Source organism: Trematomus bernacchii, unplaced genomic scaffold (genome assembly GCF_902827165.1).
Source record: "Trematomus bernacchii unplaced genomic scaffold, fTreBer1.1, whole genome shotgun sequence".
NCBI lineage: Eukaryota > Metazoa > Chordata > Actinopteri > Perciformes > Nototheniidae > Trematomus > Trematomus bernacchii.
In genome coordinates, this window is record NW_022987477.1 from 6,853,034 (window position 1) to 6,972,835 (window position 119,802).

Below are 119,802 nucleotides of genomic sequence, written 5' to 3' on the forward strand. Positions count from 1 at the left end.
AGAGTAATAATCCTAAACATGGCGTGGATTTAGTCAGAGTAATGACCTGTGTGGTGACGAAGCTCAGGCTTAATAGTAATTGGAGAAAGACTCATTAGCAAAAAATCCAGACAAACAGTATTTCAATAAGTTTTATTCATCACCTCTCACCAGTAGGAGATGTTTTTTTTATTTTTCAGCTATCAGTTGCCTGCTTATGAAAATAACTCTTTAAAAAATCAGCCTGCAAGGAGTCCCAGCAGAACCTAATTACACGTGTTGAGTGACCCAGTCACCTTGCTGAGCACACCGGCCGGTTTGTTTGCTGTTACACTGCAGCCCCTGGGCCGAGTAGTGGGTGAAAGGTAAAAGCTAATGAGGTGAGCAGAGGAAACACTCCTAACCTATAAATGCACTCTGACAAAAGCCAGCACAGAAACACAGGAAGTGAAGGTGCTCTTGACGTGGCCTTCTGCTCTTGTGAAGTGACTTTAGCACACGAGAGTAGCTCTACACTCAAAGACAAATGTAATGTCTCTACCTTGAGCTGCTTTGCTTTTAATCGAGCAAGAACCCTCCCGCTCATCATGACTCCATCATGTGTGGCAGATCATGTACTTACACATGTGTTAATGATATGCAGCGTGGCCCCTTTAAGAGCCCACCGTCCTTTTTATGAAAACGAGCCCAGGACTCGGAGGTCTGTGTGTGCTGACCGTGGCCTCTGTGTTGGTCACCCTGGGGGTGTGTGTTGGGGGGGGGGGAGCTACAGCAGAGAAACTGATTCTAACCTCCCTAGCCCCCGTTTAGACCAAACGGCAGCCTCTCCGCGCAGCATGCCCTTATCTACCAATGGAATGCAACAGCTGTGCGGGGGAGCGGCAGGGTGGGCTGGCTGAAACCCCCCTGCCAGACCCCCGTACAGCCTCTCCCCCCCGACCACCCCCCCTTCCACCTCAAAGCGACGTGCCGGGCTCCTGAAAGGCAGCTCAACTAAAAAGTGAGCGAGACACAGTGAGAGACTCGGCAGGGCTGCTGCACATTCAAAATAGAGTCAGAGGGAGGGAACAGAGAGAGAGAGAGGGAGAGAGAAGGAGAGTCAGGGACAGGCAGTGCTGTAAAGGAGAGCACAAAGAGAAGGAAAGTGGAGCAGGGGAGGGGAACAGGAGGCTTGGTGGTGAAGGGAGAGGGAAAGACAAAAGAAGGAGAGGGGAGACATCGCAGGGTGAACGGAGGGGACTGAGCAAATGGCTACGGAGGACACGGCGGGGGGAGCCAGGAAAGCCACCAAGAGCAAACTGTTTGAGTTCCTGGTCCATGGAGTGGTGAGTGGCGCTGTCCATCATTCCCTTGAAGAGAGCTGGCATGTGTGTCTGTGTGTCTGTGTGTCTGTGTGCATGGGTCGGCGCAGCAGCAGCAGCAGCAGCGGTCTGTGTGTGAGAGATAGCTGGGTAAAGCTGGCCATGTGAAGGTTATTTCCAGCCCCCACCCCCCTGGATCCCAGCCTGTTAGGAGATAGCTTGAGAGAATAAGAAGTGGAGCAGCATGGATGGATGGAGCTGAGAAGGATGGGAAGCTGAGGAATTCTAACACACAGAGAAAAATTGAAGGAATAGAAGCTTAGCAGCAGCAGAAAGCAGCCAGCTCCCCCTTTGGCTAACACAGGAGCACACTGCTTCCCTGAGAGTCACAGACAAGGGGGGGGGGGGGGGGGGGGGGGGGGGGATGACGAGTCCACTCACAACAACAGTCAAGAGTAGCCTTCCAGGCAGCGTGGTGTTGGTTGGTGGAAGGATTTGAACCTGTAAGGTCACGAGACAAACGGACGTAGTAGCGTAGACGGAGACGAGGCATGCGGCCAATCCTGGAAATCATGCAGAACAATCAACCCATTCATGTGAAGCCAGCGTGAAATGTCAAGTCAAGTGTTGCTCATGCTCAGAGGTTAGGCAACTGTTACCACACTTTAATAACACATCATGGATGACAGTAGCAGTGTGTTTTGGTAATGAGCTGGATGAATGGGAGGATTGAGGGTGATGGGAAGTCAGTGACACTTGAAAGTTCTAGCAGATGTGGCTTTGACATTGACTCAAGCGGGTAAATAAACTGGGGATTTATGGCAATAACCAATCTTTTTGTCCATTCATTTCATTTTCTTTGCTTAATCATTCACTCAATTTGTTTTAGAATTAATACCCACTGCGACTTCTTAAAGCTCAAGGTGACATTTTCAAATGTTTTGTCCAGCTTGAAATCCAAAATCAAATTATGTTTATTTTGACATCTGGGGAATAGTTTGATTAATCTAACCCTGACCTAGGAAAATATAAATTCTTCATAAATCTCAATTTCCTGAGGAACGTTATAATTTCTCCTCGTTTTGGTTCAAATTAATTTCACCTTTTGTGCAGATCCTGAAACCTGGACTCATTTCCTCTCCTCTTGTACATGGAGAACGTCACAAAGGCTTTATAGTATTTATTTGCGAAATTGAACACTACATTTTCATTCATTTTCGTTTAATACTTGTATATTTTGGGGCATTTTATGCTCTCTGTAGTAGCGAACTGAAAGTAAAGAGATAGCAGGCAATAGGGGAATGGAGGGATGGGGAACAACCAGACTGGAATCAGGGATCTAAATAGATGTTGCTGAGGTGCAGACAATAATATTATGATGCTTGACTCACACAGTCTAGAGACCAAAAGTCCAAAAGAAGTATCATACGATTGTGCAGCAGAATTTATTTTATATTATATTCCACCCCAAAAAATCAACTGGTATCACCAAATCATCTCATGACCCTCCCAGAGGTCTATCGTTGTTTTTTCTAGTTATTTCAGTCATTATTTCAAACAAAAATGTAAAAATACTCTGCCGTTGTGGCTTTTCAAGAGTGAATATATGGCTGTTGTTGGATCAGGTTAACAAGCAACCTGTGTAAAAGGAATATCTCACTATTTCCTTATACTTTATAGACCTAACAATTCATCTAGAAAGTAATCAGACACGACCTCACTTATCATAAATGTTGTCTTATTGTTTGGATGTGGTTTTCACTTTCCGATGACCTGAATTTGCACAGTTCCTGAAACTTGGCATCACTTCTTAATCCTCAAGTACACAGAGAAGGTCAGAAAGACTTCATTTGTCAAACCCTTTTTTTATGTCTTAAAATCACAGAACAAGCATCGGCTCAGGTCTGATTTCCTGCGTTTTAATCAGCGCTGATGTTGGGCGCACTGACACCAGGTAGATTTATACAGTTGAACAAGATGAGGTATTGTCTGTTTGACAGGATCGGTCATTACGGGGGCTTTGGGCTGCGCAGACACAGACTTAGGGAAACAATGGAGCAGGTGATTGATGATCCAGATGAGTGTGTCCTCTCCACAGACCAATTAACCTTGATGAGGTTCTGGCTGCTCCAAGCCAAATATTTCCCTCCACTGCCTCTCCCCTCCATCCCCTCCACGTTTAAAGATGGAAAAAAAGTCCTGTTATAATAGTTGCGGCAGGTTCCTTTTTTTTGTGTATACTGTAGAATGTAGAAATATTTATACTATGGGACACGGGGATGAATCGTCGCAGTTTGTGAGCTTGTGGGCGATCTATGACGTTTTCTTTCCCCCCTTCATGAAGTTTTTATACACGTGCATCCACATGTAGCAATATATCTAAATACACACACACACATTGTTGTGGTTACTGAAGGTCGTAGTGTTCCTGCCTCCCAGCAGCAGTGTGTGTTGTGGGGGAGTGTGTTTGGGCCGAGTTCTGCTTCTAGGTCTGATGGGTGGGCTGAGGTCGGTCTCTTCCTCTTTCTCTCTCATTATCTGCCTCACCTCCCCCCCCTGCTGTGTTACTTCTCTGGCGTGTGTGTGTGTGTGTGGAGGTCAGCGAGGGCCTTGCAGCATTCTGCGTGGGAAACCCCGATAAGCCGAAACATAATATGACACACTGTTGCGTTGTCATCTGCAAATATTGAGTGTGTTACTGTGAGACCTTTGAACACGAAATGCCCCTTTAAACTCTGGATCAATATAACCGGATTCGACGATTTAAGGATTTTGTCCAATGTTCAAAGTTTGGAGATTTGCCCATGAGGAAAGTTTTATTTTCCTAAAAGGTTAAGTTTTTTCGCCTTCAAATCAATACAAAGAAGGTGAAAGATATGTTTCTGTGGTCCTTTGACCAATGTCCATGTTACTCTGGTTAATCCATAGACCTTGCCATGATCATTGAAATGATTTTTACCAAAGAAATACCTTTCATAAAAACTGTCCAGAATTTGTTCTTTGGATCAAAACTGTCCAGAATTTGTTCTTTGGATCAAAACTAACAGGGACACGTTTTTCTATTTTAAAGAGAGGTCACTGTTGAATCTGAGTAATCTCACTTCCATTTACCTCTATTGTAATTGGGGGGAGGCGGATATTACAAAAAATATGATGTTCAAATTTCACCACACATTCCTCTGAAAGTCACAAAACACTGATATTGAAGCAGCACTCGCATGGTTATAAAAAATGTTGTCCGAATTTATAAGGATGTTAGCTAAACTGACCTTTTTATAATGATATCACTTTTAAACAACATATAACTTGGATTTGTTTCGGTTTTTTTCTGACACTTAATTGATGATAAATTCAAATAATAATTTAATCTGTAAATATGAGTCACGTCCCGCTCAAGGACCCTCCGCTTCAGTTTTTAATAGATTTGATTCCAATCAAAGCTTTTAAAAGGGACCATGCGTGTTGCAACCCACAGACTCTCATGTTTAGTAGTGTGGGTTAAGTTTGGCCTCTTCAAATCCCTCCAGAGATGCCAACACACTTCTCAGATATCCCTCCACATGGCCGCTTCGATTGCTGGCTGGCTGGCAGAGCTCCGGGCCCAGATTTGGAGTCAGTTCAGCAGGTCAGATTATAGAGTACAACCCATTGTGAGTGTCTGGGGGGGGATTCATACTACACATGATCCAGCTATGGATTTCTGTATCTCCCGTTCTCCAGACAGCAGTTGTAACAGAAGTCTGGAAGTGTAGCCTGTTATTGCCCAGCTTAGGTAGGAAGATAAAGAGTCTGTTAAAGCTCCACAAGGTTGACAACATTCAGGCAGGAGCCCCTGGCCATATGTTGTCTTATCCTCTCCCCATTCTGAGACCCTTCTCAGTTGCTTTGACCCGCCCAACCTCCCCTCCCCCCAGCCAGAGTGACAGCGCCGCCTGCTCGGGCTTCTTATCGCAGGATCTCTGCCTGGTCACCATTTCAAAAGGCACATAATACGCCAGCCTCTCGAATGGTTTTATTAAATCTCTGATCTTCTTTGTTTGATTTAACATGTTTGTGGAGAGTCTAAAGATCAAATCTGACGTGTTTGTACTTCCAGTAATATAAATGTACAGGTGACTAATAGTGTGAAATTTGGGGAAATGTAATCTCCTTTAGCTGCCTCTTTTTCTCTGAGCATTTACTCATTTGTTACAGAATGTAGCAGTCGGTTTCTGTGCCAATTTGAAAGAAGACATATTTTCTTGCAAGGCGATGGTTAAACGTCAAGGTCTGTTAAGTTATGGCTCTGTTAACAGCAAGATTTAAATGTGTTTGTGAATAATAAAGAGGTAGAAAAAGAATAGACTGTTACGTGGTGTAACTGGCAAGTTGTCGGTCCTTTGTAGAATATTTATAGTTTGATATTAACTAAGGAACCATCAATCACTGTCATATCTTTGGATTCATCTGTGCTCAAAATGCATTTCAGTGGTGGAGTATCATTACTTAAACTGTGGGATTACATCCAGTTTTGAGGTACTTGTACTAAAGTTCCTCCATTTTATTCAACCACATATTTGTACTACTCCATACTTCATAGGAAAATACTTGTTACTTGGATTATTTTATCTGAAAGTTGTACTTAATTTATATTTAAGATTTCATTTAAACCCTGCAATGGTCTTATAAAAGACGTTACATTGTTAAAGTTTAAACCATATAACAGGGCTGGATTATCCTACCTCAGGGCAAAATAAAAACACTGGCCCCCCTAATCAGAACCACCCCCCACCCTTAGTCCTTCCCCTGGGTTCCCTTCAGTTAACAACATTAGAGTAAATGTCCATATTCTGCTTATTTGAGTGGTGGTCACACTCAATAGTTGCATGACATTACCTCTGTGTGCATTATGGCAAAATGTTACATTTCCACAAGCTTTTAAATACAAATCTCAATTTCTTTTGGCCATCTATTGTATCAACTGAACTATTAAGTCATATATAAGCTTCAGTTGGAACGTCTTTAGCTTCAGTAATGTGACATATCAGAAGGATGAGAGCTAGAAAATGATTTTTCAAGTAGATTTTGGAATATTTTCACATATATCACAATATCTGAATATCTCGTCCACCTCTGACACATTTAAAATAATATATTTTATTTAATTAGAAGACATACAGTTCTTCACACACAGTGGTCTGTGCTCTCCTTCAAAGGAGTCAAAGGATTTCTTTATATCGCACGATCCCCAATTTGGTTTCAGACTGAGGCGGGAGGCAGCTGTTGCCATGGGAGTGACAAGCACAGGTGAGAGTTCCCCAGTTGTTCCCAGGCGTCAACACCAGGCGTGTGTAAAACTGTGGGCTCTGACACTGTTGGCATTGTTTAGGAATTAGGAGACGTGTGTGCGTGACATAGCGTCACTTTTTCTAAAAGTAGACAACAGAAAACAACAATGATTTTCTCAGTGTTTTTGAACGTTGACATTGATTCCACTGACACGTTTAGGGTTAAAAAGTTGTCTGAAGTTTTGGTTACATATTTTTATGTCGGCCTCTAATTTTTGCCTTTATAACACAAACAAATCCCATAATAGATTGCACGTCTTTTGAAGCTTTACTACACTTTCTTTCATGTCTGCTGCGCCAGATGGAAAAGATTCAAACTTGAGTAAAATGACGTCACCAGATTGCCTAGTCTCTGTTCATGTTTACTTGTTGGTTGTTAGATTACTGAAATGTTACCAAATGTTACACAAGGTAGAGGCAGAGCAGAATTTCATTTTTGAATAGGAAAATTGTGTGAGGTCTGGATCAGAAGCTGATGTGACGGATAGGATGATTGAAAAACTTCAAGGAAATGCACAAAACTGCCATTGATCTCATGTTCCCTTTGTTATATTTTTAGACGAACTAATTTGTTATTATAATGACTCACAATGGAAAATGTTTGTTTTACTTGATCATGACCCGTCTTTTCTCCTGCGTTCTCCCCCCCAGCGTCCTGGCATGCCGTCTGGAGCGAGGATGCCCCACCAGGGAGCTCCCATGGGCCCCCCCGGCCCCCCGTACGGAGGCAGCCCGGCGGTGCGGCCCGGCCTGCCCACCCCGTGATGGAGCCCAGCCGTAAGAGGCCTGCTCCCTCCCAGCAGGTCCAGCAGCAGGCCGTCCAGGGCCGTGCCAGAAAGTGAGTCTGAATCCAGCCCCACCCCCCAACCCCTACCTCACACTGCATGGCCTGCATATAGAACTCCTTATTTATCTGCTTTTGTGTGGAGTGGTTGACATCATGAAAAAGCTGTGGTTACACTTTATAGTCTGGCATAGATCTGCAAACCAAACATGGAAATGGAATCATGGGCAGGCAATTAGTAAGAGCTTGGCATCGATTCATAATATCTTTTAGCAGATTGTCATATTCTTAGTGGTTTTTTGTTATTTTCTGAGCACACAATTCCAGACTAAACTCGTAATTTTGTCAATTTTAGCCCAAAACGTTTAGTAAACTGTCATTCAACAGATTACACCGGTAAGTTTATTAAAGTATTGGGAAGTATGATAAATGTATATTCCTTGGAGTAGGTACTGGATAAATAATTGTCGTGAAACATAAAATACCAATCGTACACATTTATTAGGAAATCATTTAACAGTTTTGGTCATTATTAATCATCAATCATAAAAGTGATGAGAGTCAACCGTGCGTAAAGAGTCTACATGCTAAATGCTAGTGTTAGCATGCTAACATGCTAACAATGACAGTGCTAACGTTTTGATTATAGCAGGTAAAATGTCTCTAGATTTAAAACTGTTGAACTTACAAAACCAGTGGAAGCTATCATGAGCATTTTACTTTGTATTTCTTTTACAAATTCATTAAATAGTTTTGGATTAATAAGGAAAAAGTAATAAAGATTATCATAACAAGCAGCTTGACAGGGCTTACCTTTACCAAACTATTTCTCTACAGTGATCTCATAGAAAGTGCTTTCAAAAATCACGAAGTGAACCCCTAAGCTTTGTGTGTCTCTGCTAGCGTTCATTTCAACCTTTATTTTGACTCTTCCACTGCTTTTTTGTATTGCATCTCCTGCTTGCTCACCGCTCTGTGCATCCACTTCTCACCCTCCCATCCTCTGCTGTGACTGAACGTCTCCTCTGTTCACTCTTCCTGGGTCTTTGTTGTACAGTGTGCCCCCATGCTCTTATCTGAGTGGTGTCCATGCTGTTGTCTGCAGGCGTTCAGGCTCTAGTACTTCTCCTCTTATTGTCTGCTGTTTGACAAAGGAGCTGAACATCAGTATCCCAGGCACACACAGCGGATGGATGTCTGTTAGGAGGCCAGTGTGGCATGTTTGGTCATTAGAAAAGAGATCGATATGCGCACTCGGTGGACCTCTGTCTCTCTCCGTTTCATTCTCTCAGTATCTGCAGCACAATTGATCCACTTACAATTAAGCCGGCTTGTCGAACAGGTCAGGGGAAATGTTGTCCTGCGTCGGGGCTTCGACCCCCGGAGCGTCCCTGCTGACTGCGGAAAGGGTCTGATCGATGGTCCAGGGTGACCCGTCCAGGTGTCTCTGTCTCTCTGTGGCTTTGTGACAGAGTTTGTGTCCTCTGGCAAACTTAGTTGATGCCCCTGCACTCCGCTCCTGCCAGCTGAGGGTGGGCCACCTGTGTTTGCAGTGTCATTGAGACCTTATGGTCCCTGCCTCACTCCCTCTGCAGACAAACGCTGTCCTACACAATGCTGCTAAAAACATAAAGAATCTTAATACCTCACCTCGTTTCCTATTAATCACGTTCATACACTGCTAATTTGGCAGATTGCAACTTTGACACCAAGTGTGTCTTCCTCATTGCGTTACTAGAAAACATATTTGCTGTTGCAAATGAGTCTAATTTAAATGTAGGGGACAGGTTTGGAAAGCTTTTGTATCAAAGAAAACACAATGAGGTTAAAGCATAAATGAATGTAGAGTATTTTCCCTGTGTCTCGTAGCAGGAAATACTGTTAGACATGATCTTCAAGCAAAGTTGTCTGTGTGGATTTATCTCAGGTGTGCTTTCTTTAAAGTGAGAAATAATATTAAAGCATGATCCTAGGCATAACATTTCAGATTCATATCATCATACTCATTCTGATGCCATGTAGGGAAATGATTCCTGTGCCCTTAACTTACATCTTGTGAGGGTAAAATCAAGATGCATTAAATTAGTTGAAAACGTGGGGCTTTTTCACAACAGTTCCACTATTTCAAAAAAATGTAAGTTGAATTGAGCGATTGCTACAAACAGCTCAAATCTGTGAGCCTCTGAATCCACCAGTCTGTTGATTTCAGTGTGCTTTCACAGAATCAAAGTGAAAATGTACCTGGTCTCTTCTTGATGCAACTATTTTACAGCACATTATCTATGAAGTGCTGATGAACCTTGATTTTTGCTGCTAGTCTTTGTCCTTGAACAGACCTAAAAACATTCCTTGCTGTTCAGAACTAGCGGTTACCTAGGGTTTCAGTTTCAGTTGGTTTGAGGGGCTAGAAAGTGGAAATACTTTAAAAGATTTGAGCTTTGGTTTTCGGTGATGAGCAACAAGCTGTGAATAGCATGCATGTTGTCTTCATCTGCACATTATTTCCTCAATGCAACATCCAATAGAGCTGAACTCACACCCAGCCTGTTTTCCTGTGAGACACGAGTTCACAGTGTTTTCAGTGTGTTGTCTGTCTGTGTGTGTGAAGCATGATTGTTTTGGTTCACAGAGAAACCTTGTTGAATGAGCGTGTCCCTCAGATGAGCGGGACCCCCCCCCCCAGCTCCTCCTCTGCTCCTCCTCTGCTCCTCCTCTGCTCCTCCTCTGCGTGCATGGACGCAGTTACACGCCCCCCCCCCAGTGCCTGCCCTTGTCTGAGTTTTAGAGTGTGCACCTACTAACACACCCTTGAACTTAACACACACCCAACACATACAAAACAGCCACAACCACCAGGTGTTCCCCCACCTCTGACATCATACGTGAGTGTGTGTCTCGCCACAACTCTAATCGGACAACCTTCGAATCCCCACCATATTTAGGAAGCCTGTCGGATTCCCCGGAGCCAATGAGATGCCGGCGAGGCAGATGGACATGAGAGAGCCCCAATCAGATCCCACGCTCGGATCAAAGTAGGAGTTTATTCTGCTGCATGTCCGTTTTCTTACGTTTGATGACTCTGGCCTATTTAGAATTTCACCAGAGCCCAGCACTCCTTGAATGAAGTGTGTTGGCCGGCTATACGTCCAGGCCTAGATATACACCCCCTAAAATGTAGTGGTGCATGCTTTGGACTGGAGCATGGCATGATGGGAACAGTTTGTTTCAGCCAGAACAGAAACATAAAGTAGAATATAATCTCAACCCCCCTTTTTAATGATGCAGGTTTTTGTTTTCCTATGCAATGCACCCCTGGATCTTTCAATCCTCCCTGCAGCAGGCTTGTTTCAGTATTTGGCATGCTGATGTAACAGACCGTTGCAGTGTTCTGTAATAGAACATTTCCCTACACTGCAAAAAAAATCCAGATCTATAAACAGAAAAAAAGTAATGTAATCTAAAGAAATGTTCCACAACCAATTAGGGTTTAGCGATTTGGTGATATGACGATATACCTTTACCATATACACCATATAGATACATTAATAAACTGTATTTATATAGCTCTATTTTTGGCCAAACCAGAGTTTCAATTTGTTTTTGTTCTCTTTCTCGTTATTCTATTTTAAATTCGCTTTTTTTATATGATATCCCAATATAGAATGACCAATTCAGAATATTTTATACATATTACCCAACCCCAGTATCAAACCATAAATCAGGTAGGCCTAAGCTGATTTATTTTTGAACTATTTTAGAAATCAGACCACTACTAAAGTCCATCTACCCTTGATATAATTATTTGACATTTTTGGAAAGACATTTATTGACTTTGTTGCAGAGAGCAGGTTGAAGAGATGGACACACTAGCTTAGCTTAATTTGGCCTAGCTTAGCTTAGCCTAGCATAAAGACTGGATATAGTGGAAAGCAGCTAGCCTGGCTCTATTAGAAGTAACAGAATCTACCTAATTAACACTTTGTATTTTGTTTGTTAAATCTGTACAAAAGGAAGTGTAAAATATGACACGTTTTATTTTTATACTGAGTTATGTGTCATTTTTACACTTCAATTATTCTATGGTCTCAACAAAGGAGATAAGTGTTAATTAGTCAGCTCTAGTGCTGCTGGAAGGTGGATTTTCTTACCTTCAGAAAGAGACCACAAGCTGTTTCCCCCTGTTTGAGGGTTGATTAAAGCAGTGAAACTTTTCAAATTCACAATAAAGATGATGAAAGTGTTCTTCAATGTAGCTCAATTTAAGTTTGTATGCTTAGACACGATTAAAGAGCAATTTGCTCATGCAGTCTTTATCTTCTTTAGACAAAACAACGATATGCCCCGCGCAGTAGGATTAATTATCTTTCATTAGAAAAATATTATTAAATTGTCCAGAAATATGTTATTTTAGACTTTGTTTTTGAGCTTTTTTTGCAGTGTAGGGCCATCCTGGTGTTTTATAGGAAATGCCCTCCTATAGGCACCAACAACAGAACACTTGCATGAAATGACATATGAAAGGTGTCCACAGATTCAATATTTAAGAAACTTTAAATAGAGAAAGTCGCTGTAGTGTTGCTTTTGTAATCAGTGTCACCAAGAAATATAGTTCTGACAGCGAAATCAACTTCAGCGACTTATTGTCCTCAGTTCTACCTCGGTAAGTATATAAAAACAAGGTTTTGGTGTGTGTGTGTGTGTGTGTGTGTGTGTGTGTGTGTGTGTGTGTGTGTGTGTGTGTGTGTGTGTGTGTGTGTGTGTGTGTGTGTGTGTGTGTGTGTGTGTGTGTGTGTGTGTGTGTGTGTGTGTGTGTGTGTGTGTGTGTGTGTGTGTGTGTGTGTGTGGTGTGTGTGTGTGTGTGTGTGTGTGTGTGTGTGTGTGTGTGTGTGTGTGTGTGTGTGTGTGTGTGTGTGTGTGTGTGTGTGTGTGTGTGTGTGTGTGTGTGTGTGTGTGTGTGTGTGCGCGTGTGCGTGTGCGTGCGTATACATGCAAGGCAATAGGTCTTTGATGAGGCACTTTTTGGGCCGTTAGAGGCTCTTGTTCTCCAAGTGGGCTGCTGCATTTCAGAAAGCAAACACACACACACACACACACACAGCTGGGATGCTGGGGTGCTGGATATGGCCCAGCATTTTAGCAGATGGCCTGGGTGCTACGCTATCAGTCACCATAGTAACATGCTCTCTTTTTCCTCTTTCTCTCTGTCTTTCTCTCCCTCTCTCCAGTGCTAAGAGAAGGAAAATGGCAGACAAGATTCTTCCGCAAAGGGTGAGGCTGCAATGTGTTTTTTTTACCTTTGTTGTTATGTTTACTTAATGCGTGTGTGTTATTAGGTGTTGGTGTGCACAACAGAAAAATCCTGATTGTTTTTTAATGTCATGGGTTCTTGGAAGGCGCAGAGGGCCAGACGATTGTGTGTTATTATGAAATGAGGGGAGAGAGTATGAGGGCGCGATCAGGGGGTTTAGGGTTATTTATAAGGGGTTTTATTATGTTATTTTGAAGGCGGCTCAGTGAGTTAAATTGGAGAAATCAGCAGGATATGGCAGACACTTAAGTAGAACCGAAAGAGAATCGCCACCTTGCCACAGGTGAGTCTATCAGGTGATTTTTACATCCCGTTCTTTCAGTTTTGCGGCCCTGTACCACACAATAACCTCACCACGGCTTTCAAACTGAAACTACGGTGGGCTGGAGACTGTATTTGTCTTAGCTTGGGTCTTATCCTCTAACATAACCCAGACAGAGAGATAGCGGTAGGCATGGCTGGGGCGCCACTCCACAATAATGAGTCAGGGACAGGGAATGTCTGCCACACTCCTCAGTCTGCTCGCCACCTCAGCCCGGTGAAAGGCATTGAGATGGAGATAGAGAAGGAATGAGAGGGAACAATGAAGGCAGCCATTTAGAAAAGGAAACATGAAAGAGAGAAGCAGAGGGAGGGAGGAGAGGGAGCAAACTGTAGGACCGTGTGTGTGTGCACAGTTTGGTAAGTGAGCAGCAGCCCTTGATGCTCCGAGGACTTTCATCGGTATGGTAATGTGTGAGTCCTGGCTGCTTGGCTGCACACTCTGCATCTCATTCTGATCCCCCCCACTGTCCCCAGGATGCTGTGGAAACCGTATTAATGGTGGGCTGGGCAGCGGTTTGAGGGAAAAATAACTTATACTCCATATCTAATGTAATCATTTAAATCTGAGTAATCATATTTAGTTTTTATGTAACAACAAGGTATTAAAACTGAGACTCCTCAAACTTGTTTTGTGGCACAGGTGTATGATGAATGTCTGCATTTTGAAGAAATGGGTATAAAATTAAGCATATATAACATTTCCATTTTCTCAAAATTTGTCTTGGTTTTTTTTTACAGTCACACCTGTGGAGTATTTTTGTGACACTGTATGAAGTGTGAAATGTTCCCAATGTTCAAGATACTTCAAATAAAACTGAAAGGAATAGTTTTACATTTTGCGAAAATTGCAAAAGTCTTTAAGGATGGATGAGAAGATTGTTACCCTTGTCTTTAAATTACCATTCCTTGAAATAATACTATATGTAATGGGGCTAAATGTCCTTGAAACAAGACATTGGACCCCCTGCAGCACCAAAGCGGAGTATACAGCTATTCTGCTTGAGCCTTGAGTGATATTCACATAGTATATATTAAAGGTTTTAATGTCACATTGTCTCTCCTCTGAGCAGATCCGTGAGCTGGTGCCAGAATCTCAGGCTTACATGGATCTGCTGGCGTTTGAGCGCAAACTGGACCAGACCATAATGCGCAAACGAGTGGACATCCAGGAAGCACTGAAGAGACCAATGAAGGTAAGGAAAAAACATCAGAAGCCAATAAGCCCCGTCTAAAACACCAATTTTGGAATCAAATTTGCTTCTACAAACCATATTGAAAGGGTATAAATGGCCAATTTTGGGGTTTTTCTCATCTTAAAACACAAATTTAGTACCATTTCTAGGCTAAAAACTTATAATATTCAATCACTAATCTTTCTTTATAATCTGTTTATATACCTAAAGCATTTTTATTAAAGATTTTGTGGAATGTCCGTTTGATTTGTGGTGTTTCTATGTGCCCTTGTGTCAGCAGCAGAAGCGTAAACTGAGGCTTTACATATCCAACACCTTCAACCCTGCAAGACCAGACGCTGATGACTCAGACGGCAGCATTGCATCATGGGAACTGAGAGTAGAGGGGAAGTTGCTGGATGACGTACGTGTTGTGCATTTAAAATATACAGTGCACGTTGAAATTGGTGTCTTATGCCTTAGCTTTTTATCACATATCCAACGTAAAGGTGATGTAGGGTTTACTATTATGTCGTTAAATAGCTGCTTAAAATCATAATCTTCCTATTAAAGTGTGCTGCTGTGGTTATGATGATGTGCTCAAACAAACAGAAAAGTGTCTGCTGGCTCAGAATATCAAACTGAATGACTTGTGTTGTGAGTATTAAGAGAGGCTGTGTTGAGCCGTAAGCTTCTCTTCAAAAAGCTCTGATGTTCTTAGCAGTCCGGGGCAAGGCCGTCATCTCACAGCGGTAGGAAGCATTTAGGTTTCACAAACCACAAATATTTCTGGTGAAGCTCTGAGGAAGTAGACCTTGAGAATGTCTAGTATCTTACTTTCCTTTTGATCTCTCTCGACCTCTTATGTGTTTATGATGAGTAATGTCTCTGTGAGCAAAGACCAATGTGTGCTTTTTGCATTTGTGTGTCTGACTTTAGATACTAACACATTTCCCTATCTGTTTCGCAGCCGGGGAAGCAGAAAAAGAAGTTCTCCTCATTTTTTAAGAGCCTGGTGATCGAGCTGGACAAAGACCTGTACGGTCCTGACAATCACCTGGTTGAGGTTAGTTCAAACACTCTGTCAACAGAGGAAGTCAAAGTCAACATTCGATCAATATCTCTGATCGAGTGTTACAAAAATTCAGTTTTGCACTGTCCCAAAGATTACAAATATATTCTAAAAATATATACATATATGTATATGCACAAACATACACAAAATGTCAGCCTGGTGAAAAAGAAATGCTGTTTTTGAGTCTGTTGGAGCTCCACCTGAGGCTGGGGGACCCTGAAGGCAGGAGGGTGAGGATAGAAGATAGAATAGAAGAATATATATTTATTGTCGTTATACAAAGTACAACGACATTTCTTTGGAGGGATGGGAGGGGGTCACCCACAATGCTGAGTGCTCTGCGGGTGAGGCGGGTGTTGTAAAGGTCCAGGAGGGAGGCACCAATGATCCTCTCAGCAGTGTTCACCATGCGCTGCAGGGTGGTACAGTTGGATGCGGTGCAGCTTCAGAACCACACCGTGAGGCAGCTGCTGAGGATGCTCTCTATGGCGCCTCGGTAGAAGGTGTGTCCATGATGGGTGGGGGGGCTCCTGCTCTCTTCAGTTTGCGGATGAAGTAGCTGCTGGGCTTTCTTGGCGAGTGACATGGTGTTGTTTCTCCAGGAGAGAGAATACATTTTTTTGTCACCTAACAATATTGTTGATACATTTATCATTATTATTTTCATTCTTTCAGAAATAGTCCACGCTTTCCAGGAAAAGTTATGCATTTAGATGAATGGACGCAATGTTAGGATTGAAAAAATCTCATACATTTTTTAATTATTACCTACTCATTCATAGTTTATGCACTTTCAATACAAACTCTATTCAAACCTCAAAAATGTTCCATACCTTTCATATATTAAATGAATCTTTCAAAGCCAGCCTTTCAGTTTAAAGTCCTATTTTCAACAAGCAATTTAATTTCCTGCAATTAAACCACACTTTCTTCAAAAGAAAAGCCATTTCTAGTTATGAATGCACTGTAAGCAGCAAATTTAAAAAAGTGAATACAGTCAATTCTGCAAGTTTTTTCTGAGTAACAGATTTCAGATTCAGCACAGTATATTATATATATATATATATCGACTATTGTAAAGGCCTGTTTTCTTTCTGTGAAAAGTTTGTGACGTCTGCGTAGAGATGTCTGTTTAAGGCGTCTGATAGAAAACAAAGGAAGGACGCTGCGACAGGCTGTTGTAGAAAATGAAACCATCCCAATCAAACATATTATTAATGAGCTTCATTGTGTAATCACAGGTGAAGCTGATATCCTTAACAAGGGTTCAGCTCGTTAACACACCTGTTGTCCACCCACTCAGGTGTTTTTAATTATGTTGCCTGATTCGACCTTTTCAAAGCAGCTGTTTTATTTGACGCTGTCTCTTTAAAATGTTGTTTTTCTCTGAGTGGGTCATTGCTTTTCATTTGAGATCACATCTATTAGCAAAACAGCTTTTGTATGCGGCACTAATCAGTGAATATGGCTGTATATTCATGCAGTCAGGGTCAGTGACGGCCTCTTCATCGTGCAGGGGAGAGATTTTCTACTGAATATGTTATTTTGTGAAGTCTTGTCACCCTTCTAACCTGCTGCTTATTTTTTACGTCCCCTTCGGATGAATACAAAATAAAACAGACTGAGCGAGCGACTGCCCTCTTCCCTCATTAATAACTTGATGTTTTTATAAATGCAAGGTTGTTTTAAGACACAGCTGTGAGAGCCTGAGAAGTGCTTGGTTATTAAAAAAACATCATTAGCTGCCCTACACTTTGTATCTCCACAGAATGAGACTTTAAAAAACACACTTTAAGAGCGCCAAAGTGAAAAAATTACGACTTCCCAAGGTCCTCCTTTTTAGTAGGTATTTTGGCATGGCACTCAGATGGAAACGCTTTGAATGATTTTCAATAAAACAAATATTTCTCTCTACCTTGAGGTACAATCAGTATCTGATCTGCTCTAATTCAGCCGTTCGTTGAAAGACAGAATTATTCTGTATTGCATGCCAAGTTACTTGTCATAAAGATGGTGCTTAAAGTGCTTTTCTTTTCAGCTGGTAAGATAAAAGTATTTCAACTGTGGTTAAATAGAGAGGAGGTTCTGATATGCATAATCAGCACAGAATCTTTGCCGGGCTAATGTTAAGTCTTTCTGGTGTTAGTCTGCAGGACAGTGTGTGATATCATTAGTACACATCCCCATGGTTACCCTATTGCCATCTTGGTTTCTCAGCACTCTCTGCATGGCTAGTTTAAAAAATGTAACCTTTGACCAAACCACATGCTTTGCACTCCAGGTCAAGATCAAGGCAGCTAAAAACAGGTGACTTATTTGTATCTGTTAATTATGTCATATCCTCTGCCGCGAACAGTCTGCAGCTTCCTAAAAGCCACTGAACATTTTCAAGTATTTCTCTATAACATTAAATATGAACCAGTAATCAAAGTTAAAGCTCAGGGATTAACGTGCTAAAATGCTTATGTTTAGAAGATGTAATGTTTACCATGTTACCCATTTCGTTAAGATGGAAGAAGAAGATATACTTTATTTTTTAGCATGCTGTTATTTGATAGTTAGCACTAACACAAAGTACAGCTAAGGAATTATAATACGTTCTTGCAGTTAATTAGTTACAATTCATGAATAATATAATCTTTAAATACAAAAAGTGAGTGGTAATACACAAAATTGGCCTGCATACATACACTATATACAGTGTGCAGTATGTTTATTTTAAAGGTCCCCTATTATACTCTTTTTCAACAATATACTATAGGTCCCAGATATACACGAAAGTTTTAAATGCAAATGATCTGCCCTCAATCTTTATTCCTGAAACTTTCCGAATCTCTTTACACAGTGGAGACACACATAATATGTGACTTATGTATAAAATACATGACAATATGCATAATAGGTGACCTTTAAGAATGATGGGTGATATGTAACTGTTAAAATAGACATATTATGCTTATTTTCATGTTAATTATTCTATTATAAGAACATTTTTTAATGATTTAATGTTCCAAAAACACATTATTTTGCTAACACCGTCTGCCAGAATATACCTGTATTCATCCATTATAACGCCTGTGTCTTTAAGCCCCCCCCCCCTCCTGAAAAAGCCTGCTCTGACTGACTGATTCACACCAGTGATTCAGGGTCTTCAGAATCTGTGCTCTCACTTTATTTAAATCACTTTTTAGAATATGGGACAGTGTATATTTTAATATTCTTGTAATTTGTAGTTTAGTTGATTTTAAAGTGTTTGTTGCAGAAAAAACATGATTTAAATGATTGTTGCCTCTAAAGCAGTAATTAATTCTGTTTCAATAAGTGTGAAACAAAACAACATTTCCATTCAGTCTGAATAAACCACCTCAGTTTGGGGTGTGTAGTCATTGTATGGTGGCTCGCTTTTACAGTGGCACCGCACGGGCACCACGCAGGAGACGGACGGCTTCCAGGTGAAGAGGCCGGGGGACGTGAGCGTGCGCTGCACCCTGCTGCTGATGCTGGACTACCAGGTGAGGGCGCCACCCCCCTCACAACTCTGACAACAATCCATGACATCTTTCAGGCCTCAAAAGTGTTTTAATGCGGTCCTATTGTCCCCGCAGCCCCCCCAGTTTAAGCTGGACCCTCGCCTGGCGCGCCTGCTGGGCATCCACACTCAGACCCGCTCCTGCATCATCCAGGCGCTCTGGCAATACGTCAAGACCAACAAGCTGCAGGACTCTCATGACAAGGAGTACATCAACTGTGACAAGTACTTCCAACAGGTATGGGACTCTATGTGGAATAAATCATACAGTTGTTTAATATTCCATTCCCTACACTCTTAATGTAAATAATATCCTGCTTTATATTGTGTCTAAAGCCCTTCAATAGTGTTTTGTTTTTATGCTGCTGCAACGCAAAAGAAAATCCCAATTTGGGATCAATAAAGTACCTCTTATATTATGTTATCTTACAAAAAATATGCTGCTGAAAATAACTAGAAAAACACGAGTACTATGAAATATATCTACCTTGCAATACTGACTGCTACTTGTAATTTCTAAAATATACATCATACACACTCAACCTTATGATGTTTTCTACAATTCCAGTCAAAGAAAATCAGTGTGCTCACTCTTCCTACATTTTTTTTAAATACATTTTAACACCTAAAGGAAACTACTTACCAACAATTATATTGTACCCTCCTCTCCAGATCTTCGACTGCCCTCGGCTGAAGTTCTCTGAGATCCCTCAACGCCTCACCAACCTCCTCTTGCCCCCCGACCCCATCGTCATCAACCATGTGATCAGGTAGAATCCTAAAAGTTGTATTGAGGTTAAACTGTATTATGCATGCTTCATGGAAAAGATAGGCAGTCAAAAACAATGAATGGGAAGTAACCAAAATGTGTCTTTAAGCATTTTTGACATAGTTCTGATGATGACCGTTTGTTCCCTGTCAGCGTGGATCCTAACGACCAGAAGAAGACGGCCTGCTACGACATTGACGTGGAGGTGGAAGACCCCCTGAAGGGGCAGATGAGCAGCTTCCTGCTCTCCACCGCCAACCAGCAGGAGATCGCCACCCTGGACAACAAGGTGAGCCTCACAGAACACACACTGAGGAGCGATTCAGCTTCGATGTGTCGATCTAACTCAGGAGCTAACTGAGCAGCCACATGGGAACAACCAGATTTATTGCATATATTTTGAACAGAAGCGTTACAGGTAGTTACTTGTGATCAATCCCACACCATTATGTGGGGCCAAGATTTATGTTTCACAGACAGATTTAAACTTTTAAACTGACATTTGATGCTGTGTTTGAGCTTGAAGGCCAAAAGAAAAGTCAGAAATACATTCTTCTGTTGTACAATTGACATACAAATAACTGATATATCTTTTTGTAATAAATATATGGACACATTTTCATTTTGTACTTTCTTTTTTAACTCTTTTGCATCAGCTTTTTGAAAGTTTGTGCCAGTTTGTTGGCATTCAATATTAGCATGATGGCAGAGATATACCCATTTATATGTTATCCTTTCTTTTATCACATACACTTTTGAAAAGATCACCATATTTTATAAAGATAAAGGCTACATTTCCTGAGGAATGTGTATTTCCTGTTTGTAAATGTTTAAAGACTTTTTTTTCTGAGAGTGGATACAAAATCTTCATTTATTTTATGACATTTTGGATCTATTTTAAATCAGGAAAATGACATTTGTAACTGTTCCCCTTTCAGATCCATGAGACCATCGAGTCCATCAACCAGCTGAAGATCCAGAGGGACTTCATGCTCAGTTTCTCCAGAGACCCCAAGGGCTACATCCAGGACTGGCTCAAATCCCAGAGCCGGGACCTTAAGGTTAGATATTCAAACACGCACACACACACACACACACACACACGCACACGCACACACACACAGGCACTCATGTGTGTCTCCTTTCCTAAGGAGATGTAGTTACTGGTCACTTTGAATAACAAGTTTTGGCATACAACACATTTTCTAATGTTATGAAATCTGATAAGTTAATTGATTAAACTCTATGTTAAAACATTTTAAAATGACTTATTTTTTCCAGCTACAACATAAAATCCATCTGTAATCATATAATCTCACAGTGAGATTCTATCTAGTAAGGAATTTTACTTTTACTTGAATAACATTTTAAATACCATAGTTCAACTGACGTGGAGTCATTTTACACTGTGGCAGAATCAGAACAGAACTACATTGGTTTATTGCTAAGTAGGTTTTCACTCAAAAGACATTTGCTTTGGGTGTATTGGTACAAAACAAACTGAAACATATATACTATATTGCTCTCTTTACTTAAATGAAAAATCCAAATACTTCTTATCATTCCTCACATCACATTTAATATTAAACATGGTTATTATGTAGTCTTATCATTAATGATTCCTCTCTTGTCTGTAGTTAATGACAGACGTGGTGGGGAACCCTGAGGAGGAGAGGAGGGCGGAGTTTTACCACGAGCCCTGGTCCCAGGAGGCTGTCAGCCGCTATTTCTACTGCAAGGTGAGGAACTGTCGTCTTCTCTCACTTCACAACAACTCCAGATCCGCCTCTAGATGTTTACTGACATATTTCCTTTTTTTCTGAATAGATCCAGCAGAGGAGACAGGAGCTGGAAACGGCCTTAGCTGTCCGCAACACCTAAACCAATGCCCTCCTGAATCTCCCCCACTGATTTCCTGTGTGTTTGGAGGCCATCGCTGTAGTTTGGTGAAACTTCATAAACGGTCATAAAAGAAAATGCAATTTCTGAGGTTTCCCAAAGTTTAAAAATGAAGTGAAATGAGAGTTTTTCTCACGGCGGACGCGATGGAAGCCCTGATGCACATATTTGTCCCGTTTTGTGCAGCACTGTGAAGGCATCATCATTTACCGCATGTGTTCAGCTGCGCCCGCGAAGGTCAAGCCCCTCAGACCACAAGCATCCAAAACAAAAGCCCCCTACTCTCCGCTTCTTTAAATACGTCACACACACGTCAAGAAAAACTCTGACCGGCTGCAAACACACCGCCATGTTTTTGGATCTCAAAACAAACACGATGTGACTCTTCGCTCTTGATGAGTCCTCATATTTTATGTTCCCCAATGTTTCCTGTAACTGATTTATTGTTTGATTCTAAGTGTGTGTTTTTGTTTCTGAAAGATTGATTTATGACACCAGCAAAGTGGAGAATACAAGTGTGACACATGGGGAATCAATTCTATCTAGAAACCTGAGATTGAATTCACTTTCAGGTTGGAGTGAATCAAATGGAAATGTGTCTCATTTAAAGGTAGGGTAGGTAGGAATGGAGAAACCAGCTCGAGTGCGCTAGAATTTGAAAGTACGCAGCCGGAAACAATCTGCACCTTCCTTCAGACTTCCTTACAGAGCCCCTCCTCCAACACACACGAACGCGCACATGACCAATGAGGGCACGAGATAAGTTTGTGCGCAGATGGAAGGCTGACAGGCAGGTAGGCCATCCAGTTATTTTAGCCGGGCGTGCTTTTTACAGTATTACGGCTTCCACAGATGAATTTTTTTTATGTATTTATTGTCAAAGCATTTAATGTATTCATTGCTATCGGGATGTTAAGAGCATTCCATGGAATATAACAAAAAGTGTTTCTGAAGTGAATTACCTACCCCACCTTTAAGTTTTATTTGCCAGTCATTCTTACAACAGTATTAGATAAGAGCTGAAGTATTACCACAGCGAGAATAGTGTTTTAATGAAGGAGTATTGATCATAATAATAAGAGTTTTTTCTTCCCTAATCATAGCTAACGACAAATATGCCTATACATGTTGGGACTTGATTTGTTTTGTCAGAGTCGCTCACTGCCTCTTCCTTGTGTATTTTGCCAGTAAATGTAAAGGTATTACCAAAGGTTGCAACGAGAAGAAGAGAACATGATCACTGAAACAGAAGTGGGCAACGATCCTCACCTGGGTGTAACAGAAATTGCAAAACATTTCCATGTAAGGTGGTCATAAAAATCTGAACAATCTGGGTAGTTCCAGAGAGGATTTATTCCCAAATGTTTAGATTTTCTAGCCAATTAGGCCTCAGGTCTTTGTAAACAAACCCTGAAACTGTTATTGTAATGAACACTTAAACCCAGGTCTGGAGGATTTTGTCCATTTCTACACTTTTTTTATGTTACATGAAGAAGAAAAACACTTTTTTAGAGATGTGAATGTAAATATGTGTTTCCCCCTTAAGAGGTCCAACTGTACAGTATACCGCAGACTATTTGTGTGTTTGTTTTTGGATTTGGGGAGGATGGGGGGGGGGGGGAGCTGAGTGGTGCATTATGGGAGATCCATGCGATTTGAATTAGTAGGGCAGGAATGTTAGTGTTCCTCTGTGTACTATCTTGGGTTGGGGGGGATTTATTTTTGGGTATATCGTGGGAGCTGCAACAAAGAAAGACCTCCCTCAATCTCAGTAGCTGTAACACGATGTAATCTGCACCGATCTCCTTTTACACTTTTTTTAACGACACTTGACTTGTATGTATATGTTGTAATGTCAGATGGAGGATTTTGTTCCTCTCTCTCAGCAGTCAGTTTCTAGCTGGAACCTTTTCTGGGTTCCTTTGCACTGTGCTGTGTCTCTTTTACCGGGACTTTTCTCGTCATGGGTGAGACCCTCTTTATAATCCCAGCGTACACAAAAAGTGATCGAACGACGACCTATGCATGCTACATGGACTTTAATTAACACATCTGATGAGATATGTACATATAAAAAAAAAAAAAAAAAAGCTGGCAGTCTGTGTGAAAAAACACTTCAGTTGAAATGCCTTCTGGAAACTTTTTTGCCAAAAATGATATGCCCTACCAGCAACTAACTGTAGGTGTGATTTTCTGAGCTATGTTTTTGTTACTAGGACTAAGTTATATTAACTGCACTCATTAGAAGAGAAACAGTAGTCATTTGTAGTATGCTAGTCCTGACCAGGGGTGATTTGTCTTTGTATGGCCAGGGCATTCACATGGTTGTCATACAGTCACTGATTCACTTGCACCCTCTTGTGGAGGAAACTAGAAGCTCCGGGGTGACCTCTGCTTCGAGCGGCTCAGTGTCAGAGTATCCTGACACTGTTACTGTTACTAAACCCTGACATACTGTTGACATGTCCCACTCCCTGCATGTGTTTGTGAGAGTGGGAACCGCTCTCTCTCTGTTTACACTGTTGTCAGAGCGTCACCAACAGGGAGGGAGTAGTATACATTACACTGTATATCTGTGAACTGGTGATTCTACACAACAAAAAAGAAGAAGAAAAAAGGGAAAAAGCAGCTGTGACATTGCAAGACAGCCTGGATGTAAATAAAGAAGCGCTTGCCAAAGTTTGTAAATGCCATGATATGTGGAGTGTCTTTTTTTCACCTTTCTGTTGAAGTGGAGGTCATTTTTTATTCAATCCAAAATGACAAACTTAACAAAGGTTCACTCTTTACAAAAAGTATGTATTAATGTGTTAAACTGAGCCTCTTAAGTAGAAGCATAAAGTAGAATTAAATGGGAATTCTACCCCAAAATCAAACTTAAGTGCAATACTTAAAGTGGACCTATCATGCTATATTTGAATAATATAGTGTAGGACCATACCTATATAAGGCATATTTATACTTTTTTTTTTTTCAAAATACCAAACAGATCATGCATTTTAGCCATGCCTCATTTTGCTCAATTTGACATTTTTTAGCTCTGGATTTGCAAGGGCAGATTCAGTGAGAACAGCACCATCTACTGACCTGGCATATGTACTACAGCGTCTCCAGGCTTTCGAACGGCAATGGCCGTGGCTGTCTCCTCCTGATTGGTGGAGTTGGCCCAATAGCCGTAGCGCCACTGTCCTGACGTCAGGACAGTGTTCAAATCTGGATCAGTTTTTATCAGATCCGTTGCAGCCCCTTTTTTAGAGATTTGGGTATGGAGGAAAATAGAGAGGGTTGTGTTTTCTGACACTTGGTGAGTTCCCTGGAACACCGGGGACACATATTCATGTATAAAAGACGTACAAAAGTGCATTTTGCATGATAGGTCCCCTAATGTACTTCCATACATTACACCACTGCCTAAGGTTGCTTATATTATATCATTTTTTTAAAAGAGCAATGCTACAATTTCTTATCAGCACCTTTAAAAATATATATCTGCAGTATTACTGATATACTTAAATGGTAAATGTCATTGCGATTAAGGCAAGATATGAGGTTGAAGTGTTACTTGTTTCTACATCTAAAGGTTATAAAAGAAATACCTTTTCATCATAAAGGGGTGTGGATGAATAAGGATGGTGATACATCCAGCTATTTCTTTTACTATGTAATATGATTTCATAACACTTTGTACTGCTGCATTGAACTTAATTGACATTTGATGAGTAATACTCAAAGGAACGTGTATGACAAATTTTAAATCTGGCACTAAACTAAGGATTACCTGCAGGATAAACAGAGCAATTAATGAAGACATCCATTTGATTTTAATTAATCTATTTTCCAGTTTTTTTGATCTGCTGACACTTTAACCCTTACCTTAATAAACAACATACCCAAGCCTTGCCTACAATAACAGAAACCTGAGATACCAATGGGTTTTCGGATTTAAAAAATGTTTATACTCAAAACATTTAGGGGCAAAATGTCATATTAATATCTTTATTTTTTCCTCCACTATATTTAAACTTTATAAGGGTTTATTCTATCTTCCAAATCAATGCAATAAGTAATCATTTAATAATGTAATAATTTTGCTTCTAAATTAACCCTCTCTAAAAGAACGCTCTCATACTGATAAAGTGTTGATTTTGTGCTCAGGATCATTTTCCTGCCTGAGCTGGCCGTCCCCAGAAGGTGGCAGACAGGCTTCTTATTGTTCCCTGACCTCACTGTGAGGAAGCAGGTGGAGGCCCTTTTCCACGGCGCAGTGCAGCGGTGGTGTAACGCTGACTGCTGCCCCCTCCCCACCTCAGAAAGAACCTCTTTCACTCTGCTGCTACACTATTCTCCCGACAAACCTCACATGGAGAAGTTTGGCATGTGGGGGGAGGTTCAGGGTGCGATCGTCTCACCTCTTTAGAGACGAGGAGGGAGTGTGAAGTAAGCCATTCAGCTTTTTTCAACCTCAGAGGGGTTAACCACCCACACCACGGAGGACCTTGGCATGGGAGACACGACCCTCCCTCTGGGCGCTGGGTTCACTTCTCTCCCTAAAGACATGTGTAAAGAATACTCGCCCAAATCCAGGGAGGCCCGGGCCGGGGTGGAGATTTACTGACTTAATGTGGGGAGACGAGGCGGGGCAGGCTGCTAGGAACAAACTGTTCACTGCCTCCAGGCGCTGCAGTGTAGCTTTTAAGCAATCCGGAAAGACTACATTGAATTACTTTAATATGAGCACGCCATCACCATCCCTACGGAGAAACTGTTCAAGCATGCTCCTACAAACTGCTATTGAAACACACACACTGTATGAATGAAGAAACAACACTGAGCGTAAATATCACTCTTTAATACCTCTTTAAAAAAAAGAAAAGGCAGCCAGCGGCTTCAGCTTGTTACCAGTATCATTTTAAACATCTTCAAATAAGGAAGACTTATGGCTCAAGGTTTTCCCTCAACAAAGAAGGCCTTTGTTCATTTGCTATCAAGACACAACCTCATAGAATTGGAGTATAAATATGTTTTGCTCAGCTCTTATAAGAATACATCAATGGCAGGGATACAAGTGACAGTAGTCGACGTTCGGACGCCTCCATGACTCAGAGTTCATCTAGACACGAGTCACGACAGTCAGTTATTGACTCGTAAGTCAGAAGTAATGAGAGAGATTTTCAGCTGTAGGAACTGACGCATCACAACACATTTGCTCTGTTAAAGTGTTGTGTTTTCCTACGTTTTCTTTAGCTTTAGCCTCAATCTCTTTCTGCAAAATACAAGGGCGTGAATTACAGTATATGGATCACTAAGTTCCCATATTATTATTCACATTATTCTGCGTGAGTATCCTTTAGTCAAGGCAGTATTTTTGTGGTGCACCCAACAAGTCTCTTAGGTGCTGTTGGCTTGCTCTTGTTCAAAAATAGCCATAGCTAGATGTGAGCGGGAGCCCAGGCCCTCCAGGTTGCTGAGGACACAGCGGTGGTAGATATCCTCGCTGAATCGTGGGTTGCACGCTCGCCGCACGTATTTCTGGATCAGCGCGGGCTCTACGGCTCTGAACACATGTAGGCCCGAGTAACGGACAAATATGTCATACACGTCCATGCTTTCCAGCAGCTCCTCGTTGTCCAAGATGTCAGCTGCCATCTTGGTCCTCGCGGTCATGTAGTCAGCATTGTAAAAACAAGCCTCGTCGAAGACTTGCCGGTCAAAGTGTCCGTCTCGCAGCGACTCAGAAGTGAAAGAGGAGGAGGCCGCAGAGGGCTGCTGGTCGCGGTACATGACGGCGGGACTGTACTCCTGGAAGTGGATGGGGAAGAAGATCTGCCAGTTGCTGATAGCGTTCATTCTGCAGCGGTTCAGGAAGTCGGCGTTGACCTCTGTCCACACGCTGGCGAGGAAAAACAGCGTGTCCACTGGGTGCTTCTTGGAGATGATGTCCATCAGCTTGACTTGTGAGGGCACCTCCGTCTTCACGCTGATCCAGGGGATCTTCACGTCACCGTAACGCTTCTCCACCTCCCCGATCATGGCCTTGATGCCGGCAAACACATCTGTCTGGCTGACTCTCTGAGCATCAAAAGGATCGTAGATGAACAGGAACGTCAGTAGAACATTGTCATGGGTGTCCAACGTGTTCATCACGTACATGTCGAGGAAGTTACCAACAAAGTCCTGATCCTGGGCGGTGACGGGGAGGATGACCTGCACACGCGTCGCCTCCGTCACATAGGGCATTGGGATGATTTCCACTGCGCTTAAAGGCCGCAATAAGTTAACCCGTTTGGCAATGACTTGACTGTGGCCTTTCTGGGTGTATGCCTCCAGCGCAAGGTCCAGAACATACTCCATTCCACGCGTGGGGTCAAACCGCCGGTAACCGTTAAGTAGGCGGCGCTTGTGGAAGCGTAGCTGGGGCTGGTAGCGTTCATTCAGACGCTCCACTGCGATCTCCAGAACTGCGTTTACATCCGCACGGTCAGCCCCTCTCATCTCACACTTCGGGGAGCTGTCAATGCACGAGTAAATATGCTCTTCGGTAAAGTACTCCCAGTTTATAACTTCAAAGCGGGTTTTCGGTTTGAAGGGAGCGTTGATTCCAATAGGCCATGTGACTCCAGCTTTACCCTCTGGCGTCAAATCACTCAGGTTGTTGATCTGCACCTGATGAGTACACACACAAATCTGTCAAAATTCAAATCAAAGCCAAGAAGGACCACACTGTCTAGTGTGCAAACATTTGCGTTTATGACGTGTGTGATTGCTCTGTGGTGTATTTAAAGTTGAGTCAACACAGAGCAAATGAACTATCATTAGCAGCTACTTTAATCACATAGTAATGCTTCTCAGGCAGATCCTATACACAGGATGATGACACTGGAATGTAACACTTCATGCCCTAGCAAAAGACTTCAATCCCATGTCTTAGCTTTCAGACATGTTTAAATATTGCATGTGCCAGGAATTTATGCCTTGGCTCTGAAAATCTGGGTGTGGTGGAGATGAGAACAAACATTATACTTTCACACTGAACTCATCACCAAAGCAGCCAACTGAAAGTGTATCATCAAATAAAAGTTTAAAGTTAAGAGATAGCAGTGTTAAAGAATACAAACCTGCAGATGTTGAATCTGTTGGTAAGTCCTTTCCAGCTCAATCTGACTGAAGCGTTTGTGTAGGCGGTACATGAGGTTTGGTTCCGATATAGGATGAACTGTGAAGGCATTTTTAAACTGTATGCTATCTTCACGCTCTGGATCTGCATTTTTCCCGAGCTCAAAGTAACGATATGTCATCTCCTGTGAGCCACACAGAAATCGACAAAGAAAATAAATGTTAGATATATGCAGATAAAAATCATGTGTGAATTTAATGAATAAAACTAGTCTCTTTTGAAGCACATTCTTTAAATGTATGTCCATGCATATGTCTGTACCTGGTGAACCTCCACGCAACTGAGACCCAGGTAATCAATAATGCAGCGACCCAGCCACTCATCAGGCCTCACACTGAGGATGTCATTGCGGCAGGTGTCAAGGTGGGGTTGCAGACGTGCTAGCAGACTGCGGGACAGCAGGTAGCCATAGCCGCCGTGGCAATAGCGTGCTTTCTCTTCTCCACCTATAAACTCCTCCGCCCTGCCCATATACAGGTCCTGACCTGCACTGAGGTGGCCCACCAGCTCTGTCAGACGATTTGCTTGTATGTAGGTGTCATCCTGGGATAGAAGGAACCAGTCATAGTCAGAGCCGTAGTGCCGATGGAGGTGACGCACTGTCTCGTACATCAGCCAAACTGGACGGTCGTCGCCGTGGGCAACCACAGTCATGCCATGAGGCACCTTAGGGCTGCGCAGGCCTGTGAAGAAAAAGGTGCGATGGAAGTGGTGGGCAATGGTGCGATTCACCGCCACGGCCAGTGTGTTGAGGGTAGCCCGGGAGGTCAGAACTCCCGCCAGCAGCCGCTCTCTGATGCCCAGTTCTGTGTGGATATAGCGAGTCCTGGAGAGGGGAAGTAAAGAAGGTTAAAAAAAGAAATATGACATTAAATCACAAACACAATAATGGTGATAATATCTCATTAAAGTCAGTTTCTTTACATCACACAAAAATATATAGATTTCAACAGAATTAAACTTACACAAATTGTAAAAACAACATTTTAAATAGGACATGAAATACTTTGAATCATTTATCTAAATGTCTAGTCTTCAAATATGACCTACTGTACAAGTCTGTTTGTTGTCTTTATAAAGAGATTTAATCTATAATCTATCAACCACCTGTGTAACCCAATCAGTGCATTTAGATTATTGCAGGGGATAATTCAGTGTAAGCCTATTAAATTGAGGATGGAGTGTTTTGAAACAATATGGTAAGATATAAAGTAATGTGATGTGTTGCTTCTTTATCAAATCTGTCTTAAAATGTGTTGAATAAAGTAACAGGCTGCAAAAGTATCTACTATGCATGTTGTTCTACACCATTGAGAAACTATTCGCACAATTCTTTATAATATATCATCTACATTTTATAGGTTTTTTTTTTTTTTTCATATGGGATCATGACAGAAGCACAACTTTAACACTAACCTTAGGACTTTCTTGTGGGGCTTGTTTGGGTCCTTGTGATATGGAATGATACGTGGCTGGAAGTCTTCCTCTCCAGCACCATCTCTCGAGTCTCTCTGGGCATCTCCTCTGCCCATAAAAAGTCTCCCGTTGCCCAGTTCATCTCCACAGGAGTCATCGGTATCACCTTGTGTCCAGGACACCATTAAAAGGCTCAAACTACATCCCAGAGACAGCCCAAGGATAAGGGGTAAAGCAGGCCTGAACAGGGCCAAAACTGAGGAAAGACGCATATCTAGTAGTTATGAGCTACACTTGATGAGGTTGTTCTGGAAAACTTAACTACCTACAGATGTGTCAACTCTCCTGCCCTAATGGAAGACATTTAGCCATTCAAGGAGCTATGTTGGGGGAAACTGAATTATTGACACATACAAAAAGGTGCCTCAAATGTCACATAGTAGCTCTTTCTTCAGTCCCATCCGCTGAGGTAGTCGTTACGAGGTTTATATAAAGCATGTTATGTTAACGTTTAGTTACCTAGTAATAAACTACTTATTTTCTATGAGTAAAATAGTACGTTTTGTCATGGTAGAAGATACATTATTTTTAAATGTAAAGGTGACGGTTTCGTCGTTTCGTCAGAACAAATAATTGCAAATATATTAACACTATTAACATTTATTGCGACGTAACAGTTGTGTAACAACAAAGCAAGCCGTTTATGTTAGTCACTGCCATGTAAACTGTGTAGCGTTACTCTGGGTATTCCGTGACTTTTGAGCTAACGTTGTGGTAATTAGCTTAACTAATTCTCTTGCTAGGGTTAACACCAACAGCTACCTCTAAAGTCAGTTAAGTAATGTACCGTTAGCAAAACGCTAAATAACACCTGGTAAAGTTGTCCATTTGAGTTACGTTACTCTATTAAATAAAGAATAGAAAATCGAAGAAAGAGGACTTGAAAATAGTAAATATTGTTCCAGAAATCATAACCTCAACAGTAACGTTAGGTCGGAGAAACAAACATCAAAGAGCAAGCTAGCAAAGAAGCTAGCATCTTGTTTTAGTCCCGATATGTCTCCCTCGATCCTGTCCACGAACACTGACTTGAAGGCATTAGATCCCATTATTCATCGTTGATACAGGTACAAATCCTCCAAGCATAGCCATCCACATATCGTCCATTTCCTGAAGTTTCTTGACTTCCTCAATATTTGAGTGCCACACACACAGAGTGGAATAACGTCTCTCTCACGTATGGGTTTACCCTCATCATCACTGATATAGCCTATGCTGCTGCAGCATCACCTATGACTGAATGAAAGGACCTATGTTTTTGCGATAAGGATTACTTACGACAGAGTACCCAACACCACACCAAGAGAGTATCGTATTTATATGGTGTATAATTACAGTTAAAATGTGTCAAGATATGTGTATTTGTAATGATGCGATAACGGTACATGTATAAACCTTATCAGTTTGGTTACACCTCATAAAATGACCATATATCCATCACAACATCATTCGTTGTATTCCCAGGTGTATTAGCTATACAGCTATATAGTCGATGTCATAATGAATCACACAATTATTGTTTCCGATTGAGAAATAAAGTATGTGACTCATTTTGTATCAAAACGGGACATTTTACTGCAGTCCCACGAGAAGGGGAGGTAACATCTATTCTCACCGCCCTCTTTGACCATATATGGACTGTCTGGCGGTTTGACGTGCGGCTACATCCACCCGGCAAAAGTGGACACGAGACATCGGTGTGCTCCGGAGACCAGTTATTCATTTTCTAGGTAAGATATATATTTACGATGTATGACAATTACGACTCAAATAGCCAAGATAAGCTGGTTAAAGACAAAATAAAGAATATGATTGAAAAACAAAAAATCCGCCGAATTAGCCGTATTCAGCTGGTTGGGCCTTTCGTCAAGTTAGCTTTAGCTTCACAGGCCTCTCAGCTGTAGTTAGCAACCGTTGTTAGCTTAGCTAGAGAACTCACGTTTAAGCAGTAAACGGCTGGTTTATTAATACTGATATCATCCATTTCCTATGTATGACGCAATGTCTTTATCAGCTAACACATCTGCTTTAACATTTTCGTAGATTAGTTTTACTCGGATCTGAACAAATATACCGGTAATTCTAAGAGCGTCAGCTACCGTTAGCTTATAACAGTATGGCCACCAGGCTTTTTAATGTGACGAGACCAACGTGCAAGCAGGTGGGATTGGAAGGAAGCAAAATGCGGTCGTGGTTAGCATTGTCACTATCATAAACGATCTATATGCTTTACCGTTAATGATGTCGTATATATAATAACGTTAGCCTTTGATTTAATCCTTTTTAATTCGTTGAGTTTCACGACCGGCATTTTTGTGACGCCACATCACCGGCGAATGTTCTAGGCCACTTTCCGTAAGCCATTAGCCACCCAGTTGTGTAATCTCATTATACCAGTAAGAAGTATTCACAATATTTAGCAATTATCAAACAACTCAGAATCGGGATATGGTATACATTTCATCATCTGTATAAAAGAGAATAAGAGTGTTGATCTTTGTGTCCTTTTTACATTTTTTGATGTTGAATAGGCTATCGCAACCATGCCATCCGACTTAGCTAAAAAGAAGGCAGCGAAGAAGAAGGAGGCTGCCAAAGGTCGCGGGCGTACCAAGAAAACTGATGAACTAGAGGATGGTGATCAACCAGAGGCCCAGTCCAATGGAGCACAGAGCAATGGTGAGAGGACTTATCTTTGAGTAAATGCTATAAGTTGTGATGTGTACTACGTATTCACCTTCACAATGTCTTAATGTCTAGCTTGAAATATTGGAAAATTATGACACGGATTTTTTTTTTTAACAGGAATTGCCAGTTTGACAAAGGAGATTGATGAATTTGAACTGGCAAAGACAGAGGCGAGGGCTGTGACAGGCGTTCTGTCATCACACCCCAACAGCACTGATGTCCATGTTACCAGCCTGTCGCTCACCTTCCATGGGCAAGAACTGCTCACAGACACCAGCCTGGAGCTCAACTCAGGAAGACGCTATGGTCTCATGGGCCTGAATGGCACAGGTAAAATATCTCTTCAGTAGTATTACTAAGTAGCCTGTACATTTGCAGTGTCTGGTGTACATTTTAGGAACTTGGATATTCAAACTGCTAATTTACAGCATTTACCTATTGTACAAGGGGGATTACTGTTGCTCAGAATATATTGTTCCAAGTCGTATACCTTGTCAGGGAAAATGTAATAATCATATCATCTTTTATCTACCAGGAAAATCCATGCTGCTGTCTGCCATTGCTTCTCGTGAGATCCCCATTCCAGAGCACATCGATATTTACCACTTGACCCGGGAGATGCCCACCAGCGATAAGACTGCTCTGTACTGCGTCATGGAGGTTGATGAACAGAGGATTATGCTGGAGAGGGAGGCAGAGAGACTTGCCTCTGAGGACTGTGAGTTACACATGATGTACCAAGCAATGACTTCAGAGGAGAAATGTATTGTCAGAGGCAACAAACAGAATGCTGAGATATATTTAACAAGACACACCCTATTTTGAATGAACATAACTCCAAGCAAAGACAATGAAAATGGTATACATCACTTATCGTGGTTCTTAAGCTACATTGATTTGAGATCGAAATTGAATTCCTTTCTCCCCTTGCATAGCCGAGTGTGAGAAGCTGATGGAGCTGTATGAGCGTCTCGAGGAGTTGGATGCAGCCAAGGCAGAGGTGCGAGCGTCTCGCATCCTCCATGGTTTGGGTTTCACAACTGCAATGCAGCAGCAGAAAATGAAGGACTTCAGTGGAGGATGGAGGATGCGAGTTGCTCTGGCCAGGTAAAGTGCTCAATATTAAACCATTCAGTGACATGATGTGATGCCACCTTCCTCTATCTGCATACATTTGAATTCAACCAGGGGATTCAGAGGATTATACTGTTCAATTTGTACAATACTACATTCAGAGGCAGATCTTTTTTTAGGTGGTGTGCTCTTTGATAAGCAATGCTTGTCAAGGGTGTAGATATGAGAATGTAGGTTTTTCTGAATAATAAATAAAAAGTTAACTAAAAATTACAAATCGAAATTATGTAATACCCACTTGGTGCTAAGTTCAGATAAATCTAATTATGGCAGAACTGCTTCTTGCGACACGTGTACCTGGTCCTGAAAATGGATGTTTGCTGTTAAATTCAGACATTTTCTGAGGAATACCATTGAAACCTATGATTTCACGCATACAAATAAGGGCAAAAACCATTGAAGAGAAGTAGTCCATATACCTTCCTGAATTGTAATATAAAACTGACACCATGCAATTTTAGAAACGAGTGGTAATTGAATAAGCCATTGAAGAGTTTATCTATACAGAACAAAAACAAGCTTCACATTTTAATGACTTTCCTATATTTCTGCAGAGCCCTGTTCATCAAACCCTTCATGCTGTTGCTGGACGAGCCCACCAACCACTTGGATCTGGATGCCTGTGTGTGGTTGGAGGCGGAGCTCAGTTCGTAAGTTCCCACCCTACTCCATCCCTTTTTACATCTGTCCTAACAGTCAAAATGTGTTGCTCATCCTGCTTCTTCTTGTCAGGTTCAAGAGAATCCTTGTGCTCATCTCACACTCCCAAGACTTCCTCAACGGTGTGTGCACCAATATCATCAACCTGCATTTGAAAAAGCTGAAGAACTACACGGTAAGAACGGCGGTCTGAAACCACTGATGGCTCCTAAAAATAAAATAACCGCAGGAGCATCCCTTGGCACAACTTTAAAAGAATCTTGAATCTATAAAAGCAAACTGGGGCAAGGCTGTAACTAATTATGTGTCTGTGTGCTGCCCTGTATGATGACCATGCACATTTATGTTTGGTTTTAAGGGTAACTATGACCAGTATGTGAAGACCAGAGAGGAGCTGGAAGAACACCAGATGAAGCGCTTCAACTGGGAACAGGACCAGATCACACACATGAAGGTAAATGAGAGACACCATGTGTTGGGATATTTTCACTGCAGCGATGCATAGTTTGAAGGATAATCTTCCAGCAAGCAAACACATTTGTGGTTGACTTTGGACAAGATTTAGTCAATTCTTGCAGTACATTTTTTCATAACATGCATCCTTAATGTTTCTGTGACAGGAAATACATTTGACTAATAGTCATTTGCCCAATCAATACCTGTATTCATAGTTCTTTTTAAACCTCTCTCTCCTAGAATTACATTGCCAGGTTTGGTCACGGCTCTGCAAAGCTGGCTCGACAGGCTCAGAGCAAAGAGAAGACCCTGCAGAAGATGGTGGCCTCAGGCTTGACTGAAAAAGTTTCGAATGACAAGGTACTGTCATGATGACATGTGGTTTTTAAGACTTTTGACCAAGTGACATATTTTTAAGTGTCCAGTGGCACATGTATACTATGGCACTAACACCTACCTTTGTCTCCCACAGACTCTCACATTTTGTTTTCCTCCATGTGGGAAGATTCCTCCTCCCGTTATCATGGTTCAGAATGTGAGCTTCAAATACAGTGACAATGCAGTAAGTACAGTTCAGATTGTCATCCTCAATAAAAGTTGTAAATCCTGGCTATTGCAGCCTGTTAAAAATAAAATGACTACAGTAATCAACGATATAATTTATCAGGCTTTTTTTTTTAGCAAGCACGAAGTAGGCTACACTCTTATCTTATGTCCTTTTTTTATGTGATGTATAGAGACCTGGAGAAATTCTACATTGCTGTTATTTTTATTTTTCTGGCAATGCAGTCTTATTTGTGTGTACTGTTAACTATTGGTGCTTTCATTACATTTGTAAGTTGGCCATAGTAACTATGTAGGGAAAGACACAATACAGTCTAGGAGGCAGTTCAGAAAATGATCACTTTATTATAATGCAGCATGAAAACCAGGTCGGCGTCCATTTTTTAAAAGTGAACCCATGTTTGCGTGGGTAAATCTGTCTCGCTGACCCTCTGCCAGTTATTGACGTATAGATACATTCTTCAGACTCACTCATCTGTTACTGTTTCCTATAGCCGCACATATATACAAACCTGGAGTTTGGTATTGACTTGGATACACGAGTGGCTCTCGTGGGGCCCAATGGAGCAGGAAAATCTACACTGCTGAAGCTGCTGATGGGAGAGGTGGGTACAGCGTTATTTTTCATATTTACTCACAACAACCTGCAGTTTGACAAGAGTATTGATGTTCGTTCTCTTCTTTTCATAGCTTCTTCCCACCGATGGCATGATCCGTAAACATTCTCACGTGAAGATCGGCAGATATCACCAGGTATAACACTGAGCCTTTGGGCGGCACCTCAATACGCGTGCATGTGTCAATAATTACCGGTCATAACCCGGTAAAGAACCAGAACATGACGGTGATCCATTGGATTCATGCTAGGCTTCTATAGAAAGTGTATTTCCCTTTGAAACTAAATGTCTCCTATGTATCTACTTCTATTCCAGCATCTGACAGAGCAGCTGGAGCTGGACCTGTCTCCTTTGGACTACATGATGAAATGTTACCCTGCCTACAAAGACAGAGAGGAGATGAGGAAGCTCATTGGTCGCTACGGGCTGACAGGAAAACAGCAGGTAGGACTGGGATATCCATCCAGATGTTACAAAACAGGACATTTCCAAATGTATTTTTATCTTTTGGTCTCTTAATTTACACGTGTGTTATTTTCCAGGTCAGCCCGATCAGGAACTTGTCCGATGGTCAGAAGTGCCGGGTGTGTTTTGCCTGGCTGGCCCAGCAGACCCCTCACATGCTGTTCCTTGACGAGCCCACCAATCACTTGGATATCGAGACTATCGACGCGTTGGCCGATGCCATCAACGACTTTGAAGGCGGCATGATGCTAGTTAGCCACGACTTCAGGCTAATTCAGCAGGTATATATTTATCATTTCTATTAGACGCGGCACTGACGATAAGATTTTAGTTTAACCGATTGTAGCGAGCACCATTTATAATGTTTTTATTTTATTTTCAGGTGGCTAAAGAGATCTGGGTGTGTGAGAAGCAAACCATCACAAAGTGGAATAGGGACATCCTGGCCTACAAGGAACACTTGAAAAATAAGATCCAAAAGCAGGCGGTGCATGACATCTAAAGAAAAGTCCCTCAGAGGCACTCCTTTATCTCATCATGGATTTGACCTGCAAGCTCCTGAAGGAAAAGGCAGGGTTTACATTGGAAGGAAATGTCATAAACTAGAACTGAACCAATCTCTTATGCATCTTATTGGACATGTCTCTTGTACATGTTGTACTGTATTTCCATCTCGGTCCAAACACCCCCTCCCTCCCCATCCCCCCGCACTCTGATTGGCTGATTCACCTGAAGCATCTCAGTGCATTTTGGAATGCATTCCATTGTGCTGTCTTCATAGAAAAGTTTTATTTTTCCGAAATGTTCTGTTTTATCCCAACATGTATGCAGCAGCTTTTTAGGTCATATTATGATATTTCAAAGTTGATTTTTTTTTTTTCCTGTCTAAAAGAGCAGTTCTGCCTTATTTAACAATGTAATGCAATAAAGGTTTGCCTGAATAAACGGAACATAAAAACAGCATATTCGGCTTCAGAAGACTTTAATATTTTTATTACACATAATGAATACAGTGCTCGTATCCAAAAGCCTTTAGGGAAAATAAACTATTTTACATCTCTGTAAACATAGGACAAAACTTGAAGTGATTTAAAAGAAGTTGCTTTGGATTCTGGCTACATAGACTACACTGTACACTGCTGACCCCGTCCTTCATGTCGCTGGAAATGTCTGGGCTGTCCAAAGAATAGTGGCATCCCTTGGCATAATGAACACTGATAAAGGATTAATATGCGCTTTTTAAACATGAACTGAATCCAATGCATCATTTGGAGGCATTTAAAGAGTTTTAGGGGACGTCTGGTTTGCTGTAAACTATCAATACACAAGTCATGAAACTGTCATATGCTTTTACAGTAAGTTGTGTTCATGTCAAATAGGAATGGCTTCATTTTGCTGCCACCATGACAACAACATGGTCAGTTTCTCATTTTAACTAGATTTATTTTTTTTAAAGATAGAAATACCACTATCACAGCTTGAATATTTTAACAGGAAAACTTAGTTAAACATTTCTTGTTAAAAAATAAATATATAAACCATTGGCTTCCTAGATAAATTGTTTATCGTAGTGGATCTAGACATTGGTAGATCTTAAACTATAGTTTGGTGTGTACTAAAGCTATAAGAAAATCCCAAGATCTTTTTATCATGGAGGCAACAATATTTTTCCACACCGATGCTAAAAGTGGCATTTGTTTCACTTTTAACATAAAGCCAATCAAAGACTTCTGATAGAGGAGCTGATATCCTTCGTCTTCAGTTGAGGTAACTATCCTTTATCTCTTATGACATCAGTTTGCTGTACAGTTTATGTACTTTATGTTTAATACTGTCAAATATTCACACCAACTAACAATTGGATATAATTCTAATAAATAAGGAGGTAAACCTCAGTTGGAAATGTATTCTTATAAATCCAACATGAAATGAATACAGCTCAAGATTCAATGTTAGTTTGACTAATCTGCCTTCACATCTTTCCAAAAATGATTGACTTATTGTTATTTAGCTTTCACTCAAATATGAATATATGAGGCTGTTAGTCATGGTCTGAAAATACATGCTGCGTTACATTTAATATGTTATTTCCTGTCGTCCTAAAAAGTGCCGTCCAGGAATGTCACAGATAGCTCTATAGGGCTGCATATAAAGCTTTATCACTTGTCACATGGAGTTTTTCCAGAGACAAAGGGCTGCAGTGTAGGCAAAGTGATGCAGATCGATGTTACGTTACATATGTAAACGCTAGTAATGGCGTTATAGTATTTTAAAAAACCAGGCTCCAGTTTCATGTTTCAACTTGGTAGCGTGCGTGATTTACAGATTAGTGGCACTAGCTGCAGTTGAAACAGTGCAAATACGTAGGAGGAGTGTTTTCACTTATGCTGTTTTTCGGAGGGTCCCGATGGCAGCTTGTTTCAGGGGCTAAAAGGGGGTCGCAGCAGTCTGAGGCCTCCTCGGGGTACAGTATGTGGACCATATGAGGATATGGGCGCTCACTGGGCTTCCCACTCCTCATCGGACACCTCATCATGGGGAATGATGCGAGTGTTGCTGGCCCGGATGCTGCTGATGTTAGTGAAAGAGAGGAGGTTCGCAATGCCCGTCGGACTCACTCCGGTGCCATCCAGGTTCACCTGAGCCAGATGCATGTTTTTCAGGAACTTCAGTCCTGAGGAAAAGGTAGAAATGGTTCAATGACTCAAGAAAAGATAGCAGTTATCAGTTGTGAGTCAGATGAAGAAACGCTAGTGATTTTGGAGTTTGACCTTACCGTGGTCTGTGATCCGTGTGCGGCTCAGATTAAGTTTCACGAGCTGATTGCACCGAATCAGACCTCTCCTCACTACCGTGTCTCCCACCTGCGTACTGGCTAACCCCAACACCTAAAAACACAGGGGGAAAAAAAGAGTAAAATATATGATTAAATACTATATAACCTGTCTGCAAATGTACACAAGCAATTAGCTTCAAAGCAGCTGTTCTGTTAAACATATTTGTTATCTATTAACAAAACCGTACATTGAACGACAGATAATGATAAGGTTTTTACGCCACTTAAACACCTGGCAATCCCCTTTCCGAGTCTGGTTTAACACATTTCCCCAATAGTGTTTTTGTAAGGATAAGTACCACTGTTAACACTAAATGAAGGATTGCTCTGGCAGGGTTTGATCCGCAAAGCCATCTGACTTCACCTAGTTCACCTGTGTGTTTATAATAATAAAATGTTAACGTTGCAGCGCAGCACAGTTTGTCCTCTATCATTTGTAAACCTTGTAATAGGCAATTGACAGAAATGAACTCACCTGGAGGTGCGGCAGAAAGGTGATGAGTTGGGCCACTCCTCGACTGGTGACCGCTGTCCGGTCCAGACAGAGCTCCTGAAGCGCCAGCAGGCCCCGCAGAGAGGGGAGCCCTGCATCTGTCACCTGGGTGTTGCTCAGTGACAGCTTCTTCAACCTGCACAATGTACACAACGCTCCTGTCAGTATCTCTGTGTAATCATATCGAAACGATGTGTTAAACAGCGTGGGAATGACCTGATCATGGTGGAGAGCTGGCTGACTCCCTGGTCTGTGACCTGTGTGTAGTCAGTCAGGTCCAGTTCTATGAGCACAGACAGTCTAGAGAGGAATGATAACCCGCTGTCTGTCACGCAGTGCCGTCCAGGGAGAGTCAGCTGGGTCAACTTTAGACCTGGAAGGAAAGTAGAAACCTCTCTTAGGAGTTGTATTGACTTGGAACATGTGGTTTCAATCCATCAATGTGCCTTATTTTCCATTACCTGAGATGATCTGCAGGGTGTGATTACCATCCGCTACGGGGATTCCTGCCAAACTGAGGGCAGACAGAGCAGGGTGGGTGGAGAGGTGCTCCAGGGAGCTCTCTGTCACATCTGTCCCATCCAGGTTGAGAGTCTGCAGGCTGGACATCTCTGCCAAAGCTGACACATCCCTGACCTGGCACCCATCGAGACAAAAAGAAAATGTTAAAAACTGGCTTTTCTGTGAGTTACCAGTCATGATGTGCCCAGTAAAGCTGAGGGTACCTTGGTGTGCTTGATGCTGAGCAGCCGCAGGTGTGGCACACAGGAGGGCAGGGCTCCCAGAGTGGCTTCAGTCACAGCCGTCTGGTTCAGGCTGAGCTGAGAGAGACAGGACGGAGCGGACTTGAGATAAAGTACCATCCCGGCGTCTGTCACTTTGGTCTGGTCCAGGGACAGGAAGTACAGGCTCTTTAAACCTTGTGGAAAGAAGAAAAATGGTGTCACTACGTGGCAAAACACATCAAGACAAAGCCCATTCTGCGAAAGTACTTAACGTGGAGCAATTTATGTTGGGATCTGCCTTTTTTGCACGCAATTGCCTATAAAGTGGTGTTAGCAGTTTGCAGAAAGCCTTACCTGTGATATGCTGCAGACAGGAGTCGGTCAGTTTGCAACAGGAGGCCAGGTTCAGGTTCTGGAGTTTAACCAGGCTGGACAGGATCGACAGGCCAGAGTCTGGAAGAACAAAATAAGATGGTTAAAATAAATTGGCAATAACCAAACTAATTGCGGAACAATAAAAAAAACGTCATCCCGAGATGTAATTCTGTACCAGTGATGAGAGGCGAGTTGACCAGACTCAGATGCTTCAGTGCAGTAAAGGCCCTTAACTGCCGCAGCAGCTCATTGGTGGTGTAAGGGTAGCAGTTTAGGACAAACTTTTGCAGTGGGCAGCCGAAGAAGAGCTCCAGGGTGCGAGGACGTAGGAGCCTCTCACGGGACATGTGGTTCAGCAGGAGCTCTGCTAGCTCCGGGGTGAGGCATGCCAGACTGCTGCTGTACTGCATGCTGGGAGCTGTAGTAGGGAGTAGATAAAAAGGGCCATGGATGCTGACAGTGAGTAAAATGTTCAGGGTAATAAGTGAGTCTTATAAGTGAGTGTTCTAAATGGTCTCTTACCAGTCATGAGGTGGACAGTTGCACGTGTTGCCAAGGCACATAGGGACGGCACGCTGGGGGCCCTGTAGGGTTTTTTAGGGGGTGACGGCTGTCCCTGGGAGGCACGGGGGTCTTCTTGCTGCGCAGCTCTTTGAAGACGCTCCACTGCAGCCAGACCTGCGGCTCCAGGAGCCTCCCGACCCCCCGCATCCTCTGCCTCTGGTGGATCCTCATGAGGGGCCTCCCTGAAACACACAAATGCAACTCTCTTTTATATCGACGCTATATTTTAATTAACATGAAACATATTTTATGGACCATTAACATGAAAAAACCATCCCTGGTTATTCTAAAATGCCAGCAACATTTTATGTTTATGAAAACCCAGTACATGGGATACTACAGAATAATTCATTATAACCAGCTGCAAAACGGTTTGAATCAGTTGTAGTCCAGAACATATAAAGTTATATCAATTTACACGTTTTTATGTAAAATTGTCATATTGTCTTTACACCCACCTGAGTCGATTGCCTTGCTCTGGCCAGAGGTGCCTGGGCTCAAATTCTCCACGAATCCTATTATCTGGAAAGAAAGGCAGCCGTGGCATCCCTGTAAAACATACAGTGAAAAGTGACAATTGTAAAATATCACCAAGCTGTAACTCAAAATACTAATAGCACTTGTATAGTCCTCTCGTCTTTAATATTTAAAAAATGGTTATGAAACTGAATGGTAGTAACTTGAAGCCAGAGGAAGTTCTAGGAGGATTAGGAAGTCACATACAAGGGAAGCAAGCAACATGTAGGTCAAGCAGCGATGAGGTGTTAGACTCAGAAAGTAGTACCATTAAGCATATCAAGTGCTTCTTCCTCTTCTCCTTGTTCTTCATCCACCTCAATGCCGGCATTTCCCTCCACATCAGCAGCCAACTTATGGCCGCGGCCTGTTGAACAGAGCAAGGAATATTATTGAATGACTGAACAGCTATTTAAGAAATTGCTCGATATTCTGATTTGTTTAAATAATTGAGCCTATAAAGTTGCAATGTGAGGAGCTATTTCAGAAGTCTAAATGATTTTCTCCATACAAATCTGATTGTAAATGTAATGATATGAGAGTTTTTACCCCAGGAGTGAGATGGCCCAGACAGTGGACCCCCTCCTGGTATCCCTGCGTAATTCATGGCCTCTTCCCACACCTGGTTGGGGATTGGAGGAGGTAGGCCAAGGTCCCGCCCTCCCGCTCCCTCCAGGACAGGGATATGTGGCTGAGGAGACGCATCACAAGGAGACGGCAGGGATGATAGAGGTTCTGCGGGACTCGGTGGATCCTGAGGTGTCTCTGGAGGAGTGGTCTGAATGCACAGTGCAGCGTTGGGTGTGAGGCCGAGTGAGTGCAGTGAACAAGCCAGCTCCGCCTCCCCGAATCGCTTCCGTGGAAAACCTTGGAGGAGAGAAAAAGAGGATAGGGAAGGGTGGCGTCCGGCGATGTGCTCCACGACGCTGCGGAGAGGAGCGTCAGCTGGGAAGCGCTCACGCATGGACTCGCCGGAAGGGAGTCGAATCTGCAGCAAAAAACAAGATTTTCTGTAATTTCACTGTATCTACATCAAACTTACACATTCATTGATTATCATATGCCTTACCATGAGGAGGCAGTTGTTATCCACATTAGTTTGAACCGTTCCTCCGAGTTTCTGCGCTGGAACACTGGGAGGAGACGTCTCTGTGGCGGGACTGGTCTGCTTCTTCTCCTGCAAGCTTCTCCGATCCTCAGCTATCCGCTTCAACACCAACTCGCGCTCCTTGCACACCAAACACACACAGGGTAAGATGTTCTGGCCTGACATTACAGTTTGGACACAACATTTTCTATGTAATTGCTGACCTGTTTCTTTTGTCTTCTCTCAGTTCTGGCCTCCTGAGCAACACGGTGTCTCTGCTGCTCCTCAAAGTCACTCTTGTCCGGTTTGATGCGGGACTCGACTGGAAGTGGTTCAGGGGACAGGGCGCCTGACTGTGATTGTTTCAGCACCAATGAAGGGGACGCTGTCAAAGTGAAGATAAGTGAATTTTGCACACTAAATAGGCATTATTTTCGGTCTTATTCAAAACCTATTTGTTAGATACAAAGAAATACAGGGTATAACAATGGTGGATTCAAGTTATACAGAACCCTCTATCCTTAAAACAAATGTGGTGTTATACCTCTGCTGTCAGAAGGAGATGTAGGTGTCTCAGAAGTACTTGCTGCCTCTTTTGGTGGGTTGAAAGCAGAAAATGCGGTCTCAGCAGGCTGTGCTGAATGCTTAACCAATTTGTGCCGTGGATACTGACCCTGCAAGAGCCTGTCAACATAGGATAGGAATACAGAAACATTATACTAAAAAGACTGGTCATTTAATTAGAACGATATTGGCATTTATGAAATGCTAAATATTTGGGATTTCAGAAAAGAGCTTGCATAATTTACCAGTCAGCTGCGTCAGACACAGAAAAATGCCCCGCCTGAACAGCTGCCTGAATCTGCTCCTCAGAGAACCCCATCTCACCGAGGATGAGGAATAGCTCCCCAATAGTCTAGAAAACAAGCAAATCAAATCAAAAATACATGTTAACAAAGATTTAACTATAGTTATTTTTTTTCAATCAGCAGTGATGCAGGAACAATTAGTATAGAGGGGTACATTTACTTTGATTCAATGACTGACAAATAAAAACATCTTACATTTTCATTAAAGGTTAATAGAGAGGTTTTCGTCACATTAAAACAAAGATTTTAGACAGACTTTTTTACTTTGCTTATAGTGTCTATACTAGTTGTATAACTGCTTTATTTGCCATGTTTGGTTTGTGAGGTTGCCAATGCCAGTATTCAATGAATGAATCAAATAAATATCCCGTTGATCATTCTTTTTCTTTTTTTAAATGTGCACCTTACTATACTTTACTAATGTTACATTACCTATAGATAGTTACCTATTGCTTATGCCGTTTAATCAACAAAATACACTGTCTGACTAGTGTATTTTGCCAGTTTCATTATCAACAACACGCTAGTGCATTGTACATTTGCTATTTGTTGCCTTTAACCTTGCCTTGAACCTTAACTTAAATGTATGCTATCTACCAATACGATTCACTTTTTTAAAGTCTGGATTAGCTACAACATATTTATTTATCTGTGTTTGTCCTTCATTTATAGTGACTATAGCTGAGAATCTAAGTTACTGTTTGCTTGTAAAGTTGGTAGCCTTTAGTTAACCTATGTCTGGGTAAATGCAATAATTCACAGTCAACTCAGCAAATGTATACTAACCAACAGATGACAAGCTAACCTACAGCTAATGCTAAGTATGTTGTTATGTCTATGGTACAGTGGGGGCTGTCAACAAACAACGTTAGCATGGCAGCTAACAGTTAGCTGAGGCACAACGATGGCGACGCAAAAGCTAAAGCAGCTAGCTAGCTAATATGTATGTGCAGTGCAGTGTCATGTCAAACGCAGCTCTGTAATTTGCATCTTACCGGGGGGGCAGCAGAACTCATGCCGTTGTTTTAACGTTAACGAATGAAAATCAAAGTGTAGCTAATGCAAAGTAGCAACTTTGTTGACTTCCTGGATGGATCTGCAGCGCTGCCTGCTAGCTTAGCAACACTGACGGAGCTCTCTGGGATTGACAGAACATCAACAAGAAACCAGCCTATCAACACTGCGGAGAGCAGGGGTTTTCTCCACAGAGGCAGCGGTGCGCAAATCCAGTCTACCCTGAGTCCCTGCCCTGACAATAATTTAAATATCTCTGTTCAACATTTCCATATAATAGGAGATATTGATTTTATGTATGCGAAGAATAGACACACTACACTGCCGGTGAACGTCGGAGTTAACAGTACACTATCTATAATTTTCCAAACATGTGACATGGGCAGATTATTGCACAATTAAACCACATAAAAAAGAAAAACAACGAAAGACTGAGCGACAGAAAGAAAGAAAGACAGAAAGAAAGAAAGAAAGAAAGAAAGGAATTGCAGGTTAATCATATATAACAGGTAAAACCCCTGACTCCAGTAGCAGCCCTCCACCAGCAGGGGTCGCTCTTACTCTGTTTTTATTGATATGCCCTTCGCATCATGCAAGCTGCACATTCATGCAATCAGCTAATCAAATTTAAAAAACGTATTGGTTCATAGTAGACTTCAGGCAACGAACCTCCAAAAAATAAGATAAATATTAAAAGGAAAACCGAAGCTAGAAACAAATAATTTTCTTCTGTCAAGTAAGCTTTCATTTTTATAATTCTATCTGACTTACAAACATGATAACAATCATTCAAACAGATGGTTAAAATTGTCCGATAGATTAAAGGAATGTGGGACTCTAACTAAAGTACTTTATTAAGTTTATTCAATATAGTTTCATAAAATAAATGACTACAACCTATACAAGGAAGGTATGATAAATCTAACCTTTCTAAAACATTTAAATTAAATAAAGTAGGAAATGAAGGATTGACCATTTAAAAAGAATACTGCTACCTGTGCATGTGTGTGTTCATTTAGTTATAAGTTATGGTGGGCACAAAAGGCAGGACACACAGGCAAAGCAAGCTTTTTACTTAGGTATAGCAACAGGTAGTTATGACTAAAAAGGCAGATCAAAAACTCTAACAGCCTGAGATCATTTGCAGATACTACCCAGAGTAGCTAGAGTAAACAAAGGCAGTACCACTATGGCTATGAATCACAATGACTGATCTGACATCTGGCAAAGAGTGTGATAATGGACTAGTGTATATAGGTGACTAATTAGAGGAAATGAGGGGCAGGTGTGCAAGTAATTGTCAGTTTGACCCTCCTTTCTTCAAGATCAGGTAAAACTGGAGCTACTGTACTGAGCCCTAGGGCTCTTATGCCACTTAGCTTTATTGGTACATGCACTCAAACAAATGTGTTATTATTACATTCACGCAAACCAGTTGACAATAATCAAGCCTTAAGCGCAGTTTGAGGATTTGGGCCGAGAATATGTTGTTCTACTTTTTTGTTTCATGACAAGTGGGCAAATTCCATCTGCTGAAGATAGTGTGAAACAATGAAAAGCTTGAAGTAACTACTGGATGTATTTTTCTGGATATGGGTGGATGTCAATGCATCTTTGGTGTCAAATCATTGTTTTGTTTTTTTAAAGGGATTGTTTGTATTTAAATAAGATTTCGTAAGTTTATGATGATGATAATTAAGAAACATTGTCAGGTGGTACATTTCAATACCTTTCAATAGCTATAGTAGTCATTGAGTAAACTTACACTGTAAATGAGTCCTACATTTTTTTAATTTTGGCTAGGTAACGTTTCTAGTATTATGGCAAAACGACTCCAAAGGTTAAGTTGATATTTATTGTTTTTCAATGTTTATGTTGTGGGTTGCTTTCTGAGAATAATAACGGTAAGGTGCTCTCTTCATACATACATGCCCTCAGGCCCAAGCCGTCATCAGAAATATGAATCATCATATACGCACGCGCAACAATTTTTATCTAGAGAAAATGGCGACAAGCTAAAATAATTTAGACAATTACACCGGAATTCCATTAAGAAGGATTTCAAAATAAAGGAGCGAAGTGCCGTTATAAAAAGGCTTATGACCGTGTGATGCTTGTATCGAATGTTTTGTTATCCTGCATTTATAAAAAGCTCTTTAGTTAATGTAAAATCATGTATTTACCATAATAAATGCTCACATTCACAGATGCTCGTCACGAAGGGTTTTAATTTGTATACTCTACCGGAAGTGAAAGTGATTTTATTTTTGGCAATTTAACGCAAGTGGACGCCAGTTGAGCAAGTCATTCAGAGAGAGTTTGAGGTGAGTACTAGGCACCGGTGAGAAATACACCGGAATGTGTAAGCGAACGACTAAGTCGGCTTTCGCTTTGTAAATTCGCTTTTTTTGCTTTGTTCTATCATTATTTGAAACTCATGAACCGGTCTTAACTGTTGACTAATTTTCCTGTGAAGAGGCGCGGCATTGACATCCACTAACTGCCACACATGCATGAGAGTGTCCACCGCTGCTGTTGCTGCTGCTGGTGGATGACTTCCCTTTGTCTGTCGGCTTTTTAACCAGGTAAACAAGGGGCGAAAGTCCTGAAATGTGCCCGGAATTACAGTTATTTCGTGGTTTAAGCCTCTTTCCAGACTTGTGAGTGTTAACGGTACTGTTAGAGGAGTTCCTCATCCTAGCAAGCTAGCGGTCACTCCTCCTGACAGTACGCTGGAGTGTTGAAATGTGATGCATGATGACGACGAGTTGGCTTGGGGAGAGTTGACATTTTGTCCACATAATGTGTCTTTTTAACAGAACAAGTCTTCACAAAGCAAAGTAAAGATAGCTTTACTCTTGTATTTATAATGTATTCAGTTATTGCTCACTGTTAAGAAAAGCAGCATGTCATGTCTTCAGTTTCTCAGAGCATAGGGTGACATTTATAAAGAGCTCTCATTGGCAAGTTTTAGATAAAACTGTAAATTGATAATATGGTTACCTGTATATAGCCCCGAAAGTGTATGAAAAGTGACAATAGTACTGCAACTAACTACTGTTTCATTAACTACTAACCGCTTTTCTTTATGATGTCATAACGTATTGTTGCATGATCCCAGAGGTCAGGGGGACATCTCAAAATAGCTTGTTGTATTTGTTCTAAACCTAAACATATTCAATTTACATTTACAGCTGGAAAAATAGCAGCATCTCACATTTGAGTGGCAGGAATGGTGGGAATTTTAGCAAGTTACCAAATATCAGCACAATATTATATCTATCTCAATGACAACCATTGATTCCCAACATTCTCAAACCCTGCGTTTCATCCCTTTGACCTCTATTCAAGGATTTTGTTCTGTGTTTCTATTGTACCGTAGATTTAGAGATAAAAGTGGAGCACACTAATGAGGTAGCATAACAAGGCATAATGCTACAAAAGTTTTCCACATGACAAATGGTTAAAATAACTTACAACAGCCTGGACAAGTTGCTATTCATGTTATTTGCAGAGGTGGCAAAAGTACACACTCTCTTTACTTAAGTAGAAGTACAGATAGTTGTGTAAAAAAAGACTTTCGTATAAGTAGAAGTACTGATTCAACTTTTTACTTAAGTAAAAAAGTACAGTCTCTGAAATGTACTCGCAGTAAAAAGTAAAAAGTAAAAAGTAACTTTTAAACTGGCTGTTTTTGTGAAAAGCTAACTGAACCTTACATCATATTAATATAATATAATATTAATATAATATAACGAAAGTAACGAGCCTGTTTTGAAAATGTAAGAAGTAGAAAGTACAGATATTTGTGTTAAAATGTAGGGAGTAAAAGTAAGAAGTCGTCAGAAAAATAAACACTTGAGTAAAGTACAGATACCTGAAAAATATAAGTACAGTAACAAAGTATTTCTACTTCGTTACTTCCCACCTCTGGTTATTTGTATCCTTTAAAAGTTAAAGTATTTAAGGTATACAAATATTCAAGGTAACTAATCTTATCTATAAAACTGTACCCATCAAATATTCATTGTTTTTCTGTCGTGTTTAAACAGCATTTATTTTCACTTGTCAAACCCAGGTGAAACTAATAACATGAATTACTGCTGTAAAATGATTACTGGAACTGAGCCAAAGTTTGTTTTATTAGTAGTTTAATGTGCGCTATTCCTGGTTTGACAAGCCTCTTCATTTATACAACATAAACTAATACAAATAAAAAACGTGGCTACTTATGCTACTATTATTAATTATAAAATGTATGAAATATCAGTAAATATGTTTGCCATGCACCCATTTGAAACCCCTCTCTTGGTCAATGCATTGTCATTGTCCCACAATTGTTTCTGTCACATGGCTAATAGATGTCGGGACACTCTGGCAGGATGGAGGAAGGATGTCCCTCCTCTGCTGACTCATCAATATCTATAATAATACGTCTCAATGTGCACTGCAGGTCATTTGAGGGGATGATTTACTTTGATGTAAATCCTAGACACGATTATCTCTTCCTGGATATTATTAAACCAAAGTAAATCAACCACTGTGACATTTTTATCTCGCAAAACTTGAGCGCTTCAAGGTCTCGTACAGAGCGGAATCTAAAATGTTTGTCTTGGTGAATCTGACCTTGTTCGATCTAAACTCTCAAATTCCACAGCGGCTTCCTTTTGCCCTCTAATCCTGCGCGGTGCTTGAGCACATCAGATAGATCCATCTTATCTGCGTGATCACAGTCCCTGCCTTTATTTGTTTTCCTTCGCCTCAGTGCAATATGTCAAACATACTTTTCGTAAACTGATTTGTGACAACAATGGTGTGTTTTCCTGGAGGGAAAAAACATTTCAAAGCAGAAAGTGTCTCCACATTGTTGTGAATTGCTTGGTCATGCTGAGGACAAGGGATGGAAAGGAGTTGATAATAAGTTTTTCAGTTTTTTTTAACATGGCCTGTTGACTCTTCATGTTTATTTCACATGCTCCTCTTCAGATAAACAGTCCCAACGTTTAGTAACATCAGGCCTAAAAGACAGTGCATCTTGGACCGTGCATAGTTTGGGATACCATCCTTTCACATTGAACTCTATTTAGCTGTCTGAAATGTGTAGTTTTTGGAGCATTCATTATTCACCAGACAGGCGTTCTGCCACTCTTCCCACTTCCTTCTTCGCTGTGTAATTCTCAATATTTTCTAGCAAAGCTTTTATGTTTGTGTAGTTCACCACTAACACCAAATCACAGTACATCATTTCCCAGCAAATGGATACATGGCTGATTTGCATTTGAACCGTAGTATGAGATGTTTTGGGTCTGGGAGCCCACAAGATATTTTATTCCCATCCCAGTCTGAGTCTCATGAGAGTAAATCCAGTTATTACAATTGCACTGGGTCAAAGCTGCACAATTACCATGTTTCTGTAAGAATGTGGCTTTATCTTTTGTGTAGCTGGTGCAACCTGAGCTGCCCCGGATGCAGTTTGCCAACAAAGTACCACACCCACTTCTGGAGCTGGACAAGACTGTAGCTGACTGTAAATAACAACAGGTCTTACTTTCCAGTATGTTTGTCCATTTCCCAGCACTGTAATGTTTAGCGTATATGGTAAGCTATGGCCAACTATTTATTATTCCCTTTTTTACATTGTATCGGCCTCAGTCTCTCATTAATACCATGGGCATGTGCAGACATTTTATTTATTGGCTTTTACAGTAATAGAACCAATACAACGAGTCTCAGTGCCAATCCAGTTTTTTTATTACAATTTCACTGATATGGGATTGTGTTGCATTATTAATATATTACTTGAGCTCTTTGAAGACTTGCACGTTTAGCCCTTTAATAACTCTTCTGGCTCCCTTCAAATTCAAACTCTCGAATAAAGCTTGTTATTCCGAGTTCGAGCTTAAGGACATTTCTTGTCTGCGGGCGGTAAAATGTTTCCACAGGACATTGGTTTCCATTTCAGAATGTGTACTGGTCTCCTACACAACACTCTAGCCCTCTCTAAGATATAAAAATACTTGAGTGATGATTGCTTCTCCTTTTCTAGAGTAGAGGACAATGGGCCGGCATTATGTAAGCTGCAAGGATTTAGTTTCCTCTTCAATCCCTCTTCACCCGAATGACAGGTGCTGTCTTAGCTGCAACACAGCCGCTGCTTTTCTGGAGCCTCCAATGGGACAAAGAGGGAGATAAAGATGGGACATACATAGACTGAGTGCAGCTGTTAGCTCTGTTAGACTTCATGTTTTCCAGCGACTGTGTGCACATAACTTAGCACAGCCATGCTGAAGGGCTAGACCCTGCCAAACCCTGAGTTAGTGGGGCAGAGTAGGGAGCTAGACGTCTGAAGAGGAGGTGGATGGGTGCCTTCTAAACTACTGAGCTATTTCAGGCTAAAACACTCAGGCACAGCCATCAACAAAATATACACACTGCCAAGTCCCCATAGAGATCCACAAACAGGCTAGCTATCAGTTGTATACAGCTTAAAGTCACTCTTTGTTATGCCAAGCTGCACTGAGCAGTGTTCTGGTGAGTGTCAATTCAAGTTTTGGAAGTTTGAAATTAGGCTGCAAATATTTTGTTTGTAATGGGCTGCTGTTATTATGGAACCCGTTCTCTTTAACATAAACACTTTGTCCTGGGTTGACCACTCTAATGTGTTTTTAGGCTGGCTAGTTTAAGACTTGAAGGGAGAGAAGAATAACAGGAAGCTGGTGGGAGAGTTTCCGAGTTGTGTTACCACTTTATATAAAAGCTAGAAAAACTGAAGGTGGGATTTAATCATTTTAAAGTGCTAAATGGTATCTTTATCATATTTTCTTTAAGCAGAACAAACATGTTTAGACATTTGCAGGAGATGGTTTGCATGTAGCACATATTACTTAATACCACCAGATTTAACCACCATAAATGAAATTCTGGGTCAATAGCCTCATTTAAAGTGTCACAGCAACAAAAGGACAATATTTGTATTCTGTGGTTGTGTTGTGTAATAAGCGCATCATTTGTTGGTCATGGTTAAGAAAAGTTGTCAATTGCCCTTGCACGCATGAAGTCACAGCTCTTAAAATGGTTGACCGAAGTGGATAATTATATTATTAGCACAATGTTGGGATTGAGGAAAGCCCCAGACTTTGAAGTGGACTTCAACTTTAGCTGCGTGTGGCTCTGACTGCGTTTCTTTTCCCCGCAAGACATGCATGTGACTTCACAGTGATCCCTCACTCTGGGGACAAACAGTTATAACTCACACACACATGCACACACACACTCAGGTTCCTCCTGAGGTTGGGTGTTTCTTTAGCCCAAAGACTCATACAGTATAAGCTGATGTGGAATGCGACGCTTGGTTATTTGGCGAATGCGTAAGCAACTTGTTTAGATCACAGGACTTTTCTTTGTTCGCGTGAAAAACACAATTAATCTGGCAGCTTGAATGACTTTAGGTGGGATTAACTGTGTAATAGTCTTGATTACTCCATAACATGAAGTTTTTTTTTCCATTGCCAAATACTCTAATGGCGCATTTCCACTACATGGTCGGCCTCGGCCACACTCGGTACGGCTCGGTACGGCTTGGCCGCGTTGGGCCTTAACAGGGCCGACTCACTTCATGCTGCGCTTCCATTACAGTTTAGGAACTGGGGTAGTTACTATAGTAACGCAGTGTAGGCGGAGCCGTGACGTCATCTTCATTGAGAACTCCAGAAACACAACACAGCCGTTAGCTGTTAGCACTCAGAGCTCACAGCTCCTTATATATGTTCAGAAACTCGACAAAAGTTAAACAAGTACACACCACAGACTGCCTGTGTCATGGTGAATACAGTCGCTGGCTGCTTTATTTATGTCTGTATAGGCCGTTGTTGTGAGTGTGGACGGTCAGAGCATATACTGCGTTAGCTTAGCCAATCTCCATCTAGAAAAACACGCATTTTAAAAGGTTCTTCGCCTGCCGTCTGTCTGCAGACTTGACAAAGCATTAATTCATGGTTTTTACTAACCGGTATCAGTATGTTGTTACTTCGGCATCATTTTGAAACGTGTATTACAATTAAATCACGGTCAAATATGTCCATCTTGTTGTAGTTCTAGCCCTCTTGCCAGCGCTCCTCTCTCTAGTTTAGCATACTCAGCCCGACTCAGCCCTGTTTGTTGGCCCCGATAGAACCACAATTTTCTAGGGCCAGAAAAGAGGTGAAAAAGTGGCCCCGCGCCGTGCCGCGCCGGAACTAGGCCTAGTGGAAGCACAACCAAAAAAGGGGACGGCACGACACGGCACGCTTAAAGCGAGCTCCGCGCTGCAGTGGAACTGCGCCATAAGAACCTTCGGCGTGCAAGGGTGTACATGAAGTCAAATGTACCCCAAATCTAAAATATTTTAATAGTACAAGCAGAACGTCAAGGTGAGTTCTGTGTGGATATTCCAGCATTCACAATTATATCAAAAGACATACCAGTTAATAATTCAACGCATATTAGGCAGCATGTCATTGCTTTCCCACTCATTTCATGCCCACATATTATTAAATAATAATCATCTGATGCAAATGTGTAAACATGCCCAAAAACATGCTGTTCTAAAGCCGAGTTTTATTTATAAATTAGATTATGCCATTCATCGTTTTGCTTTGCTTATTTCAGAATACAGATGACTTATTGTATATTACACATGCCACAAGCTTCCTGATAAAGTTGCAATGCCCTTGATGAGAAACCAAGTTGCTCAATGTTCTGAAGAAAGCCACTTCATAATGACTCACTCATTTTGCAGTTTTTATTTTAAGGAATGAGAGATGTGCTTGCATGTGGTTGTAAACCAAGCTTTTGTGGCACTCCTTTACTATCTGGTCACCTATTGTCTCTGTCATTGGGCAATTCCTGACAAAGATCTCTTTCAGATGGAAATATAATTACCCTAGCTGGACGTGTGCAGATCTTTACTCTGAATTGCACCTATTGTCTCTGTGTCACGACTTTATTTATGTCATTGTTGCAGATTGAGAAAGATATTGTAATAGACCTTTCCAGAGTAGATAAAGTGTTTCCACAGGGGAAACAATGGGCCTTCCCCATTTCCCAGTTTCTACATCCTCTATTCATTTCCCCGCCTTCTCTTCACGCGTCTTAGTCCCTCCCACCTCGCCTCCCTATGAGCAAGGGAGGACGATGAAGAGGCATAAGGAGAGACGAGTCGAAGCAAAAGGCATTTACCAAAATAAGACATTTTGTCCTCAGAGATGTTATTTTAAGTCACCTTTGGTTAACAATGACGTGGGGCACAGCTGCATTAACTGTCCCATTGTTTTTTCTGCAGTATTTTATAATAAAAAAAGTCCAATTGTATAGAAGAAAATGACCCAACTTCTTTCTTGCTTTACTACCTCAGTAAACTTTGACCTGACAAGATGTTTGGTCTCAAACCATAGTTTGAGGTGTTCTTCAGTAATGCATGTTCATTTTGTAAATAACTGCACCATTAGAGAACCATAGATGATAGAGCAGTGTAAGATTTACGGCATTGCTTGGGATTGAGAGGTCACTATAATTGTATTTTATTGTTTTCGTCTTGGAACTTTAACTCTTTCATAGTGTGTTTTAGTCCATTAAAGTGAATTGTAACATTTCAAAATTCACTTATGGTTCCATATAACAAAGATAGAGATGGCGCAATATTTGAAGATGGTGAAAGCAGAAAAAAGTTCTGTGATGTGCCAATTTTTTAAAACTTGCATATTTAGTGAATACCTGGATAGTTGCACTATTTCATGACTTTTAATAGAATTAAACTAAAGTAAGAAAAAGCACTCCACTCCACATTGCATTTCTAACTATATAAAGTAGACATTGCTTTGTTTAAAGAGGTCAAAACCCAAACAGATGGGTAATATAGGTCTTAATCATGCAAATCCACTGATATAGACAGATATTGATCATAGGGGTTGAATTTCCAGGTCGTGTGTGTGTGTGTGTGTGTGTGTGTGTGTGTGTGTGTGTGTGTGTGTGTGTGTGTGACAGGCGATTGATGTGTGTGTCTGAGCAGCAGCCTCTGACTCAGTGTTGAATGGGTCCTGGAGTCACATGGCTACTTGTCAGCAGGCTAGAGGAGGAAACATAATCCTGAGGAGGAAGGCTGCTGCTATCAGTGCATGCATGTCTGTCTGAGAGAGCACTCCAGAAGCTGGAGCGCAATCCTCATCTCTAACTCTTCTTTCTTTTGTCTCCCTATCTCTCCTTTCTCCCGCTGATTGTCTGTTCCCTACACTCTGACCAGCCCCGGGTCTCACTTCACAGAGTTCAGATTTGCACTACCATGTCTACGGTGGCTTCTCTGCTGTGAGCACACAAAGGTATGGTACAAATATGGATACATTTTGTATTCCTTTACCATTTGTTATGTTTTAAAACATGTTTGTTAGAATGTCTCTTCACACTGCTTTTTTCTTATTTTTCTTATTTATTGATTTGTTGTTTATATGGGTATGTTCTCAGTTAGATAACAATAACCGTTGTTTGTTAGGTCTAATCGAAGCTAACAAGATATTTCATGTGAGTGTCTCAGGCTTGAACAACCATAGCACACAACTCTAAACAAATCCTATTTAGTTCAACAGGTTACACAACAAAGACCTTAAACAAGCCACTTGAGTTTCAGTAGGAGAAAAGCGCTTTTGTAAATCCTAACTTAGAGCCTTTAAAGGACATGATTATTGTAAAGCGATGGCCCTTTAAATACCTTGGTCCAATCAGAGTTCACCATTTCATAGCTACGAACAACAGACCTTACTTCTCAAGTGTTTTTTCTTTTGGTTTTCTTAAAACCCTCTCCATTTATCAACTGCATGTTTTTCTTCAACAGAACTTGCATGCGTCTTAAACATGTGATAATGCTTCCGATTATGTCAATTCATCGAAGTGTCCGGAATGTTAAAGCATGTTATTGTGTTAGATAAAACATTAAGGTCAGGAACTATCTTCATGTCACTTGATGCTATCACACACAATCAGTATTTTTCAAGAAAATAACTTCCTAAAACATGTATGGTCTGTGAAAAGGGAACAAAGAATAACAAAGTGTTCTTGTTTCTTGTTTGCGCAGTTCTTAATGAAACCTTAAACCGGTCCTTTGCTCCCTGTCTCTGTCCTGCTGTTATAAGTACAGGCCTCTGTTGGTTGATGTTTGGACACTGTTATCAAGCATCTATTTCTGGACAGGGCTTTTTATTGCCAGTTTGTGTATTTTATAAAACTGTTCTTTAATTATGCCTCTCTTGATAGAGTTTGTAGATGAGCATGCAGTCTGTGGTCGTCACTCGCGTGCCAAGCTTCCCGATTGAAGCTGGGCCCGGCCGGGTGTTCTGGCGGATCACTGGGTTAAGACGAATGTTGGCTTGTGACGTGAGTTCGAGTCTGGCTCGTAACCTCTGTCCCGCCGTCTGACTTGTCTCACTCCTTTCCCTTTATGTCATTATAAGGAGGAGAAGAATGTTTAACCTTTTGTCCCTCCTAACCTCAAAGGTCACATGACAGTATAGTTAAAGATGTTACAGAACAAAATTGGCAGATCTTCAATATGCTTTTAGATAGTAAGTGTGCTCCCTTCTGAATATATCATTGCTCCTTTCCTTTCTCAAAGAAATGTCTTGGAGAGTATAACAAAAAAAGCCCTCACATTTTGAAATAAATCCATTGAGTTTAGAGTACCAGAAAAGCATCTCAAAATGTCAAATGTCATATATTTTGAATATGAGGATGTCAGGGAAATTCAAAATGTTTCAGGTGGGCAGGGCATTTCTATCAATAACGGAAATGTACAACATACCAAAGTGACTTTGTTAGTATATTTGCACTCTGTGGGAGGGATGAGTCACCACCAAGTGCATATCATCGATTTAAATACTGACCACAAAAAACAGTCATGCGCCTGACTGATCACTTTCACTTTGAAGTTAAGAGGCAGGAAATGTTAGTTCCTCAGAACCATTGCAATGTTATTTTAGAAACCATAAATAGCCGGTTACTCGTTATCAGCTGTCAAGTCATTCAAATGACTTGACAGATAGAAAATGTGAGGAGGACTTTTTCGTCTAGTCTCTAAAGGGCATCCTTTAAAATTGTTTTTTTTTAAAATCATAACTGATCATCTAAATTTGCAACATTTAAGACTTACATGCATTTTTTGTTCAAATGGAAAAGAGACGGCTGTATTTCGGTTTCTACTCCCTGTAGATGACAGTTTCTTTGGTCAAAGGTAGCATCTCCACACATGTGGTCTGATTGTAAATGCTGCTCTTTGTGGGAGGGACAGATGGAGATGACAGTGACAGCTTGTAACGGTGCCTGTCAAGTCAAGTTAACCTATTATGTTGCCTAGTAGACTTCAGACACTTTGTTTTAACCTAGTTTATCTTTGATCCAGTCCAACCATACAAATGGGTTTTCAGTTTCTAAAGGCAGACATTATTTACTCTAAAATTATCCAAAATTGCCCGATTTCTATTTATTTGATACGTTTACAGCGCCTCCTTACCTTCTTCCTGTTTTCATTCTTACTTCCTCCCAGACGGATAGTTTTCCAGAAGCCCTACATGCACATATTTACTGTGACTAAATCTAGCATGGGGGGGGGGGGGGGGAAAGCTACACTGGTCTTCTTTGAGAAAGGTTTGAGAGGTACTGGGCTTCTGGATCACTCTGGGAAGACATGATGAACTTCTTCCAGGGGAAGCAGAGTATCTTGTCCTCACTTCCTCCTGCACTGTCAGCATTCATCCATGTCCATTGTGTCCTTCAGGTATTACATAAGGGTTCCTTTTTTTCTGTCATGTGACTACCTGATCGCAGACATGAACATTTAGATGGTTTTTAATCCTAGACAATTGTAGTTTCCAATATTGTTTTCTTCATCTGATCATTATTGTTATCTGTATTATTCCAGCCATGCCCTGAGGTAGATAAGCTGGTTCCCATGCTTTTTGCCCAGGATCCCAGGGTTCTGTAACTTTATCCCTGTGTAGCCAGCCCTGCCTCTTCCAAAGTGGTGGGGTCTAGGTTTACTGAGAAAGTAATCTTCAAACACACCCGAGCTAACACCACTAGACTCCTTTATCGCCACTACTGCACGGATTACAAGGTCTCAAACAAGTTAAAGTTGTTTTTCTGAATTGAACAGCCGATAGTATGTAATTACCATTTTGTGAAGTGATTACCATTGGCACAGCAGATGAAGAGCGCTGCCAAAACATTGTGTAGTCTGCGCAGTGTTTCAGTTTCAGTGTCTCTTTGGCAGGTGATGTCTTTCTTGAATCTGCTTTGTAATACACATTCACACTGCCCAGCACCTAAAACATTCTGCACTGCACTTAATCTCTCGTCGTTGATTGTGTTTTAATGAAATATACCTCTCAGAAATCCCTCTCCGTCAACAAGGTCATTGATACGATTGTCGTCAGGCAGCAGGGAGGCTTATCGTTTCTTTGATAGCTGCTGTCGGCCAACCAGAAAATGATTTCCAACTGTGACACTGAAAAGTGGACCAATAGTGGGCCCTCTACTTCTTTACGTTGAAGTAAACCGGTGTTCTGATAAAAATGCAGTATATAAAGATGTATCATATACAGTATATATAAAAAAACATTCTTACTGTCATTTGGACTACAAATGTACACACTCCATTTGTTGTATCTTGGATCCTTACAATAAAGCAGTAGGGCTGCAAGTAACAATCTTCTTGAATGATCCATTTCATTTTGAGCGTAAAAAAGAGATAAAAAAGAATGCTTGTTACATTAACTAAAACCCAAGGTGACTTGACATGTCTTGTTTGATCTACCAGCTGGCTGAAACCCAAAAAATATTCAATTTTCTATTGCAGAGTACAAAGTAAACCAGCATATATTGCTGAAACGATGAATACATTTGAAAATAATTCTCTCCGACAGCAAACTTCTTCTGAACTTAAGTGTCCTCTTGCATTGAATCCTTGTTAACATATTGCCAACTGAATTCTGATCATCTTTGAGGATTCCTGTGTTCGTATGTCCTATACAGGGGGTGTTTCTCAATCGCGAGTACGCTTGCTTGGTAGCACATGTCTGCCGAGCATCTTGCTTCAGAAGCGAGTCAAGAATACTTCCTGACATTCGGAAAACAAAGAGAGGAACACGCTAGCAAGTGTGCAGGTGTGCGTCATATGAGAGGCCCCGCCTTACATCTTCCGCCACAGATTTGGGGAAATTGGTCCGTGCGCAAAGCATTGTGGGGATTTTAAGACCGCGAAGTCTACTCATGTGCACACTCGATATTTCTCCAAACGGAGTACGGCGGGCTCGGTAGATTTCCAAGTATACTGGAGATTGGAACAGTACTTCGGCGGCACTCGATGACGTAGTATGTTTGAAATAGTGGCTCTGAAGCAGCTTTACTCGCGATTGAGAAACACCCAGGGACTCGAGAGTGACAGAGGTGGAGGTTGGCAGAGGCACGTGCCGCCGCTTATCAAGACCTCCTCTGCTCAGTAGCACTGTGTTATCAGGCTCTTATCTGACTAATGGTTAATAACCTTGGATGATAGCGAGAAAGTGCTACAGTGCTTAAAATCAAGTATGATAGAAAGTAAATTAGACAGGGTGTCGTTGTTTCTAAAGGCATATTAGTATTCCTCACGTATAATGTAGTTCTTAAAACAACATCCAGTTTAGGCCATCTGTGTTTCTAAAGTGGCTCTGGGCACTCCAAGGTACTTTAAGGGCTTCCAGGAAATCCTGAAACTGTTGATCATTCCTTAGTGTAGATCTCCAGTGAAGCGTGTTGCTTTTTCTTCTGTTGGCTTTGCACTTTAGCACATCCCAAACAAGTCAGCACTTTATGGGGTTAAAGTGCATCCTAACATGGTCATTGTGAGTATGTTAGCATGCTCAAATGCAATGCTGTGTCTATATGAAGCCTCACAGAGCTGCAAGCAAGGCGGGGAACTCGTCACTTGTTACATTCTTAGCAGAGAACTGGTGTCTGACTCCTAGATATCAGCACATACTTAAGTACATATACAGTATTTCCTGGTGATGCCCGCCAAGTCTGTGCTTTAGCAATTTTCACTTAGTTGTTTAGTAAATGCTTCATATCGTGCGCTGCTCATCCTATTTAATGAATAAAAAATCATCACTTCATATTCCTTGTTTTAAATCAAATGTGCTGGAGTAAAGAGCCAAAACAAATAAAAACAAAACACTGGTATTATACTTTCTGATTGCACTTCATATTCAGGGTTACTGCCTTACAGCTAGAGTCTTCCAGCGCCTGTTTGCCTCGTGTTATAAATCTCCAGCTTTCTCAGACTAACCCCCGGATCTGTTTCTGTCTCCAGGTTATGCTGCCCAAAAGCTGTCTGAGTCCCAGTGAGAAAGAGAAGGGCTAAAGCCGCACCGATCCAAACCATCTTATCCAGAGCCTCTCCAGCAGCGACTCCTCTGTGGAGCCATGAGCAACCCCAACCACATCACAGATGCCGTGTCGTCGGTTATTCACACTGTAAGTCCACACGACCGCACACAGAAAGGCCTCAGTCTACCCCCGCCAGGTCAGCCTCCACATGATAAAACACATGAGAAGGGTTGTAAAAAGGTTTGTAAATGTGCGGTTAATTTCCAAGGAAAGTTAAGCTTGGGAATCTTGCACAATCTAATATAAAAATATCTTCTTTTAGGGAACCTATTTGATGGGCAAATAGACACACAAAGGAATACTAGGTTGTATGGCTTATTTTGGTTAAAGGTATGCCAATTTCATTGTATTGTAACTATGCACTGCATTCAGAAGCATGCTCATCTATCACATGCACAGATCATTTGCCAGCATCCCATTAATTAGAATACAATTACAAACTTGCATCACATGGTAGCCTTCCATTGACTGTCTAATTATTCTTTATTGACCTCCTTTATTTTCTAAAGTACTTCTTTACTTGACACCCAAAGTTTGCATACAGCATGTTGGCTCCCATTTTCAAAGTACCTTTGCTAGCTAGCTAACTCGCCACACGACACGTTTCCCATTGTATGTATTTGACAAATAAGTGGACTAATTTGGCAAAAATAATAGATAAGTCTGTTAATGATGTGATAAAAGGTTAGTCATAGATTAAGTCTCTTCATCCGTGCGACTTTAGCCATTGAATGTAAAACTTTCCTCAACTTCATATTCTCCCTGTGCTGGATGTATGCTGCATCAGCTCCAAAAGACTTCTCTGGCATCACAGTGTATATTTTGGACAGTGCTGTTCCCTCCAAAACCATGTGTGCACACATCAAGTCACATGCTAGAGCCAATTTCCTGGCAACGTGCAGTACTTCTGAATGGAAAAATATAAATGTTCAAAATAGTTCAAAAACACTTCAGATCTGCAGTGAATTTCCCTTTTCATTAGAGTACCAGAGAATGTGAACGGTTCCACAACTGAAACAGTTTCCTTCCTCTTTTATGTAAGTGGATGGGTTGCCAGTATTCAAAAGCAAAAATAATATTGGCATATAATGAAAAACATAATTGCCCGGCTGCTGGTGGGATTGATGTGATAATCATGCTGCCCCGGGGCATTTGGTCAGCAGCCAAAGTAAGCTGCATCCCTCAACTCAAGGGTTCTCAACTAGTTCATTTTGGGATGATTAAGATGCTGCAGCAGAGAATATCGCAAGCTTATAGGGGAAATCCTCTCATGAATAGCCACATATTGTTGGATATCATCAGTTTGCAATGGTTAGTGAATTCCAGGAAACATTACGTTTGATTGCATTCCAGGATTCAAAAGGATAGAATTTATTTACTAGTGTACATATTCTTTTGCTTGAGGTAAGGATTTCTAAGTTTCTCAGAAATGTCTGTCAACAGACCAAAGCTGGAGTTTACTATGCTGTGGGTTGAATGTGTAGGTGAGTGGAAATAATGATGTTTTTAGAGAAGTTTGAGCAAAAGAAGAGATTTTCATAGAGGCCAAATCTGATCAGACAGACTTCTGATTAAGTTGACTTTTTATTGTACACTTGAGAGAGATAACTTCTTACTGAAAGAAGAAATCCTATTCAAACTGATCAGAGCTTTGTTCTTTATTGCAACATCGACATAGGAAGTGCCTGATTTCCCTTAGCTCTGCGTTTTTTTTGTCAGTGCTTCCTTTCCAGTATTGCACAAATGTGTGCTCATGCTGACAAAGACTGCTTCTACCTGCATGTAGCCTGGACATAAACAAGTTCTATCTGCGTTTGAAACCCCAGCTGTACAGAGAAAACAGCTGAGTATTCCGGAGGTGGAAGTGAATATATGACACTGATCCATGAAGGAGGTGCAGAGAGACAGAGGCCGCTCATATTCGATTAAAATGTATTTCTAAGATTTCTTTTCTCAATTGTTTTATTTCCCTAAATATTAATTTTATTACAACAAATTACCTCATACTGAAATGACCCCATACTAAAGCTACACATTTAACTGAGTTACCTTAATAAATGTTTACAATAATTCCAACACTAAATGCCACATAAAATACAAGCTACAATATACAACATAATACATTTTCCATGATTGAAAAGGAGCAGGGAAGAGAACAGTCTTCCATTACCTGTTCATAAATGACATCACTTATTAAATAAAAGTTTGACTTTGCAGTAACTGAAATATAGTAAAAGAAGTAGAACATTCAAAGTGCTTTATAATCTAACAAACTTTTGCATCAGCAGTGTGAAGTTTTGTTAAGATGCTGTGTTCTATCACACCCAGAATGATTCTGAATACCCCTTAGTTAAAGTATAAAAATGGTAAGTTAACATTGCAAAAAACATTGACTTTCAATTTGACCAACTTGTTCTTTTATGTTCTTGCCGAAGCCTTTTCAGAATCAGCATATCTTTACTGCCGTTTATAGCCAGTAGGACAGTTGACTGCCATAAAACATTAAAGCAGGGGATTACAATATGACTTGTCTGTAATAAGACTCACCAGTGTGTAGCCTGATGACCAAGAAGCTTACGAAAGATACAAATGTTTGCTGTATGACAGTGCCTCGGCAGTTATTGGGTGTTCTCTCGGCTCCGACTCTACCAAGTTAATTATTATCTCCTTTACAATGTGTGTGTGTGTGGTTAGGGAGGGTTCAGATAATCCTGTTTGGATTTTTAAGGGCTAACATTGTGAAACTGAGTAATGTCTTCTTCCTACCCTGGAGATCTGCCCTGGTCACGTGACGAGGGCTAACTGAAATGGGAAACAGGTTGTCTTCCATAAATGTGACGGACGTCTCCGGATTTTTCACTTTTGACATTGGAAAAGCAAATATAGCTATCTTGTTGTATTAAGGCTGCAGCAGCACGTGTGTGTTTGATGTGATGAACTATCTGTTTTCATTAAAGGTGAGTTTGTATAGCTGTAGTTTGTTAATAGAGGTCTCAACGTGACGCGATAGCTGGTATTTTTCTTATCCTTCCCAGTGAGTCATTACACGTTATCCTACATTGGGCAAATGGAGATGTTCTATTTATAGACCTACTTGTTCTTACTTTGGTTCTTTGGGTAGATTTAACCTCAACACGAACTCTGCAGCTGGTTAATGTTCAGTCTTGTTCTTGTGCTTTTGAGATTTACTTTTACTTCGTCAACAGCTCATTGACTTTTCTCAGGCATTAGAAATCCAAGATAATTATTACAACCTAATGTTATTTTAATGCGTCACTAGGTTAAAGAGTCACCCCTCTAATGTCAGCAGGTGGATTATGAGCGGTTTCTTGAAAGGTGACCGCTGTGTGAATTTCATCTGGTTTAATTAACAGGAAAAAGTCATAGGAAGGAACCCGCTGTGTTGCTGGCTCAGTTTAAAACAGTTTGTTTTTCCTTCTCCTCTCACACAGAAAGGTCAGAGGTCAGGGTCAGCTGCAAAACAGAGGGTATGGTAGGGATATATCTTGCTGTAGGGTAGTGCAAACCAATGCTTCATGCATTGGATGAGAACTTTCTAGTGTACGTTGAGTTATCTTACCAGATATGTTTGTATTAGTTAATTGTGAATGTGTGACAAGGGGAGTGGGTTGGAAATGGAAAGTTGAGAAAAAGGACAGACATGGAATGAAGAGTAGAACACTTTTTTTTGTAATAAGGTGGTGAGAAACTCATTAATTGGATTATTGATGTAAAGTACTATATATACATTTGACCGCAACTAAGAATATTGATACTACTATCAAGTCTCTCCTCATAAGCTATTCTCAGGTGCTAGTTAGCTTAGCATGTAAAGTTTGGTTTGACTGCAGATTAAATCAACAATATATACGTTTTAGTTGTTACATATATACACAAGTGGGCAGATTTGACATTTGACCGAGCCAGACTTTCTGTTTATCACTGTTTTCTAAGCTTTATGCTAAGCTAGTTAGCTGCTGCTGGAAGCTTCATACTACCATGAAAGCAGTGTTTATATTCTGATTTAACTTGGCAGGAATAAGAATAGGCATATTTCCTGAAAAATTGAAAACATTTAAAATGTAAAAACTGCAAGTGACCCCTCACTATTGTTTTAACTTGGGCAGTTCAAACAAAGAGATTCTCCTCTCACAAATATTTTCTTTTTAAAATGTTGAGGCCTGATAGTATTAATCTAACCAACGTATGAACGTGCGTTTTTGTTGTTTGTCCTGATAATCTTTCCCCTATGGTAGGTCCTAACCTTCAGGTGGGGAGCTACTGTTCTAGGTCAAGACATGCACCAAAACTTTCTGTCATCATCTCATAGCCTCATTCTATTTACTGCAATAATGAACTCTGACATTTTAAGGCCACCGTATCAGTGACTCTGAGGGAGTTGCTGTGTGGAGAGAGCCATCAGAAGGGTCAGTACAGTGCTATTCACACCCCCTCCTCTCTTTAGTGTTGTTACTTCATAGACTTCCTCTGATATCCACCTTACAGCCCCTGCTGAATCCCCCTCGCTCAACAGACTCAGAGTTTATCAGTTGGATATCTTCAACTAAGATAAAGCTGAGTTGTGAGAACATTATCTCAGGCAAATGATCTTTCAGTGTTTTGCTACTGAAAACCATGTTTGTTTGCACCATATGAAATGATAAAGCTGATGACTAAAAGCAAAAGTCCCCAGACAAATATAATAAAACGGTATCATCAGACAGGAAGCCAACCAAAAGAGTAGGAGACGTATTTATTTTCTGCTCTCTGACTGTCTGGAGGATGTCTTGACTATAGAGTTTATGATTTAAACATTTGCATTTGATTCAAGCCTAGCATACATGCCTTTTTAAAACTATGATGTAATAGAAAAGTAGTGCTTGCATAACACAAAATCACAAAAAGTTGGCTGAGGACAAAACTGGGTTACAACTCAACATGCTTTCCTAGAATAATCAGAAACGGAGCATTTGCGCCCCCGGGTCTCGGTCCAGACTCATGTTAACATATAAAAGGAATGCAATGACTCATCAGCCAAACGGCATGACACTCTACAACATCCGCAGCTATCCCCCCCTTCCCCTCCAAGTGCTGACTGTGTGGGATTTGAGCCTACCTCACAGCACAGATAATCTGCTCTGCAGCCTCAACACATGGTCAAGTGTCCACCTCATTACACAACACAACCAGTGCACAACACACACAGTACACAACACACTTCTTTCAAAAACTCTATTGATTTACAAGATGACCTCTTTAGGTAGCTTCTTTTTTTTTTTTAACACAGCACTACATTTAGATACATTTACAATACAAACTAAAACATTTCCTTTGTTTGTCTGTCGAGACTACTTCCACTGCCTGCTATGAGTCATTTGTGTTAAACTTTTCCACTTAAGCCCAAGCTGACATTTCTCAACAACTATTGGATGGATTGCCAAGAAATGTAGTACGGACATTAATATGCCCCTTGGGATAAATGAGCATGTTGACACTCTTAACCAAGCTGACAAACAAGGTTAACATTATTTTATTTTAATCAGCAAGTTAGTATTTTGAGCATGGCATTAGCTTTAAGTCAAAGCTTTGCTCTACTGAAGTACATCCTCACAAATCTGCTAGCATGGAACTGGAATATCCTCAAGTCTTACAATATTTGGCTTTTAGTTTAAGTGAAAATGGAAAATATACCATTACTTTACTGCTCTATTCTAATCTTCAGCATCATCTTCTATCCTTATAATATTTACCCTGCCTTGCATAATTCATAATAGTTTACAATGAAATGAATACACACAGGTAAATTGGAGTTCTAATAATGGTTTCTTTGGATAAGTGCAATGGATAGGCTTCCTGCCCTGCTAATTCCCTAAAGTGAACATAAATTCAAATTATTGAGTTTTATTGAGATCCTATTGATTGCAAATACAAAATAAGTGGCACTTTGATTGAGAATTTGATCGAGAATGATGAAAATGCTCTTTGTTGATAGATGTCATCAACATGCCTGCATTAATGCAATAGAACTTCCCATAAAAAGACACCAGTTTTCATTTGGTTAATACATTATGCATTCAATATAAATGAATTACTAAGTTAAGTGGTTTTATTCACTGGTCAAATCGTCATCCACAAAGGTTTTTTTTCCATCATTTGTCATGTAGAATGTAGTGATTTGTGGTTTCACCTTTCTGGCACACACAACATTTTAATCTCAAATGTCATACGTCAATAATCCATGAAAAATGCATCCTTTGAAAATTGTTAGATTTCCTATGCATTTACATTGCCCTTCAAGGCACATTGACTAAGAGCACCGTGGTCAATATTTAGGCTTCATGTGTCAAAGTAAGAATGTGGAGATGAATGTCAACGTTGGGTTTTGTTCTTGGCTGTTCAAACACGGCTTGTCCTTTCAAGCAGCATTTGTCCTCAAAGCGAGAATGAGAGTCTTGTTTATTCTGCCTACGTACAATGGGCAGACTGGGGAAGGTGGCAGGTTGGCCGATAGGGCTCTGATTAGGGCATCACGCGGCTTTGATAAGCGGGGAGAGAGGGATGTCTCCTGCTTGCAGCTCTTAATAGAGGTGACTTGATTCAGAGCTCCAGTTTTGTCATGTTTGAGCGCACTGACACTTGTTGCCATCAAACGTTAACTAAGCTAACGTTGCCATGAGCGAGGTAAGTCCTCACAACTCTTAACTCTCATTTTTGTTTTCACTGGGCTCCCCCTCGGCTTGTCTTCGCACATGGTTTCGGTTGTGGAAAATTCTCCCACCTCTTTGAGAATCCCTCACACATCTCTCCGACCTCTAGGGATTCACTGTGAAACCATGATATGAATGAGAGCTCTGTAAAAATAAACTCCCGGATAGTGTAGCAGCACATATCTGGATAGAATATGTGTACAGAAGGTTTTTTTGGAATCGGTCATCTAATTGAATTTTGGAAGTATTGAGATAGTGACGGAGACGCAGGCTGATGCCTATTTGCAAAAATGCAACGTTTTCTTGATGTTTTAATGGAACTGTTGCTGATGCCAACATTGTTAAACAGCTGCAACTCAATCATGTTTGTCTATTCTATTTTCTTTGATTACATTTATGTTTCAAAATACCCACATTTTCCATTTAAATGTTCGTGGTATTGATGCTTTAAAGTCCTGGATTGTCTTTGGCAGTTTGTTCAGGAGGTCGCTGAGGTGAACGCATAGTTTGTTTTTTGCTCTTTTCTTTGACACTGTTGTTGATCTGTCAAGGGAAAACATGCTATATGAGGAATTGAACCTTGGGTAAATATTGAATGTGTGCTGTCCTCCTCTTTTTACTCATAAGTCTCAGTTTGTCTTCAGGTCAGCGCAGGGCTTTCTGTTTCTGTCACATGTATGTGGCATGTACAACCAGGTCAGAGTAAACGTTGGCACGGTTATGCGAGTCATGGGAATCTGTTTTTCACGCTTTCTCCGGACATGCCTGAATTCATGTAGGTCCACCAAGCTATAAATAAGATAAATTGCTAAAGAGCGCTTCAGTTACCATGTTTGCGTTTGATGTGATAAAAGTGTGACAAACAATGTTTCAGGGCTGATCCACATCATGCGTGTAACACCTACCAGTTCTTGTTCTGTATGTGATGAGTTGATTTAAGTTGAAGTGAAGAGTGAACTCGCCTTGTTACTATATTATTTCTAGATCTAGTCTCGTTACAGTTTGTGGCACAGTTTGAAAACACATGTCCAGTGTTGGAAACAAGTTTGTTTTAGAGTCGAAAATGAAAAGATACCACAGTACAAAATTATTATAAGTTTATAATAATAAACTTATAATGCAGAACTTTTACTGTCTCAAGTAAAAGTTCTGCATTCAAAACTCAGAAGTATAATCAGGCAATTTCATTTGTACTGGTTCTGGTTCTTGAAAATAGCTCCTGGTTGGCAATTTTACCAGTGCGTTGAATTTGATGATATTATTAAATCTGTCTTAATCTTAAAGCTAAAGATGAATTATTGCTATCAGATAAATGTATTGAGAAAAAGGACAATGTCACCCTGAAATATTGTGAATTCAAAAAATTACAACATGGATATAATCAATTCTAAGTTACATTTACTTTACCCACATTGATAAAAAATCTATGTCAAACAACTATATGTAATTTTTGCATATATTACTATGTGTTTTTGTACTTTGTTAGCAGTCTTCTGTGCATACACAGTGTGAGACAAAAGTAAGAGCTGCAGGTGTGAGGGGAGTCTTCACAGGCTTTCTGTTACTCCCTGCTGCCATGGAGATAATGTAATATATAATTGACATGCTGGATGTCCTGAGAACCATTTATTGGAGCATCAGATAACCTGCAGCCCCTGAGTTTTGCCACGGGAAGGGTTCACAGCAGGAAATGAGGCACCTGCGCAGTAGTCATGGCAACATTTACTCTTGCGTGAGGTGGCTACAGCCCGATCCTGTTAGCCATAGCAGATCCTCTCGCTGTGTCACTGCAGGCAAACCTTATCACAACATCCCACCGGCAGAGCGGGGCGCAGCATGGCACGACGTCCCGCTGCAACCAAACAGATCCCTATCACCCACAGCTATGAAAAAGAGTAACAGATCAGAGCACATGGCTATTGTTTTCAATTTAGGGCACATTTTCAGGAAGGTATGCATGACAGGACTCACATGATGTCTGACGGTGCAGTATTTGCAGAACCAGAACTCCCTCTAGTGTTGGTTTAAGTGAAAAGCAATACATGCTGTGTTCCAAATCCTTACTACATAGCAGGTTATGAGTTGCCAATATCTGTGTGCAAAATACAAAACTATTACAGTTTTCAGTGTACTGTTGATGGACACGATTCTCCACAGTGAAATGCACAAAGGAAGATTTAGAGCGTATCACAGCTGCAACACATTAAAAATAAATGAGGACAAAACGGTTCGAGAAATACCCAAGAAGACAACAATAAATATTGATCTAAAAGAAAAATATTTTGCTGGCCTTTTAAGGTTTAGTTGGCAGTATAATCTTGTATAATAACTGCAAAAACAGAACACTATAAAGACAGTGTATAGTATACTACAGTAAGAAATTGGGACAGATCAACAGTAAAGAGTACTAAATCTAAATGACTTAAACTGACTTATGAGAAATAAAGTGCTAAATTGAAATAACAATGACCTGCAGTGAACTTTTATTGTTAAAAAAAGCAGGATGACATATTAAAAATACTAGAATATTTCACAAATGTATGGTTTGCTAATGTGTTTGTTAATTGTGTATTAATTCTTTGTATTAATGTGCTGTTAGTAAATATATTTCTCAATCTAAAAATGCTGAACAGCTGACAGATTTTTATTCAAGATTTGTATCTAAAATATGTGTTTTGTTGCAGCCAGACGCTCCTTCTGCCGCTCCTTCTACCTCATCACTACACACTCCGCGCCCTGAAGAGGAGGATGATGGGGACCTGAACAAAGCGTTGGGGGTCCAGCGCTTCGAGCAGATCCTCAGCCCCGCTGCTGCTGTGCCTGATGAACAGCACCACAACTACCATGAGGAGGACATTGAATGTAAGCCCATAGTGATCCCTTTAGCCGGGGCATTGTGACAAATAACTGTTTTCGTATGAAAGTAGCTCATGTCTATGGATCTCTGCTTCACCTTCCCTCAGACCACCGTCACTCCTCGCACCACATCCACAGACCTCTGTCCAAACTGCCCTCCGAGGGACGCAGGAAGAAGAGCAACAAAAAAAGGAGGAAGGACAAAGATCACAAAAGCAGCCATGCTCCCAGCAGCGGCCCCATAGAGGAGGGAGAGGATGAAGAGGAAGAGGAGGATGACGGGACAGAGGCTTCTGGTCCATCTGAGACGGAGAGAGTGAAAGATGTGGAGGTAATCATTCTACTTCATACTCAACTTTGATGGAAAAATATCTCCAAGGGCTGGATTCAGCATTATACCTTTACTAAATATGTATCAGGCAGTATTTGTGTATGGGCTTATGTTGTGTTTCATGTTTATACAAAAACTAGGACTTCATGTAAAAAGTATTTTGATAGCTTATGCATAAACAGCAAATCGAGATTGATCATTTGATCTCATACTGTCTCATTAAAATGAGAGTATCAGTCAATAAAGGAGAGCAAGGTGACCTTTAATGTCCGATGTGATTTACATTAAGATGTGAAGTTAATGAGCTCAGGAATGTGCTGCTGTCAATGGCCACAGTTCATGCCCAACCTGCTCACACACTGTATTAACATTACCATATTTTCCTATATGAATATTTCAGTATAGTCTTAATCATTCATCAGTGGGTTTCAGGTTGGGTTGTTATTATGCTTCACAAAATGAAAACTATGCACCCCCGCAGAGTGTGCAGAACATGATTCGGATACGTTTTTTGACTCTAATTTAGCTTGATACGTTTATCTGTTTTGACTGTATCTGTCACTGTATTTTCTTTTTATTTGTTACTTAAAAAAGCAGCCTTGTTGTTGCTCTCTTATCCCATCACATACATTATACAATATATTGTTTCTATGTCCATCAATTGTTTAATGCTGTGAAGCCCTCCCAGGATAGATGCAGTAGTTTTATTTCCTTGAGATGAATAATAATAATAATTCACAGTATTTATTTACCGCTTTTCCTAGTGCTCAAAGCACTTTACATTACATTATATTACATGTTACTTATAAGACATGTAATACATTCAATACTGTGGATAATACCCACAGGAGCAATTTGGGGTAAAGTTGTGGTCATTGTTTGTTTTTATTCTTACGTTCTGTTTTTCCTCAACAGTTCTTTCTTTCTGATGAAGACCAAGTTTCCAAACGAGGCAAAGAGAGCCCCCACTCTGCCCGTGAGCTGGAGATCGTGCCGCAATCTGGGGTGGGAGCTGATACTGAAGATGCATCTTCCTCAGAGTGAGTCTAGTTCTTGGACTTGAAAAAGGAGGCGTGAGAGACTATATAATCATGCTTTACCCGCTGTGATGATTGCATGTTTTTGCCATGTTGCTGAAATGTATTGGGGACGTTCTGATTGGGCGAGATGGCTCAGGCTCATGTTGATTGGCCAGTGAGTACACACTGTACGTAACCATGTCTCAGGCATCCAGTGGGCCTGCTGTGCATGATCCGATAGACTCGAGTAATCCTCTCCTCAGAGACCCATATATCACCTGTTGCTTTAGACAACAGCACACCTCAGCAGCCCGAGGCTCCATCCGTGACATTTACTGTTCCACCTCATGAGGGTCTAATCTGAGCAGGGAGAGAGCTGCGTATATACACCTTTTGCTAGTTTGCAGTCGAGGGAGGAACACCCTAATAACAGCGGATTTGTTTTGTAAAACATCTTAAAATAAGGGGTAAATAATAGACTCAAAAGGTCATTTTTTATTGTCTTGAAATGATGCAGGCAACTGACATTTAAAGGAAGGTGAGTTCATTATGTTTATTTCAAAAGTGCCTTGAAGGAATTTGCATTAGCCGAACACCTTTATCTGCCTCTTTGAAGGATTTAAAAAGCTAACTAGCTAGCTAATTATATTTTTGGCTAAGAGATGCAAATTATATTTCTTTTTTATAGGACTACCATTAGTGGGGTCTAATACATCAATCAAAAGATGATTACCAAAGTCACAAGATATCATTGGTGTGACAAGCAAATCATCAATACAATGAGAGCAGTCGAAGATATTTTTTTATGGTTCAGAGGCAATAAGTTAGTAATAAAGTGTCCTGTTTTTCTGCTTTTATCTAGTAAGCCAGCCTCATCCGCCGCCTCCAGCCCCTCTCCCGAGTTGGTGCCCCCTGAAAGCATACCTCTGGCCCGGGTGTCCACCTCCAGCCGCAGCTACGACCTGCAGGATCGCCGGTGCACAGGCAACATGACTGGGGCCGAGCAGGCCAAATACCAGCGCATCCCGACCGACGAGAGCGAGGCTCAGACGCTGGCCTCCGCTGACCTGGACGGCATCAAGAGTGAGTACAGATCGATTCAAACTTGAATTAAACTTTTGTTCTAAAAAGAGCTTCTGCCCGCTGGACTTTGGTGCACCAGGTGGCTAAAACAGACATGTATTGACTATTTAAATTAAGTATTTGGTTTTAAGTGCATACCTTTACCTGTTAGAAGGACAATTGGTAGAATACAAAGGTCACCGCCATATGAAATACCCCTAAAGCTAGATCTCTTTTGTGGGGTTATTATTCCTGATTAAAGCTCTTTGTTGTGTTGAGAAGAAATACAATATATATTATCGTAATCACAATCATATTTTCATATAAACAATGGGTCATATAGCTATCTGTATGTGTAAGGAGTCGCTTGTAGTAATGGCAACAGTGAAATTAACTTTGTTATAAGTGATAATATGCCAGTCTTGTATTTCCTTTTTTTCCCCACAAATGATTGCGTGTTTCAATTTTAAATATTATTGTTGTTGGTCAATATTAAAAAAAAGTAGGAGGTACAGGTAAACTGTTATTTTCTGTATTCAAACAATTAAATTACACATTATTGTTCATCTTAGGGCTCTCTTGTATGATCTACTTCAGGCAGATCAATCTTAGATGTGTTGCTGCTCAGATTCCTGCAGCAACATCAGGGCGAGGGAATGGGGGGGGGGGCACCTCTAGTCCCTTCTACATTGCAGTGGCTCCCTGCTGCCCTGTGACGTAAATCTCCCGGCCCTAAAAACCGCCTCACGCTGGGGCCGGAGAGATTTACGTCAGGGAGTTGACCCCTCAGCAGCAAGCAGCAGCTTATCAGAGAGTGTAGCAGACAGGCCCACATTATTACTGTCAGCTGAGGCCCCTGGACCCAGGCCAGAGCCAACACGGTGGCTAATTGTGAAACCTGCATCTCAGTTCACACCCTTTATCGTTAGCAGAATGAAACAAAGGGACGAGTTAAGCTTAAATGAAGTCTGTTGATGTTGAGTTATACGCTTAATATTACTCAGATATGCGTGAATTACAATTGCTGGCACGAACCTGAATGACCTTTCACGACTGTACATGTCTTTAAAGAAGGCTCACTATAATCTACCAATAACTAAATGTAAGGATAGTTTTGTCCCTGCTGCCATTGGCTTCTTCAGTATTAAATAGTGGTCTTTGTATTGTGTTTATTGTACATGTTGTAATGGGGGTGATGCTTACAGCTGGCTGTAGAACGATTAGCCTCTCCAGGTTAGAAGGTTATCCATGATCCTATTTGCTCATTGTGGGGCTCAGTGACACAGAGTAGAGCCCCCCGACAGGTTCATCGCCAGATATTCTTTGTCTTTGTCTGCTGTTATCTTCTTCCCGCTACTGTAAATCATCCTGGGAAAGTGTCTGTGCCTCTGGCTACTGCTCAACAATAGGAATTATTAGATCACTGTCCTTCCCCTTTTGTCCGACCTGAGCGAATTAACACCTCTGCTCGCTGATGCATTCTGATAGTTTCAGCGGGGTCAGGCGCCGGTCAAGAAATTGCATAGTTTCCCAATTTGTCAAAACTTGCAAGATGGGTGCTCCAGTTTGAAGGTGGCACGTAGTCAGACAGCAGTGCCAGCTCTAACCCTACGCCCACCACAAAACTTCAAAAGCAGCATGCCAGGTAGAATGTTATTTTAACACCAGGGGCTGCCCAAGAACTCAGACATCATGGAGCGACTTGACAAGGGACCATCTCGGTAAAGCTACAATAAGCAAGTTCAAATCTGATAGTCTATATCTAATACAGGTTCTGAACTTGGAATGACTTGCTGGTTTTACATACGAGTTGAAACATTGATGAGGAACCCTAAAAGCATCACTATTTGTTTCATAGGACATACACGCTCTGACAAAGGTAAGGCATTCTTGAAGGTTGTTGACAATGAAAGATTTTTGAGAGAGAAGTTACGGTGCTCAATGTGGTTTTACAATTTTTAAAATAATATTCTGCCTAGCTTTCACTAATTGTCCTGTTCTCATTGAATGAATCAATCAAGTGTTTTGATCTTTGAACTCTCTAAACCTGATTCAACCATTCCTATTCCTAGTGTTGTGTGAGTGCCATCCGGTGTCTCTCTCCACATCCTTTTCACTGCCTGCTGTGCTGCCAGCCTGAGTAACTTTACTCCCCGCTGAGGGACCACAGACAAACAAAAGCATGGAGGCCTGGCCCTATGTGACCTGTTGCAAGGTTAATGCGTGCATGCCAAGGTCTCCAGAAGCACAGCACATAGGGAATCATTTTTCAGCCTATGTGCTGTGCTGGGGTCTAATTTCAATGGATATTATTTCAATTGAATTGCATACACTGTTTGTTTTTTGGTCAAGATGTTTTCCGAGAGTGTCTGAAGTCAAAAGTAACATCTGATTCTTAATCTTTCACACAACTCACCAGTCTCTTCTTCTCCACCAGGTCATCGTTTTGAAGATGTTCCCGGCGTGCGCAGACACCTGGTCAGAAAGAACACCAAGGGTCAAGTGGTGCACACCGGCAAGGACCACAAAGAACCCACCACTCGCAGCAGTAAGAAGGACCGGACCCCGCATGAGGTGAGACATCACAGTACTCTGTTTTCATCCATCCTCTGCTTTTCAGCCTCACAAGAATCTATATTTATTTTGGCATTTAAATAACGTATCTGTATCAAAAATAGATAAAGGACTGCGATAGAACATTTACGTTTAGCTAACATTAAAGACACAACCATTATCCTTACGTTAACGAGAGTTGAGCCCCAAAAAAATAACATTAGTAAGGTACAAATATTTAATGTTTTTTTTACTCAACGGAACTGTCACCTATTTTGCAATTAATTTATTAAATGTTAAGATAATAAAGTGGACAAGTGCTCCTTTCCTGGAACAACAACCAACACAAAAAAACTCTTAAAGAAATAAAATACATTATAATTTGGACTGAAGCTCCTGATTTATAAAATGTTCATTCTCATTACAATTTAGATGTTGGTGTTTTAAAACTGCTTGTTTTGTTAAAATAACTGTTCAAATCCTCCTTGTATGGTATAGACTAGGAATACAAGAATATGTTTTCTGATGCTGCCAATGATAACTTTACCCTAGGAAAATAACTAGTATGTCAAAGCTGCAGTTCTATAGATGAAACCTTATTTGGTCTGAAAATGACAGATTTTTAACTCGGCAGCTGCTCAAAGATGATTATACTTCAGGCTTTGTTGCCCCAAAAATTGCACAAAATTGTAGTCCTGGGAAAAATGTTCCCTTCTTTTCCTCTCTCAAATTTAGCACTGCCTTGTCTCTTTGTGGATTGAACAGGGAGGAAAGAAGACAATTAAAAATGAATGAATGAGTTCTTTCCTTTCACACACGGAAAAGAAAAAAGAAGGGAGAGAGAAGCTTAGGTAACCAGAGCTCCTGAGAGAGAGAGAGAGAGAGAGACATGTTTTATTAACACACACACACATTCTCATACTTGCTCTCAGCCTCCAGTAGCCTCGGGTAAACAACAGGTGCCTGTCAGGTGTGTGTGTGACTAAGAAGAGTTACCTGTGGGTTTGTCTGTAAAAGTGTGAGGGTCCCCTCCTCTGTGCCGGCTGTATAAGTGTTTGAGTCCTCTCCTGCACCGTCTCGCTCCTCCAGCCGATACCAGTGGTTCTGTATCACTCCGCCTCGGGGCAAAAAGGCGCCCTGCTGGACATGATGGACTCCGGTAAAATGGCTCGCTACCAGAAGGTGAGGCTGGGTGACCGGCCAGCGTCAGTTTTGATCCGTGTGAGCGTGATTTCACAAGCATGCGGCAGGAGAAAATAATTTCAGGGTTTTTCAGTGGTTTGGTCTTCATCTCACAGGGAATGTTGACTGACCCGCATGGTGTTCAATTAGTTACAGATATTGGATGCAGAGTGAACTGAAGATGACGGTCTCTCCTCTGACTTTTTTCATTGGCCGTTCTCTTTGTTTTTTTTGTTGAACATCTAGGATAATAACATAGACAGGGTTTACTTACGTGTGTTGGGTGAATTTAAACAAACCGGTAAGCATGGATCTATGATTTTGTTTCCACCACTTAAACACGTTTGTATCAACTGGCTCAATAAAGAAGTGCCTTGGCTATAAAGTTGAAGTGTTAAGGCGCATGCTGTTTCTTCCATGGACAATATGGATATTGTGAATCTCATCTACTGCTGCATGTGTTCCCGTGTGATGTTGTCCCCAGGTGTTTGTGGAGCTGAATGAGCTGACTATGGATAAGAACCAGGAGATGTCGTGGAAGGAAACGGCTCGATGGATCAAGTTTGAGGAAGACGTGGAGGAGGAGACGGACCGCTGGGGGAAACCTCACGTGGCCTCGCTGTCCTTCCGCAGTTTGCTGGAGCTCCGAAAGACAATCTCACACGGTAAGGGAACAAAGAAAAGTTAACTGTGGACATTTTCAAAGCCTGAGAGTCAGTGTGAGGCAGTTCACAAAGTACTTAGCCCAGTGTGTGTGCATCCACAGGTGCAGTGCTGCTGGACCTGGACCAAAAGACCCTGCCTGGCATCGCCCATCAGGTGGTGGAGAAGATGATTATTTCTGACCAGATCAAAGCTGAGGACCGGGCCAATGTCCTGAGGGCCCTGCTGCTGAAACACAGGTGACCTAAAGCACCAGACTGCAACAAACAAGCACAGGATTTCCCTTTTTAAGATGATAAAACTAACCCAGTGAGGTGATTTCCAGCTACATTGATGGATGTGCAAAGTTGTGTTTTATGCCTGGCTTTTTCTAGTAGCTACACCTGTATATGATGGTCATTTTGCTAAATGTTTTATTTGTTTCCCCCTTTTGTGTCATTTGAAACACAGAAAGGAAATGTTTGGGAGAAACAGGGATCAAATGAAACAATGGACGTAGAGGTTTAAGTGTACATGACTTACGGATGTTTTTATTTAATATAGTAGCATGTTAACACAAACTAAATATTGCCTTCCAAAGCTAGTACTAGTTCATACTTTTAGTGATGAGGATACTTTCCTTTCTCCCTCACTGCTGCACAACTTCCTGCTGCTAGGTGGCTTCACGCGTGGTCACTTCCTTTGTTCCTCCGGCTCACCCTCTTTCTTCCTCTCTCTTCCTCTCCCTGCCTCCCCTAGTCACCCGAGCGATGAGAAGGAGCACAGCAGCCCTTTCCCCAGGAACATCTCGGCGGCCAGCCTGGGTAGTCTCATCCCACATCACCACAGCGCCAACCACTCCCACCAGACAGATCCTTCAGTGACCGACCCGCTCATGGGCACCGTCCCAACGGGGGACTCAGAGACACGCATTGACATGGACAAAAACGAGGTAGGTCCGAAGTGTTTTCTCAATAAAGTCACAGTTAACATTTTTCTTCATTATCCTGACTTTGCTTCTTGTATTGCTTTTGGTTTACCACAGAAGGAGCCGTCTGTGGTGTCTGGTATGCATCGCTCCAAATCCAAACATGAGCTCAAGCTGCTGGAGAAGATTCCTGAAAATGCTGAGGCCACTGTTGTCCTTGTGGGTGAGTTATCTCCTCCGAACTCCTTCCAGTTAAAATATTCTGACTGTTTCTGTGTGTATGTTAACTGTTACTTCCCGCTGTCCTTTAGGTAGTGTGGACTTCCTTGAGCAGCCCACCATGGCGTTTGTGCGGCTGCAGGAGGCCGTGGAGCTGGAGTCCGTCCTGGAGGTCCCCGTGCCGGTCAGGTTTCTGTTCGTCCTGTTGGGACCCGCAACCACCAGCATGGACTATCACCAGATCGGACGCTCCATCTCCACACTCATGTCCGACAAGGTGAGGTGTAGACATTGTTTAGATACCAACCCCAATCACATATGACAATGAAATCTCACCTACATAAAATCTGACAAACCACAAATCACCCTATTATTGAGAAGAAAATCTAATTATATGTAATTATTTATTTAAATTCAGGTACAATAAAAAGCTCACACTATACACTTCCTGGTACAAATGCCGAACCTTCTACCCTGTAATTTAGCATATTATCTTATAAAGACTTGATCATTCCACTGAAGCATCAACTTGTATTGTCTTTCACCTCCAACACCTGCTGTTTTGAGTTATCAATAATGATTAACTTTCTCGAGAGCTTTGAAATGTAATTTTATCAGCAAGTTTGCCACCTTACTTGGTAGAAAAGTAAAAGAATCGAATGGATTGTTGCCAAATAAACTTAAAAACAGACCTGCAAACTGGAAATAAGCAGAAATATAGGTCCACCTTTTTGCTTATTTTATTGGTTCTATTTGTTTATATCATGAATCGTCATCCAGCAATTCCACGAGGCAGCCTACCTTGCAGACGACCGGCAGGACCTGCTGAACGCCATCAACAGCTTCCTGGACTGCAGCATCGTGCTGCCGCCTTCAGAGATGGGAGGCGATGAGCTGCTGCGCTCAGTCGCTCGCTTCCAGAGGGAGATGCTGCGCAAGAGGGAGGAGCAGGGGGTCAAACTGACCAAGGAACCTAAAAGCATGGAAGATAAAGGTAAGCATCTCCTCAAATATTGTGGCCTTTATCAAAGGAGATTCGTTTGCTTATATCGTAATTAATAACCCACTCTTTCCCATCACAGAGGCCCTCCTCACACCCTTCAAAAAGTCAGACGACCCTTTGAAGCGCACCGGGCGGCCTTTCGGCGGGCTGATACGGGACGTGCGTCGCCGTTACCCAAAGTACCTCAGCGACTTCAAGGACGCTCTGAACAGTCAGTGCATGGCCGCCGTATTCTTTATCTACTTTGCTGCTCTCTCTCCAGCCATAACATTCGGAGGCCTACTGGGTGAGTGTGAAAGCACGAGTTATTCACAGTTCATCTTCTCATGTGTCAAACATCTTTCATGCTTGTGTCTTGATGGGTCACAGGCTTAAACCTCGTTGGTGTTCATTAAAGTCTTCCTTTGCTGTGTGTGTCTGTTACTAGGTGAGAAGACGGACGGTCTGATTGGTGTTTCTGAGCTGATTGTGTCCACCGCAGTGCAGGGTGTGCTCTTCTGCCTGCTCGGAGCGCAGCCGCTACTCGTTGTGGGTTTCTCGGGACCCCTGCTGGTTTTCGAAGAAGCATTTTATAGTGTAAGTTGTTGAATAGCAAATACAATTTTTAACTATTTCTCTAAAGCTAGACTCAGGCAAAACAAAACAAAAAAATAAGTACTATTCCAACAGTGGTGTAACAGAAAAGATGTTTAATGCCTTACATTCAAGTGTCTATGGCTACTCTGAACATTTTCCAGTGGATGAATTGAGTTTCTTTGGTCTTTGTCCTGACAGTTCTGCAAAGCGAACGAGATGGAGTACCTGACGGGCCGCGTCTGGATCGGGTTCTGGCTCATCGTCATCGTGATCGTCACGGTGGCCTTTGAGGGAAGCTTCCTGGTCCGCTTCGTCTCCCGCTTCACCCAGGAGATCTTCTCCTTCCTCATTTCCCTCATCTTCATCTGCGAGACCTTCATCAAGCTTGGCAGGGTACGCCTGAGACCTGAAATAAAAACTCCTGTTTACAAAACGTTTTTGTTGGCCAGCTGAGCTCACGTCCCTGACACTAAACTGAACAGACTAATCTTGGACAGTATTCAAAGCTCGAGGTTGAAACCAGTATGTTGTTCTAACAAAGGCTCCTGAAAGCTTTTGTGATTGATTGTCCCTGAAAGTTAAATGGATTAAGACTTTGACTATTATCCCAGTTTATGATTTTCGAAGGTTTGCTATTTTAGAGTTTATGGCACAGACATGAAAGGCGTCTGGGATAATCCAATTTTCCACAAAGTGTTGTTACCTTTAAAAAGGGATAGACGATTATATTTGTGTGTGTTCTGTTGTAAAATGTTGTGCTTTAATTATAACCCTCTGTGCTTTCTGACAGATTTTCAAAGAGCACCCCCTTAAACGTTGCTCCCTCAACAACGGCACAGAATGGGACTCAATGGTAGAAAATATCACAGTCGTCCAGGGCAACAGCACGCTGCCGATGACAGTGGGTGTCCGAGGGGAACCCAACACTGCGCTGCTCTCTCTGGTCCTCATGGCCGGAACATTCTTCATCGCCTTCTACCTGAGGAAGTTCAAGAACAGTGCCTTTTTCCCTGGCAGGGTGAGGAGCTTACTTCACTTTAAAACTGTCCTGCAGCATTAACTGACATATATATTTAACCTTCCTTAAACCTCTTATCATCATATATCAAGGATCCATATATGTTTTCACAATCTGTGAAGCCAATTATTGCATTAAAACCTCTTTAGAGTCAGAATAGTCATCCTATTCAATGAAATATTTTCAATTAAGAATAATTTGAGCCAATCTAAAATGCTCTAGTTGTTCAAATGTTACCAAAAGGTCCATTCAAGCTGTTCTGGAGCTTTGGGTTGTATCACATGATTATGCATGGGTTTGCCCCTCGTTATATCTGACAGAGAGACATGAGGGTGGTTTCATTTTTGATATTTTCTTCAAAACTTGTTTATGTTGTGTTAAAAGCCCACCTGATTGTGGGACATCATTTGACAAAACAGATTCACCTCTTAGCTTTTCTAGATCATATCGCACAATTTCCTTCTGTTTTTTTAACTATTGCTTTCAGATTTATGTCCAAACTTCCAATCTCTAATTTGTGTATTTTTGTTGAAGTTGTCATTGAAAAATCACACACTGTTACAAATGTTTTGATTATGATTGTTATATAAAAATCTATGTGTGGTATGATATAAGAAGCTGCCAGGTGCCAGTGCTCATATTACCGCATTTTGTGGGTTTCAGTTGCGCAGGATGATTGGAGATTTTGGCGTCCCAATTGCCATCCTCATCATGGTCCTTGTGGATTACAGTCTAAACGACACATACACACAGGTAAGAACTCATGTCTAATGTAAATGCTTGACCTTTGGCTGATAAAGATTCACAACCCAGACATTCATTTCCCTGTCCCACTCATTCCAGAAACTGAGCGTTCCCAATGGTTTCTCTGTGACCAGCCCCTCGAAGCGTGGCTGGATCATCAGCCCTCTGGGGTCCAACGGGGAATTCCCCATCTGGATGATGTTCGCCTGCTGTCTGCCCGCTCTGCTCGTCTTCATCCTCATCTTCATGGAGACTCAGATCACTACGTGAGTTACAAGTCCCATCAAGGAGGATTATCAGTCAGTTATCACATCCTTGTGTCCCATAAAGACATCTTAAGAGTCTGTTTGTTTTGAACAGGATTTTATATTAAGATTTGATAGTATCATATTGTTGCAATTACCAGATTATTAGAAAACAGTGATATAAATATACTTTATTTATAGGACCTTTCCTACATAAAAAGGGAGTATGAAGTGCAGGAATCACACGTTATAAGGTTTATTTAATATCATTTCAGGATTCTTTATCAAACTGTTGATACCTTATTACAACTGTTACATTGAGCTGCCTCAGTAAACATTGCTCTAACTTTCCGAGTCTTCAAGTTTCTAACTAAATACATTTTATATTGAAGATATGCCTTATACCCACAGCACCAAGTCACCCTCCTCTAATATTGAAGCATTAAATACAGTACATGTCGAGAAAATCATCAACATTGGTATTTGCTTTTATCAGTATCACTCTGGATGAGAATTTTTGAATCTATGAATTTCATATGTATAAAAAGAAGGATGATTAGAAGGCATGTATCACAAAGAACTCGCATGCTCTGACAGTAAAATCAATGGATGCAGCTGTGTGCTATGAGTACATTCTCATTTCAACCTTACTCCCCCCCCCCCCCCCCCCCCCCACTCCCTGCAGTCTGATCGTGAGTAAGAAGGAGCGCATGCTGGTGAAGGGTTCTGGCTTCCATCTGGACCTGCTGCTGATCGTGGTGCTGGGCGGCAGCTCGGCTCTGTTCGGCCTGCCGTGGATGGCTGCGGCCACCGTCCGCTCGGTGACCCACGTCAACGCCCTCACTGTCATGAGCAAGGCCGTCGCCCCCGGAGACAAGCCGCGCATCCAGGAGGTGAAGGAGCAGAGGGTCACCGGGCTCCTGGTGGCCATCATGGTTGGTGAGTGTGACATCTCATTCTCTCCAATTAAAAACAGAAATCTATTTGGAAATGGAGGAAAAGGTCTAGCAAGTTATCTCCCGTTACTTCCTCCCACAGGTATGTCTATTGTGATCGGGGACCTGCTGCGTCAGATCCCCCTGGCGGTGCTGTTTGGGATCTTCCTCTACATGGGGGTGATGTCCCTTAATGGGATCCAGCTTACAGAGCGGATGATGCTGCTGCTCATGCCACCAAAGTATCACCCGGACCACACCTACGTCCGCAAGGTAAGAACGCGCTTTAGTTCTTATTCAGGCTTATTTAGTTCTTATTCAACATACATTTCCAACAACAACCGACAATCATTTTGCCAGTCTGGTGAGTGGTTTATCGATCTTCTCTGTTTCCTCCAGGTGCGTACGCTGCGCATGCATCTGTTCACCTGCATCCAGGTGGTGTGTTTGGCGGCTCTGTGGGCTGTCATGTCCACCCAGGCGTCCCTGGCCTTCCCCTTCGTCCTCATCCTCACCATCCCTGTGAAGATGTTCGTGCTGCGCCGCATCTTCACCAGCAGAGAGATCGCATGTGTAAGTTGACCACAGGAGGGCGCAATATGATTATGAATACACCATTATCCCAACCTCACCTGCAGCACCTGCAAACTCCTGAATAATTTAATTACAAAGATTATTTGAAAGTAGGAATAAGTTATTTGTTCGTTCACTTTATTTGCCTACAGATCTAATTTCTTTTTTTTATATCTATTTAATTTGTAATTATTGTGAACTGGCATGTTTTGCTGCAAGTTGGTTTTATAGATATATATTTCTTTGAAAGCTGTCTTTTACATGTGATCTTATTTGTATATGTTTAACATATCATATTGGTTAACCACACAAGTTCCTCACAGTAAGTCAAATCATTTAAATTGAATACAATCTAAAGCCCTCTTTTTTATCAGCTGAAGCTGTGAAGTGTTTGCACTGCTTTTGAATGCAACAAAAGTGCATTATTAACCAAAAACATGAAAACACTGATACATTTCCACTACTACAACTTAAAATGTAAAATGCTCTTTTTACTTTGTCATATTTTTCTGAGGCATTCTAGGAAATTGAATAGACTTCATCACAAATGTCACCAAGGAACATAATATATTCATGCCTCATAGCAAGCGTAATACTTTAGAACATTTCTGCATTAAAATGTGTTTTTTTTAAATACAATGTGTGATGGGGAAACCTGATGCATGTCTCTCCTCGCTCTTCCAGCTGGACGCCGACGACGCAGAGCCCAAGTTTGACGAGCGCGACTGTCACGATGAGTACTCGGAGATGCACATGCCTGTGTAACCCGCAGCAAGGCCTGGTATCAACACTTGAAACACTCATCACTGTGCACCCTCTTCATCATCACTAAGACTTTTCAACATTCAGTATGTCTGACGACTTGGTTCAACTTATTTAAGTAGTTTTTTTTATCAGATTGTTGGGGACTATCTGCTGGTTAACGGCACTAATTGAAACCCAACTGAGGAGATCAAAAAATCAACATGTGTTCACTCATACTATACTTTTAAATATATATATATATTTCAGGGGACAAGAGATTCTAAATCGAATTATCTCGAGCTCAAATTATATGCTATTACAGTAGATAGATTTGCAAGACTGATTAATTTTAGCCCTGAAAGGTTTCTCTGATTCACATTGAATATGTGGAGGATATATGGGATACATTCTTTTATATTCACACGTTGAGTCATCGCTATTCAAGTTTGTCGCTTTTTTTCATGTTTGAAGCTCACCAAGCGCCTTAAGAAGGAAATAAAAAGGTATACTGAGAGTTATCTTTTCCTCATTCTGTCTCATTTCAGACAGTTTATCACTTTACTCGCCTCCTGAAGCTCGTAGCACTTTTTAAAAAACCAAATCTGAACAATGACTGTATTTTATGTAATCACTTGTATCTCCACGTCCTCTTGAATCCTTTAAATATCTATGTGGCTTTAGTTTTCTTCCTAAACAACTATCTGTGATTGATTTTAAGCCTGTCCTTCTTCCACAATCTTTTGTTTTACTCAAAAGCAGCAGTTTAGATGACAGTTAGGATTGAATGGACCTGCAGTGAGGTAAGATTACCAGCAGAGGGAGATGATGACATGAAATCATGTGATAATAACAGAAAACTAACACAGTGGCATAATAAATATACTCTAAATGTCTCTACGCACATGTTAAGGGCACTAATGAATTAATGTAGAATTTGTTTTCTCTTTGGGTGTTTTTGGGAATCACTGTAATTTATTGGTTTCTTTGTCCAAGTGCCAAATGTCTTGTGTAAATAGTTTTGTGATCAGAACAATAAGCTGCAGTCCAGCCATCTCACAGTTTCAGCCTAAATTAACCACATTTCATAGCGTAACATTCCTTATTTTCTCACAATTTAACATTTCATTCACACTCAAATGAACTCGGTCGACCAAATTTCCACCCAAGCTGTGTAGACAATCTCAATATCCATGCATTACTGAGAGGGAAGGCTTTTAAAAATATATATATATGTCTTTTTTTGTTTTATGTCATGTTGTATCAGTGTGACATGGATTGGTTAAAGCTTTGACTGTGTCAAATAACTTACATTTTCAGTCCTCTGTTACTCTCGAGTGTGTATTTCAGACACTACTGTCCCATCTCAGATGGTTAGGGTGTCGTGAACTTCTGCTGGTTTGGTGTCACAAAGGTGCAAAATCTCAAGTGCCTGAGGGACCATGAAGTGATCAGATACAAGTGTCTGTTCCTTTTGTAAGGACGACACGCATGTTACATTAGTTTGCACTTTGAGATGCTCATAAATCAAACATCTCTCCATTATTTATCCGTTGCACAATGACACATTATTGCTGCTTTTGAAGGTTTATTTGTCACATTTAACAGTTTTCTTCTTTTTTTTTTAAAATTCAAACTCCCATTTGGCTGCATCATGGCCGTGGACACTGAAGGGTTAATGAGAACTAGGCAGTGTCGGTTTTATTTTTGCTTACTGTGCCTGTGGATTGAGTGAAGTTGGTCTGTGTATGCCAACGTTTCTGTGGAAGTCGTGAAATGCTGATACGATGTGTTGTTCCATTTCAAAAGCAATACCAAGTCCCAGAGGCTATTGCTGAATTTCTGTTGTACATTCATGGTTAAAATATTGATGACAAATAAAACGTATTTTCTATTTATCCTGGCTGTTGTTTCTGTTGTGTTTTCTATGTTCAGTATGTCAGAAAAACACATGCAAATGGACAAAACAAAATAGAACACAGAAAATGGTGTTATTCAGTAGGTGACTTTTAGTGTTTCTGTATTTGGTTGCATTTTCTCCGTTTTCAGTACTTCTTTCCCCCAAGTGTTGTGAGATGGGTGAAAGTGTTTTCTTCACTTTGTTTTGTCTATTTGTATGTGTTTTGCAGTGCATTGATCTTTCAGGGTCACCATACAAAAATAGTCATGTTGAAATCTGCTGTGAATCGACACTATCAAATACAGACGGTTGAAGCTTAAAAAATAAGTAGTAGCTTCTGAGGATCTGTTTTTCCAGATCCTCAGGGAAAAGAGGGCTGGATGTTCTTTCCTGTTCAGTGAAACTGTGTAGAGTGGGTGTGCCGCTGCACTATCCCCTCAATCCCATCGTTACAGACAAAGGAAAAAGAATGGCTGCGTTTTTGCTGCTGCTCGTCAGCTCTGGGGTCTTGTTCTTTTCCTCTAACGCACAGGGGGCTTATGAAAAACTTCCTGAAAACTACAAGAAAGGAGTGGATCTAGCCCTGGAGAAGCTGGTCTCTCATGCTGGAATCCAGCACCATTTTCTCTTCTTCAGAAGTATCACAAAGTCAGACATTGAGGTACAGTATGTACTGACATTGAGTGTTCTTTGTTCATTGTTTTCTTCTGTGATTTACTGTGAGAACAGTCTTCAAGAGAAAGCCTAATTTACAATGAATGCACAGAATGTATTGGAGAACACGCCTTGGGGTTGTTTAAAATTGCTCGAAGCTTATCCTCCTCTTTTTCTCTTCAGCCTGGTTTTGAAGTGACATATGTCTACCACCACTTTTACCTTAAAGCCACAAAGTGTCACAAAGGAACGGTTGACTCCACAGCGTGTCAATTCAGAAATGATAGAGTAAGTGTTGTCTGGTTTACTGAAATGTAATGAGTGAAATGTGTTTATCGGTGACTGCCTGCTCTAACTTGTCTGTGCTGTTTTCTTTGTGTGCATTCATGCAGCCGCTGATAGACTGTGCCGTCTGTTACAAAACATTTAGAGAAGAAATTGAACAGGAGCCCAAACCATATGTTCACTGTGTCCACAAACCGGCCCTTACAGAGGTTAGTCTGCCTACCTGACGGACACTATTGCCTTTGCTGATACAAAATACACTGCAAAAAGAAAATATCATTTCTTGAAGTTGAGATTTTATCTTTTTTTGTTCTGAATTGCAGGACATGAAGACGACCAGATTAAATCACTGCAACACAATGGGCTACAGCAGTGGAGCCCCAACTCTGCTAGCATCAACTGGAACCGATTAATTATTCAAATGACTCATTTAGTTCTGATCTATTGAGACAACTGTTAGATTTTCTTTTAGCTATATTTTTTTCATAAAGCACACTATTTTAGAAGTATGTTTATTTAATTTGTTTTGTGTCTTTGATTTATTGATTCCTTCTTTTGAAATATGTTAGAATTACATTTTCTGTGTTTTTGTGTAATCAAATTGTCAATAAAGTTTCATTTGTGAAACCTGTTTTCAGTGTGTACAGTTTTAGTGTCTTTTTTTTCTAAGGGAGAAGGCCTTGTTTACAAATCAGTATAGAGAAAAGTATCAACAACCAAAGTGAAAATGTATCCATACACCCTAATGACACATCCAGATAGCCTGAAAAGGACTGGGCCCAGGATCGAGCCTTGTTGTGCGCCACAGTTGTGGATTTTTCATGGTGTTTACCTAGTCCAACAAAACAAATCTCTACTGTGAGGTAAGATGTAAAACACTTGTGCCAGAGAGACCCACACTTTATATACTGTAGTCTGTGGACAGTGTCAGAAGAGTGTGGTTTACTAAATCAAATGCTGAATCTAATCTAAAAGAAATCATTTGAATGAAAAACAACAAATAAGTGGGGCCCCTTGTCACATTCCATTGAGTTGTTTTTCCCATCAGTTTTCTCTTTTGGTTTATAATGTTGCACACACTGTTGAATTATACAATATATTACAACAAATTAAGTCATATTTTCATTAAAATTGTGAGACATGGCATAGTGCTCTTCTAGATGTATTTGTTCTGTTTTTCCACCATGCTAAAATACTTTTCATTGTCAATGTGTATCTTTTGTTGTGGCTTATGTTTGCTGGATTTTCACTGTGAGTCAAATTCTCAAGATCACATCTAATCGTCAAAGAATGGGAACATTTCATCAGAGAAACCCCCCAGGGCGGTTGCACAGAACTCCTATTTTTCTTTGTTTTCTTCAGTCTGATGATGATGTGACCTACAACTACTACCACTTCTACCTTAAAGCCAGAAACTGTTCAAAAGGAACACCAGAGCATGTCGGTACAGAAATAATCTAGTTTTGATTATTTACTAAACTCAGTAATGTGGATTCCAAAGGAGAGGGCCTGCTCTGACTCATCTGGGCTTTTTGCCACGGCTGTAACAAAACATTCAAAGAAAAATTGAACTGGAGCCAAAAAAAGTATTTTCACCGTGTCCACAAACAAGCCTTAACATGAGATACGTCTGCTTACTTGAAGAGCACTTTTAGATAACCTTTGTAAATGTCAAACCACACTGCACAAATCCAACATAAGTATTTGAAATAGTTTCTGAGCTTTTCGACTCATTTCCACTTTATGTTTTGTATGGCAGGTAAACATGATGGGTAACAGAATTGGAGCCCCAACTCTACAGGCATTAACTGTAAAAAGTAAGCAATTTGATGAACAAACCTGTCAATAGAGTTACATTTCTCATCAATCAAAAGTTATTTTCAGTTTGTAAACTATTATGAATGGGCTACTTATTTAACTAAGGTCAGTATTTCATGGGATATAGTTGTTCTATACTTTTCTTATTGTTAACAAATTCAATACAAAGACCGAAAACAGGAGGAAAAAAATGAAGTTAAGAACAAATGATTTAATTACCCAATAGTGGTGATGATTAATCACTGCTTAGTTCATTTAAAAAGAAAGAAACCACCACAGTTATAGTAAGTGACCTACTTTCCTGTAAATGCAACAAAAGACTTGCTGAAGCAGAGCCTAAAGAGTTCACTGGTCACTGCTGACCTTTGTATTCCTCCAGGGGCCAAAGCATTTTCATGGAAATGTGGCTTCGTTTTGTGAAATGAGATAACTAATCCAAGTCTCTATTGTAATACGTTTCCAGGATATGAGTGTAATCCCAATTCTGGTAAACAGTTTCTTCTCAAGAAACTCCCCAGTGAGTGTGTTTTGTTGAAACAAGCATAAATCTGTCTCCCCTGGGGTGTTACGGGAATTTGGAGATAAAACGTAAACAGTCTGTGCAGCAGGCATCTTGATGGTCCGAGTACTGGGTTCATCTTGTTCCTCATACTGCCATAATAGGACTTGTTTTGCCTGGGTGTATTGATCCCGCAGAGAGAGGAGGGTGTTCACCCTTTGAGCCGAGCTGCTCTCCTCACACACTTGGAGGAAAATGGCTGCTGTGTTGCTGTTGCTGTTTTGTGCCGGAGCTTTGGTGTACTCTTCCAAGGCCCAGGACACTTATAATGGGCTGCCTGAGGACTACAAGCAGGGAGTGGATCTAGCCTTAGAGCAACTCAACACCCATGCTGGGGTGCACCACCATTTTCGCTTCTTGAGAAGTCTGGAGAAGTCAGATATCCAGGTAAACCTAACTTCTTAGTTTATGATATAGATATACAATTATTGGGAAGTGATTGGATAGGAGATTTTGGGGAAATATTCTCCCAAAAGTATCTTATTAAAGCCTCACAGATACACAGTTGTAGTTCTATAAAAAAAGTAAGAAAATGCCTGAAATTCAGTTTTAAATTCAGTTTCCTTTACTTCTCAGATCAGATTTAAGACTTTGGCACTCCTTCTGCCTTCAGGGAATTCTGGTTCATTCTTGTTTTGACTTCTGCTCAAGTAAAGTGGGCTGGGAATCTTCAAATGTCAGGGGTTGGGTTTTGACAAAAAATAAGGTGTAGCTTTAATGGAATGTTATTCTGAGAGTTATCAAGAGGAAATGGCATTATGATTTTGTTATTGAATGGTTTCGGTTGTTACTTTTCTGTTGAAAGACTGCCTGCTGAAATATGAGACGGCTGTAAACATGTTTTAACTCCTCAACTCCTAAAAGATTATCAGTTAAGCAATCAGATGGTTTAAACTGATATCTAAGCCCAATCCTAGCCCATTTCAAAGTGGGCTAACCCCAACATTAGCCTGGGACCTGGAGTAGGGTTAGCTTAATGCTGGGTTAACAAGGTGTGTGTCAAAAGGGCTTAAGTTATCACAGTCACTCTTATCACTCCTAGCCCAGGTCTATGAACACACCATAAGTAGACTGTTGGCTCTAAAAGGCGAAGGAGAAATTGAAGGTGTCTTTCATCTGCCTTTTCGACAAGCTTGTGAAGCTTTGATAGTGGAATTAAGTGAAATGGTTACAAAATAGTTTTTGCTTTACCTTCAAATTATGAAGTACTCAAATTAAACCAACAATAGGTGTAGTTATCAGATAGCTAGTTCAAGAGGTTTTCACATCCATTGGGAAATGGATGGAAAGGGCGAGTAGGCTTACTTCAGTAGCTACTTTAAAAAAGGGCAAATTAACTATACATTAAGTTATTTACTTTATCACAGCCTGTTAGAAGAGTGGTCCTATGACATTTACAATTACGGCATGGATTGCTATGAAATCTGGAATGAACATTCATGGTCCTCAGAGGATGAATCCTGAGACCTTTGGTGAAGTCCTCCAATGGCCATGGTAATATAATAAATGACCCTGTGCTCTCTTGCAGGCTGGATTTGGAGTGAGATACCTCTACCACCACTTTTACCTGAAACCCACCAAGTGTGCCAAAGGGACAATTGAGTCGACCTCCCAGATTTGCGCCTTCCGAAATGACAGAGTGAGTGTAATTCAATGGGAGAAACATTACTTGCGTATGTTTGTACAGCATCCTGATGCTTTTTCTTTGAATGACTTCACAGCCCTTGATGGACTGCGCAGTTTGCTACAAAACAGCTGCCGACCAGATAGAGACGAGCCCAAGGCCGTATGTTCACTGCATCCAGAAACCGAGACTCACAGAGGTATGACTCATGTCCCGTGTTGCATTGTGGGTAATGTAGGCCCCATGTATGAACAAGGGAGATTTATTTTACTGTACTCATTGATATCTTGCACGTTTAATTAAATAATTGACACTGTTCACAATGAAACCAGGTGATGATAGGTGTTGCTTTCTAAAGATCATACCTGAAGTGACTATTCTTTTGTTTTAGGAAATGAGGACAACGAGGACAGAGCACTGCAAAAAAATGAGTTACAACAGCGGAGCCCCTACGCTGTTGGCCTCTACTGGCTAAGAAAAGAAGATGTTGCATGCTTATTTTACATAGTGAAGTCACTTTGAAATGCCTATTGTTATTCTCAATGCTGGAGATGTCTCTTACAGGCTTCACGTATAATACACACACAGACAATTCTCTACTCTGAACAATCCTTCTTTGCTTGTAGAATCACTGTATGTATGCAAGTATAACATTGTGTAATAAAAAAATAAAAAAATATTTGCATGAATCTGAGATGAGTGTGGACTTGAGAGATGCTGATTCCTCCCCAGGCTGAGTTTCTCAACATTGTTATCCACGTGAAACAACAAGCAATTATTATACTGTGAGAGTTGTGCTCCTTATCATCGCAGGAACATGCCTAAAACATAAAGTTGATTTCGGTAGATTTCTGTTTTGATAGTTTGCGTTGTTGTTATTTCCAACTATTGAGTGAACAATGACTTCCCTTCAACAGTCTGTTAGCACCTGAACTAGCAGCAGCTAAAGACATTTCCCTTAGATCTTCACACATCATCTGGGATGCCATCCGATTAAATGTTCACTCAAAACTTTGACAAAAAATGGATAATTTAAAACATCCTTTTTATACTCTGTTTAACAATTTCACATACAGTACCAGTCAAAAGTTTGGACACACCTTCAAAGTTTTTAATTTATTAAAAAAAATTCTACATTGTAGATTTATACTGAAGACATCAAAACTATAAAAGAACACATATGGAATTACCTAGTAAACAAAAAGTGTTAAAAAATCCAGAATATGATTTACATCTTGCTGGCTACTGCAGAATGCTGTGGTAGCCATGCTGGTTAAGTGTGCCTTGAATTTTGAATAAATCACCAACAGTGTCACCATCACACTTCCTCCTCCATGTTTCACGGTGGAACCACACAAACCATCCGCTCACCTTCTCTGCGTCTCACAAAGGTTTTTGCGACTGCACTTGAGGATAAATTCAAAGTTCTTGACATTTTCCGGATCGACTGGCCTTCATTTCTTAAAGCGATGATGGACGGTCGTTTCTCTTTACTGAGTTGAGTCGTTCTTGCCATAATATGGATTACAACAACAGTATTCAAATAGGGCTTTCCAGTGTGCACTAACCCTACCTCTGCACAACTGATGGTCTCAAACACATTAAGAAGGCAAGTCATTCCACAAATTGACTCTTGACAAGGCACACGTGTCAATCGAAAACCATTCCAGGTGACGACCTCATGAAGCTGACCGAGAGAAGCCAAGAGTGTGCAAAGCTGTCATCAAGGCAAAACGGGGCTACTTTGAAGAATATAAAATAAAAATCATATTCTGTATTTTTTAACACTTTTTTGTTAACTAGATAATTCCATATGTGTTCTTTCATAGTTTTGATTTCTTCAGTATTATAAAGTATAAAACATTTCAATAAAAACAAAATAAAAAATAAAACTGTATAATCTAACATTCCCATAGCAACAACAGATGCTTATATTAAAAAATAAAAATGCTAAACACTCGTTTTCTTGAATGAAAGAATAAAAGTACAAAATACTCTTTTTTCTTTTCTAAGAATTTCCCTTTGTTGTTAAAACTAGATCATGGTAAAGATTGGAACTATCCGCACATTAAAAGGCTAGTGCTACTGCACAAAATGGCCTGTGTTTTCAAACATGTTGTATTGGCTCCTTTATTTTAAATATGGCTTAAAATATAATAGTATGCAAAACGATACCATGTCTTAATTAATAGAGACTTCTTTGTTTTATGCTTGTTCTCAACTTTTAATCAACTTCATTTCTATTTATTGCACGGTTTATTCTCTGCTCTTCTGTCTGCTCAGCACTGACCTGCCTGTACTTGTGTATTTTGCATTCCTGCTACTATACAAAATTCAAATAGCGTGGGAAGTGGAGGGAGTCAATACAAAACAAGGCTCCCACCTGGTTGTTATCAAATTGAAATGGTTATAAAAAAGCACTGCCAAATTTCTTATCCCATCTTTCCGCAGCCTGTTATTATGAGAGCTTAATGTCAAGCTCATGCATGCTCACACTATCACAGATAATCAAACACCCTCGGGCATTTTATTGGATTATTTCCCCCATTTTTTATTGAAACTTTTTTTTTAAATTGGCAGTATCATTCAGCTTTTTATGGAATAAACAAAGGGCATAGCATTCCATCTCTGCTCCACCTTTTCTTCCCACCCTCGCTAGGTGTATAAAAGCGGGGTGATTCCACCGTCAGGCACTTCACTCCTTTTCCTCTGCTTGAAATCGGACTGGGGCGAAAAACCATACAACTCTGTGAGTATTCTATACTTTTATTTATTAAGGGTTCATGCAATACTATGCAAGAAACGTTTGATGCATAAAGGAGATGTTGATATTTACTGGTTTGTGTTGAAATTAAGTCTGTTAATATGGGGATTACCTAGTGTGGAAAAGATCTACTGTTGGGTAAAAAGCATTTATTCATGCAGAAATTAGAATGCAAACCTACTCACAAAACGTGTGGTTTCAAAGCATTTCATTATTTTTTTAATGTATATATGGGTTGCATATATAACACAGTCTTTCTTTTTGTGGCAGAATCATGAGCAGGAACTACCTTTCCAAAGGTGATGAGCTTCGTAGGGGAGACTCTCTGGTGTCCAACAACGGAGAGTTTAAGGCTGTCTTCCAGGCGAGTGGATATTTGTGCACAGATGCTTATGGGTGCATGATACATGTGCAAAAGTAAAAATATCAGAACAAGTGTTTTACAATAGCACAGTTAACCGCCAAACGTCTCTGTTTCTGCCTGCAGGGAGATGGTAACTTTGTGGTCTATGGCTGGAAGGCTGTCTGGGCTGCAGACACTGCAGGGTCAGACCCTTTCCGCCTGATCATGCAGGATGACTGCAACCTGGTCATGTACGACAAGGATGCTAAAGCCATGTGGCACACAAACACTCACAAATCTGACTGTAACTTGTGCCGCCTGCAGCTGACCGATGACGGCAAACTGGTGGTGAACAAGGATTGTATTGAAGTCTGGAACTCTGATAAATCCACTGGCATGAAGTGACTCAAGACGTATGTGAAAGTCATGTTTGGAGGTCAATTTGAGTTACCAGTAAACATACCTGTTGTGTAACCTGGGATCAAATAAAAGCATTTTTGTTCACAATGCATAATGAGTGTTTCCTTCTCTTTGTAGTGAGAATGATCAGTGTGTCTATACATCTCAGTTCCATGTGACTGAACAACTCTTTTATTGACACACGGGTGAAAATGTGTCATATTGAATAGATACACAGTGTTCGTTTAACTCAAACAATAAAAGATAAGTTGAAATTGGAGTCGTTTAATAGTCAAAAATGACACCGGGGGAATTCCAACCTCAACATGAAAATGCACCTCGACTGTGAAATAAACAGCTTGACAATCTAGCAGACTGGTACCAGGTCTTAGTGTTGGAAATATAAAATAAATGGAGAAATACTATAGTAAATGTTTGCCATCTGTAAAGGAAAGGACAACAATGCCTTTATCTCAACCTCCATGTATGCATTTACATGGAGGTTGTAACTGCATACAAGGTTTTCAAATGATGAAGATAGTGGCCAACAAATATTATGCCAGTTGAATCAAATACTTTTAGTCTTCATAGAACATTTACCTAATGGTGTGGGATGGAAACTCCCTCTAGAGGCAACTTTGGGGATTGTAGCCTTTGCAGAGCACTTACAGTACATGCATCAAAACTATATAGGAAAGGGGAAACGCAGAATGGGCTAATTTAAAAATGTTCTCTTTGATTAGAGTTCTGTTCAAAATGCCTTTGAGACTGTTATACGTCTCATTTGGACTACTGCAACTCCTTATTTGTTGTTCTTGACCAGTCATCAATTAGCCTTTTACAGGTAGTACCATAAATAAATGGCGTGCCCACATTAGTCCTGTTCTTGCTTCTTTGCACTGGCTTTCTGTTGATTTCAGGATCCAATTCAAGGTTTGACTTGTTTTTAAATGTGTAAACGATTTAGAACCTTCTAATTTATCACTTTGTTGTTTTGGAAATATGCTAGATGAAGGAAAAACAAGAGTTTGATTGAATGATTATGATAAGATTTCACTAAAGAAAGTCACATAGCTAGTAACCTGTTCAACCACACCTCCTCACTAAGGTAAAAGTGAATGAGGAGGTGACTTTTCCTCTTTATGAGAAGTCTGCCAAATCCTTCCTGAATAACGACAATGATGGAATCCTTTAGGCTGAGTTATGAGCTTTCTGAGGTATCTTATAATTATGGCATGTCAAGCTCATGCATGGTCGTCACCTTATTTGCATGTTGAAAATGACTCTACTACTTTTACAGAATAGTAAAGTTCCTGGGGCACTTTCTTGTTCATGAACTTTCATTGAAGGTGTCAATCACAAATGTCAGACGTCTTCTCACAGCCATCAATAACCCTTCACAAATCTTGTTTTTGGTCATAAAACCCCAACATATTTCAAGCTGACAGGAACATTCAGGTATCATGAGAAAAGGAAAGGCCTAGCACTCCCTCTCTAGCCCACCTTCTCCCCCCCCTCCAGAATAGATGTATAAATATTGGGTGAATTTCACTCTCTGGCACTTCACTCCTTTTCCTCTGCTTGCAGTCTGACTGAAGAGAAAACAACACAACACTGTGAGTATTCTATACTTTTATTATAATAGATAGGTTCATAATATTACTGTGCAAGAATAGTTTGATGCATAATGGAGTTCTTTATTGGTTAAATTGTTCTGCTGAAATTATTTATGTTGGTATGGACTAATGTAAGGGGAAAAATAACTACTCTTCAGTGAATACAAATCACTGGTGGTAATACAAATATAATAGGCAAACCAACTCACAAAACTTGTGTTTTCCAAGCATTTTCAGTGTTTTAAAGGGATATAACACTGACTTTCTTTTTGTTGCAGAATCATGAGCAGAAACTTCTTGTCCAAAAATGATGAGCTCCGCAAGGGAGATTATTATTATTAATCTGCTTTACTTGTTGATTGACATATATACATATACACATATATATATACACACATACATACACACACATACACATATATACATATATACACATACATATACACATATACATACACACACATACACATATACACATATACACCAGAGTTCCCGTTAGAATATTTTTTTGCCGGTCAACATGTCCGTTAAAGTTGAAATCTTCCGGACAAAATTAGATAAGTGCCGGTTAAAGGTCTTCTTTGTTATTTATTGAGCTTTAAAACAAATTGATATGATTCGACATTAAACAAACTAATTATAGTAGATTAACTACATTATTCAAAAGTGTACAGTAATTTACAAAAACGCGGGAATAATAAACGGAGCGCTCTCTCCTTCTCCTGACAGCCCGTCAGTATCATGCAGCTCGCGGATCCAGTAATGAGTGACCCGACAGTAAAACTAAACATATCTATAACTAGTTTAGGTAGTTTGAGAGGTAATTAAAATAGCTACGTGTGATTTTCTAACCTGAAGTGTGTTTTGCTCTGCTCGCCGCTGCAGGGGATCATGCAGAGCTGCGTGTCGACTCGTCAGCAGCAGCCGATCTCTCTCTCCTGTCAGATTAGACTTTACTCGCATTTATGTCCATATCGATCAGATCTAGCTAGTTCTAGCTAATGATATGACTACCTGCTTGTTAAAAGACACCTAAACAATAAGCGTCGCTATGCAACCGGATGAGGCCACAAAGTATAGCGCAGCATTATGCATTTGTTTACATGCCCACCGGAACCCCGAGGCATTACCAACAGATCAACGCACAATCAACCCATACAGGACATCTCTTTCTCCACATTAAGTGTTAGACATTAGAATTGACAATTTTTGTCTGTCACATACTCTTTTGTCTGTCACATACTATTCTTGTCTGTCACATAAGTGGCGCAACTGATGCGGTATTGCGCTAAGGGAAAATTATTTTGACCGGACATTTTGACCGGAGAGATTTAGATTTGCCGGACTTCAGCATATTTTACCGGTCATTGTCCGGTAATTACCGGCTAACGGGAACTCTGATATACACATATACACATACATATAGTCAAACACCCTCCCCATCCCTGTACCTCAAGAAGATAATTTTTCTGTATTTCCTCTTGAACTGGTTAATGTCTGGACATCGCTTTAGCTCCACATTCACACTGTTCCATAGTCTCACTGCACCGGCTGAGATACAAAATGTTCTTCTGGTTGTACGGACCCTATGAATTTCATATTGAAATGGTCTCCTTGAACTATATCCCCCCACTCGTTGAGTGAATACTTTTTGGATGTTTCCTGGTAAAACATTATTTTTTGCCTTAAACCAACACACTCTCACTCCCTAAACGTCCAGGAGCGACGCTTGGTCAGGGTCCCGTGGCGTGCAGTTGGGACGCGCCGAGGCTCTTTCAGCTTCATAAACAGACGCAAAGAGCTTTCAACTGATTGCAATGTATTCCCATCGGCGGCGGTATTTGACGCTCATGGAAGCACCGCATCGGTCCATGTCGGCGGCTGTTTAAAGGCAATGTGAGCGTCCATTCCCATTGGATCACGGAGGATTTTACACCCGGAAGTAACTATTCTCCTTACTGTCGATTGATTTTACAGTGATATCTGCACTACTCATCAACTCAAAAACACAAGATTATCCTTGTTAATTACACAACATTGATTGGTTTAAATTGTGTGCAATGCTTTTGTGTTTTTCCCCTTCGATTCGGAGAAACAAATATTTTTTCGGAGTTTAGGATGGCAGAAGACACTACACTACCCAGAATCCTCAGCTGTCGTTTGGGACTACACCATGTGCTTTGTTTGACAGACCCTGTGATTAGTTCTCAAGCTCTGTGATTGGTTGACCTCCAACTGCATTCCATATGAAAAAAAACGTTTCATAAAAGATAAAATCATACTTTATTCAGCAGTGCTTGCTTTACTCTTTGAAAGTCATCACATGAATGCATTGTAATAAATGGTTCGGCTGCATTAAATATTACACATCTGTCGTAGTTCTTTATTTATCTACAGAGATCGGGCTTCAGAATAGACCTGAAAGTATTCTTTTACCGTTCTGTTTTAATTTCCCAAATAAAGTTAGTAGTAATATTTTTGTTTTGATATTATTGTTTTTTATTAACTACTAGACCGCTGGGTCATGTTAAGACCATCTTTTCTGTGTTGCTGTGGGTTTTTTCCATCGCTTTTGTGTTACAAATATCAAAACAATAACAAAATATATCCGTCGTAAACTAAACCGGAAACAGCAGTATATTTTATTTTGTCTGCTGCCGTCTGGCAGGTGGTACCGCAGCATCCGGACTAAAACCACCAGACTCAGGGACAGCTTCATCCCACAGGCCAGAAAACTATTAAACACCTGAACTTTGAAACAACATCCATAACATTCATCAGGCTGCTACTTAGAAATTATGTGTCTAATCTATCACATTCCAATCACTTGTATATAGACTCTTATTGCACTATTTAACTTTTTACTAATTTCCAGTGTGTGTGTGTGTGTGTGTGTGTGTGTGTGTGTGTGTGTGTGTGTGTGTGTGTGTCAGTCAATATTGGACTTGCACGGATCAGAATCTAATCAATACACCATTTTCCCAGCTCTGTAATGAAAAGGATAACAAGATTACAGTAGGTACATTACGGGAGTGTTCCCAAACATGCACACTTATCTTATTCTAGTAGAGATGACTGATTCCCTGGGCGTTACAAAGCCTCAGATGTTCATTAACCAAAAACGAAAAACAGCATTGTCTCTCCCAGGGGCGTCGCCTGGACCTGAAAACATTCGGGGCTTAGCCCACAGTGGCGGCGGCACTAGTGGCATTTTTCACTGCAACACTCCCCACATGCACACACACAGTACACCCGCGACTGTTACAATGAAGGCTCGATAATCAGCTCACGGCATATAGGCAGGGGTAAAGTGGTATTTTTTATGAGTGGGGGGCTCACCTCCTCTAGGGGGGTCCGGGGGGATGCTCCCCCGGGAAGATTTTTTTTAAATATTGAAGTTAAATGCATCAATCTGGTGCACTTTGAGAGCAAAATGAAGAGATCTATGGATACCTCTCTCAACACCCATATGAAGCAGAACTGTAAACAGATGTACTTTTTCTTTATGGATATTTTACTAATCACTCCCCTTTTAAACTCTATTCTTGTTTTACTGCCATATAGTATTTCATAACTGTTTTCCTTTATTCTCTTATTTTTTTTATAACTATAATGATCATATGAAGGTGTGCCGCGGAAATAATCTTTTGAATAATTTGTGACCAAACCGTTTGAGACCCACTGAGATAACGTAGACTAAAGTTATGTATCTAAACACTCAGAGAGTCCTTTAGCTCACCTGAGTCTCTCAGTCTGAGAGGAGAGGACTATCCTCCAGCTTCTTGTGGAACAAACAGCTCCTTATGTCCGTTAGTGCAGCTAGCTAACCAGATGCTAACAACATAATCCATGCTGGCACCGGTCCCTCCCTCCCCCTCTCCCTCTCTCTCTCTCTCTATCACACTAATGCGCTATTGCCACACACACACACAGAACCGATCTTGAATGACACAAGCACACGTTTATTTCCATGCAACTCTCTGATTGGTCTGGTGTCATGCCTCTGTTGCATTCACTGAACACGGGAAATTACAGTGCTGCCGTCCTCTCTTGTGTCATGATGAGGTTCACGTAAAGCACGGTTAATGTATTATATTATTGAGGGAGAATTGTCCGGGGCTACAGAAAAAACATTCGGGGCTAAAGCCCCGGATGCCCAGGCCAGGCGACGCCACTAGTCTCTCCCTTCAGTAGTGTTTTATTTGTCAGATCAATTTGGGATTAACAAAGTATATCTCATCTTAAAGGGCCCATGTCATGGCCATTTCCACTGATCATAATTACATTGTTGAGGTATACTAAAATAGATTTATACTGTGCAATTTTCCAAACTCACATTGGTTTCGCATACAGCATCTCTGTCAAGCATGTGTATTCAGCAGTATTCACTTTCTCCACTAAACGACTCGTTGGAGCTCTTGCCCCCCCCTCCCTGTGAGCCTAGTGTGCTCCGATTGGTCAGCTCGGCCACTCGTTCTGATTAGTCAACCACCAGAGAGGCTGCGCCCATGTCAGTGCTTTTCCCGGCTGCTCTCAGCGTAACATCAGTCTTATCATGGCGTCGGTACAGCGGTATATTTTATATACATATATATTTTTAACTGTTGTTATAGAAGAGTGTGACGGCCCCAGGGCCTTTGTCTTACGATGGGGTGGAGCTGAAGAGGCTAATCAGCACGATCACGGACACCTCCGGACACAGTCTCTCTCCAAAGCGGCTGCAGGAAGACTAACTCTGCGATCCTCTCAACCACCTGCCTCTGCATTTACCACAATAAATGTGCCGTGGTTTTGTAAACTCGTGTATGTCTCCTTGTCTTTCCGTTGTGGCCTACGAGCTACTCTCATAACAAAGAGTAAGTTATTTTTACCCGTTATAAACTACTACTGTTTGATGAGAAATCAAATCATGGTTTGCTATATATGAATTCAGGGAAGAAAGGATAGGCCTACTAAGTATTTCCATTAAACTTTATTTTTAGAAATGTACAAAATGAACATAAATATACATATATACACGGTATATCATCCATTCCTCCTCCTCGCATCTTGCCTGCGCACAGTCGGTGCGGTGCCTTTTAGCACCCTCAGTAGTAGTAGAATCCCTTCCCCGTCATGGATTGTCCGCCAGGATCTGGCTGGACGAAATCAAATGCAAATCACAAAATATTAGAGAAACTTAGTTGTTTTAGACTCGTTAGTAGTAGTTGTGTAATGAACAGCTTGCCTGCTAATATGCTAACCTAGCTTTGTTTACCTTGGTAGCTAACACGATATGAACGTTAGCTTGGAGGAAAGGCAACTATAATGCAGTGTAATAAAACTACTATGAACAAAAGCTAGTGGTTCATATTAGGCTAGCAATAACGTGTTTATAATTGCAATCGTATACGGGTATTCTGCTACGTTCGGTCATACAATGTAACTTGCATGAATACATTGTTTTGCGCTAGCATACAGCTAGCCTCGTTAGCTACATGCAGTATATGTACGGTCACAATGTACGGTAAATCACAGTACAGTATACTGTATGAGTATTCCGTGTGTGTGACTGCAGACATTCTCCTGCCATGACAAACATGTAAGGCCATCTGCTGACATTGTAGTTGATATATTTAAACGCTAGCAACGTAGCATCACAAAAATGTTTTTCTGACCAAAACTAGCTCTAGCTCCGTGTGTTAGATCGCTACGCCAGCTATAATGTAATTACGTTTCGCGACTGACCGGCAAATCACCCGGAGTATACTGTCAATAGGTATTTTGTGTGTGAATGCAGACATTCTCCTGCTATGAGATACATGTATGCAAGGCCATCTGCTGATATTAGAGTTGATATATGGAAACTCTAGCAACTTAGTTAGCACAGTTAGCACTGTGTCAATGGCTTAGCAGTCCAACACAGTTTACACATTTAAACAGTCTTGTTTGATAAATACACAAATAACAATGCAAACTTACAGGTTGTATACCCAGATCTTCCCCTGCTCCAAACGGTCCAAACAAGCTGTGCATATCCGGCCTCAAACTGGGCAATGTTTTGGAAGCTTTCGTCTGTGAAATGCCGGTTCTTCGAACCTCTGAAGGAGGAACACGCCGCTGCTGGTGTGGCCATAGCTCTTCGGGATTGGTCCATTTCGTTCCGGGTACCGCATGACATCAGGCGGTACCCGGAACTAAATGGAAGACTCAAATGGGCAGTGACGTATCTCCAACGAGGCGTTTTGGGGAGGTATTTTCTGTGTTAGAGTTTTACTCGCTACAGGGTGTACTTTGAGGGTTTTGACTCTGCACACCGTTTACATGCATAAAAACCTTCATAACACACAAGGGGACGGGTAATAACCGGAAAAGCATGACATGGGAGCTTTATTAATCGGTATTTGTTGCATGTTGAGAATGACTCAACTGATAACCACAGATTGGTAAAATTCCTGGGGCACTTTCTTGTTCATGTATTCATCATTGATAGTTAGTTATTTGCTTTTCACTTTTGTCTAGCAAGATTGCCAAAAGAAAAGCTGAATTCAAAAGACACTTGCAGTCATGAAAAGGTTTGGATATTTGAAAAGTCTTTGTATATTGTAATAATTATTGTAAGATGTAAATTATCCAGTTTAATCGAAGTATTAAATAATGGTTTCATTTAGATACATAGTGGCCAATTTATAATCAGACTACAAAAAGTGTGGTTTGTGCTGCTTATCACTATGAGTGCACTTTTTTTACATCAATCAAGGACATTTTAAAAATAATGTCACATACTGTAGCTAGTAACCTGGTCAACCACCACCGACAATGCTAGAATTCTTTAGGCTGAGTTATGCGCTTTTTGAGGTATCTTATAATTATGGCATGTCAAGCTCATGCATGGTCGTCACATTATATTTGTATGTTGAAAATGACTCTACTTTTACAGAATAGTAAAGTTCCTTGGGCACTTTCTTGTTCATGAACTCAGCATTGAAGGTGTCAATCACAAATGTCAGACATCTTCTCACAGCCATCAATAACCCTTCAAGATCTCGTTTTTCGTCATAAAACTGAAAATATTTCAAGCTGACAGGAACATTCAGGTATCATGAGAAAAGGACCCCCCTTCTCTCCCCCCCTCCAGAATAGATCCTCTGCTTGCAGTCTGACTGAAGAGAAACAACACAACTCTGTGAGTATTCTATCCTTTTATTATGATAGATGGGTTCATATATATATTACTGTGCAAGAATAGTTTGATGCATAAAGGAGTTTGAACTTTACTGGTTGTTAGGAAAATATCACTCGACACCAGGTTGAGAATCAATAATCAGGTTCTAGTTTATTCTTGCAAGAAGGAGCAGAGTTAAATCACATACAAAGGATATGGGTTAACTCACACACATGAGGTATGTTGCTCAAAGGAGCAGCAAAAAACATCAGGCTTATATAGTCCAAAACACGGAGAGCAAAGCCGTAAAACGAGGTGGGGGTGCCGGAATGTCAGCCGCGGGTGTCGGAAAGCTGGATCATCTGGATGGGTCATCTGCGACTTCTGGACTCCCAGCAATGTGAGATAATATAGGAGACAACAAGTATGTGCCTGTCTCCTCAGATTACTGTATATCAACAACCTGAAATGCTCTGCCTTCTGTTATCATAAAGAGGCAGCTGCAAGGCCGTACACGTCTCAGAGCCACACATGATATCAGTGCATTAAAACAACCCAAAGAGAGGAGAAAACAGTATTTCTCCAACATATCCCTCCTGTTTATACTACGGAATAACATAGAACTTGGAAAATACAAATGATTATAAAGCTTAAAAACTCATATACAAAAGTACCCAAACGGCTGAGGTAGGTCAATTGTATCAAAACATTGAGGCAGATCACGCCAGTAGTTCATCACATTTAATTGCACAGAAATTGATTTATTCTAAAAATTTCTCCCACCATGATTGAATGTATAAGCATAAAAGGATATAAATCACTCACACAAAACACTGTCTCTATTCAACTAGGAACGGCCTCCATCATCATCACTATGTATCTTCTCTCGATTTTCTACATGTGAGTCATTGTGTTATTACAGCCCAGTGTTTTCCTTTCCGTCCAGGAACCAGGAACCAGGAACCAGGAACCAGGAACCAGGAACCAGGAACCAGGAACCAGGAACCAGGAACCAGGAACCAGGAACTCCCTGGTCAAACAAGGAGGTGAGGAATAAGTCATCGTCATGGAAATTGCCATCCGGCCCTATCTCCTGGTAGTACTCGCGAGCTGAGCTCTGGTGATTCATTAGCATTAGGTTCTGTTTTGTCAGGGAAGTTTCGATCAGTCTCATCATTAGCCCTCTCAGACAGGGTATGCAGCAGCATCCACATACTGTGAGTATCGCCACAGCAATCATCAAAGAGGTGAACAAAGACAAAGCTAAATTCTTCCATTTCCCAAACCAAGATCCCAATATTTTGCTGAAAGGATCCTCAAATCCTGAATTCTCGGCCAGCTCTACTGAAAGGGAATTTAAACCCTTTAAAGCTCTGGTCAAAGTTCCGTCTGGGGCAGTGTTATTCGGGATAAAAGTGCAACATGAAGAGCCAAACATCTTACACACCCCTCCCCTAATCCGCCAGTAAATCCAGCATGTATTGCCTTACACTATGAGATGCCGCCATTGAAGACAGATACTCAGTATGCGCCACCTTATTTCACCCCTTATGCTGCTAACTATACTTGTTTTTACAGAGAGAGCGACCCGAGTGTGAGTGTAGGAGACCTGCCTTGGTGCAAGGAGACACACAACGTCACGGTCACAACAGGAGGGTACAAGGCGTCTACACATGATATCAGTGCATTAAAACAACCCAAAGAGAGGAGAAAACAGTATTTCTCCAACACTGGTAATATGTGCTAAAACTGTATTTTTTAAATGGATCGAACTCTGACTTTCTTTTTGTTGCAGAATCATGAGCAGAAACTTCTTGTCCAAAAATGATGAGCTTTTCAAGGGAGACCATCTGGTGTCCGGCAACGGAGAGTTTAAGGCTATCTTCCAGGTGAGTGACTCAGAATATGTGTGCACTTGAGACTCTTATCAGGATGCATGATACAAAAGCAATGGTCTTTAGAGCAAACCGTTAACAAGCGTCTCTGTTTCTGCTGCAGGATGATGGAAACTTTGTGGTCTATGGCTGGCAGCCTGTGTGGGCTTCAGACACTGCAGGGTCATCCCCTTTCCGCCTGATCATGCAGGAGGACTGCAACCTGGTCATGTACGACGAGGGGGGCAAAGCCATGTGGCACACAAACACCTCCAAATCTGACTGCAACATGTGCCGCCTTCAGCTGACCAATGAGGGCAAACTGGTGGTGAACAAGGAACAAGATGAAGTCTGGAACTCTGCTAAATCCACTGGCATGAAGTGATCCATTGTGTTTGGAAATCACGTTTTGAGGTCCATTTGATTCACCATTTAACATGTTATCTAATCAAAAAACCAAACGTTCACAATGCATGAATGAGCTTTCTTTTCTGTTTGTAGTGACCTATGTTCTGGCTAAATGGTGTGTTGAACAAAGGGACTGTCATTGATGTATGTGAAAGAGGGGCACATACAGTATGTTCTATATATACTCAGAGATCAAAACATTAACCCCTTTACTGATAATAGGAGCTTTACCTATCTGTGATAATGAGCAGACTCACTTTACAGAGGAGATGAAAATGCATGAGCTTGAAGCTGTCATTCACAAGCAGTCAGGAAAGATATACATTGTGTTAAAAGCATTAACGTCTTTCTCTTAATTTAGAAAACATCATAATCTATCTGTTTTATTACTATTTCCAAATTAACATATCATGATAAAACTAGGTTTAAAAGTACGTATAAGAGGGGTAAAAGGACACCAAGACTAGGTTACACAGAGCTCAAAGGATACTCAAATAAGGTAATAACAGAATTGAGATAACCTCTAGTAAAAGGCAAGTGCTTGACTTTTATGTCAGGATGTGTATTAAAATCCAATCAGACAAAGACAATAGGAGAGTGAGTTGTAACTAGTTTGAAGATTAAGCCACCATTAATTTACCAAAGGTAAAGTAAATCTTATACAGTAACTTTATACAATGATCTGCAACAGTGTTATAGGTTAATGGAGAGCGTAGGAGAGTAGGATGTCTACCTCCCTCTCTGCATGTGTCCCCGTCAGTGTGACAGAGCTCTTTTTTCTATAAAGGCAGCAAATGAAAGCATTTTGACATTTAATATACTATCAGCTTTAATTAGCCAACAATAAACCTGTACTACTTTTCTGAAACGTTCTACTTGTAATGCAAATATCTTGCTATAGAAGAAAGGTAGTTGTATCAGAATTCTCTAGTTACCCTCATAAATGAATACACACGCTAATGAGTCATGTATTATGTTGGTTTAGCGTTCCACATAAGATGCAGTTCTGATTAAAAAAGGAATGGCATAGCACTCCCTCTCTGACCCCCCCTTCTCTCCCCACCTCCAGCTTGGGTGAATAAAAAGCAGGTGCATTTCCCTCTCAGGCACTTCACTCCTTTTCCTCTTCTTGCAGTCTGACTGGTGCAATCTCTGTAAGTATTCTTTATTTACATCATGATAGAAGGGTTCATACATTTTTGTTTAAAAGATAGTTTGGTGCATGAAGGAATTAATGCAATTTACTAGTTAGCATATTACGTTTTCTGGGTACAAACTAATGTAATGTAAAACATAATTACTATTCAGCGTATACAAAAATCACTGGTGGTGGTAAAAATAAAATGGCGAACCCACTGACAAAATAGGTTTTCCAAGCATTTTTTATGTTCTAAATGTTAATAATAATTTATATGTTTTCTTTTTGTTGCAGAATCATGAGCAGAAACTTCTTGTCCGGAAATGATGAGCTCCGCAAGGGAGACTCTCTGGTGTCCAACAACGGACGGTTTAAGGCTGTCTTCCAGGTGAGTGACTCAGAATATGTGTGCACTTGAGACTCTTATCAGGATTCATGATACAAATGCAATGATCTCAACAAATGTTAAGGCAAAAATATGAGAACATCAGTTTTGAAAGCGCACAGTTAACAGCCAGACGTCTCTGTTTCTGCTGCAGGAGGATGGTAACTTTGTGGTCTATGGCTGGACGCCTGTCTGGGCTTCAGACACTTATGGATCAGACGCTTTCCGCCTGATCATGCAGAATGACTGCAACCTGGTCATATACAACAATGGTGGCAAAGCCTTGTGGGATACCAGGTCTAACGGAGCTAAGACTGACGTGTGCCGCCTTCAGCTGACCGATGATGGCAAACTGGTGGTGAGCAAGGCTGCTGAAGTAGTCTGGACCGCTTCTAAATAAGGCATGAAGTTATCCATGATGTATGTGAAAGTCATGTTTTGGAAGTCAATTTGTCACCAGTAAAACATGCCTGTTATGGGATTCAATAAAACTAAATTCACAATGCATAATAAGTTTTTCCTTCTTTTTGTAGAGACAATTAAGCTAGAACATAGGTTCTAGCTTAATTGTGTGTTGAATCTCCCGCTTATTTGGACTCCAGGAATAGGAAAAGGGGTAGCCTTTGTATACCTAAGCTAGGGGTGCATTTACTAATGACAATAGCATTGATGTGTGTGAAAGAGGGAGACGTACATGTATGTTAAATATTTTTGGATAAGATAGAACTTTATTGATCCCAATTTGGGAAATGTTTGTGTTGCAGCAGCATACAAAGACATGGCATTGTACAATACAAATTGAGTGATTGAACCACTTACCTATACAGATGGTAGAAGGAGCCTTATCTGTGATAATCAGTGGCAGGGTGTTACTGTTTGAGTTGACTTGGAAAGTATGATTCTCGAGAACAGAATGCTGTATAAATAATATTCTATGAGCCTTACATGACAGAAGAGAGTCGATCAATGACCATTGTCATATCATAGCTTTATTATCTTTTGACAGAGTCATTTGTCCATAATCTCATGACAGAACATGTATAAACAAACTGTCTCTTTTTTTCTTCTTTATTTATTTTCTTGAATATATGTTTCGGTTTCTTGGCAGCAATGACTATTCTAATGTGCAATTACACCTTTTTTTAAAAAGTGATTGTGAAATGGCTGTAGGAATATAAAACAAGGTTTATTTGTATTATTGATACAGCCTTATTGATATCACTATCCATTCTATGCCTTTTGTCATGGAGAGTGCTTGTCTGTTTTTTTTATCAACCAATAACACATTTTCAAATGAATGTCACCTAGCTAGTTACCTGATAAACCACACCTTCTCACTAAGGTACAAGTGTCTGTCCTTTCCTTTCTCACAGTTCTTTGAGAAGTCTTTTAAATCCCTCCTAAGAGGACAATGGTAGAATTATTTAGGCTGAGTTCTGACCTTTCTGACAGAAGTACTGTTTTCCGCTTTAAGTGCTGCTGACAATGAAGCACTTAGAAAATGCAGTGTTTTTGGTAAACTGACTGTTAGGTATTTTTTCTGTCACGCTACAAACTTCCTGCCCATAATAATGATGAGCTTTATATCAAGGTTATGCTTGTCTCTCCCTTCAGTAGTGTTTTATTTGTCAGATCAATTTGGGATTAACAAAGTATATTTCATCTTAAATTAATCGGTATTTGTTGCATGTTGAGAATGACTCCACTGATAACCACAGATTGGTACAATTCCTGGGGCACTTTCTTGTTCATGTATTCATCATTGATAGCTAGTTATTTGCTTTTCACTTTTGTCTAGCAAGATTGCAAAACAGTTAATTCAAAAGGCACTGTCACGATCTGTCTGTGTTGTGTTTTGTCTTGTCTTTTTCTGGTTTCCTGTTTTGTTTTGAAATGTTTTCCTCGTGTCTTCTCTGTTCCTTCTTCCTGTGTTTGCCTTCCTGTCTTAGTTTCCCTGGTGTGTCTGATTGTTTGATTGTGTTCACCTGTTGCCCTTGTGTTTCTGCCTCCCTTACCCCAGCTGTGTCTCGTCTTGTGATTACCCCTCTCTGTATTTAGTCTAGTCTTCCCCTGTGTGCCTGGTCGGTTCATTGTTGGTTTTTCCTGTCTTCCTCCATGTCAGTCATGTTTGTTTCTCCTGTCTCCCACCATGTTGGTCACGGTCAGTTTCTGTAGAACCTATGTGTTTCATGCCATGCTATTGTGCAGCTTTTTGGAATAAAGCTCGTGTTTGTTTCTAGACCTTGTTACTTTGTTTTATAGTCTGCATTTGGGTCCTACCCTTTCCACGCATTCATTACAGAATGAACCGACCAATTATGGACCCAGCGGATTATGTTTTTGATTTTGATGCTGAATTGCTTTCTCTGGATTACTCCCTTCGATGTCTTTATACTGTGTGGAGTGGAACCTCGACTAGCAGGGAGAAAGAGGCTGTCCTGAAAAGAGCACAAATGGAGGTGGATAATGTGCTGTGGAGCTCTTTGCCTGAATTTCTCAGAGTTTTTACTAGCAGCCCTGAGTGCCAGCTTCAAGCCTCAAACCCCTTCTCGGGATCCCGCCTTGCCTTAGGAGGTCCACGGAGCCTCCAAAGGGTCTCTAGGAGACGCAAGGCCAGGATTCAAGCCGTGGCCCCAGCAGCCATGGTTCCGGCTCCAGAACCGGCCCACACAGCCATGGTTCCGGCTCCAGAACCGGCCCATACAGCCATGGTTCCAGCCCCAGTTCTGGCCCCAGCAGCCATGGTTCCGGCCTCTGTTCCGGTCCAGCACGCCATTTCCCATCAGGGAAATCTTCTGGGCCAACATGAGCAGATGATGCGAGCCTTAGTTGAAAGCCAGCAGTCCTTGGCTCGTCTCCTGTTGGCTCTACGGCCGACGCCTACCCTATGTCTTGTGCTGTTGGAGGTCCCGCCGACTACTCTTCTGCCGGGGGTCTTGCCAACCCTATGTCCTGTGCCGTTGGGGGTTCCGCTGAGGGTCCTGCCAACTCCACGTCCAGTATCGTTGGGGGTCCTGCCGACACCTGTTCCGCTGTGGGTCCTTCCAACCCCATGTCCTGTCCCGTTGGGGGTCCTGCCGACTACTGCTCCGCCGGGTTTCCTGCCAACACCATATCCTGTCCTGTTGGGGGTCCCGCCGACACCTGCTCCGCCAGATTTCCTGCCAACACCATATCCTGTCCTGTTGGGGGTCCCGCCGACACCATGTCCTGTCCTGTTGGGGGTCCCGCCGACACCTGTCCCGCCGGGGGTCCTGCCAGCTCCATGTTCTGTTCTGTTGGGGGTCCCGCCGACACCTGTCCTGCCGGGGGTCCTGCCAACTCTGTGTCCTGTCCTGTTGGAGGTCCCGCCGACACCTGTTCCACCGGGGGTCCTGCCAACTCTGTGTCCTGTTCCGTTGGGGGTCCAGTCGACACCAGCCCTTGCTCCATCCGGGGTCCCATTGACACCAGCCCATGTCATGTTCAGGACCCCGTCTACGCCTGTCCCGTCGGCTCCGGTTCCTGTCCGGCCGATACTGGGTCCTGCTCGTCCTCCGGAGCTGTCCCGTCGGCGCCTTCCTGCCCGTCCTCCGGAGCTGTCTCGTCGCCGCCTTCTTGTTCGCCCTCGAGCCCGGCCCCCTGAGTGCCGCAGTCTTCGCCCTCGAGCCCGGCCTCCTGAGTTCCCCAGCCGCGGTCTTCGCCCTCGAGCCCGGCCCCCTGACTCTTCCAGCCGTGGCCTTCGCCCCTTTTTGGACTCTGCCTTGCCCCCGGGCCGTCCGCCCGGGACCCCTTTCGGGCCCGTCCTCCGGACCCCCTCCGCCCACCCTTTTGGAAGTGTTGGACTGTTTTTTGGGACGTCTGGGATCCGTCCCTTGAGGGGGGGGGTTATGTCACGATCTGTCTGTGTTGTGTTTTGTCTTGTCTTTTTCTGGTTTCCTGTTTTGTTTTGAAATGTTTTCCTCGTGTCTTCTCTGTTCCTTCTTCCTGTGTTTGCCTTCCTGTCTTAGTTTCCCTGGTGTGTCTGATTGTTTGATTGTGTTCACCTGTTGCCCTTGTGTTTCTGCCTCCCTTACCCCAGCTGTGTCTCGTCTTGTGATTACCCCTCTCTGTATTTAGTCTTGTCTTCCCCTGTGTGCCTGGTCGGTTCATTGTTGGTTTTTCCTGTCTTCCTCCATGTCAGTCATGTTTGTTTCTCCTGTCTCCCACCATGTTGGTCACGGTCAGTTTCTGTAGAACCTATGTGTTTCATGCCATGCTATTGTGCAGCTTTTTGGAATAAAGCTTGTGTTTGTTTCTAGACCTTGTTACTTTGTTTTATAGTCTGCATTTGGGTCCTACCCTTTCCACGCATTCCTTACAGGCACTTGCAGTCATGAAAAAGGTTTGGATATTTGAAAAGTCTTTGTATATTGTAAGATGTAAATTATTCCAGTTTATTGGAAGTATTAAATAACGGTTTTATTCAGATACAGATCGGCAGTAGTTCGTTATCTATCCCTGCCTCCCTCTTTTTACAGTGTTTGAGTGTCTAGCCTTGTACGTGCTATGATTGGGGTTTTAGTTGTGAGTTTTTGAAGGTTCACACTTTAAAAACTCAATATTCTCATTGTATGCTTGTATTCCCAAATGTTTGTATTATGTCATTTGGATAACTTTCCTTCCAAATGAACATAGTGGCCAATTTATAATTAGACTGGTATTAACAATTAAGGTTAGCCTACAGAAATTGTGGTTTGCGCTGCTTATCACTAAGAGTGCACTCTTTTTTTTTTTAATAAACCCAAGGCACATTTAAAAAATAATGTCACATAGCTAGTAACCTGCTCAGGTAAAAGTGAGATACGACAATGCTATAATTCTTTAGGCTGAGTTACGAGCTTTTTGAGGTATCTTGTAATTATGGCATGTCAAGCTCACCTTATATTTGCATGTTGAAAATGACTCTACTACTTTTACAGAATAGTATAGTCTTCTCACAGCCATCAATAACCCTTCACAAATCTTGTTTTTGGTCATAAAACTCAAAAATATTTCAAGCTGACAGGAACATTCAGGTATCATGAGAAAAGGAAAGGCCTAGCACTCCCTCTCTAGCCCACCTTCTCTCCCCCCCTCCAGAATAGATGTATACATATTGGGTGAATTTCACTCTCTGGCACTTCACTCCTTTTCCTCTGCTTGCAGTCTGACTGAAGAGAAAACACCACAACACTGTGAGTATTCTATACTTTTATTATAATAGATGGGTTCATAATATTACTGTGCAAGAATAGTTTGAGGCATAATGGAGTTCTTTATTGGTTAAATTGTTCTGCTGAAATTGTTTATGTTGGTATGGACTAATGTAAGGGGAAAAATAACTACTCTTCAGTGAATACAAATCACTGGTGGTTATACAAATATAATAGGCAAACCAACTCACAAAACTTGTGTTTTCCAAGCATTTTCAGTGTTTTAAAGGGATATAACACTGACTTTCTTTTTGTTGCAGAATCATGAGCAGAAACTTCTTGTTCAAAAATGATGAGCTCCGCAAGGGAGATTATTATTATTAATCTGCTTTACTTGTTGATTGACATATATACATATATATATACACACATACATACACACACATACACATATATACATATACTTGTTACGTAATCAAATAAACAAACGTTCACAATGCATATATGAGTTTTTGTTCTGTTTGTTCTATGTTCTGGCTAAATGGTGTGTTGAACAAAGGGACTGTCATTGATGTATGTGAAAGAGGGGCACATACAGTATGTTCTATATATACTCAGAGATCAAAACATTAACCACTTTACTGATAATAGGAGCTTTATCTGTGATAATGATTCACTTTAGAGAGGAGATGAACATCCATGAGCTTGAAGCTGTCATTCATAAGCAACGTCAGGAAAGATATACCTTGTGTTAAAAGGATTAACGTCTTTCTCTTAGTTTAGAAAATATAAAATCTATCTGTTTAATTACTATTTCCAAATTAACATATGATAACACTAGGTTTAAAAATACGTATAAGACGGGTAAAAGGACACCAAGACTAGGTTACACAGAGCTCAAAGGATACTCATAAGGTAATGACAGAAGTGAGATATCCTCTAGTAAAAGGCAAGTGCTTGACTTTTATGTCAGGATGTGTATTATAATCCAATCAGACATGTGTCCCCGTCAGTGTGACAGAGCTCTTTTTTCTATAAAGGCAGCAAATGAAAGCATTTTGACATTTAATATACTATCAGCTTTAATTAGCCAACAATAAACCTGTACTACTTTTCTGAAGCGTTCTACTTGTAATTCAAATATCTTGTATAGAAGAAGGGTAGTTGTATCAGAATGACTATCAGCTACAGTGGGGAAAGCTGAAATAGGTGTTTGCATTAACTGCAATTTCAAATTCGCCTTTTAAAGACTAAAACTCTTCATACACTACATTCACATGGGGCTGACTGTCTTAAAGGTAGACCAACTGTCTTGGACTTTAATTTTAAGAAAGAGGAATCAAAATCAGTAATTTAGGTGAAAACAGAAGTCCAGTTAGGGCTGACGACAATGGTCACAAGGCATTGTGTGTGTTATTTTCTCACCATCTTCCCTCTCTATAGCTGTAATGTCTACGTAAGCACTTGATCCTTTGATGGCCCGATTAACAAAATGAGAGCCGTTATCGCTCGTTCATGTACGACTCCAAAAGAGTACTTGAGTCCGTCCAAATGGTGACATCGCAGTAGTTAAAAGCAAACCAACATCTGGATGTGCTGGGACACTGAATAATGTGTTGGAGAGATCCCCAATGGAAAACTATTTAGCATCAGAGGGCACTTGTGACAAAATAGTGTAAGCGTTTGGCACATTAGGGGCTCTTGGTTGGACTGCTGCATTTACTGCTCTCAAATCCTGCTCAAACCTCCACTCTTTCTCTCTGATTGTCTTCACTGAGATAAAGGGAGTTCTTACTGGTGAATCATTACAGGGAACAATTACTCCTGCCTGTCAAAGAGAATCAAACAAGTGTTATTCCTTCAATATCCTCCTGCTTGAAAGGATATTGTTGTTTGCTTGGCCTGTGAGCAAATGTGGGTCTTATAAGTACTAAGTCATACTTCCCCTGGGCCCATAGTGAGGAGTGGACTTCCTTCATGGCTGTGGGGAGAGATGCAGTCAGATAAGAATGTGTGTGTGTGTGTATGGAGTTGCTTTTCCTTAGAAACGAACCCAGGTCTCACCACATTAACGGCTCATTGAGGATCATGTTTCATGCCAGCAAAACTTAACCAAGAGTGCTGTAATCTCTGTCCGTTGGCAGATAGCACTGTTTTCTTGGTCAAAGTATCAGCGCTTTATCAGGAACTAAGAGTCAGTGAAAGTATTGCTACACACCAGTGAGAGGGCACAAGTTCCTCTAAAATACTGTCCAAGAAAGTGGACGTTTTACAGAACAGAAATACGTGCTTTTCGTCTTACCAAACTCCGCAAAACACATTGACAAATCATTGTTCTATAATGAGATTTCAGGGAGAGAGTTCAGACACACCAGGATGACAGTCTGTACAAAGTGATCTTACAAACCTCACAGGAGGAACATTTAAACACTTTTTTACATGTTTGAAATAATAAACAAACAGCTTAAAAATATTCAGCTTAAGGTGGTAAAATATGAATCAATTAAAAGTTTAAACTATTTTGTTATTCAATTGCCCTCTCAATGGCATAATGACCAGTATTCACTTTTTGGCAATGATAAAGTATAAGTAATTAGCAGATTAAATGTGAAAAGAAACATTAATGTAAGCAGTAAAACATTCAAACACATGATCATTTTGATATAATTCCTGGCATAGAAACAGCAGATGGCACAACAGTCTTACTCTCATGTTCATTTGTAGCTGTTCTTCGGTGAGGAATAAGTCATCGTCATGGAAATTGCCATCCGGCCCTATCTCCTGGTAGTACTCGCGAGCTGAGCTCTGGTGATTCATTAGCATTAGGTTCTGTTTTGTCAGGGAAGTTTCGATCAGTCTCATCATTAGCCCTCTCAGACAGGGTATGCAGCAGCATCCACATACTGTGAGTATCGCCACAGCAATCATCAAAGAGGTGAACAAAGACAAAGCTAAATTCTTCCATTTCCCAAACCAAGATCCCAATATTTTGCTGAAAGGATCCTCAAATCCTGAATTCTCGGCCAGCTCTACTGAAAGGGAAGTTAAACCCTTTAAAGCTCTGGTCAAAGTTCCGTCTGGGGCAGTGTTATTCGGGATAAAAGTGCAACATGAAGAGCCAAACATCTTACACAGCCCTCCCCTAATCCGCCAGTAAATCCAGCATGTATTGCCTTACACTATGAGATGCCGCCATTGAAGACAGATACTCAGTATGCGCCACCTTATTTCACCCCTTATGCTGCTAACTATACTTGTTTTTACAGAGAGAGCGACCCGAGTGTGAGTGTAGGAGACCTGCCTTGGTGCAAGGAGACACACAACGTCACGGTCACAACAGGAGGGTACAAGGCGTCTACACATGATATCAGTGCATTAAAACAACCCAAAGAGAGGAGAAAACAGTATTTCTCCAACACTGGTAATATGTGCTAAAACTGTATTTTTTAAATGGATCGAACTCTGACTTTCTTTTTGTTGCAGAATCATGAGCAGAAACTTCTTGTCCAAAAATGATGAGCTTTTCATGGAAGACCATCTGGTGTCCGGCAACGGAGAGTTTAAGGCTATCTTCCAGGTGAGTGACTCAGAATATGTGTGCACTTGAGACTCTTATCAGGATGCATGATACAAAAGCAATGATCTTTAGAGCAAACCGTTAACAAGCGTCTCTGTTTCTGCTGCAGGATGATGGAAACTTTGTGGTCTATGGCTGGCAGCCTGTGTGGGCTTCAGACACTGCAGGGTCATCCCCTTTCCGCCTGATCATGCAGGAGGACTGCAACCTGGTCATGTACGACGATGGGGGCAAAGCCATGTGGCACACAAACACCTCCAAATCTGACTGCAACATGTGCCGCCTTCAGCTGACCGATGAGGGCAAACTGGTGGTGAACAAGGAACAAGATGAAGTCTGGAACTCTGCTAAATCCACTGGCATGAAGTGATCCATTGTGTTTGGAAATCACGTTTTGAGGTCCATTTGATTCACCATTTAACATGTCTGTTATCTAATCAAAAAACCAAACGTTCACAATGCATGAATGAGCTTTCTTTTCTGTTTGTAGTGACCTATGTTCTGGCTAAATGGTGTGTTGAACAAAGGGACTGTCATTGATGTATGTGAAAGAGGGGCACATACAGTATGTTCTATATATACTCAGAGATCAAAACATTAACCCCTTTACTGATAATAGGAGCTTTATCTGTGATAATGAGCAGACTCACTTTACAGAGGGGATGAAAATGCATGAGCTTGAAGCTGTCATTCATAAGCAGTCAGGAAAGATATACATTGTGTTAAAAGCATTAACGTCTTTCTCTTAGTTTAGAAAACATCATAATCTATCTGTTTTATTACTATTTCCAAATGAACATATCATGATAAAACTAGGTTTAAAAGTACGTATAAGAGGGGTAAAAGGACACCAAGACTAGGTTACACAGAGCTCAAAGGATACTCAAATAAGGTAATAACAGAATTGAGATAACCTCTAGTAAAAGGCAAGTGCTTGACTTTTATGTCAGGATGTGTATTAAAATCCAATCAGACAAAGACAATAGGAGAGTGAGTTGTAACTAGTTTGAAGATTAAGCCACCATTAATTTACCAAAGGTAAAGTAAATCTTATACAGTAACTTTATACAATGATCTGCAACAGTGTTATAGGTTAATGGAGAGCGTAGGAGAGTAGGATGTCTACCTCCCTCTCTGCATGTGTCCCCGTCAGTGTGACAGAGCTCTTTTTTCTATAAAGGCAGCAAATGAAAGCATTTTGACATTTAATATACTGTATCAGTTTAATTAGCCAACAATAAACCTGTACTACTTTTCTGAAACGTTCTACTTGTAATGCAAATATCTTGCTATAGAAGAAAGGTAGTTGTATCAGAATTCTCTAGTTACCCTCATAAATGAATATACACGCTAATGAGTCATGTATTATGTTGGTTTAGCGTTCCACATAAGATGCAGTTCTGATTAAAAAAGGAATGGCATTGCACTCCCTCTCTGACCCCCCCTTCTCTCCCCACCTCCAGCTTGGGTGAATAAAAAGCGGGTGCATTTCCCTCTCAGGCACTTCACTCCTTTTCCTCTTCTTGCAGTCTGACTGGTGCAATCTCTGTAAGTATTCTTTATTTACATCATGATAGAAGGATTCATACATTTTTGTTTAAAAGATAGTTTGGTGCATGAAGGAATTAATGCAATTTACTAGTTAGCATATTACGTTTTCTGGGTACAAACTAATGTAATGTAAAACATAATTACTATTCAGCGTATACAAAAATCACTGGTGGTGGTAAAAATAAAATGGCAAACCCACTGACAAAATAGGTTTTCCAAGCATTTTTTATGTTCTAAATGTTAATAATAATTTATATGTTTTCTTTTTGTTGCAGAATCATGAGCAGAAACTTCTTGTCCGGAAATGATGAGCTCCGCAAGGGAGACTCTCTGGTGTCCAACAACGGACGGTTTAAGGCTGTCTTCCAGGTGAGTGACTCAGAATATGTGTGCACTTGAGACTCTTATCAGGATTCATGATACAAATGCAATGATCTCAACAAATGTTAAGGCAAAAATATGAGAACATCAGTTTTGAAAGCGCACAGTTAACAGCCAGACGTCTCTGTTTCTGCTGCAGGAGGATGGTAACTTTGTGGTCTATGGCTGGACGCCTGTCTGGGCTTCAGACACTTATGGATCAGACGCTTTCCGCCTGATCATGCAGAATGACTGCAACCTGGTCATATACAACAATGGTGGCAAAGCCTTGTGGGATACCAGGTCTAACGGAGCTAAGACTGACGTGTGCCGCCTTCAGCTGACCGATGATGGCAAACTGGTGGTGAGCAAGGCTGCTGAAGTAGTCTGGACCGCTTCTAAATAAGACATGAAGTTATCCATGATGTATGTGAAAGTCATGTTTTGGAAGTCAATTTGTCACCAGTAAAACATGCCTGTTATGGGATTCAATAAAACTAAATTCACAATGCATAATGAGTTTTTCCTTCTTTTTGTAGAGGCCTATGTTCTGGCTTAATTGTGTGTTGAATCTCCCGCTTATTTGGACTCCAGGAATAGGAAAAGGAGTAGCCTTTGTATACCTAAGCTAGGGGTGCATTTACTAATGACAATAGCATTGATGTGTGTGAAAGAGGGAGACGTACATGTATGTTAAATATTTTTGGATAAGATGGAACTTTATTGATCCCAATTTGGGAAATGTTTGTGTTGCAGCAGCATAAAAAGACATGGCATTGTACAATACAAAATAAAAGACTGATTTAGTGAGTGATTGAACCATTTACCTATACAGATGGTAGAAGGAGCCTTATCTGTGATAATCAGTGGCAGGGTGTTACTGTTTGAGTTGACTTGGAAAGTATGATTCTCAAGAGAACAGAATGCTGTATAAATGATAATATTCTATGAGCCTTGCATGACAGAAGAGTCGATCAATGACCATTGTCATATCATGGCTTTATTATCTTTTGACAGAGTCACTTGTCCATAATCTCATGACAGAACATGTATAAACAAACGGTCTCTTTTTTTCTTGTTCTCATTTATTTATTCTTAACATTTATATTTATTTTCTTGAATATATGTTTTGGTTTCCTGGCAGCAATGACCATTCTAATGTGCAATTGCACAAGTCTGTAATGCAATTAGTTGATTTTGAAATGGTTATAGGAATATAAAATAAGGTTTATTTGTATTATTGATACAGCCTTATTGCTATCACTATCCATTCTATGCCTTATGTCATGGAGAGTGTGATTGTCTGTTTTTTTAACACATTTTCAAAAGAATGTCACCTAGCTAGTTACCTGGTAAACCACACCTTCTCACTAAGGTAAAAGTGTCTGTCCTTTCCTTTCTCACAGTTCTTTGAGAAGTCTTATAAATCCCTCCTGAGAGGACAATGCTAGAATTATTTAGGCTGAGTTCTGACCTTTCTGACAGAAATACAGTTTTCTGCTTTAAGTGCTGCTGACAATGAAGCACTTAGAAAATGCAGTGTTTTTGGTAAACTGACTGAAAGGTATTTTTTCTGTCACACTACAAACTTCCTGCCCATAATAATGTTGAGCTTTATGTCAAGGTTATGCATTGTCTCTCCCTTCAGTAGTGTTTTATTTGTCAGATCAATTTGGGATTAACAAAGTATATTTAATCTTAAATTCATCGGTATTTGTTGCCTGTTGAGAATGACTCAACTGATAACCACAGATTGGTACAATTCCTGGGGCACTTTCTTGTTCATGTATTCATCATTGATAGCTAGTTATTTGCTTTTCACTTTTGTCTAGCAAGATTGCAAAAAAGTTCATTCAAAAGGCACTTGCAGTCATGAAAAGGTTTGGATATTTGAAAAGTTTTTGTATATTGTAATAATGTAAGATGTAAATTATTCCAGTTTAATGGAAGTATTAAATAACGGTTTTATTCAGATACAGATCGGCAGTAGTTGATTTTCGTTATCTATTCCGGCCTCCCTCTTTTTACAGTGTTTGAGTGTCTAGCCTTGTACGTGCTATGATTGGGGTTTTAGTTGTGAGTTTTTGAAGGTTCACACTTTGAAAACTCAATATTCTCATCGTATGCTTGTTGGTCATTCCCAAATGTTTGTATTATGTCATTTGGATAACTTTCCTTCCAAATGAACATAGTGGCCAATTTATAATTAGACTGGTATTAACGATTAAGGTTAGCCTACAGAAATTGTGTTTTTTTTGTGGGGCATTTTCTTTGCATATGTTCAGCATTGAT

General features: G+C 40.9%; 10 protein-coding genes across 14 annotated transcripts; 8 read left to right on the forward strand and 2 right to left on the reverse strand.

Moving 5' to 3' along the window:
* Positions 1–963: 963 nt before the first annotated feature.
* On the forward strand, positions 964–24,160 carry smarcd3b (SWI/SNF related, matrix associated, actin dependent regulator of chromatin, subfamily d, member 3b). Its single transcript, XM_034149460.1, is given in 15 exon segments — positions 964–1,304; positions 7,259–7,361; positions 7,364–7,445; positions 10,334–10,423; positions 12,617–12,659; positions 14,094–14,216; positions 14,497–14,619; positions 15,166–15,261; positions 18,681–18,782; positions 18,876–19,037; positions 19,472–19,569; positions 19,722–19,857; positions 20,507–20,629; positions 21,206–21,307; positions 21,396–24,160. Coding segments are annotated over 15 exon segments (1,515 nt in total). The 5' UTR covers positions 964–1,226; the 3' UTR covers positions 21,450–24,160.
* Positions 24,161–26,300: 2,140 nt separating this feature from the next.
* Positions 26,301–31,301, reverse strand: chpf2 (chondroitin polymerizing factor 2). The gene is made up of 4 exons (XM_034145663.1): positions 30,058–31,301; positions 28,903–29,467; positions 28,583–28,765; positions 26,301–28,130 (listed from the first exon to the last, which is right to left on the reverse strand). Exons 1-4 carry the CDS (start codon positions 30,327–30,329, stop codon positions 26,856–26,858), a joined length of 2,295 nt encoding a protein of 764 aa, XP_034001554.1. The 5' UTR covers positions 30,330–31,301; the 3' UTR covers positions 26,301–26,855.
* A 440-nt stretch (positions 31,302–31,741) lies between these two features.
* abcf2b (ATP-binding cassette, sub-family F (GCN20), member 2b) lies at positions 31,742–37,664 on the forward strand. Its single transcript, XM_034145673.1, has 15 exons — positions 31,742–31,847; positions 32,649–32,796; positions 32,923–33,135; positions 33,341–33,523; positions 33,741–33,912; positions 34,494–34,589; positions 34,672–34,774; positions 34,958–35,053; positions 35,296–35,415; positions 35,528–35,617; positions 36,114–36,224; positions 36,310–36,372; positions 36,552–36,680; positions 36,779–36,982; positions 37,084–37,664. Exons 2-15 carry the CDS (start codon positions 32,661–32,663, stop codon positions 37,201–37,203), a joined length of 1,836 nt encoding a protein of 611 aa, XP_034001564.1. The 5' UTR covers positions 31,742–31,847; positions 32,649–32,660; the 3' UTR covers positions 37,204–37,664.
* Positions 37,570–45,497, reverse strand: si:ch73-173p19.1. The gene is made up of 17 exons (XM_034145651.1): positions 45,162–45,497; positions 44,107–44,213; positions 43,842–43,981; positions 43,522–43,682; positions 43,280–43,438; positions 42,760–43,198; positions 42,479–42,577; positions 42,153–42,243; positions 41,653–41,876; positions 41,306–41,548; positions 41,110–41,208; positions 40,756–40,949; positions 40,492–40,666; positions 40,247–40,403; positions 40,013–40,166; positions 39,478–39,589; positions 37,570–39,375 (listed from the first exon to the last, which is right to left on the reverse strand). Exons 1-17 carry the CDS (start codon positions 45,180–45,182, stop codon positions 39,200–39,202), a joined length of 2,751 nt encoding a protein of 916 aa, XP_034001542.1. The 5' UTR covers positions 45,183–45,497; the 3' UTR covers positions 37,570–39,199.
* A 1,944-nt stretch (positions 45,498–47,441) lies between these two features.
* On the forward strand, positions 47,442–85,856 carry slc4a2b (solute carrier family 4 member 2b). 5 transcript variants are annotated; one of them, XM_034147478.1, is made up of 25 exons: positions 47,442–47,504; positions 47,657–47,765; positions 55,457–55,532; positions 60,548–60,711; positions 70,016–70,193; positions 70,295–70,518; positions 71,434–71,558; positions 72,400–72,620; positions 75,037–75,173; positions 76,819–76,999; positions 77,101–77,236; positions 77,736–77,928; positions 78,022–78,127; positions 78,216–78,400; positions 78,904–79,117; positions 79,206–79,412; positions 79,554–79,702; positions 79,901–80,095; positions 80,493–80,720; positions 81,384–81,473; positions 81,564–81,730; positions 82,395–82,648; positions 82,748–82,917; positions 83,044–83,217; positions 83,902–85,856. In XM_034147478.1, exons 4-25 carry the CDS (start codon positions 60,661–60,663, stop codon positions 83,980–83,982), a joined length of 3,666 nt encoding a protein of 1,221 aa, XP_034003369.1. In that variant the 5' UTR covers positions 47,442–47,504; positions 47,657–47,765; positions 55,457–55,532; positions 60,548–60,660; the 3' UTR covers positions 83,983–85,856. The 5 variants fall into 5 exon arrangements, with proteins under 5 accessions (XP_034003369.1, XP_034003394.1, XP_034003361.1 ...); XM_034147503.1 differs by lacking the exon at positions 47,442–47,504 and adding an exon at positions 76,242–76,334 and having other exon boundaries at positions 47,549–47,765; XM_034147470.1 differs by lacking the exon at positions 47,442–47,504 and having other exon boundaries at positions 47,550–47,765.
* Positions 85,857–93,389: 7,533 nt separating this feature from the next.
* LOC117496383 (mannose-specific lectin-like) lies at positions 93,390–94,416 on the forward strand. Its single transcript, XM_034148034.1, has 3 exons — positions 93,390–93,547; positions 93,833–93,926; positions 94,050–94,416. The coding sequence occupies exons 2-3, from the start codon at positions 93,837–93,839 to the stop codon at positions 94,308–94,310; spliced, it is 351 nt and encodes a 116-aa protein (XP_034003925.1). The 5' UTR covers positions 93,390–93,547; positions 93,833–93,836; the 3' UTR covers positions 94,311–94,416.
* A 9,683-nt stretch (positions 94,417–104,099) lies between these two features.
* LOC117496155 (lectin-like) lies at positions 104,100–105,343 on the forward strand. Its single transcript, XM_034147867.1, has 3 exons — positions 104,100–104,110; positions 104,860–104,953; positions 105,063–105,343. Exons 2-3 carry the CDS (start codon positions 104,864–104,866, stop codon positions 105,321–105,323), a joined length of 351 nt encoding a protein of 116 aa, XP_034003758.1. The 5' UTR covers positions 104,100–104,110; positions 104,860–104,863; the 3' UTR covers positions 105,324–105,343.
* Positions 105,344–106,400: 1,057 nt separating this feature from the next.
* On the forward strand, positions 106,401–107,376 carry LOC117496118 (lectin-like). Its single transcript, XM_034147824.1, has 3 exons — positions 106,401–106,500; positions 106,779–106,872; positions 107,024–107,376. Exons 2-3 carry the CDS (start codon positions 106,783–106,785, stop codon positions 107,267–107,269), a joined length of 336 nt encoding a protein of 111 aa, XP_034003715.1. The 5' UTR covers positions 106,401–106,500; positions 106,779–106,782; the 3' UTR covers positions 107,270–107,376.
* Positions 107,377–115,509: 8,133 nt separating this feature from the next.
* Positions 115,510–117,109, forward strand: LOC117496146 (lectin-like). Its single transcript, XM_034147857.1, has 3 exons — positions 115,510–115,599; positions 115,709–115,998; positions 117,063–117,109. The coding sequence occupies exons 1-2, from the start codon at positions 115,510–115,512 to the stop codon at positions 115,967–115,969; spliced, it is 351 nt and encodes a 116-aa protein (XP_034003748.1). The 3' UTR covers positions 115,970–115,998; positions 117,063–117,109.
* On the forward strand, positions 117,066–118,023 carry LOC117496129 (lectin-like). Its single transcript, XM_034147835.1, has 3 exons — positions 117,066–117,147; positions 117,426–117,519; positions 117,671–118,023. The coding sequence occupies exons 2-3, from the start codon at positions 117,430–117,432 to the stop codon at positions 117,914–117,916; spliced, it is 336 nt and encodes a 111-aa protein (XP_034003726.1). The 5' UTR covers positions 117,066–117,147; positions 117,426–117,429; the 3' UTR covers positions 117,917–118,023.
* Positions 118,024–119,802: the final 1,779 nt, after the last annotated feature.

Excerpts from the sequence above, each read along its gene's own strand:
- chpf2 (XM_034145663.1), bottom strand. The coding sequence starts at position 30,329 with ATGCGTCTTTCCTCAGTTTTGGCCCTGTTCAGGCCTGCTTTACCCCTT. Across the intron at positions 29,468-30,057 it reads CCCCACAAGAAAGTCCTAAG|GACTCGCTATATCCACACAG; the intron begins GTTAGTGTTAAA and ends TCCCCTCTCCAG. Across the intron at positions 28,131-28,582 it reads AACAGATTCAACATCTGCAG|GTGCAGATCAACAACCTGAG; the intron begins GTTTGTATTCTT and ends TGTACTCATCAG.
- abcf2b (XM_034145673.1), top strand. The coding sequence starts at position 32,661 with ATGCCATCCGACTTAGCTAAAAAGAAGGCAGCGAAGAAGAAGGAGGCT. Across the intron at positions 32,797-32,922 it reads CAATGGAGCACAGAGCAATG|GAATTGCCAGTTTGACAAAG; the intron begins GTGAGAGGACTT and ends TTTTTTTAACAG. Across the intron at positions 34,590-34,671 it reads TTGGAGGCGGAGCTCAGTTC|GTTCAAGAGAATCCTTGTGC; the intron begins GTAAGTTCCCAC and ends TCTTCTTGTCAG.
- si:ch73-173p19.1 (XM_034145651.1), bottom strand. The coding sequence starts at position 45,182 with ATGAGTTCTGCTGCCCCCCCG. Across the intron at positions 44,214-45,161 it reads TGAGTTCTGCTGCCCCCCCG|ACTATTGGGGAGCTATTCCT; the intron begins GTAAGATGCAAA and ends CTTGTTTTCTAG. Across the intron at positions 39,376-39,477 it reads CACACGGATCACAGACCACG|GACTGAAGTTCCTGAAAAAC; the intron begins GTAAGGTCAAAC and ends CCTTTTCCTCAG.
- slc4a2b (XM_034147503.1), top strand. The coding sequence starts at position 60,661 with ATGAGCAACCCCAACCACATCACAGATGCCGTGTCGTCGGTTATTCAC. Across the intron at positions 75,174-76,241 it reads AGGACCGGACCCCGCATGAG|CCGATACCAGTGGTTCTGTA; the intron begins GTGAGACATCAC and ends TCGCTCCTCCAG. Across the intron at positions 80,096-80,492 it reads CCTTCATCAAGCTTGGCAGG|ATTTTCAAAGAGCACCCCCT; the intron begins GTACGCCTGAGA and ends GCTTTCTGACAG.
- LOC117496383 (XM_034148034.1), top strand. The coding sequence starts at position 93,837 with ATGAGCAGGAACTACCTTTCCAAAGGTGATGAGCTTCGTAGGGGAGAC. Across the intron at positions 93,927-94,049 it reads AGTTTAAGGCTGTCTTCCAG|GGAGATGGTAACTTTGTGGT; the intron begins GCGAGTGGATAT and ends TTCTGCCTGCAG.
- LOC117496155 (XM_034147867.1), top strand. The coding sequence starts at position 104,864 with ATGAGCAGAAACTTCTTGTCCAAAAATGATGAGCTTTTCAAGGGAGAC. Across the intron at positions 104,954-105,062 it reads AGTTTAAGGCTATCTTCCAG|GATGATGGAAACTTTGTGGT; the intron begins GTGAGTGACTCA and ends TTTCTGCTGCAG.
- LOC117496118 (XM_034147824.1), top strand. The coding sequence starts at position 106,783 with ATGAGCAGAAACTTCTTGTCCGGAAATGATGAGCTCCGCAAGGGAGAC. Across the intron at positions 106,873-107,023 it reads GGTTTAAGGCTGTCTTCCAG|GAGGATGGTAACTTTGTGGT; the intron begins GTGAGTGACTCA and ends TTTCTGCTGCAG.
- LOC117496146 (XM_034147857.1), top strand. The coding sequence starts at position 115,510 with ATGAGCAGAAACTTCTTGTCCAAAAATGATGAGCTTTTCATGGAAGAC. Across the intron at positions 115,600-115,708 it reads AGTTTAAGGCTATCTTCCAG|GATGATGGAAACTTTGTGGT; the intron begins GTGAGTGACTCA and ends TTTCTGCTGCAG.
- LOC117496129 (XM_034147835.1), top strand. The coding sequence starts at position 117,430 with ATGAGCAGAAACTTCTTGTCCGGAAATGATGAGCTCCGCAAGGGAGAC. Across the intron at positions 117,520-117,670 it reads GGTTTAAGGCTGTCTTCCAG|GAGGATGGTAACTTTGTGGT; the intron begins GTGAGTGACTCA and ends TTTCTGCTGCAG.